Source organism: Lactuca serriola, chromosome 6 (assembly GCF_051521515.1).
Source record: "Lactuca serriola cultivar US96UC23 chromosome 6, Lser_US96UC23_V15, whole genome shotgun sequence".
Classification (NCBI taxonomy): Eukaryota; Viridiplantae; Streptophyta; class Magnoliopsida; order Asterales; family Asteraceae; genus Lactuca; species Lactuca serriola.
In genome coordinates, this window is record NC_136413.1 from 157,161,077 (window position 1) to 157,305,255 (window position 144,179).

Consider the following 144,179-nt stretch of genomic DNA (forward strand, 5'->3'; position numbering starts at 1 on the left):
AGGAATCTTTTCCAAATTTGAACGTCGGGTGGCAAATTATTTGGACAAGATTAAGTATTGGGCGCGGAGGAACATCCCAAGGATTCCATTGAATATGCAATTCATTTATGAAGAAAACGTTCCCCAACAAAGTAGTCATTTGGGAGATTGCGGTGTTTTTCTTTGTATGTTTATGGAGCAATTGGTTTCAGGTCAACCAATACGTGTTCTTATTGACCCAAAGAACGCAGCTTTAGAGTTCCGTCTCCGGATGGCAAAAATTATTTGGGGGTCTAGTCTTGCTCCTCTGTAGTTGGATTATATAAATGTATATACAAATTAATGTTGGATTTCATTATTAGTTTATCTTTAGAGTTTACTCAACGGATGACAAAAAATATAACGTTACGACAATTACAACAATTTAATGACCTACTAATTACTTATCAATAAATTCAACATAAGAACGACCACAACATTTGTTTTAACGTTACAAATACAACAATTTATTGACCAAACAACTTCAAAACCATAAAAACAATATTGAAAAACTTACAACTTGTAAACAAGAACTGCCAAGAACAACACCCAACTACAAACCAACGCTATCTTTAACTTCTTATTTTCTGATTGAAAGAGCTTATTAGAGTTAGCTACTTTAGCTATTACCATAGAAGATTGGTCCTTCTCTTCATCAACCCAACTGATAAACCCGCATTTTGGTCCCTGTTAAATTTAATATCCACAGTAAGAAAATAAATTTGTGTCATGTAAACACGAGGGTTTAAATTTGAATGACGGTAAGAACATGATACCAAATACGGGCAAGCGTAGAACAATCTTCCTGGGTTTTTAGCTGTACCCGAAATCCTAACGATACGTTCTCCTCCACAATTGCAGTATGCCATTAGCCTTCTTATTCTTTTAAATCGGAGGTAGTTTCTCAGTTAAATTTTTTCATAATGAGTGACACCCATTTATAGAATAAATCATATTACGGATAATTCTTTTTGACTATGAAATAAACTGGTTTGACTATGAATTCAAAAAGTTCAACTATGGAATGCAGACAAGTACATTCTGTAGTATTGTCGTGTCGGTCAGTGAAATTTGACTATGAAATGAACTGGTTTGACTATGAATTCAAAATGTTCAACTATGAAATGCAGACAAGTACATTCTGTAGTATTGTCATGTCGGTCAGTGAAATTTGACTATGAAATGAACTGGTTTGACTATGAAATCAAAAAGGTCAACTATGAAATGCAGACAAGTACATTCTGTAGTATTGTCATGTCGGTCAGTGAAATTTGACTATGAAATGAACTGGTTTGACTATGAATTCAAAATGTTCAACTATGAATTTAAAGGGTTAAACTATGAATTTTGATCAGTAGAGATACAATATCTTCTATTTATAATTCCATTTATGTGATCATTGTAGAGCACAATTATCGATATTGAAAATGAGTAGTCACAGCCAAAGAACCTTTTCTCAACTACCAATTTTCTTGCATAACCTTCAAAGAACAAATCCTAATACCTTCACAGCCATTAAGAAAACCGATAACAACCGCTTTCAATTCTGTTTTGTGGCTTTAGGTTGCGTGGTATAACATACTTTTTTTATTGAGTTATACAATATTTCATGGTAATGTATGTCGATTAATTCTTACATAACACTAATATGTGTTCGTTTTTATGTAGATTCGTACCTTCCTTAGGTGCATGATACCGCTAATATATATGGGTTATTTACCCCTTCTTGGGAGCTTTCTGACAACAATGTACTTCGCAGTGGCTTTAGATGGAAATCATGAGCCACTACTCTTAGCACTTGGTTTGGGAACCTCACAGTGTGAAGAATCATGGAGATGGTTCATGATGAGGTTAAGAGATTGTTTAGGTGAGGACACAGAGGTTGGTTTCATAAGCAACATGTGTGATAACATAGACTTTGGTGTTGACAGTGCCTACCCGGATTCCTATCATGGATATTGTCCTAAAGATATAGCTCGAAAGATACGTGAGTCTATCGGACATAACAATACGGAAGTCGAATCGTTGTTTTGGAAGTCATGCAATGTATATAGCGTTGATGATTTTTACTTGTGTTTCGAAAGGTTGCAAAGTACATGTAGGCAACCACCTTTCTGCACCTTGCTTATGAGTCCAATTTACTGGCTTGACGATATACCGATTTCAAAATGGACAAGAGCATTTTTCCCAAAAATACGTTACAATGTTAAATCGATTGACGTCCCTGAAATTTTGCAAATTATATCCTCACGTGAGTTTCCTATAACAACGATAATTGAGTTAACCACCACGTCGATAAAATCAAAGTATGCTGAACGGGCCGAACTGGCTGGTAAGGGAGATTGTTATATTTTGTTTTTTTTATTGTCATGCTATTTTTATTAAAATATCAAATTTTACAGGGAGGTTGTCTGGTGGGTTGACCCCTTACGTTGAGAGTAAGGTTCAAAAAAGTCTCAGCAAGTCTTACAATTGTAATGCAAAACGTTTGTATGGGGATACATTTGAAGTCCATGACACTTTTGCCACCAGCAACGTACAACTTGAACGAAGGGTATGTAGTTGTGGTAAATGGCAAAAAAGTGGTATACCATGTGGCCACGCTATAGCATGTCTAAGAACCCGTACATCTGAGTCCATTCAGAGAATGGTTGAATACAAGTTCACTAATTATGTGTATCGAGTTGCATATGGATCTGAGTTGGTGAATGGTATACCATCATATGAGCATTGGGAAATACCAAATGAAACGGTGGTCCTGTTACCTCCCTCAATGCAGTAGTTATTCATGTAGCACATTTATGTTTTATGTAGTATTATGTATTAGTTTTTTATGTACTCCGTTTTTATTTTACTGCTGTGTTACGTATTAGTTATCCATGTACCCAGTTTATTTTTTATGTCGTATTATGTGTTAGTTATTTATGTACCCCGGTTTTATTTTATTGCTTTCTAAATATTGGCTATTGAGGGAACAACATACATTAAAAGAAATGGACGTTTATTAAATAGTAACGACTAGACACATACAACAACAAGCAACTTAAATAACGAAAAACAATTAACTTAACCAACATGCATATTAAAAATAAGGGACATTCTTTAAAACATTCCATGCATCTAAGTGGGTAAACTCGCTACCATCGTATTGAAAGCGGTATAGTTCCAAAGCCACCTGTCATAGAATGTCTTCATCCGTATTTGCATGTTCGTTATCCAACTCGTTATAAATACGTTGAAATTGTTTCACCTTCATTTTCATATCCAGAAACTTCGCTTTGACATCTCTTCTTCTTCGATATTGAGTGCGGTTCATTAAATGGTGAAACAAATGACAGACACGAGACCAAAATGATCCGGCACGAACTTGTGGGGGACCCGGTGGAAAATCCACCTCTACAGTTGTAATCCAAGCTTGAACCAAAGCGACCTCCTCTGCGTTCCTCCATATACGTGGTGAGTCCATAATTGCAAGGAGGGAAGTAATAGAATACAATTACAACGGATATTGAAATCTATTTATAACGACTCCTTACTTTCCTGGTGCAATGAGTTGTCAACTCAAACAACAATGTATTGTGTTGTCATTCAACCGGGGATGAATTGTCAACTCGAATAGTGATCTGTTGTGTTATAAGTATAGTACACTGCATTCGTCAGTTAATTTTGACTATGAATTGCAGACATATTAGAAGTTTGGACTGCGATTTTGTGTAGAAACTACTATAAATTGACCCTAAGTTACATGCAAAACGTTATTAAATTAACCAATATAGTTGTTCAAATATTGTTTTTTAGATTCTACCCTCTTTGTTTCAATCCAAATGACTTCTATATCATGGAGCAATGAAGAGTTCTTGGTTCTTACACATGCTTATATTCATGTGTACGAGACAAGCAAGTTGAATGATCCAATGTTTTGGAGCCGTCTAACTAATATTTTCAATGCTGAAAACCGAATGGCTACAAGAAATGATCGTGACGAACTAGACATCTTAGCAAGATGGTATGAAATGAAAACCGAAGTTCTATTATTCAACGATCTTTATACCAAAATTGACGACACCCGTTTAAATGCTACTGAGGATGTCATCTTGGAAGCTGCTAAGGAGGAATACAAGTCATCAAGTAACGGGTTGGAATTCCAGTTTCAAGCCCCTTGGAATATTTTGAAATATATCCCGTTTGTTTAAAATCTATTTTAGTTTATTATTTGAGTACTAGGTTATTTTCATGTATTTCTTATGTATTTCGTTTGTTTAAAATCTATTTTAGTTTATTATGTGAGTACTAGGTTATTTTCATGTATTTCGTATGTAATTCGTATGTATTTCATATGTTTAAAATATATTTTACTTTAGTATGTGAGAAACTCGTATGATTAAGTTGAGTTAATATATTTTAGTTTATTATGTGAGAAACTCGTATGATTAACTTGGGTTAATAAATGGCCATTGCATTAGTTATCAAAATATATTAGAATACATTAGTAACAAGATTCCATGAACCATTAAAACATCACAACAATTACATGAAAAAAACGACATAATACGATCAAAGCATTAACGTAAAACACAAGTCCATGGCTTATTCTTAACACAAATTAGAGCGGTCTACTTGAAATACTGTTTATCTCTAACAACCTTCCAAACTTCCTCATATTCGAAGTCTCTGCCTTCATGCTCAAAGATGTAAAACTCTGTAACAACTTCCAAGAACTCTTCTTCGTCACGACAACGAACATTGTTACGTTTCGCATAACTACATGCTCGATTGAACCATGTCACTTCCTCCTTTACATCCGTCCACTTAGTAACAACATCTGATTTTTCTCTTTTTTGCCCTTCTCCCATCTCATGGTTAAACAAAGATGTGATGCGACTCCATTCATCACCAATTAGGCAATGCGGGGGAGCAAGTAACGGTTCACCATCCTTAACACTTAGCCAGCACCGTGTTAGAACTAACACCTCGTTTGTCGTCCATGGCCTTTCAGAATTGGAACCAGGTACTTCATTCGAAGAACTTGCTGCATTCGACGACATTTCTAATAATGGGAATTCGTTTCGTTTAGGTGATTTGGGTGTTTGGTTTATAGATCTTAAACATCTATTTATATAAATAAATAGACTATGAAATAATACTTTGACTACGAAATGGTTATATTTGGACTACGAATTTCAGCTTTATGCAGTGTTTTGTCATGTCAAACTGTCATTTATCTCTTGTCACTAAAGGGACCCACTGGGATGTGCAGGTTACTACAGTGACTTGTCATTACTGTCTAGTCATTTCAAAGTTGGACTTCTCATTACTGTCTAGTATGTATAAATACCACTTATTGCTCCAGTTTAATACAACATCGATTTTATTATGAATTCCTCACACAAATTCGAAATTTGCTCATGCAACGAAGTAGATTGTTACTACTGTGATTCGGTAGACCCTTTTTTTACACCCTCTTCAGCCGGGTCATATATGTCACATGAAAATTTTGAAGAATTAAAGAAGGCTGAAGCACAACAAGAAGAGGACAAAGAGTCATCCCGACTTCTCACTCAACTTGCTAATGATATAGGTTCGGAATGCAAACAAGCTGAAGAATGGATTGACCTCAATAAAAACAAAATCAAAGAGCATAAAGATTGGATAAAAAAGAGTAAGAAGGCAATCAAAACGACTGAAAAACGGCTTGCTGAGAAGGATGAGCAGTTGATACACATTATGGTAAAAAAGGATCGTTTCGAAGACAAAATGAGAATTAGGGATGACTATATAACAATGGAGAAAGAGAAGTACCCGTTGCAGTTCCCTGAGTTTAAAAATTAGTTATAAAGTTGTTGTAATATTATCATGAAACAGATTAGGTTGCCAAATGATCGTTTGTTGTTTTTTTTTAAATAACATGTTGTAACTGTTAAAATAAATCTGCAAACTATATTTTATAATATAAAGGCTTCATTCATTATTATAATCAACAAACTTAACTGAAATATGAAAGCATAGCAATGTCTTGTAAGAGTTAATAAAAATATTACAATACATAATAAGCTAACAACTCGTCATTACTCTTAATTTCAAGGTTGTTTTATATCAAAATCAGCGTTATGGGTTTGTGAGCAACCCGCTGAACCACCAATATTATATGCCATTTCTGCAGTAGAAATTATGTGACCTGCTCTGCTACCAGACGCCCTTCCAGTACAATTATTTCTCGTGTGTCCTAGGTGACCACATGTAGAACACTCTTTTATAATTGGACCCTCGCCTTGGGATGGAATGCGGTCTGTGTTTCTTGGCCTGCCTGGCTGACGTTTATCCATTATAGGTGGCTTAACAATCATCAAATCATCGGGGATCTCCCATTCGGATGGCTTCGGCAGAGGGTTTATTGATTCCTCATATGTTTTCCTCAGTGTTTCGGTAAAGTAAGCATTTAATGCAAACCTCGAGCAGTCTTGGTAATTGTTCACTGTTAAACATCTTATGACATGACCACAAGGTATCCCATCAAGTTGCCAATGCCTACATGTACATGTCATATGTTGAAAATCAACAATCACATTTTGTGCCCCCTTTTTGACCTCGCATTTCGTATTTGAGATCATGCGAACATCCCATTTGGTAAAATTTTTCTTGTTTTCTTTTACAACTTCATCCGCCCAAGGGGTAAGTGTTGTTGTTGCTTCCGCTAAAAAAACAGCCAAAATGAAGAAGTTAAAATCAATAACATCGAAACTAATAAAACATTAATATTACAAATTTACGTAATACCTGCAAAGTTACGTCTTTGAAACCACCATTGTTGCATTGTAGCACGAAAAAAATCAATCAACATAAGTATTGGCACCTTACGTGCGTGTCTAGATAATGCATTTATAGACTCCGCACTGTTGGACGACATAAGATTGTATCGGTTCCCTTTAAAATGTGCCCTTGACCAGGTTTCTGGATTTATACTTTTTAAGTACTCCCATACTGGTTCTTTTGTCTTTTTCATAACATCCATGGCAGCATCAAAAGCATCAACTGTGTACGCCCTACACGCCTCCCAAAAAATTCCTTTAACCGTTTTACTCTTGCCGAATCTAGATACTATGTTGAAATACAAATGGACACCACATATTCCATGATGAGCGTGAGGAAAAATGTTGGCAACGGATGTTGCTATAGATGGAGACCTATCAGATATAATTGTAAGCTCCTGCATATTTCCTATGCAATCACGTAGTTTTTGAAAAAACCATGTCCAAGAATCAGTACACTCATTTTTGCATATACCATATGCAACCGGTAATATTTGATTTTGTCCGTCCTTAGTAACTGCAAGTAGCATGGTACCTTTGAACTCGCCCTTTAGGTGAGCTCCATCTACTACTAGGGTCGGCTTACAAAAATTGACAAAAGCTCGTACCTACAATACATTGTATATCTATTCAAATACACCAAAATAAATATTAAAAAAAAATTAGAACATGATAATACTAACCGAGCAACCGAGTGCGACGTACAAAAACTCAAACCGATCATCAGCATCTGTTTTAATATGTGTGACAGTACCCGGATTATGTTTGGCCAAGTTGTGACAATACGCCAGAAGTTTGGTAAAAGAATCCTCTTTCGTACCCCTTAACGACAACAATGCATATTGCTTCGCACGCCATGCCTGATGGTATGAGATATTGATATTCAATTGAGCATTCATATCATTAACAATTTCTTTTCCCCGATAAACTCTACTATAGTCTTCAGCCAAAACATCAGCAACATATTCACCCAAAACATATTTGTTTGCTTGTCGATGATTAGGTTGCAACAATGTTGAAGAACATGTGTGTACATCAACAAATTTATTCACTTGGAAAAGTCCATCAGTATTTTTAATTGCTTTTGCTCTTAGTAACCAAGAACAATTTTTCGAAACACACACAGCTTCATACCTTGATTTGGTGGATCTACTTGTCCTCGTCTGGAAACCTTCTCGAAGACATTTTTTACCAATACACCGCTTTAAAAGTTCTTTGTTTTTAAATATACTCTCACATTGAATCTTTTGAAGATTAATGTCTACCATCTGTGTTGGGATATCTTCATTATTATCAACTGGCCATGCTGGTACAGGGGGCATACCGTAAAAAAGGTTATCGGGATACTTAGCTTTAACTTCATCACCCATTTCATCTCTATCGGAATTACTTTGTAGCTCGGTTATATCTAAACATACATCACCAACATCAACATAATGCCCGTAAACATGATTTTTTTCATTTTTTTGAGTTGAATTTTTTTTCTTTTTAGTTTTATTTACCACACGCCTATTCATAAGTTTAACTTCTTGTTCGGCAACATCATCACAACGACCACCAACATGATTAAGATATGTACCAACATCATCATCACCAACATACTTGTAATTCTCGGGATCCACATATTGAATAGGTGAATAACTAACATTAACATTTTCAGCAACACTGTGAAACTGAGGTACACTAGGAGTATTGAAAGTACCTATCGGATCGTTGCTCCCTTTAAAACTGCATAAATTACCAACAACTTCGTTTCCAATTTCACCGCCCCCATTAACCTCCTCAACTTCATCAACCACCACAAACACTTTCACAGCCCTTCCTCCACTACATTTGATTACGTTTATCAACATTCTAACATCCACGTCTTCAACTATAGCTATATAATAATTTAATTCAGGATGGTGGAAACGAAGACTAATTCTATATTTGTCTAACAAACCAATTTTGCTTCTTACCATAGATACAAAATCACTATAACTAATATACTCAGAAAATATCAAAGCAAATTCAGAAATACCTCCCTGTGGACATATGTATTCCAGATTAGTTCCATTAACTTGCCATCTCCCACCGGTTACAAGACAAACCAAATATTCAATCATTTTTTGAGCAAATTGTAGAGATAGAGAGTATTCCACAAACCAAATAACAACCAAAATGATATTTTTTCTACAAAAATTTTTATATAGCAAAGCCCATTTCGTAGTCAAACCAATTCATTTCGTAGTCAACCTTAAAAAAAAAAAATCATCATTTCGCAGATAGGATCAGAGGATTTCGCAGATGGGACCTATTCCATCTGCGAAATTACCCCTATTTATACCGAAAAATATTAAAAAAAAAAAAATTCTCATCTGCGAATGTACAAGTGCCTGAAGCACAACATTCGCAGATGAGATGCCCATTTCGCAGATGGGGCCTTCTCATCTGCGAAATGGGTGGCTAAATATGTAATCCCCATTTTTTTTGGCTATTTTTGTAATGCAATTAGTATAATTGGCTATTTTTGTCATTTTCTCAATAATTATTATCTATTTATTTACCCAAATCGCATAAAAGAAAATTCAATAGTCATTTACCATTTACCAACTATAAAATCATGTTTTAATGTTTTTACCATATACTATGAAATGTTAGCCGATTGTTTAGAAGGTCACACTGCCACAAGCAGCATCGATAGAGAGCTCACCCAGTGCCCCGCAACAAATGGCTACGGCGGCGTTGTCGCCGGCGACGGTTTCTCTCCGCCTTAAACCTCTCTCCTCCACCGTTCGCTTCTTGTCCTTGTACCAACACCACCAACCAAAACCTACAAAACTGAAATACCAAATTATCCTCGCTCCCCTTCATCACCCGCCACTACCCCAAGCCCACTTCAACTACTTAAACAACTCCACAGCTCACCGTCGATGCTTTTCAACCGTCGTATCCGCCACTGTGTCACCCGGAGAGGTCGTAGAGAAGTCCAAAACCGAATCTATCGAGGAACGAGTTGGGGAGTTTCGTAAACGGCTGAGAATTGTTGATATAAAAGGAGGGGAAAGCGAGGGTGTTGATAGATTAGGTCAAACGCTAACAGTTAGGGGCTGGGTTAGAACCCTTCGTATTCAGAGCAGTGTTACATTCATTGAGGTAATTGATATCATATATCCGTTCATAATGGCTTATGAATTGATGATTTATTCGTCTATTTTGAGTAAACACTCTGTGTCTCCCATCTCAATATCTTTTTTACTGAATTTGTTTAATTGTAAGCAATAAGTGATATTAGAAGAGTTCATTCCAGCATTTTACTACCTCTATATGTTATGAATTCAAACCTATTACTTTTACAATGCAAATTTGATGTGTTTTTTTGTTGCAAATTCTAACACTTATATTGTCCTGTTTGTACTACATGTTATAAAGATGATATCCATAATGAGGTTTTACATTCATCTCAGGTGAATGATGGTTCATGTCTATCAAACATGCAGTGTGTGATTGACTCAGATGCTGAAGGTTATGATCAGGTAACCCTAATTACACTTCGTTTCTTTTGAAATCCATATACACATACATATCAAGTTTATTTCAAAGGGTATTCCAATGTTAAAATGACCTTTTGTTATCAAACCCTGTTTCTTTCTAAAACTATATTTGAGATAATATTACTTTTGTTTTGCTGATGTGATAAAAAAGAATAAATATTTTATTGTTCTTAATAGGTGGAGAGTGGTTTCATAGCAACTGGTGCAGCAGTTTGTGTACAAGGAGTTGTAGTACCTAGCCAAGGAAAGAAGCAAAAAATAGAGTTGAAGATTCACAAACTTGTTACAGTATAATTTTCACCTTTCAATTCATTTAAATTAAAACTTATTTGATGACATATTGGTACAACTTATATTCTTATTGTTTTACAAAATTGGGCATTTGGATGTATGAAAAAACCTTAGTATTGTCATTCTTTATGATTAACATTTGGAAGCCAACATTGAGGAACATATCAATAAAATGTTTATCATCTAATTTATTTGTATACATTTGTAGGTTGGAAAGAGTGATCCATCATTTCCTATTCAAAAGAAAAAAGTCACAAGAGAATTTTTAAGAAGCAAGGCGCATCTTCGCCCTAGGACAAATACTTTTGGTGCAGTATGTTTTTATATATATACACACACACACACACACACCCCCACACACTTACATATAGACAAATACATGTATTTACATTTTGCTAATTTGATATTCCTTTTGAATTTAGGTATCTAGGGTTAGGAATGCTTTGGCTTATGCTACACATAAATTCTTTCAAGAAAATGGATTTGTTTGGATTGCAAGTCCTATTATTACAGCTGCAGATTGTGAAGGTGCTGGTGAACAATTTTGTGTAACCACATTGGTATGTAGGCTTCTTTTAATTTCTTATAAAATTCAATCATACTTCCATTTTGTTTTTTTTTTTACAATTTTGTCCTTGATCTTTTATGTTGTGTTACCAGATACCAAGCTCGAAAGAAGCCATTGATTCTCCAGCCAGTTCCATCCCCAAAACAGAAAATGGCTTAATCGATTGGTCACAAGTGAGCAAATGACCATTTTGCCCTCATGCGCCATTGCTCTCTATGGGCTTTATATAAATTACATTATATTATTTTTGGATTTTAAATTTTATATGTTTCAATAATTGCATTTTGATTTCACAGGATTTTTTTGGAAAGCCTGCATTCTTGACAGTTTCTGGTCAACTCAATGCTGAAACATATGCAACTGCTCTTTCTGATGTATACTTTTTTCCTTCATTTGTTATTTAAACTTAAAAGAATCATTCAAAACATGACATATTATTTTATTACTTTTTAATAATATTTATACCATATTTCAGGTGTATACATTCGGTCCTACTTTTCGGGCAGAAAATTCCAACACTTCTAGACACTTGGCAGAATTTTGGGTCTTCTCTCATTATAGAACTAAATAACTAAACAACAAGCTTTTGTGATTTTTTTTTTAAAATTTTAAATTTTTAGTTTTTATTTCTATGAAGATGATTGAGCCTGAGCTTGCATTTGCGGACCTGAATGATGACATGGCATGTGCCACTGCCTATCTCCAGTATGTCGTATGTTACTTTATCCACCCTTTATAGATACTAAATTACCTTGTTACCCCTCCTGAAAAAAATGTTCCACTTTATACTTTTATAGTTCATGTCTTAAAAATTGGTATGAACTTTTTGACAATTTAGGTGAAACATGTTCTTGAAAATTGCAAAGAAGATATGGATTTCTTCAACAATTGGATTGATAAAGGAATCATCGATCGTCTAAGTGTATGATTTTTTTTGTTTGTTTAGTTCATTATCATCATTCATCCCTCTACAAAATTACTGTATTGCCCCTGTGTGATTCTTGATTTTGTTCCACTAGGATGTGGTTGAGAAGAGCTTTGTGAGATTGACTTACACAGATGCAGTTGAATTGCTTCTAAAATCAAAGAAGAAATTTGAGTTTCAGGTATTTTTATTTTCTTATTAAGGATGCATAAATATTAATAAACAAATGAATGAAAGTAGGTTGCTATTTTGTATAATAGGTGAAATGGGGATGTGATTTGCAAAGCGAGCATGAACGTTACATAACCGAAGAGGCTTTCAATGGATGCCCTGTTATTATCACTGATTACCCAAAGGCATCATCTTTTTTCCTTTATTACCCTTTTGCAAATATGAAAATAATAATAATAATATTTTTTTTTAATTAACAGGATATTAAGGCATTCTACATGCGCCAAAATGATGATGGCAAGACTGTTGCAGCTATGGATTTACTTGTCCCACGGGTAATAATTATTTATTATTCTTTCTTTAGAGAAGTTTATAATTACTAATATTTAAAATACAAATGTTATTGTTTGATATGATAATAATAATAATAATATTTGTTGTTTGTTGGTAGGTTGGTGAGCTTATTGGTGGAAGTCAAAGGGAAGAACGCCTTGATTATTTGGAAAATCGTTTGGATGAAATGAATCTGAATAAGGAGAGTTTTTGGTGGTATCTTGATCTTCGGCGTTATGGTACAGGTTAGTTGCATAAATTACTAAAAATAATTTTTTCTATTTTTTGTTTATTATTATTTAGTGGGTTTGTTGTATTTCAGTTCCACATGCGGGTTTTGGTTTGGGTTTCGAGAGGCTTGTGCAATTTGCAACTGGAATCGATAACATTCGAGATACAATACCTTTCCCTCGAGCTCCTGGCTCAGCTGAATTTTAATATTTAATTTAATTTTTATTTTTTTTTACAATCAATACTTGTACCTTATGCTTTATCATATGTACATGCATGATTACATAATCATGTTCTTACGATTGATTTTATTTTGATTAATAAGATGATGAGAAAACTAATTACTATAAAATATGCTTCTAGTGTTTAAATTCTATCACATTATTTGAACATTCAATACAAAATCTTTGGACCCACCCGTAAACTATACATTTATAATAAAGCATTAAGCAACAAGAATCTATCTCTATACAATTGGTTATCAAAAAAGAATGAATTCAATTTTGTTCTAAAGTTGAACCTCATGAAGATCCTCACTCATAAACCCATCACCATTATTCCCCCGATTCCTCTGATTACAAAACCGTTGATCCATACTTCCTCCCCATGAAACCGTTCTTCGTGAACACGTGTTACTAGGAAACACAGGCATCCCCATTCCCCCTTTTCCCAAATCATCCATGCTTCCAAATCTTTGCATTGATTGATAAGTTGGTGTTTGGAATGGAGGCGAATCGTTAATTTCATCAACACTTGTGGTTTTTTGTTGCGTGTTATTACCATGAAATGAGTTGGATTGTTGGGATGAAGGTACTGGAACGAAGAATTTAGGGTTTGATTTCGTGACGGGTTTTAAAGAAGTAGTGGGTGGTGATTGGAACGACTTTGTTGGGTTTCCACCACCTTGGTTGAATGTGTCCACGTATCTACATAAACAAAATCAAAAATTCAAATATTACTTTTTAACTGAAATGATGACGTGGCAGTGTTGAGTGTCGACTCACCTTGCACGTACACCCATTCTTCCACGTGCAGAAAATTGACCTGAGGAGGCGGGGATCGGCGGGATGCCGGAGCTGTGTCCCACGGTGGTGGTTCCGGTGGAAAATTCCAAGCCGCCATTGCTGAGAGACCCTTCATTCTTGGCGGTGGTTTTGGGTGTTCCGTTTTGGAATGCCGCCGTGGTTGGTGGTGGTGCAAGTGCCGCTTCTTCTGCTGGCGGATCAACACCTTCCTCCACCCATCTTTTTAGTTTGTCATCGTAATAAAACTTGTTTGTCTCGCCTAATTTCGCCTGAAATATATAAAAAAAATTTAATGCAGAATCATAAATAAAAAAAAAAAATTAATAATATATAAATATAATAATAATAATAATAATAATAATAATACCTGTTTGTCTTGACGAGGTTTTAGAACTAAACTGAAAGTCTTTTGGAAAAGTTGTGACCCAAATCCAAATCGACCAAATCTTGAAGTAAATGATGAATTAGTTTGTGAATCCGTAGGGTTTTCTTTTGATGAATCAACCTGATCCTACATAAATTAATTAATTTGTTTATTATAAATATTTGTAAAATTAATTTGAATAAATAAATAATTAATAATGACAACCTGGCGGGGAGAGCGACCAAAGTCAGGCTCAGAAACACTTCTATTATGCATGATTCTTCTGTTGTTTCCTTCTTCAGATTCCATGCATGCAGATGGAACTAATGATGACATGGCCATGGTGGACTGACTGGCAGATACCCGAGGTTGATGATTATGATTATGATGATGTGGATGAGTATGGTGCTCATTTTGTGCAGTGGGGCCCGATGTTGATGGGACAGGTGGCGGGAGTCCTCCCACTACACGGTGTGCTGTGCTGTCAAAAAGGTTGAGCAGTTTTCCAACTAATTTACCCGGAGCCAAGTTTGTAGAGAACCCACCCTGGTAAAAACAAAAATAATTAACCATGAAGTTACGTGACAAGGGTAAAATAGTCATTTTACCTGTTGGTGGGTTTTTATGCGATCTTCTAAGGATGAAACCATATGTCTCCATGTTTCTGCTTCTGGGGCTCGCCCAGTTTTTAAAGATTTTGATATCACTTGACAATACCTGAAAAAAAAAATCTTTTAAGGAAAATGAATAAGGAAACAATATTGTATTTTTTTTTTGTATGCGTACTTTAATGAGTCAGATACTCTTCCTACTTCAGCCAACATATTGGCATATATAAGCTTATATGGTTGAAATGGTATCAAGGTAAACTGAGAGTTCCCCAAAAGCTTTGAATATTCATACACCTCTGTCCTCTGTCCACATTCACAATATTTGTTATTGCTCTAATAAAAAAAGTAAATATAATAATAATGACAAGTGGGGCCCACCTGAATGGCTTCTGGACAGGCATATGTTCTTGGATGCTTCCAGTGATCCGCACCAATGAGACACAGTCTAGCACTGTCTGAATACGCCTCAAAGTTTGCTTCAGCAACTAAGTAGCAAATGTGTGCAGCAATAATCTGAATCATTTGTTATATTACATATAATCACAACCTCATAACCAAACACAAATATTGTTTTTTTTTTTTTTAATTACTTAAAATGGAACTTACATTACTTGTTTCCTTCCATAAACAATCTCCAAGATGAATAAGCACCAATTCATCATCTTTGGTCCTGTTAGCAGTAATCATAGCCAAATTTTCTTCCCAATCATCAATCATAGCATTAGCACCAAGTTGAGACTACACAAAACAACAAACTCAGCAGCTTGGATACTTTTTGTCTTTTTGTCTTTTTGAATTTCAAATATAATGATATTATTATTATTGTTATTACCTGTGACATATTTACAGCAGCAACAGTGGCACTATCTGTTGTAGAGTCAGTTGAAAATACATCTGCAGGTTGACCAGCAATAAGTAGACATAATGTCCTTAAAGGTGACCCTGCTACTAGCTGATGAACACCCATCTTCCTTACACAATCCACATAGAACTGCAATACACAAAATTTTAAAACATCTTTTTGCTTCCCTTCAGTGTGTGTGTGTGTGAGAGAGAGAGAGAAAGACCTGATCACCAAGTTGTGCTGCAAGAACTAAGGCAATCCCCCATAATTGACCCTCTTGTGCACGTTGAAGAGCCTCTATCTTTCTACCATAAACTAGAAGAGTTTGGACTTCAGCAGCAGTTGCCTAAGAAAATAAAGACAAATCAATAAAAAAAAAATGTTTTTTTTTTAAAAAATAATATGTGAAGAAATGAAATAAGGTGAATACCCGAATTTGTCCTTCTGGTGGCAACTGTTGCAAGCAGTTAGCGAAAGCACCATAATCGCCATATTGAGAAGTGTCTTTCTTTGCAGATGCAAATAGTCTAGCAACCGCTACATCTGGAGCGTCGTTTTCCTGTTAAATTACGAAAATACCCTTGTTTGTTATTTGGATTTGGACTTTGGGCAAACTGAAATTAATAAAAAGATGAAAGTTTTACCTTCGGTGTAGTATCGGTGCCAAAAGGAGAACGTAATTTCCCGTAATGTTGTGAAGCTATTTTGAGTAAAGAAAGTAGAAGCTTTAAAACTTGATCTTTTTTATAATCCATGTCAGCAGTAGGAGGGTGTGACTGTGTGATTCTCTCATCAATCCATCTATTCAGCTCTTTACCACCAACATTTCCACCAGCAAGTGGGCCAGGAAATGATTGGCGGCAAAGAGTGTGAAAGTAACCACATATGCGGGTCCCACCGGTTGCCATGTCACCACCTCCGGTCACAATTTCAGCCATGTTAAGAACAGAAATTGGCCCACCACTTGTATCCTTCATCACAATCAACTTCCCACCAAAACCAAAAGTAACCAAGGCATGAGGAGGTTGACCTGCAGATGACCTATTAGAGCCATAAGATCCATGATGTGAGTAGGTCAATTGGTTTTGACTTCCATACCCCTTGCCAGCATTCATCATCTCACTTTGCTCCATTGTTGTTGATTGATTGAAGTTCCCATAATCATAACACTGTTGTTGTTGTTGTTGTTGTTGTTGTTGTTGTTGATGATTGACATTGTTATTATCTACAGGAAAATTAGAGCTATACTGATTTTGTACATGTTGGTATCCAGTTGAACCTTGTTGTTCATTTCCATAATAACTATTACTTGATGAAAATTGATCACCTTGGTTTCCAGTGTTGGTGGTTGCTTGAGAATTATATGAATCCAAACAACGCCATTCTTGAAGATTCATGTCATAATACCAACCTGGATATTGAGGATCAAAATACATATGTGAAGGGTACCCGTTGTTTCCTTGTGATTGACTCTCATTAGTTTGACTAGTTTGTGAAACTGGACTCCAACTTGTTACACTTTCATTCATCCCTTTATCTGCTACCAAAGATTGGGAAGCTTGGTAATCAGAAGCAGAACTCAAAGTATCAACCGCTTGTGTGTTTGTTGTTGGATCATAGCTTTGATCAACTTGATACCATTGTCCAGAATTGGTGTCATACTTCCATCCTGGATAAAGATTCTCCCAATATTCACTCGTGTTAAGATCTTGATTATCTGTAGTTTGTCCCCTGGATGTTGTATACAACTGCCCTTCTTGATATTGATGTGAATAATCATTACTTGAATTCACTTCATTGTGAATCAAGTTGCCTCCTTTTGACTGGTGAACGGAATTATCTCCAAATTCTGTGAAGAAGTCAGAGTATGATCCAAATGAATTACTAGTGTTGTGTAGAGGATCAGTAGTGAAAGCACTCCACTGCACCTCTGTTGAATCAAATCGTTCCTCCATTCGAATTGCATTATTTGGTTCTTCATTTACAGAATTAAATGCAAAGGAAGAAGATGACACTAATGACTGACCAGGATCCACTCGATTGCTGGCTAATTCATCTATGAGACCTGAACTAATCGTGGAAGAAGCTTTATCATCTTCTATAACTACTTTCTCTGATTCTTTGAGTGCATTTCTGCCATTATTGATGCTTGAATTAGCTTTAGCCTTATTAGAATCATTCACGGTTGAAGATGATGAAGTGGCCTTAAAATGATCATCAACATCATCGACCAATTTATCAAAGAAATCTTCATCAGTGTCCTCCATCTGTAATGGAGGATTAGAAACAAGCCCTAGATAGCTTCTCGCGATCTCAAGATCAAATCATCCATTGCAGCAAAATCCGAGCTGATAACATTATATATACACATAAACGCCTCTAATCAATCTACGAAATTCCTGAATTATTATACATCAGATAGAGAAATGCGAGAGATAGGTCTAGGGTTTTACGGATCCCTAACCAATGGATCACACAAACACATATTGGCAGCAAAAAATTACCTTTGAACACTCTTAATCCATCAATATGAAGCGCATCGAATTTCAAAAATGATCATGAAGCAATTAATCTAGGGATCAAGACGCTAATCCGAAGGAAATCACAATACATTGAGAAATCTACATGTATAGAGAAGAAACAAGAGACATACCCAGAATTTCGCACCAGAGAACTAACAACCGATTAATTGCTTATTTATGTAGCGAAGTTTAGTCATTTTCCCGGTTTACACAATTATTATTTTTCTTTTTTGAAAATAGAAAAAACTTCGTAAATTGTTCTTATGCTATTTTGAAATTAGTACTAAATTCAAAAAATCTTATAGATAATTGGTCAAAACATTTAACAAATGATCATTATTTTAGCTGAGGCCGTCATTTTTTTGATTGTTAATAGAAGGGTATTTTTGTCACTTCACAAAACATGAACAAGTTTTTTGTTATTTAAAAAAAAAAATTAAATAATGTAATTATTTAATGTATAAATGGTCTCACCTTTGACCTCTCTTTCTCTCTCATACACATACCTATAATTCTTTATTTTATTCCAATTCGATCTCTTTTTCTCTCTCATACACACACCTGCAATTTTTTATTTTATCCCAATCACCCGTTAACAAAATTGTATCTTCCTTTGGATTTCACAAGAAGACAATTCTTTATTTCAACTTTCCAGATAATTGATTTACTATGAATAAGAACAAAAATGAAACCCATATATACACAGTAAGGGATGCATACACACATGAGTTTAACTGATGAACAATGGTCAGACCAACAGTTCCATTTCAACTGATGAACGATGGTGGCGGTGATATAACTTGTTTTCAAGGTCCGATTTCAAGATTTCAAGTTCTGATTTCAGAGAAACTTGTAAACCAAGATGATAAATATACAGATGATGAACACTCATACCTTTTGAACATGGATTTCCTTGGTTTTCAAGGTCCAATTTCAAGGTTTTCATGTCCGATTTTTTTGAGGAAGAAGATGGTTCTTAATTGTTGGAGGTTTGTGTTTTCTATTTTCATGTGTTCCCCACATTTGTTGTGTGCTACAATTGACCAATAAGAATTTAGTAAAAATTTAATTATTATTTAATCAAATATAGATAAATATTAAATGATATCCATAATTGTATGTATATTAAATGATATCTATAATTATAATTCTTTTTTTATGGAAACTAATTAAATTCAGTATTAATGTCAGCAATAATATTCTTTCAGAATAAATTCACATTTAGGTTTTTATGTATGAGTTATTGTTTTGTTTCATGACTCACTCACTCAAAATACAACAAAGTTTCCTGAAACATGAAGAACGATAGTGTATTTGTAACACCTATAAAAATCATGCCAAAATTAATTTTTTTTAAACATTCAAAACCAATAATTATTACAAAACTTGTTTTCAAAATAGTTTAGTGTCAGAGTATCCCAGAATCAAATCATGAAAACATAAAGAGGTGTACGATCACGTCTTCACCTTCCTGTGATCATCAGAAGTACATGAAACAAAATCAACAACTGTAAGCCCGAAGCGTAGTAAGTTTCCCCAAAATACCAATGTCATACAATCATAATCATATAATATAAACAAACAACATGCATAATGAGCCATCAGCCTGACTGGACCGCCTCGTAGGGCATCAATCTATCTGGACAACTCTTCGAGCCTTTGGCACGTCTGGACCGCCTCTCAGGGCCTTCAGCCTATTCGGACCGCTCGTTGGGCCTTCAACCTGACTAGTTTTCCCTCCCAGGTCTGCAGTTTATCTGGTCTGCCTAGGGTTGTTGGATTAGTGTCTAAGTCCATAACTATTTTGGTATGTACTTGACCCGATTATGAGCATGGTCCTTTTGGGTTGCCTTCACCATAGCAATATGTAGGATGATTTAAGGAGAGAAAGGTTTAAATATGATTTATTAATATATTATGAGAATAATATATTAAAGGAGAAATCATATTGTTTAATTAATATTAGTCAAGAATTAATTGTTAATTAATTTTGTGGCTAAAAGAGATTAATTAAACTTAGGGGACTGAAGTTGTAATTATAAGATAATTATAATTGGGCTATGGATCACCTAATAATATATAGGTTGGACGAATTCTATGGGAAGCCCATTAGAAATCGTCCAAGGGATATGTTTAAGGAGTCCATGGACTGCTTAGGGCCTAAGCAGTCAAATTAGGGTTTCCTAGTTGTAAACCCTAATAGCCTACATGTATATAAAGGGCCCCTATGCCCCAAAAACGTGGACAACTCATTCTCTAGGGTTTCCAGCCGTTTTTGGGCAGCCTCTCTCCTTCTCCTCTTCATCCAAGTTGTATATGGTGTTTGTGACTCCATTAGAGGTGCAGCACTTGAGGCACTAAGCTTTCTAAGGCCAATTCAAGCAAGGAATTGATTGTTATTGCTATATAACAATCAAAGGTAATTCTATAAACCCTAATTCAGTTTGTAATTTGTTAGATCTAAGTTTGTTAGTCTTGGATTCAAAGCATGTGCAATAGAGAAACCTAGATCCAAGCATTAGGGTTTGTATGAGCACATAGGATTGTTCTTATGCCTATAACCCATCAGTGGTATCAGAGACTTGATTGGTTTCAGTTGTATTTGATGCTTATATGTTTTATGAACTTGACATATTAGGGTTTATGGCTAATAAACCCTAAAGGCTAGGTAATTTTCGCAATTAGGGTTGCAAAACCCTAGATGGCGATTTTTGCTAGGGTTTCCCAAATCCTTTCCTTAGCCTCCAAGATTTTGAAATCTAGGGTTATCCAACCCTTGGATTTCGAAATTACCTCCTTCCCCAAGGTTAGATCCTAAATTTTAGGGATTTGGATAATCCCATATCTTGTAATTATCTTTTAATTGTTAAATATGGTAATTAAAGATCTTGAATTATCCCATCCCTTATTTTCGAGATTTAGAGAGGGATTCAAGGGATTAGGATATCTTAGATGTATAATTGGTAATTATCCTCATAATCTAGATAATCCCTTGTGATTTAATAATTTAAATTAATTGTTTAATTTATGGTAATTATTAAATCAAGAGTTTTAGTATTTAAAATTTTTAATTTAAATGTCTTAAATTCGAAAATTTTAAGTGAGATTAAAACCTAATTGTTTTGAAGAGTTTCAAAACTTGTCCTCAAGTTTTGGAATTTAAATTGTTGATTAAAAGTTAATTTTGAAAGTCTAAATTCCAAAACCCTGATTTTGAAAAGTTCAAATTAAACCCTTATGGTATTATTAAATTAATTAAGTGTATAATTAAAAGAGATTTAATAAATCCATAATGATTTTGGTTAATTAAAAGTATAATTAAACCACCTAGTATTTTAAAAGTGTAAAATACACCCTTATACTATATATAACATTAAAAGTTTAATATTATATATGTATAACTAAAAAGTCAGTCTTACCGTTAGTAGGCCTCATTCACGAAGCTTGTCTATAAGGGGTGTTTAAGGAAATTGCCTATAAAATGGCAATTGAATGGGTATCCACTCTTACCCACCGCACTCTTGACTAGTGGAGGGTCGTTAGCCGAACGGGTAGGATAGGACAGAAACCTTCCATTATAAGTATAATGAAGTACAAAGTAACTAAATGCTTTCCAAATCATAGTTACTTTAGGCAAAATGTGAAATTGTATGCTAACCCATGAAATTACACTTCGTACCTTTGTCAAACGTTAGTGGAGCGTGTGTGGTTAACCGGCACACTAATTTGGGGATGACATTGGTGGCGAAGGGTGGCTCGATGCTTATCATAGATCAATGGAGCGTGTGTGGCTAACCGGCACATTGATTAGGTGATTGTAGCATTGGGTGCACCACGTGATTTGTATGGTTATTCACACCTTGTTTGTGATCCTCGGCATCCCAGTCACAAATAGTAGGGCATAATCGAGATTAAACATGCCATTGAAAAGTTCAATGAATCTCAAAGGATCTAGGAGTTTCAATTCATTTAAAACTTAAACTTCTTTTTTCGTTTTACATGGTGGAAATTGGTAAATCGTCATTTACCTACCTTCAAATATTCTGCAACTAGATTACGGCATCCCTTTTCTAGGTTGTAGAGTATTGTGTTGGATCCTAGCTTGATGTTTCATTTGGGTGTTACATCAAGAATTCTAATCAACATAACTTGAATTTTCTCCCGTTTTGTAGATGTCTGAATCTTAAAATGGTCTTCCCAAATCCCATGGAACAAGTTTTCCGAATGAAGATGACGTTCCGAGATACGATCAAGGAAATGAGAGTCATGCTTCACTTCCTCCACCTCCTCTAATTGTTCTCCCTGACCCACAAGTTCAAAGGCTTGAAAAGTTCAAGCTCACTCAAGCCCTTTTGGCAAGTAAACACGAAGATGGGAAACCTGTGTGTGCGCACGTCTTAGAGATGAAAACACACATTGATAGGTTAAACATGTTGGGTGTCGAGATTTCAAGTGAGTTGGTTGTTGACTGGGTTCTTCAGTCACTTCCTGAATCATATAGTGAGTTCGTTAGAGAGTACTATATGATGGATCACGACGTAACCCTCATTGATCTCACCTATTTGCTTATAGCTGCTGAATCAGCAATGATTTGGCGTGCTGGTCAAGCAAACTTGTCTGGTGAATCAAACTCCCAAACTTCAATGGACACTGGCAACATTGGAAGTGCAGAAAGAACTAAGTCTGTGATTGTCCGATGTGTTGTGCCAAAGGAGTCCATTTACTTTTATTGCCACGAGAAGGGGCATTGGAGACGAAGCTGCCCTAACTACCTGGGAGATCTAAGAGATGGGAGAGTCAAGACGTATGGCTCTGCTTCAGGTAAAATCCATTATCTAACTCTTTTGAGTTCCTATTCTAGATTCTTAATACATGATGTGATAAGATTACATTTTGATGTTTTGTAGGATCGAAGAAAAGAGAGGAATCTTGAGGGAAGAAGTGAGCTGAATCTAGTCATGAAGAAATGGATTTCGATCGCATTACTTGAAGAATGGATTCTTGAGCTACTACTTGGAGTTAGAATAGATTGTTAAGAAATATGTAATAACATAGTTTTTCAATTGAATTGCATTGTAAGGACAATTTTTCCGCAATAAAATGAATTTTGATTTTATCTTATTTATTTATCCTTGCAATGGCATGTATGAAAAATTGATGTTTGAATGTTTCTATTATTAGCAATAATGGATTTGATTCTTAATTATGTTATTTGTGGAAATGTCAAAAGTTTACCAAATAGGGAGAGTTTCTCATCGCCCAAGTTTCAATTGGACAGAAACTTGGAATCATGCAATGTGTATTGTATGATGAATGAAAAACTTTCACATTTGGGAAACTTAGACTAACTCTTTGACAAAGTGTCAATTGAAGGACTAGGAGATCAAGTACACTAGGTTGTGCGTTGATCAAGTCTACCACAAGAGTGACAAAAATATTCGTCATGATTTACTAAAGTTTAGTAAATATGGTCATACTTATAAGATTGAGTATAACTCTGAGTTGACTGAAATAGTTTCAATCAATAGCAGAACGAATAAGAAGAATCAAGAAGGCAGAAAGATAAAAGTTTCTCCATTCTAAGAAGAAGGGAGAGTACCTTTTATTGTGTTTTATGATGAAATCTTAATGATTAAGAACCATATCTCAATTGATCCTCTAAGTGAGTCTTAGTACATTTGCATGTCTAAGAAGAGGAATCGAGAATTGTAGAAATGGTTGAATCAAAGAGTCAATCATACTTCGTTCCAATATCAAGTCTTAGAGTCATACTCCAAGATTGTGACATTGAGTGACAAGTCTTAAGTAGGTTTATAACACTAATCAAATGCGGAATTTGGAAAAGTTTTCTTATTCTTGCACATTAGAAATTGGTAAGTTGTGATGTCTTGGATAAGACAAAGAACAACTAGGACCAATTTGTGAAATGTTTTATCCTGATAAGAACTACACTAACTCTTGAATATTTGCTTTGTCAAGAAATGTTTCTTGACAAGAGAATCTTATATATCAAGGAGTCAGTGGGAGTCTTAATGGTTTTGAAAGGTTTCAAGAACAAATCAAGAATAAACCTTATAGATCATCACTAGCACACGACTTGAGGTTTACAACCTGTCGTACTGACATTATCTTGTTTCTGTGCCATTCCAATTGAGTTAGTTGCATATGTGAGTTCTATGAATTCTCATTTGAATGTATACTAGAGCCTTAGTCGATGTAAAGTACATTGATATGTAAGGACAAGTTACTAAACTACTTGGAAGACATGGTGGGCACTCGTGATACCATAGGGCAAGAAATTAAGATTAAGAAAGTTCAGTCTATATGAGTTTGGATTTGTCGCAAACCTTGGTTTTGGCAAATTCACATGGATAGGAACCCATACACCATAAAATCTAAGTGTCATAAGATTCCCTCCTTCATGAAAATGACTGTGAGGAAATACTTTCACTAAGAGAGGTTTTAAGAAGATAGCAATTGTGAAAATTGTATTCTCACATTCGATTATGGTTACGACATCCCTTTCCATAGTTCGAATTGTGAGATTTGGCAATTGGTTTGAACATTTGGAACTTAGTAACATAAATTCTAAATTGCTTAAACACACATATGAGCTATCTAAGGTGAAGGTGTATAAGTTTAAGAAGCTTAGATAAAGACTTATCGAAGCATCTGGTATTAGAAATATGAATTTCAGAAATTCAATAGGCATTGTTTTCTGGAAGTTCATTTGTTTTCTGAATACATGTCAAAGCTAGTGGGAGCATAAGTGTTATGCTTATATGATAATAATCATCATGATAGTGGGAGCATAAGTGTTATGCTTGTATGATTATTATGGCGAGTATTGCAAGTTAGCAATATTAATTATAGAAAAACAAAGATTCAATTTGCAAAGTTGCATGGGTTGAAAAGTTGTTTTAATATAATCAAGGGAGAGAATATTATACTTCATTTCAAAATCTAAATCTTAGATTGAGAAATTTTAACATTTTCAGTCAAAGGATACATTGTGTGTTCTTAAAATTCGATTATGATTACGGCATCCCTCTTCATAGTTCGAATTGTGAGAACATGACACATAAAATATTATGGCAAAAGATTGGTAAAGTATCATATCTTTATGTAAGACATTATGCATCGTGTCCCATACGCTTCGGGTGTAGGATCGATTGCAAATGCTATAATATTTACCATTCTAAAATTTTTCAAATGTCTAGCACATTAAGAGGGAAAAAGGACTAGAATGGGTTTTGACTAAAATTATTAAACAACTATCAAAGGACGATCCAAAGGTCGCTGAGGATTGGTCGCTTGTGAGTAGTTGGAAGTGTGATATTGGATGGACCATATCGACATTATTATGAATAGATAAGATTCTATTAAGAATGAGTTGTCATATGGCAAATGTGGAAATGTTTCCATATTGGGAGTTGGATATTGAGATTCTGTGTCTAGATTAGAAAACTTTATGCAAGAAGGATGTTCAAAGGAATGTACTTTGAATGTGAGACTTCACGTCTATGGCATTGTCTTGTAACAATTTCTAAGAAAGTACTTTGTAATTTCATTAGCCAAGTCTTGGTGACTTTTTGTGCTATGACTTTACAAAAGGATCGTTGCGTAAAATGTTAGAATCTAGCATATTCTAGTAGCGGAAGCACCTTGTGTTCTTACACTAATAATGGGGATTGAGGAATTGTGAAATGAGAATCATTGGAAAAGTTTTCAATTGTTCTATTTCACAAAGCATGGACCATAGGAAACAAAGTGTGCATGCTTAGAGCATGGGACAATTGTTGTTGTAATTCAAGTAATGAGTTGATTATTCGAAACATTAAATGATAAATAATGAGTGATCAATATGGTGGATAAATAGAAGTGTTTTATTTACTCTCACAAGTTTGGGGCCATATAGGATTAAGTATTATTGTCATGTTTCAGTTTGCATGTTTTGACTTCCAGAATAACTAGGTTATTCAAACATCCACAGTCGGTCATACGTTGGGAGTAGGTATGAATAAAGACTGTCATGAATCTGTCTGTAGATTGTCTGAAGCGTTGAGACATGGCACAAGTTTGCTGCAGAATTCATGAGTGCTTTGATAAGATTAGAGTATTGGATTAAACCCACGCTCACTTGGATCACTTCATGGATTTATCACGAGTGATTAGTGAGACGATAATATTGTATATTCTTGAAACCGAGACGTGTGAGTTGTTATTTGTTGGTCGGTTACACATTGATAATAAGTAAACGCACCAGTAACTTGGTGTTATAAAACTTATTGTTGTGTGTGACTCGATCAATAAATGCAAGCGAGCATTTGAGTCGAAGTTTATCCATTCCTTTTACCCAAAGTGGGATAAAAGCGATATCTGTGGGCCTCTCGATGATTTAATGATGACACCTAAGCGCTTGGCCAAGCCGGGACTAAGTTGATGTGTTCAATTGTAGTCTGTTGTCAGTCATCATAAATCGGAAGTCGGGAAACAATATAGAGAGAATGATTAAAATTCATGTCTTATGTCTATATGATATCTTGAGAATGGAGGAATATATAATCCCTTATCTAGAGGACACGCTATCTGATAAGATCAGAGTTGACAGCGGCTTTTGAAAGCTACGATTGCTGATCAGGTTCTGAAGTCATATGGGAAATAGTTATTAGACTTATCCAAGTGGGAGACTGTTGGATTAGTGTCTAAGTCCATAACTATTTTGGTATGTACTTGACCCGATTATGAGCATGGTCCTTTTGGGTTGCCTTCACCATAGCAATATGTAGGATGATTTAAGGAGAGAAAGGTTTAAATATGATTTATTAATATATTATGAGAATAATATATTAAAGGAGAAATCATATTGTTTAATTAATATTAGTCAAGAATTAATTGTTAATTAATTTTGTGGCTAAAAGAGATTAATTAAACTTAGGGGACTGAAGTTGTAATTATAAGATAATTATAATTGGGCTATGGATCACCTAATAATATATAGGTTGGACGAATTCTATGGGAAGCCCATTAGAAATCGTCCAAGGGATATGTTTAAGGAGTCCATGGACTGCTTAGGGCCTAAGCAGTCAAATTAGGGTTTCCTAGTTGTAAACCCTAATAGCCTACATGTATATAAAGGGCCCCTATGCCCCAAAAACGTGGACAACTCATTCTCTAGGGTTTCCAGCCGTTTTTGGGCAGCCTCTCTCCTTCTCCTCTTCATCCAAGTTGTATATGGTGTTTGTGACTCCATTAGAGGTGCAGCACTTGAGGCACTAAGCTTTCTAAGGCCAATTCAAGCAAGGAATTGATTGTTATTGCTATATAACAATCAAAGGTAATTCTATAAACCCTAATTCAGTTTGTAATTTGTTAGATCTAAGTTTGTTAGTCTTGGATTCAAAGCATGTGCAATAGAGAAACCTAGATCCAAGCATTAGGGTTTGTATGAGCACATAGGATTGTTCTTATGCCTATAACCCATCAAGGGTATGTTGGCCTTCAGCACAAAGAAGGTCCGCCTCAACCCAACCCCCAAATCAAATAATCATGTGCACATAAATATCAAACACTAGCATATATAACATTCAAACCGATCTAACAGATTACTAATCATAACAACATCTTATAACCAGGATACATACTGTGACATCCCCAATTTCACGGCCAGAAAAGACCGATTTGTTTATGCTTTGTTTTATAAATCAGAGTAATCTTTCAAAGAAAACGGTAGTTGAATTTGTTCCCAAAACAAGATATGATAATAACTTATCAAAACATTTCTCAAAGAGAATGGATTTTCATTTAATAATAAAACCTCGGGATGTCATGTTCCGATACAGACATATAAGCATAAACAAAACTTACATTTAATTATACTAATGATTTATATCTCCTTTAAATCTCTCTGTGAAATATGTCTTCGTATCGATACCTGTGATACAAAGAAAACTGAGTGGGTCAGGCTTGGGAGCCTGGTGAGCATATAGGGTTTTCATCCCACAATGTTATATCATATATTTATATAAATAAAACATTCAAACTTGTACAATTTCACCATATAAAGGCGATTCTTATCCCACCCCATCGATCCTCATAACGACACGATCTAAACTCTAGTATCTAAAATTTTCCTCTTTACCTGATCCCTACTCACGAATCTAGAACTATCCTCTTCACCCGATCCATACTCACGGATCTAAAACTAACATTTTCACCTGATCCATACTCACGGATCTAAAACTAACATTTTCCCCTGATCCATACTCACGGATCTAAAACTACCTTTTCCCCTGATCCATACTCACGGATCTAAAACTACCTGATCCATACTCACGGATCTAAAACTAACCTCCTGATCTGATCCATACTCCCAGATCAATAATTTTACCCAATCCATACTCCTGGAATAGGGACAATTAACTATACCTTAATCCTGATCTGATCTATACTCTCGGATTAATAATTATGCCCAGTCCATACTCCCGGACTTGGGACTAATAACAAGTTTTATCTCTGTACCTGATCCATAATCCCGAATCTAAAACTAGCCTCTTGGTCTAATCCAACTCATCCTTTTATCACACACCAACTATCTCATCTACCCATGTTCTACCCAATATATTTGTAGATATAAAATACATATACAGATTAACTCATTTAAAAACTATATAAAACATCCATTCCGCACTCATCTCAAATAAACAATAATATATAAACACATAACACGTATTTCATAACAAATACTTCATATTTATGTGTTAGAAGAAAGCAACCACACACTTACTTGATCAGAAGATGATCGGACAACATTACGGCTCTTGAAATAAACTTTTGCGATGAAACCGGGATGTTTCCTTCAAACCCGAGCTTCACGCGGGCAGAGCTTCGGCTCGAAAACTATTTTTCTCGGGATCTTCGGGCTTCGGGACTTGCTTCGGGTCTCGGGAATGATACCGGGGATCCGGGATATTTCTTGCACGAAAAACGAGGTAAAACGGGAGAGAGAGGAGAGAAAATGAGCAAAGGAATAAGGAAGCCTCGCACCCTTTATATAGGGGCTGGATTCACGATTTACGCTGGGCGTAACTTGGATAAGGCCGCTGACTCCCCCTCTTTGGATAATATCTGAATTTATATTTAAATTAAATACTTTAATTATTTAATAAACTTCAAAAATTCATATCTTCCTCATACGACCTTCGTTTTCGACGTTCTTTATATCTCCGCGTAGGTGAGACTACGATCTACAACTTTCGTTTAGACTCCGTCGGCTAAATTTGACTTTACTTTTATTATATTATTTTAGTAGGTCGGGACAGGAAAACTCCGTTATAAATTCATAACTTCTTCATCCGACGTCTGTTTTTGTTTGTCTTTTCACTGTTGCACTACTATCAACAAGATATTCGATTCTCATTTAGGTTGTTTCGGCTAAAAACCGCTCGATCTCAAATTGAGTATTCGGGTTGCATACCGCTAAGTCGAAACTTAGAAAAATCATAACTTCCTCATACGAAGTCAGATTCGGACGTTATTTTTATGCACGCTCATGGTTTAACGAACTCTACGAATTTTGTTTAGATCGCTAAGGCTAAATATCACTCTAACGTAAATTCACATTTTACGTCATTCAGCATCGTGCCGGTTCTGTCGCGAAACTTCGACATGTCATAACTTCTTCGTTATAACTCGGATTTTGGCATTCTTTATATGTACGAAATCCTTGTAACATATAATAAAACTTAGTTAAGATCATTCTTTCAAAATGATCTTTCATCAAAAAGTCATTTTTTACGCTTAACGTCTCTAAATTGACTAGCCCTGATCTACGGGCGTTACACATACCTAATCGGTCACTAACATAGTATTATCATATATACCTAGATACCGTCCTACCATATCACTAAGCATATCACCATCCTAACTACCAGGATGCAAATCAATAAGCATATCATGCAATAAACCTGGATACAAATCCGAAAAGGGCCGACATTGGTGCCTTCGACCCTGTTAGTATAGTGTGGACAACTCACCTCACAAGTAGCTCAAGATGATAATATCAACTTCTCCAAATACAACTCCAACTCAAATACCTCCATCCACCAATGATCCACTTCCATAAATTCCCAAATTACTAAAATACCCCCAGAAGTCAAACTGGTCAACCCTTAGTTAAAGTCAAAGTCAACATTCAAGGTCAACAGTCCATGTTGACCTAACTCGTCGAGTGTAACCCATTGACTCATCGAGTTCTTCCAGAACTCGAGAAATCATGAAAACCCTAGTTGACTCGTGGAGTCCATGCAATGTCCAAATATCGGGAAAAACCCTAACTAACTCGTCAAGTCTTCTTAGTGACTCGCCGAGTCCATGCAAAATGAATACATGAAATCTTCATCCGACTCGTCGAGTTTTCCTTGCAACTCATCGAGTCCCTTCAATCCATTTCTCATCTAGACGTTTTTAAGCTACCCCACAACTCCATATTGCAAATCTAACCTCTTAAGGCATGGTTTCCACGTAAAGTTGCAAACTTTACGTACATGCAAGGTCCTACTGATGGGTTTTGAGCATTATAACACTTCCTAAGTGTACATGCAACCCTAATAAACCTTGGATCTATGTTTGTCTAAGATACATGCAAATAATTATTTTTCCAAGGTTCATATCCTAACTAGCATGGCATGGGGAACATGAATCAAATAAAGCTAGTAGAAATACTTACCTTGTAGTAGTAGTTGATTGTTTGGAGTTTTATAGCCTAGCACCAATAGTGTGGATGCCTCAAATGGAAATCACAAATCACCACAAACTTGGAACTTTGAGAGAATAGTCACTACTATCTTGAAATCGGCCCTCTTGCTTTACTCACCTCAACTAGTGTGATTTCATGAACCAAAGGCTCCTTTATATAGTGTGGTGGATTAGGGTTACATCCATGTAAACCCTAAGACCCATGTCTCTTCATTTCCATGAGATCCATGGGTTAAAGCTCCATGGAGTATCCATGGACTTTCCATGCAAACCTAGCCCATTCCAAATAAGCATTAGCCCACACTATATAAATATAGAAGTCCATATTTAATTAGTAATATCTTTGATCTCAAAATTAATCCTAGATTAATTATAAATCAATACTAATTAAATAATATGATCTTATATTAATATATTAGAACTTATAATATATTAATAAATCATAACTTGTACTATTCTCAAAAGATTATCCATAAATTGTTCGGGTGAAGTGCAACCCAAATGGACCATGCCGGGTCGGGTCAAGTACATACCAAATATAGTTATGGACTTAGACACTATATCCAACAGTCTCCCACTTGGATAAGTCTAATAACTATAGTTGCAAGTATGACTTCAGGAACCGATCAGCAATCGTAGCTCTTTAAACTCTGTTGAACTAGAACGCGCCATTTTAGATAAGTGATCATATAATCCTCTGTTCAAGATATCATCCGGACAAATACATGGAACATGGTCTTACTTATTGTCCAACATTTGTTTCCCAATTTCCGATTTGTTTGGCATAGAACTTAACTGAACACATCAATTTAGTTCTGACCGGGCCCGGTACATAGGTCAAAACAAAATCATCGAGGGGCCCAGATATCAGCTTCTAATCCAAGAAGGAACAGATAAACTTCGACTCATATGCTTGTTCTACCACTCATTGAATTACACACAAAAGCACGTTTTATAACATCGAGTTACCAATGCGTTTTTCGTACAATCAATGCATAACCAACTTGTAAGTAACAAATCATATCTCTAGGTTTGAAGACTTATATGATATTACCGTCTCACGATCACTCGAGATAAAATTCCATGAAGTGATTCCAGTGAGCGTGGGTTGATTCCAATACTCAGACCTTATGAGCACTCATGATTGTTGTAGCCATGTCCAACACCTTAGACCTCTGCAACAAATCATGACAGTCTTGATTTATACCTACTTCCGATATATGACTGACTGTGGAGGTTCGAATAATATGATATACCAAACATAATTATTCTGGAAGTCAAAACATGCAAAAGAAATATAGTAAACGATTGACAAAAGATAGTAACACTTTACTCATAAATAAACACAACTTTTATTCATCATCAAATGTCAATTACACTTTACAAATTTCATAATTTATCTAACTACTAAAACTTATATCATCCTTCAGCCCTATGCTCCGAGCATGCTGGAGATGCTTAACCCTACTCAGTCCCTTCGTGAGGGGATCTGCTGGGTTCTCATCCGATGATACCCTCTTTGCCACGAAGATTCGTTCATCTATGCAATGTCTGACAAAATGATATTTTCTGTCGATGTATCTGGATCTTCCGTGATCCCTTGGTTCCTTGGCTAAGGCAACAACACTTTCACTATCACAGAAAATTTCCATGGGCTTCTTTATAGCTGGTATAACTCCAAGGTCTCTAATGAAGTTCTTTAGCCATATTGCCTCCTTTGCTGCCTCGCTTGCTGCTATATACTCTGATTCACAAGTGGAATCAGCCACTGTCTCCTGCTTGGAACTCTTCCAAGTGATTGCTCCTCCGTTTAAGGTAAAGACCAAGCCCGACTGAGAGCGGAAATTATCCCTGTCAGTCTGAAAGCTAGCATCACTATACCCTACAACTCTCAAGCTATCACTCCCACCAAGGGTAAGGACCCAGTCCTTAGTCCTTCGCAGGTACTTGAGGATATTCTTTACCGCAATCCAGTGTGCCTTGCCAGGGTTCCCCTGATACCTGCTCACCATGCTCAAAGCAAAAGCTACATCAGGTTGAGTACACGTCATAGCATACATGATCGATCCTACAGCTGAAGCATAAGGTAGTCGACTCATTTCTGCTATCTCAGCCTCAGTACTAGGGCTTTGTGTCTTACTCAATCTGGCGTTACTCTGAATGGGCAACTCACCTTTCTTGGAGTTATGCATGTTGAATATTTTCAACACTTTGTCCACATAGGTTCTTTGACTAAGTCCAATTAGTCTTTTACTCCTGTTTCTCAAAATCCTTATCCCTAGGATATAGGCAGCTTCACCAAGGTCCTTCATAGCGAAACACTTCCCAAGCCAGGACTTTACTTCCTGCAGGGTTAGGATGTCATTTCCTATGAGTAGTATGTCATCCACATACAGTACCGAAAAAACTGACTATGCTCCCACTAGCCTTGATATAGACACAAGATTCATCTTCACTCCTTGAAAAGCCAAATTCCTTGACTTTCTCATCAAAGCAAAAAAACCATCTGCGAGGTGCCTGTTTCAATCCATAAATGGATTTCTCGAGTTTACACACTCTATTGGGGTACTTTGTACTGACAAAACCCTTTGGCTGAACCATGTAAACATCTTCAGCCAACTTTCCATTAAGGAAAGCGGTTTTGACATCCATTTTCCATATTTCATAGTCATGAAATGCAGAAATGGCTAACAGAACCCTAATAGACTTTATCTTGGCCACTGGTGAAAAGGTTTCATCATAATAAACTCCCGGAGTTTGAGAATAACCCTTTGCAACCAGTCGTGCCTTATAAGTGTGTACATTACCATCCATGTCGGTCTTCTTCTTGAAGATCCATTTGCACCCAACTACCTTACGATCAGGTACATGGTCAACCAAGTTCCAAACTTGATTGTCATACATGGACTGTATCTCGCTATCCATAGCCTCTTTCCATTTAGCAGCCTCAGGGCCTGCCATGGCTTCCGTGTAGCTGTTAGGCTCATCCAGACCTACTAGTGTCTCATCACTAATAAGTGTCTCACCTTCTGCAGTAATATGGAAACCATAGTAATGCTCAGGTGCGTTCCTAACTCTCATGGAACGCCTCAGAGGTACAGATTCGTCAATTGGCTCAACAGGAGTTCCTCCTCAAGTTGAGGGCTAGCGTTTGAAGTTCCTTCACCACTTGACTCTTGAATTTCTTCAAGATCAATTTGCCTCCCACTGTCTCCTTGGCTTATAAACTCTCTCTCTCGAAAGACTCCTCTTCTTGCTACAAAAACCACATTATCACTAGGTCTGTAGAAGAGGTAACCAAAGGATCTTTGTGGGTAGCCGATGAAAATACACCTCTCGCTTCGAGGTTGGAGCTTATCATGAGTCTCGCATCTCACGAAAGCCTCGCAACCCCAAATCTTGATGTGGTATAGTTTGGGTACTTTACCAGTCCACATCTCATGAGGAGTTTTGGCAACTTTCTTTGTAGGGACCAGATTAAGGATATGGGCGACATTCTCTAAGGCATACCCCCAAAATGAGATTGGTAGCAAAGCTCGACTCATAATTGAATGAACCATGTCCAAAAAGGTTCGATTACGCCTCTCAGCCATACCATTCAACTAAGGTGTCCTGGGAGGTGTCAATTGTGAGACAATCCCACATTCCCTAAGATAGTCGAGGAACTCTGAACTAAGATACTCACCACCTCGATCGGATCGAAGCATCTTAATGTTCTTGCCCAATTGTTTCTCGACTTCTTTTTTAAACTCTTTAAACCTTTCAAAATTCTCTGACTTATGCTTGATTAAGTCGACATATCCATATCTACTGTAATCATCAGTAAAAGTCAAATAATAACGATTAGCATCCCTTGTGGTATGTTTGAAGGGTCCACACACATCCGTGTGTACAAGGTCCAACAAACCTTCACCCCTCTCACAAGAGCCTGTGAAGGGTGACTTTGTCATTTTTCCAAGTAAGCATGATTCACAACTATCATCTGACTTTAGGTCAAACGACTCCAAGACTCCATCCTTTTGGAGTTGGCCTATGCATTTCTTGCTTATATGTCCAAGATGACAATGCCATAATGATGCTTTATCCAAGTTATTATTATTAATAGAATCAATACACATCACATTATTTCCTAAGTTATCTACAACAGACACAACTTCATACACACCATCACAAGGTAATGCTTTAAAATAAAGAACATTATTAAAGAAAGCATCAATAGAACCAACTTCATTATTAAATGAAAAGGTAAACCCTTGTTTATACAATGCATGAAAGGAAATAATATTTCTTGCCGTTTCTGGCGAATAACAACATGTATTCAAATCTAAATTAAACCCACTACTTAGTGATAAAGTATAAACTCCAATCTTGGTGACATGTAAAGCTTTCCTATTCCCCATGATTAAGTTTATTCTTCCATGCTCCACATTCTCACTTCTTCTTAGTCCCTGCAAATCAGAACAGATATGAATACCACAACCGGTATCAAGGACCCAAGAGTTAGAATGGGGTGAGTTATTAGATAAGATAGTGTAAATACTTGCATGGTTGGGTTTAACGTTCTCATCCTTCATATCTTGCTGGTACTTTGGGCAGTTCCACTTCCAATGAGACTTTTCATGACAATAGAAGCATTCAGCCTCTTTTGGGTCAGAAGAAGGAGTGATGAAACCTTTCTTGGTTCCACTTGAAGAATAGCCATCAAGGGTCCTAGCCTTGGTACCCTTCGAAGATCTCTTTCTCTTCTTCCCTCTACCTTTCCTGATTGCCAAGATAGGGGTAGAGTTTGGAGTAGGAGTGTTAACAACCGACTTACCTTTAAGACCTATTTTTGCGGTCTTGAGGAGTCCCTGAAGTTTTCTGATTGTGACCTCTTCCTTATTTATGTGATATGTCATGCGGAATTGATCACAACACGATGGTAAGGAGTACAAAATTATATCTATTGCAAGCTCCTCAGGGAAGTTCACATTAAGCTTCATCAACTGATCCACATACCTTTGCATTTTCCGCATGTAGCTCGTGACGGATTCCCCGTCCTTCATCATGGTTGTTATGATGGAGTAGGTGATTTCATATGTCACACCCCCAAACCAGAACGGAGGAAACGTTCGGGGGTATGACAGATTGGTATCAGAGCATTGTTTATAGTGAACTAAGTATATCGAACCATATAATATATACAAACTACAAATACATTGGGACTGAAAGTCTCTGATTTAACGTTTTCCAAATAATTATACTTTTAGAAACAAATAGTTTCTCGTTAAAGAGTATGAGCACCTGCATACACACTAGGGTCAGTATCATTGTGGGATGGGACAAAAGTGGTGATTGTTGAACGGTACGAGTAGGCTTGGGGATGTATAGTCAGGTCTGGGAATGACATAGCCTGATCAACTATGTCTCACCCAGAAGTGATTAGTATATGCCCAGGAATGGTCGTAGGTGTTGCAACAAGTCTAAAAACTTACCAACTCTATCTACAAAGAAACATTGAGAACATAAGACAAATATTAAAGTACTATAGGAGTACTTTGAGGTACTATAACTAACTTATGTGAAAACTAAAGACCCCTATTAGTAGGTCTAAAATGACAAAGTGCATACGCTAAGGTTATACATAATCAAAGATATTATAGACTCAGAATCTATGACTATTGCTCTATTTCTTGTTCCTCGTTTGGTTGTGGATTTAGAGTAGAGTCATTTATTCGAAGGTCTATTTTATCTCAAATTATGTATAACTGGTATGCACTATGTGATTATAGAAGTGACTAATAAGGATCACCCCAATAAGTAATTATAGGAGTAGACGTCTATTAACTATCACTATCTCTTCTACCCCTGTTCTCGCGCGAACAACATGGAGGGAACCCAACTACCGAGAGACCTCTATTCTCCTAACTGGGACGATGGTGGCTAGAACAAAGAGAATCTTGAAGAGGATCCTAAAGGAGTAATAGGCGAAGAGCCCGAAGAGGATCCGGCGGAGAATCCGGAAAGACCGAAACCGAATGAAGACGAAGACAAAGGGAAATAGGAGAAGACTCTGACGAAGAGCTCGAAGTCTGCAACACACCCTTCAGTGTCCCCCACCCCGACGAAACTTCCCTGGTCAAACACCTCAATGAACTGTAGATTTAAAGAGATAGAACTTGGAACATGATCAAACACCCCCTCTGGAGTATAGAAAGAGGCTTCTGCAACCTCAATAGGGAAGGATCAGTAGACAGGGCCCTCTTTCCATAGTATACCGCATCACTCACTAGAGGATACCAACACGAGCACCGGTTAACCGAATCAGGAAGGTTAGCACTATCACCAAGATCACCGCAATGCGCCTTTGTTACTTGGATAGAGAACATGATAGGCCAGGGACCGCATCAAGGGCTTCAGATAGAAGTGACCACAACTTAAGCCACAAATCGCAGAATAATGGGAACGTCAAACAAGCATTAGAGAAAATGCGGGATGAAAGCAGACCATCGGAGAACAAAAGTTAGAGTGGAGGCTAGGGCAATGCAGACTTTCATGTCTTTACTCTATGACCCACAGAGCATCACCCGCCACAAGTAGGGTGTACACCATTGGCATATCAGTATAGACTGGGTCTACTAGCATGCATCTAACGACTACCCCCCATATATGTATGGCGACATTCGAATCCTTCAGAATCCGGAGACTACATTATTCAAGGGAACCGTAGCATTGTCAAAAATTTTCCTTACATTAATGAGATGTAGACCTATTTTCCTCGAACCCTATACACTAAATTATATTAAAGAAATTGGCTTGTATTAAAATTCATTGGGAACTTTCCACGTATTTCATAACTCAGTATTACAAACAATTTACTTATGGTAACTCCAAGATTTCTTAATGTATACCTCCAGGTCGGGTGTAATTAAGGGATAATCGAATTAGAAATGGTGAGTCCGCCTTGGGTCCTGTTCCTCGTTTGGTTGTGGGCCTAGGGCAGACTCATTAAGTTCGACGGCATATTGTACCTTAATCATACACGAATGGTATATATACCAAGTGATCTTAGGAGGGGATCAGGCACGAAACAAATCACAAGTTACATTTGAGTCACTACCACTAAATTCATTCATAGGGGCTTTGTTATGAATTATATACAAAATACTTTTAAGTCGAAACATAATACAGAAAAGTCTGGCTTGATAACATCCGACTTGTCACTACTATTAGAAACTTACCGTATGTTCGTCTCTACAAACTTATGACAGGACTATGCCGCCAAAAAAAAAGTCCAGACCTTCTAGCAGCACAGCACCAACACCACCTCCACCACTACCTCCTCAGTTTGATCCCATAATGTTTCAAGCTGCCGTAACCGTAGTCGTGGCTGCCGCAATGTCGCAAATTGGTACGAATGGTACCGGTGGTGCTGGATCTGGTGCCACAAACTCTAACCATGGGGATAGTACGGGGCGTATGAGGGAATGTTCCTATAAGGACTTCATCAATAGCAAACCGGATTCTTTCAATGGAAGCAGGGGCGTTATCACCCTGATGCAATGGTTTGAGAAGACAGAATCAGTCTTCGAGGTCTGTGCATGCCCCGAAGCAAGCAAGGTCAAATTTGCAGCTTGCACTTTCTCTGGCCGAGCCCTTACCTGGTGGAAAAGCCACGTCAAGACACTGACGCTTGCAGTGGCTAACTCTTTAAGCTGGGAAGACTTGAAGACACTGATGCTGAAAAAGTACTGCCCAAGAGGTGAAGTACAAAAACTAGAGCAAGAACTGTGGAATCTCAAGATGACAGGCTCTGACCTTGCAACCTACACTGACCGATTATGTGATCCAGCACTCCTTTGCCCCGCGATGGTCACTCCTGAGGAAAAGAAGGTGGAACGATACCTCTGGGGATTGTCTCCCCAAATTCAAGATAGCATGATTGCTTCAAGACCAACTACCTTTGATAGTGCCAAGGAGTTGGCACAACAACTCATCGAACATAGGGCCACTCATGGCACTATGACAGCCACCCCTGAGCTAGATGGCCAAGGAAACAATAAAAGGAAATCTTGGGACAACGAGAGGAATTGATCAGCCCAAGACCCCACCAATAAGCAAAAAATCGTCGCTGTTCATGCTGCCACCACCCATGCCACTCCCACACCCATAAATCAATACGCGGGAACCCTTCTGAAATGTAACGAGTGTAGCTTCCATGACACTGGGGCTTGCAGAGAATTGCATTGCATGAATTGCAACAGGAAGGGATACACTACCCGTTTCTGTAGGGTACCAGTACGACCCATCAACCAGTTCCCCGACGTTGGAGCAAGCCCAACTTGTTACGAGTGCGGTGAAACTGGACACTTTAAGAGAGACTGTCCAAGGATAAGGAATGCTGGTAACGGTGGAAGGGTACTTATGATCACGCAGGAGAAACTTCCCCAGAACCACCCGTGAATAGTGGTACGCATTCCTAACCACCTCATGTAGGATTTAAATCTTACTAAAACTAGGGTCAATTTAGGGTTTATCAACCATAAATCTCACAAATGCGATGAACCCAAGCAAGTCTTATCACATATATAAAACACAGGGTTTTTACTAGTGAGTCTATGATGACTAGTGTAAACATTAAGAAATTCCAAGGTCGTCATTTAACATCAGACGGATTGCTCCCCGCCATATCAATTTCTTGTACTACAAAAAGTTTCTCCCATCTTTCCTCCAAATTCTTGAATCCCCAATCAAAATGCAAATTTCGGGACGAAATTCCCTCTAACGGGGGGATGATGTGACAACCGTCAAATTTTGGTCAAGTCAAAGTCAACCAAAGTCAACAAGTCAAACCGATCGACTCAATTAACCTTTGTGTACTAGGGCTTACGTTAGGTAATTGCTATAAAACTCGCTATGCTAATGAGAAATCATCAATTGGAAAGTCCGTACATCTAGATTCCCTTAACCTAAAACTGCGTTAAGTAACGAACCAAACCGATAAAACAATGTTGCATACTCATTGGGAGTGTGTAAGATCCTTAAACATGGCTTAATGGGGCTTACGGACCTTGCGTTGCGAAGCCAAACACTCACAAATGCCACATACAAAACCTCTCTCAATCGTTTTCACTCTATCTCTCGTTATCTAGAATCTCCCCCAAATCTCTCCAAGAATGAGGAATCTCTCCTAAATCTCTCTTTGTATGAGAAATATCTCCAAGAATGTGAAATCTCTCCCAAATCTCTCTCCATATGAGAAATATCTCCAAGATTGAAAAATCTCTCCCAAAATCTCTCTCAAAACCCCTTTCGATTTTTTCGATCATTTGAGGGCAACCCGGTACTTGATTTGATGAGAAACCACTCAAAGAGGGGAGATAGTTTAGAAAATAGCCCCTTAGGGTCGAAGCCTCTCTATAGGGGACAAGTCCTCTTGGATCTGAGGCCACTTGAACTGAGTCCAAGGCCCCTTGAGTAGCTGCAGCCATCCAGCCGCAGCCACCGAGCTGAAGCCCAGAGCCGCAGCCGTCAAGACCGCAGCCACGAAGCCGGAGCCACCGAACCCGGAACCAAGCCCCCGCAGCGAGCTTGACTTCGGACCGCAGCGACTTCCTTCAGCATCCGTGACTGAGATCACTTCGGATCCTCCTCAGCAGCCGAACCACTCCGGTTCCAAGGCTGCTGATGACCGAGCCTTAGCATCTCCGGCCCAGAACTTCGGATTTCAGCATTTCCTACCCGGTTTTCAATATTTTTAACATTTTAAGCCCGTTTTTCATCCTTTTAACGTGGGATTTTCACCAAAAATCATATTTTAACATATAAGACCCTAAATATTCATAATTTATCATATTTTTATGGAAATATTTGTTTAAGAATAAAATCTAGTGGGTGAATAATTGAGGTGGAGTTTTGACTTTAGCTTAGTGTTAGACAGAAGCAACCACCCCCATACCCACTCCATGACTAACCCACACCTCTCCCCACCATACCTGGTTATTCAAGGGTACTTTCCCCACAATTTGACCAGCCATACTCTTAGTCAAAGGCTGAAAACCCACCCTCTCTCCTCACTCTCACTCATTTCTTTCATTTCCACCAAAGATCAAACACATCTTTTCTCTCAAATTCTCTCATTCAATTTCGAGATTTCCAAGTCATTGTTCAAGCTTTCCATCTTCATTTAGTAAGTATCATCACTCTCCTTATGGTTATTACATTCATTTTATTCAAATCATTGATTCCTTACACAAACTCCATCATTATTGTGTTAGATTCTTGAATCTTCAAAGCAATTCTTCAAGTGTTCTTGAGTTGAACACTTCTCTTATTCAACATTCAACCACTGAAATCACTCAAGGTGAGTTCATACCCCTACATTTTCATGTTTTCTCAAGTTTTTAGGGGGGGGGGGGGGGAATACAAGTTAAAACACCAAGAACATAACTAAACTTTTCTAACAGCTTTCATCAGAAAAGTTGGACTCCATTCACGGATTGTTTTGGACAACTTAAACATTTTAGTTTTCAAAACTGTTTTAGGTGAAAGTATTTCCAGTTCTTAGCTTTAAAATGAATACTTGCACATCTCCATACGATTTTTCTACAATTTATGGTGATTTTTACAAAACTTCCTATCATTTCAAACATCAATCCGGACCAGTCTGTCATTATTGACTTTTTCACACAAGTTGGAGGTCATTAAAATTCATAATAAAAATTATGAACAAACTAAACTCATTTTCCAAACTCTCAGAATTTACGGATTCTGATTTGCACCTTTAATTATTTTTCTATGAATTTTCTAAAAACAGAATAGAAATGGCAATACTAGAAAAATGTTTTCAATTTCATTTACACCTTGTAACTTGTTGAGCATGGTGTGTACCTTCATGTGATGATATGTTATTACCATATATGTCATTTTGTCTTGTTATATAGACATACATCAGAAAACAAATGGATTCTTACCTTAGTAAGTATGGTAAATATATAAATGGTATTACAAGACTATATCCATTGAAATACAAACATTGGTAAACTATGACAAGTATAGTTTATGCTCACTACCCCAACAAATATTTAATAAACTATAATAGGTATAGTTTAGGATTCATTTACATAACAAACACATTACTAAAGGTTTACACATACAAAAGGGTTACTACCACTATGAATAATTATGATAAACTATAATAAGTATAGTTAAGTCCATTATACCCCCACAAACGAATACGCTAGTTATAATCGGTATAGTTATGGCGTATATACATTACAAACAAAGTGATAAACTATAATAGGTATAGTTTATGTTTCATCTACACTACGAACTTAATTACAAGAAGGGATTCACCACCACTTTTGATAAGCTATAATATGCATAGTTCATGTTTACTACCACTATCGCTATTTGATGAACTATGATATGTATAGTTTATATTCACCATCACCACCACTTTTGGTAAACTATAATATGCATAGCTCATGTTCACTAGTCTCTATCACTATCCGATGAACTATGATATGTATAGTTTATGTTCACAGTCACTATTACTATTTCATACACTACACTAGGGTTTGGTTTCGGTTTTTGGTTTTAAGACTACATTCAACCTAGCATTGTTAGTTTTCAGCTATAATTTCTAAGTGTATATGCTAGAGTTATATAGAACTTAGTCGTGATTGGCTTAGAATTGGTGGGTCCGTCTTATTTCCTATTCCTCGTTTGGTTGTGGGCCTAGGGCAGACCCATTACATTCGACGTTTTATCTAACTTTAATTTTATATAACTTATATACACAAGGAAATTATAGAAGGAAACTATATGGAATTCCAGGATGCACTATTTCATAACATAGAAACTTACATTTCACATTTTGAGGAAAATATCGGATTTTCTGGAACAACTTAATTGCTTTTACAAGGAAAAACAGTTTATTTCTCAATTAAAACTCTTATGAACTCACCAAACTTTGTGTTGACACTTTTTCAAACAACTTGTATTCTCAGGAAATTACTAAACAGGCAAATCAACTACTTTCGAGGACGGGACGCTAAAGTGATAAATTCAAAACTTATTTTGTCATCATGATGTAATTGATTTTGAAACATGTAAACTTACTCTATGATGTAACTCTTTCAATTATATTGATGATGGTTGTGTTTGCTTTCTTCACTATTACATTCGTTGTTATGATACTATACATGAAGTCATCCACCCCCGAACGTTTCCGCCGTTCTGGTTTGGGGGTGTGACATCATACCTCTCTTGTCGTGCACTTTGATGGCATCTTTCCATCAGATCCTGGTGCATTTCAAAAGGGTAGAAGTCCTCATAGGATTTTTGGAGTTCGGCTGTCATGGTGGCCAGCATGATGCATGCTACTTTGGTAGCATCCCTTTCATGTGCCCGGAAGTCAGCGATCTCCTGGGGAGTTGCAGTAGTCTCACCAATTACCTTAAGATCCTTGTCAATGACATATTCTTTGTCCTCGTAGCAGGTAATCATCCTGATGTTTCTGATCCATTTATTGAAGTTGGATCCATCAAAAGTGACTTTCCCACACAAGTTCATAAGGGTAAAGGAGCCATTAGGATTAGAGCTAGAAGCAGCATTGTTTGAAGACATCTGAAAGAAGAGAACAAGATTAGTTTAGATATTAAGAGAGTCCTTAATAAAACACCCAAATGTAATATTAAGGCTAGGATCCAATCATAATATATTATAACTTAGAAGAGGTATGTCGTAATCCAAGCTATAACATATTTGAAAAGTAGGTGAATGACGATTCACCAATTTCCACCATGAAAACGAAATATAAATATTAGGTTTTTAATTGGTTCTTAGAAATTTCTAGATTCTTTAGAGATTCAGTGAACTTTTCAAAGGCATGTTTCAATCTCGAGTGTGCCCTCCAAGTTTTGTGACTGGGATACCGAGGATCACAAAACGAGGTGTGAAGTAACCATGCAAATCACTTGGTACCCTTAAAGTTTATCACTCAATCGATGTGCCGGTAAACCACACACGCTCCACCGATAATATGATAAACCTTAAGTCACCCTTTAACTACCTTGTTAAGTCCAAGTTAGTGTGCCGGTTAATCACACACGCTCCACCAACGACTTAAACAAAGTGTAAAGTGTAATTTCATGGATTAGCACCTTATTCACATTTTTCCTAAAGTAACTAAGATTGGGAATTTAATAAAAGCATTTAGTTACTTTATAATATTCATCATACTTTTAATGGGAATTTATAAGTCCTTGTCCTACCCGTTCGGCTAACGACCCTCCACTGATCAAGGAAGCGGTGGGTGAGAGTGGACACCCATTAAGTTGCCATTTTATAGGCAACAACCTTATACCCTCCTTATAGACCGGCTTCGTGAATGAGGCGTACTAGCGGTAAGACGACTTGATCTTATACATATATATATATATATATATATATATATATATATATATTATTATTATTAACTTATAATATTATGAAATATAAGGGTTGATTTTTAACTTTTAAAAATCTAAGGGTTGGAACTAAAGTTTATTAAGTGAATTTACTTGTTCCAAAACTTGAGGGCAAGTTTTGTAACTTTACAAAATTTTTCACATTCATAACTTATGAGTCATTAAAATGAAGACTCTTCATTTTATAACTTATGTGGTCTTTTAATGGTTTTTAACACAAATAGACTTTTGGTTATCCATAACTTGAGGACAAGTTATGGACTCCATTAAAACACATAAAGATCATGAATTAATCATATAAACAAGTAACTCCTATGATCTATCAAGAACTCATAAGAACATGAACATTCATATGAAAATTTCAAGAACACATCAACACATAATCATGAAAAATTGATATTAGCCATTGTAAATGGATTAGAACAACCATTACACCATCTAAAACTATTTTTATAACACTAAAACAGTTTAGGGTAATGTTTCTAGTCCATTTCCAGCAGCACAAATCGAATTTCTGCATTCTACATGGCTAACTCGTTGAGTACACGAACTGACTCGCCGAGTTGGTTGCATTTTCACTTGGACTCGTCGAGTCCTCCCCGTGGACTCATCGAGTCCCCTGTGTAGACAGCAAAAAAAAATCGATTTTTCAACACTATTTTGCATCAAGTATTCACAAACAAGTCTACGCTCTGATACCATTGATGGGTTTTGAGCATTCTAACACTTCCTAAGTGTACATGCAACCCTAATAACCTTGGATCTATGTTTGTCTAAATACATGCAAAATTTGGTTTCCAAGGTTATCCTATCTAGCATACATGGGGAACTTTAATCCTAAAAGGATAGCTACAAATACATACCTTGTAGTTGATTTTGATTCCTTGAAACCTTGAGAGCCTAGCACCCCAAGTGTGATGCCTCAAATGCTTCACACAACACCAAATTCTTTTGGAATGACTTTTGAGAGAATACAAATACTCTAAAAATCGGCCTAGCCCTCACTTCTCTTTGTGTAGCCGATTTTGGTGGAGAAAGTGTTACTTATATAGTGTTGACACATCTAGGGTTACGCCATGTAAACCCTAATGTGTCATGACTCTTCATTTCCATGACCCATGGGTTTGTAACTCCCATGGAGCATCCAATGGGTTTAACCCAACTTGATAATCCATGGAGCCTTTTAGCTCACTATATAAGTTATGGATGATTTACATAATCAACCCATATATTTAATTAGTTATCTTTTGATCACTTAATTAATTCCAAATTAATTCTTGATCAATACTAATTAAATAATAATATTAATATATTAGAACTTATAATATATTAATAAACCACAAGTGTTATTTCTCTCATTTAGTCTATCCAAAGCATGGTGCCATGCAACCCAAATGGACCATGCCGAGTCGGGTCAAGTACATACTAGAAATAGTTATGGACTTAAACACCTTATCCAACATTTACAAGATCCACCTTCCAAGCTTCTTGGCACACAAAAATGGAGAGTCGGCAAGATTAGGGTTTTCTGAGCTCAAGGGGGACGGTAAAGGAGGCTGAGGGAGGCTAATGACCTATTAAATAGAGTGCAAAACCTTGGGAATTAGCGTTTCATTTTCCAGCTCCTACTCGTCGAGTTGGGGTCCTCCAACTCGTCGAGTAGACCTCATAAATCACGCGGCCTGATCCGCTTCTACACGACGAGTTGGGGGCATCCAACTCGTCGAGTAGGTCTAAGAATATGACTTTAAGATTTAAATTTTTATATCTGGGAGTCGGGGTGTTATAGTTCTCCCCTACTTGAACTAGACTTCATCCTCGAAGTCTACTGCGGTAAACAACTCGGGGCAATGCTCCCGCATCTCTGCCTCCGACTCTCACGTCCACTCGGATCCTCTCCGGTGCTGCCACCGTACCTTCACCAAAGGTACTTCCTTGTTCCGTAGAACCTTTACCTTCCTCTCAAGAACGGCCACTGGCCTCTCCACATAATTCAGGCACTCATCGACCTGAATATCATCTAATGACACTACCGCCTCCTCATCCGGTATGCACTTTCGCAACTGCAAAATGTGAAAAGTGATGTGAATCTGACTGAGCTCCTCTGGGAGGTCCAGTCTATACGCCACCTTGCCAACCCTGGAAATGATCCTGAATGGCCCAATATATCGGGGACCCAATTTACCCTCTTCCTGAAGCGAATCACACCCTTACAGGGTGAGACCTTTAGGAGTACCATGTCACCCACCGAGAACTCCAACTCAGACTGGCGCCTGTCAACGTAACTCTTCTGCCGACTCTGAGCAATTTGCAGCCGTTGTCTGATCTGTTGAATCCTCTCGGTAGTCTGCAGAACTACCTCTGTCCGTCCTATCACCCTGTGACCGATCTCACCCCAACAGACTAGGGTGCGACATCTCCGTCCATACAACAGCTCATATAGGGGAGCACCATTACTGGAATGAAAGTTGTTGTTGTAGGAGAACTCTGCAAGGGGTAGGTAGGGGTCCCAACTCCCACCGAAGTTAATAACACAAGCTCTAAGCATATCCTTGAGAGTCTGTATGGTCCGCTCATTGTGGTCGTCTATTTGCGGATGATAGACTGTACCGAAGTGCATCTGCGTGCCCAGTTCCTCGTGGAACTTTTGCTAGAAATGGGAGGTGAACCGAACCTCACGGTCTGAGACAATAAAGACCGGCACCCCATAGCGAACAATGATCTTGCGGATATACAAGTAGGCCAACTTCTCGATTGATGAATCTCCCGTATCGCTATGAAGTGGGCGCTTGGTCAATCGGTCCACAATGACCCATATAGCATCATATCCCTTCTCCGTCCTTGGCAGCTTGGTGATAAAGTCCATCGTGATCCGCACCCATTTCCACATGGGAATCTCCAGAGGCTGGAGCTAACCGTGCGGTCTCTGATGCTCGGCCTTGACCATCCGACAGGTCAATCACCTCTCCACATACCATGCAGTCTCCCTCTTCATGCATGGTCACTAGTAACTCAATCGTAAATCCCGATACATCTTGGTGGCCCCCGGGTGAATAGAGAAACAAGACTTATGAGCCTCCTCTAGAACAATCAGTCTGACCCCACCAGACATCGGAACCCAGACCCGACCGCAACGGGTCAATAATCCCCGACTATCGTGCACGAACTGGTCACCCCTAATCCTCTCAAGCTTCCAATTCTCCCATCGCATACCCTCAGCCTGAGCTTCGGTAATCAAGCTCACAAGTGGAGAATCCACTGATATCTTCATACATGTCGCTGGAGTAAAAAATCTAGCTAACTTAAGGCTCAGAGCGTCCACAACCATGTTTGCTTTACCAGGATGATAAAGGATCTCGTAGTCATAATCCTTGACCACGTCAAGCCACCTGCGTTACCTCATGTTCAGGTTCGACTGATCCATGATGTGCCTCAGACTGTTGTGGTCCATGTATATGGTATAGCGGACCCTATAGAGGTAATGTCTCCAAATCTTGAGAGCGAATACCACCATTCCCAACTCCAGATCATGAGTAGGGTATCTCGTCTTGTGCAACTTCAATTGCTGCGACGCGTAGGCTATCACCCGTCCTCTCTACACGAGGACCGCTCCCAGTCCTGTGATGAATGCATCACATAATACTACAAAATACTCAACTCCCTCTGCGAGAGTCAATACTGGAGCCTCGCAATGTCGTTGTCTGAGGGTCTCAAACGTCCTCTACTGCTGGGGCCCTACCGGAAATCCACCCCCTTCCTCATCAGACGAGTGAGTGGTACTGCAATCTTGGAGAAATCTTGTATAAATTTGTGGTAGTACCCAACTAATCCCAAGAAGCTCCTGATATCCGAGGGAGATTTCGGAACCTCCCACTGCATAACTGCCTCGATTTTGGCCGGATCGACCAAAATCCCCTCCTGGTTAACGAGATGTCTAAGGAACTGAACCTCTCGTAACCAAAATTCACACTTCAAGAACTTGGCATACAGTCGTTCTCGCCTCAAGACTCCAAATAGCTCCCGAAGATGCTCCTCATGCTGCTCTCGGGTCTTGGAGTACACCAAGATATCCTCTATGAATACGATAACTGAGCGATCGAGCATCGGTTTGCATACACGATTCATCAGGTCCAAAAACACAGTCGGCCCATTGGTGAGCCGAAACGGCATCACCATGAACTCATAACATCCATAACGAGTTTGGAACGTAGTCTTCTCCATGTCTTCCTCCCTAACCCTGACCTGATGGTACCCGGACCTCAGGTCTATCTTGGAGATCCAAGATGCTCCCTGCAACTGATCGCAAATATCATCTATCCTCGGGAGTGGATAACGGTTCTTCACCGTCAACTTGTTCAACTCCCGATAGTCAATGTACATCTAATGTGAACCATTCTTCTTCCTGATGAAGAGGATTGGCGCTCCCCACAGAGAATTGATCGGACGAATGAACTGCTTTCCCAGCAGTTCCTACAGCTGTGATGATAGCTCCTGCATCTCTGGTGGTGCCAACTGGTATAACACCTTTGTGATAAGGGCCGCACCTGGCACTAGGTCGATCCTAAACTCGACCGCTTCTTCGGAGGTACTCCCGATAATTCCTCCGGGAACACGTTAGCAAACTCTCTGACAACTGGAACCCCTGAAACTGAAGTCTGATCCCTGAACCACGTATCCACCACATACGTTAAATAACCTGCACACCCATGCTAAATGTACCGTCGCTCCCTAGCAGCTGAACAAAACCTTGATCCCAATCTGGTGCCCTCGCCGAATATAATGAGCTCTCCCTGACATGGGGTTCGAACTACCACCTGCTGAACCTCATAGTCGATCATGGCACCAAAGCGACTAAGCCAGTCCATACCCACAATCACACACACACATCTACTTTGGGAATTAGAATTAAGTCTATCAGCAAAGATACCCCGAAGATCTCCAACACACAACCCTGATAGATGAAAGAAGCAGAAATCCCGTGTTCGTTGATGATAAAGACTTGCAATAGACACTCTGGCTTCCCTACTGGCAAACGGAACTCCCTAATGAATGACTGAGAGACAAACAATCGACTTGCCCTCGATTCAAATAATACCAAAGCAGGTAAGGAGTTCACTAAAAACGTACCTAATCACAGGTACAATCATATAAGCATAAAAAGATATAATAAGTAAAATAAGGTATAGAAACATACCAGCAACCACTTCAGGTGCTGCCGCGGCCTCCTCTGTTGTAAGCTGGAAGGCACGTCCCTGAGCCCTCGGGGGCGCTGCTCTACCCTGACTCCCTTTAGTGATCCTCAGTGTAGCCGGAGCTGGAGCCTGCGTCGGCCTGGCAGCGAGCTGTATACAGTTGGTCTTCATGTGACCAACCTGATGGCAATTATAGCAGATCCTCATATCCTGAACCAGGGCTGTGAAGCGACACTCCCTCGCAAAATGCCCCTCCTTTCCGTAGTTGCGGCACGCACTGCTCAATCAACAAACCTCCGAGTGACCCTTCCCGTACTTGCCACAAATGCGGCCCTACTGTCCTCTTGTCCTGGAATCAGCGGTCTTAGACCACTTTGGCGCTGGCTGTGACTACGTCGGGGCCTGCCTCTGCTCTCTCAAATGTAACTTAATCTCAATCTCCCGCTGCCTAACGACTTCCTGTAACCCCAACAAAGTATCACATCGTTGGGTAGAAACAAACTGACGGATGTCAGTCTTGAGCATGTTCAGATAACGTGTCATTTGATCCTGCTCAGAAGCAAACTCCGGGTAGAACATCGCCCTCTCCGTAAACATACGGGTGATCTCTGTCACCGTCTCCATACCCTATCTCAAAACCAGAAACTCCTGAGCTAACCGCTCCCGCTCGACTTGCGGAATGTAGCGAGCGTGGAACATATCCTTGAATTGCTACCAAGTAACTGCAACTCTCTGATCATCAGTATAAGACCCAATCATCAACTTGAACCAGTCCTTTGCTCCTAATCTCAGCAGGTTCAGGGCACATCTGAACTTCTGGTCAGCAGGACATAAGCACGTGAAGAAACATCCCTCCACGTCGGGCTGTATCCCACAAAAGTCGGGGGATTTGTGTTATCAAAGTCCCGATACTAAAAAGTCCGACTAGCTCCTCCCCCTTGTCGCCGTTACAGCTATTGTAGCTGTTGCGGCAACCGTCTCAGCAATGGCTGCATAGCGCTCGTCAAAATACTCAACCATGGCGGTTTTAATAGACCTGAACTTCTCTAACAACTGTGTCCAGAACAGAGTAGCAACCTCATCATGTAGGATCTCTCGAATCCTGGCGTCCAGCTCATTCGAACTCATCTAACCAACAACCTCGGGCCTGCCGGTCCCTCCTGACCGCTATCTCCTAATCCTGATCTGGATCTAGTCACAAAGCGTCTCGTAACCACCATACCAAAAATATATCAGATAATCCGCATAAATAACAGGGAACCAACTCCCAACTAAACCCTAGGGGTTGTGTAACACCCCGACTCCCAGGTATGAATTTTACAATCTTATATTTCCATTTTGAAAGGTCGACTCGACGATTTGGATGCCCTGACTCGTCGAGTAGGAACAGATTTGGCCGTGTGTTTTAAGTGACCAACTCGACGACTCAGAGGACACGACTCAAGGAGTTACAGCTAGAGGATGAAACCCTAATTTCCGAGGGTTTTTCACCCTATTTAAAGGATCATTTGCCCCCTTAGCCTCCCTAACAGCCCCCTTTTTGAGTCCAGAAACCCTAAATCGTTATTTACTCCTCATTTTGTGTGATATTAAGCCTTAAAGGTGGATTGTGGTGAGAAAAGCTTAAAGTACTAGAGCTTGGAACAAGAAGAGACTGTGGATCCGAGTCCTACTCCATCTTAGCAGCGTTTTGGAGGTAACATGTTGTTACCATGACCTTCTTCTAACTAGATCTATTCATGTTTGAGATTAGGGGCATTTTAGCAATATTGATGATTCATTTTGGGTATTCGGTATGATATGAAGTTCCAACTTCAGATCTAGGCTCATCTTGGCTCTTATGGTCATAAAGCCTCAACCTTTAGCAAGATAATTCCTTTCTCCATACCTTAAACCCCTTATCTACCTTGGTTTTGATGAATGGAACCTTTAGCAAGATAATGAAAATTTACGTGACAAACGTGCCCTAGGAGGCTAGATCTATTGTTTGGAGCATTAGAGTAGCTTAGAATCAACTAGACATGGGATGGATTGCATGAACTCGACGAGTCGGATAATCCAACTCGGCGAGTTAGGGAGGGTTTTTCCCGTTATTGGTTCTGCATGAACTCGGCGTGTCAGCATGTCGACTCGACGAGTCAGTTAGGGTTTCCCGACAACTGGACACGCATGGACTCGACGAGTAAACTGGGAGTTTCATGAATTCTCGAGTTCTGGAAGGACTCGACGAGTCAGTGATTTGCACTCGACGGGTTGGGTCAACATGGACTGTTAACCTTGACCGTTGACCTTGACTTTGACCAAGGGTTGACTAGCTTGACTTCTAAGGGTATTTTGGTAAATTGAAATTTTATGGAAATTGTCTTATGGTAAATATAGGTGGTGTAGTTTGTAGCTGTGATTCGAGAGTTTGAGCTTATCATTTCAGTTCGACAGTTGTGAGGTGAGTTCTCCTCACTATATCGATAGGGTCTAAGGCACCAAGGCCGCCCTTTGGATTGTTATCCTGGTTATAGTATGTTGTTATGATATGTGCTTGTTTGTTGATTGATTATGTGTAATGAGTATGTCAGCATATGTATGTGTATGTTTGGGTTGAGGCAGTTCTGCTTTGTGCTGAAGACCAACATACCCAGGGCGGTCTGGATAAACTGAAGGCCCTGCAAAGGGGTTCAGTCAGGCCGAAGGCCTGCCGAGCGGTCCGGATAGGCTGTAGGCCCTACAAGGCGGTCCAGACATGCCTAAGGCTCGAAGAGTAGTCCAGATAAGCTGAAGGCCTACGAGGCGGTCCAGTCAGGCTGAAGGCTCATTATGCATACTATTTGATAGGATTAGTGATATGTTAGTTCTGCATTCTAGTAGATAGAGTGGTACTATGCTTATTGATCTGTTAGGTATGCATCCTGGTAGTTAGGATGGTGTTATGATTAGTGATCCATTAGATCGGTTTGGCTGTTATATATGCTAGCGTATGATATTTATGTGCACATGTTTTGTTTGATTGGGGATTAGGTTGAGGCGGTCCTGCTTTGTGCTGAAGGACAGCACACTCAGGGCGGTCCGGATAAATTGAAGGCCCTACAAGGGGGTTCAGTCAGGATGAAGGCCCGATGATCGGTCCAGATAGGCTATAGGCCATGCGAGGCAGTCCAGGTGTGCTGAAGGCGCGGAGAGCGGTCCAGATAGGCTGAAGGCCTGCAAGGCGGTCCAGTCAGGCTGAAGGCTCATTATGCATGTTGTTTGATTATATGTTATTGATATGTTTTATGACGTTGGTATTTTGGGGGTAACTCACCAAGCCTTCGAGCTTACATTTATCGATTATTGTTTCAGGTACCTCTGATGATCGCGGGAAGGAGAAGGCATGATCGTACAGCTCCTCACATTTAGTGACTATGTTTCTTGGATACTCTGATATAGAACTTTTTTGAAAACAAATTTGTAAAAACTATTGGTTTCTAAATGTTTTTAAAAGTTTAAATTTGGCATCATTTTTATGGATGTTACAGGTTGTGACTTCCTTGCTATGCGTATGGGTCCTGTGCTCAGTAGTACGGGCCCATACTACTTTCCACACCTACCCATATTTGTCTCAAGTAACATCAGAACGCCCTAACAATATACATAAATATGACGGGCGCTCAATCCTCACTCATAGAGGAATGCTAAATATCTCATACTGGCCTACCGACCTCGCACAACCCACCCATGAAACTTTCACCAACCCCGCAACACTCGTGTATGCTAGTCATACATAACGCTGGACCCTATAGAATTTCGAATACCTGATCCTACCCTAATCCCTTCATCAAACAAGAACAGGAAATAATACCAAACCAAACATTCTCAGGCTATAAGATCTTAATTATGTACTGCATGATGCATAAACTAAGCAACTACAGTAAGGATGTCAATTCATATAAGGATAGACCCTAGACTATCCGACATTATATAATCATGCAATTCTATCATGCAATTCCTGAAGATCCCTAGCCTAGTACTAGCATGTTGTTATGATATATCACAAAATCAAATAATCCGTAAGGTATTTTGGGGTCTATTTACTGGCTCCGACTAATCATACACTTGCATCCTCCTTTAGTATTTTGAAAACCATTTGAAAAATCATTTTAAATTCTTGTCCTTAGTTTGACATTGGAGACACACGGGTGTTTCCTCCAATTCACTCCAACCAAGGCTTTGATACCAACTTGTAACACCCATAAAAATCATGCCATATTTAAACTTTTTAAAAAACATTCAAAACCAATAATTATTACAAAACTTGTTTTCAAAATAGTTTAGTTTCAGAGTATCCCATAATCAAATCATGAAAACATAAACATGTGTATGATCATGTTGGATTTGGTGTCTAAGCCCATAACTATAAATGGTATGTACTTGACCCAATAGTATCATGGTCCATTTCGGGTTGCCTTCACCATAACAATTTGATAGATGAATATTTGAGTAAGAGATTATTTATGATTTATTAATATATTATAAGTATAATATATTAATTGAGAAATCATATTATTTAATTAGTATTTATCAAGAATTAATTAAGAATTAATTTAGTGATCAAAAGAGACTAATTAAATTGATACATATGAGTTGGGGTAATGATCCATGGTTTAGTTTGTGATTGGGCTTATGGGTCAATCCATGAAGTGTTTATCCAAATCAAATGGATGGATCATGGGCAAATGTGTATAGATTAGGGTTACACATAACCCTTGATATTCTACACACACATACACACACACACACACACACACACATATATATATATATATATATATATATATATATATATATGTTGTGCTAAGCCCTAAAATTGACCACTACTTACATTCCAAGAGAGAAATCGGTTTTAGAGTCTCGTTAGCCTCTCTCATATCCATCTAATTGTTACTTGGTGTTTGTGATATGTTTGAGGCACAACACTTGGGGTGCTAAGTTCTCACAAGGCTAAAGTCTTACTAGCAACATCAACAACATCAAGAAGTAACTTTACAACTTGTTTTATGATTCATATGCTAAATTTTTGTATGCAGTTTAGGGTTGCATGTGCACCATAGGAATGGTAGAGTACATAAAACCCAACAATGGTATCAGAGACTTTGATGTTTTCTATTGTATTGATGCAACTGTGTAATTTGCAAAGCTGAAAAAACTGCAAAACTGGATTCTGCCAGGCCTACTCGACGAGTCCATACATAAACTTGACAAGTAGGTGCCTTATGATGATGAACTCGTTGAGTTCATAAGTACACTCGACGAGTTGATCTGTCTGTGAGCAGAATTTTCGAATTTTTAGCCTGTTTTGGATTAGGAACATTACCACAAACAATTTTGGTTCATAAAATTCGATTTTAATGATATGGTAGTGTTACTCCCCATCCAATAACATGATGTTTATCAAATTCTAAGATAACTACTTGTTTTTGTGTAATACTAGTTATTTGTATGATTTTAAGTTATCATGTAATATGAATCAAATTAGGTCAAATTGGTAAATAATCATCATATGATAATTGGATTAGTTAATTTTATCTAGAAGTGTTTTTTGAAGAGTTCCATAACTTGTCCTCAAGTTATTATTGGATTAGTGTTTAAGTCCATAGTTAATTATATCTAGAAGTGTTTTTTGGCTAGACCGAAGGATGAAGAAGAACGAAGCAACAAGCTGTTGTCGAATCTCGGTGGCTGAAGTCATAAGGAGGTGAGCACCTCCGGTGTTCGAATGGTCTGGAGAACATGGAAGAGGCAACGAGAGCTGCTGTCAACCTCAGTAGGTGCAGAGAGGGTGTGGCTGCAGCTTCGATCGTTAGCAGGTAAATGGATGGGGACTGCTCCGACAGCCTCCCTTATTATTCTTCTTCTTTTAAAAAAAATTATTGTTCTTGACAAAAAAATGATGAATGGAATGCATGTTTGGGGTTATTTTGACAGGAATCGATAGGGGAAATGGGTGTTTTAGTTCATTGTTTGACAAGGGAAGAGGCGACATTGAATGAGTGGTTCTTGGCAGGAAGCGATATAAAGAAGGAAGAAGGGAGCAGTAAATCATCAAACAGGTAAAGAGGTTTTTTTTTTCTTCTTTTGTTTGTTTTGATAGAAATCAAAGAACTTAGGTGGGTATTTTTGGGTTGCTTAATCGACTGCAGGGAAGGAAGAGAGCTCGTCTCTTGATTTCTTGGTAAAGAGAAAATGGAGAAGGAAAGGAAGAAAGCAGAGATGATTGAGTGTTGTTTTTCATTTGCTTGAACAATCAATAGATAGAATGGCATCAACAAACAAGTCCATGATGTTGGTACTATGCATTAGAATGCCTTGCTTGTTGTTTAGTGAAACTTGCAGCTATTCTGTTTTTTTTTTAAATGAATGCTTTTATTTTTACTTTTCGCAATTGCCCTCAACCCTATACTCACTGATATAAAGGGGTTTTAAACTTGGTAAGAATAATTTTAGGGGTTTTAAACTTGGTTTGAATCCGAATTGGATTGAAAGATTTGTTTAGTGGGCAGTAGGCAAGTTGGCTTTCTATTGGAATGGAATTACGAGTTCTAATTCTGTTGGAATGGAATCATGAATTCTAATTATGCTGGAATGGAGTATGGATACTTTTCTCATTGATTTATGCATGTTCTACAATTCTTGTTTATTGGTTTTGGTGCCATTCACAAGTCTACATATTTTTCCAAAGAAATTTAGTTTTTTATTTTTCATTTGCTAATGCATTATTGGAATCTAAACTACAATTTTGTTTTGTTTTCACAGAAGTTGATGCTTGAAGAACGGACCACAAAATTGAAAGTGATTATAAGCAACATTATTCTTTTAGAATGTATTAGTCTCGTTGTTAGATTTTGATATTTTCTTTCCTATTTTGAAAGTTTTTTTAGTTTTATTCTTTAACAATAAATATAATTCTTAACAATTGTTACCCGTATTCTATAAGAAATAATATATTTTTTGTTTTTATTCGTCAATTGATTGTTCAAGAATTTGTTATTCTATAAGAAGTTTTTAAAGTCATGATCAAGAAATAGGTTCAAGACTATTTTTATTATTTATGGTTCAAGAATATTTTTATTTTAGAATATACTCATAAACATATTCTGTCAGAATGTCCAAATTAAAAGAATTATAATTCGAAAAATCGGATTTTTAAAATTAATAGAATCTAGGATCCCTAAAGAAATGCAATTTCCCTTTATTAAATCTATATTAAATGACTAAATTACCCTTGTAGTTAATTAAGATGATATTTTTCAATTATATTTAATTCAATAATATATATTAATCACTTTCTTAAAATAAGTAAATTTGATTGGCCCATATTTATGCATACAATAACACAATAATTACTTTGAATAGAACAAATATATATATATATATATATATATATATACATATATATATATATATACTAGTTGTGAGACCCGTATGTTATACGGGTTGGATAAAACAAAAAAAATTAAATATAAAAGTTTAAACAAAAATTTATTTAAATTTGAAATTTAAAATTTAAAATTTGAATTTAAAAAGAAACATATTCAATAGTATATGAGTTGTAATATTGTAATTTAATGGTTGTTTTCAATTAAAGTAATTATTAATTGAGGTGTAAATATGATGTGTTAATTAAGAAAAGATAAACAATGAGAAAATGACAAATGGAAAAAACATTTATTCAAAAATACAAAAAAATGAGGTGTCCAAGTTAATGAGAAAGTGACATATGTCAAAATTCTTTTCATTTATTAGGGAAGATATATATATATATATATATATATATATATATATATATATATATATATATATATATATATATATATATATATATAGAGAGAGAGAGAGAGAGAGAGAGCTAGGTTCAAATGTTTTTAGCAACTATTGTGTGCATAAATGCACCAATAGGAAATTAGGAAAAAATAAATCATTAAATAAATAAATTAAGGGTATTATAATAATCTTTGCATAGTTAATTATGGTAGATCAACAACAATTCCTTATATCACGCAACAAACAAAGATAAATATAGAACATTAGCCCTAAATGGATTTCACCGCTTCCCATCATCCCTGTAGATCGATTAAAAACAAAATTGAAGAGGACACCTTCAAAGGACGGTAATACCATTTTTCTTCTTCTTCTCTCTTCCACAACTGCCTCTTCCAGATCGAATCACCCCCTGCAATCTAGGGTTCCGCAAATCGCCTTAAGATCTTCCGATTACATTTGCTGAACCTCTCTTCACAATTTGCCCACGTCTGACACATTATTTACATTTCAAAGTACATAAACCCTTTTCCCCTTTTCAATATTTGCAAAGATTTGATTCAATCTTACCCCTGTTTTAGCAATAGTTGGTGTCCGATTTGATTTTTTCTTCTATCGTTTTTAGGTTTTGTACCGATCATGACGATTGCTGATTCGGGTGCCCTAATGGAAGAGCGAAGGATTGTTAAGGAGTTAACAGATAAGGCCGAGTTATGTTTGAAAGAGGAAAACTTATATTATGTCGTCTCCAACAGGTAATCTATTGTATATCTATGTTAATTTATATTATGTCGTCACCATTTCTCTCTGTCTTCTCTAAGTTAACTTATCTAATGAATTCGATTAGTATGTTAGTGTGTTTGGCTGTACTTTATCTTATTGCATGTAAGGTGTTTGTGAAAATGTCTAAAAAAGAACTTGATATAATATATACAATTTGTTTGATCGGTGGGTTTGGATGTACATTATCTCATGATTGATTTTGTATATGATTGATTTTAGGTGAATTTGATTAGTGTGTTAGTGTGTTTAGGGTGTTAGTGTGTTTGGTTGTACTTTATCTTATTACATGCTAGGTTTATTCTAGCAGAATGTATTCTGCTACTTGTATTTCACTTGTGAGAAATACTCGATTTGCTCCTGGACCTTCACATACAAATATACTCATCTAAGTACTTTTATTTATTTTATTGATTATAGATGATAAGTTTTCATGGTTTCATTACATATACTAATGAAAAGAAACTATTATACAATGTATTCTAACAGAATACTAATTTTTTTAGGAAAATCAAATACACAATATAGTAGATTCTGTAAGAATACATTATGCTATGTATAGTGTATTATGTTAGAGTAAACTTAGTTAGAATTTAAAATGATAATTACACTTTAGGTTTAATGATTCTTTAAGAATTTTTGTTAAAAATTTTATAATATATTTTGGTTACACAATAGTAATGGGTAATTGTATGATGCTATAAATGGTAATTGCATATATATATATATATATATATATATATATATATATATATATATATATTCTATCAGAATTAAATGGTAACTACAAATTATATTTAATGATTCTTTTAGAATCTTTGTTTACCTTTTAATCTTTCTTTCTTTTTTTTTTCTTTTTTTGTAATAGATTTTTCTCTTGGATTGCCTATTATTCTGCCAGAATAAAATCTATGTTTTTTGCCAGAATGTATTCTATGTATCCTATCATATTATATGTATTCTACCAAAATATATAAAGTGATAGTTAATTGCAAGTAACATGTTTTTAACCATTATTAGTTTTTGTTTTATTTGTGATAGGAATGGCTGGAAGAATACGTTGAAAACCTAATAGGAATAACTTGAAGAATGAATAAAGTTTGATCACACTCATAATTTTAGAATGTTGTTAATTTTTTAAGAATATGTATAATTATATTAAAATGTATAAGGCTTTTAATCTGTAAGAATATGTATGAATTTTGTATTTAAGTTCGGATGTATAAGAATATATTAGAATGTTGTAATTTTTCAACATTGGATTCAATAATACTGTTATTCTTAAATAATATTCTAATAGAATAAAATTGTGAAAGAATATCATTCTAACAAAAAAATATTCTGACAGAATAAAATCGGTTATGTATACAAATTACGTTAGAATTAAAATTGAATTAATTAACAAAATTCAAATTTCTAAAATTAAGAGAATTAATTATCCCTAAAAATCCGAAATTTTTCTATTTTAAATGTAGTTAATTGTCCAAAATACCATTTTGCTAGAATTTGTGTGATTATATAGTACATGTTATCCCATTGTAATATTATACACCCTCAAATCATGTCCATTGATTAATTTCATCCGTTGGTCCGGATCTGTGCATTCTGGCACACAATAGTTAGTAAAAACAAAATAACCTAACCCTATATATATATATATATATATATATATATATATATATATATATATATATATATATATATATATGCGCTTAGGTTATTTTGTTTTCACTATTATGTGCCAGAATGCATAGATCTGGATCACCGGATGAATAGAATCAACAATCATGATCTGAGGGTCTATGATATTACAATAGGGTAGCATGTATCATATAATCACACAAATTTCAGCAGAAGGGTATTTTGGTCAATTAACCTATTTTAAAAAATGAAAATTTCAGATTTTAGGGGATCATTAATTCCCTTATTTTTGAAAAATCTGAACTTTTAAATTAATTCTAATTAAATTTTAATATTAATTTTAATAATAACCGATATTATTATGTCTGAATGACAAAAAGTCAACAATAAACTAGTAAATATATTCGTGGTTTTATTCTTGCAGAATATTGTTTCATTCAATATGCTTTTTATATTAAACATGCTTAAAGAATTATACAACATATTATATCAAGAATAACGTTTTCTAAAGAATATAAATTACATTTATTCTTATAGATTAAAACTAAAAATGGGTAAAAAAGAAAAAAAAAACATCAAAATCTAACAAAAACACTAATCCATTCCAAAAGAATATTATTGTTAAGAAACACTTTATACATTTTAGCATAATTCATTTTGCAATAATACACTCTAGTTCTCCATGTTTTTTCTCCTTTTCCATATCAACGACATTCTCTTCAAAAAAAAAAAAAAACATAATCAACTTTCAAATATTAATAAAAGAATAATAACTATAAATTCTAATAGAATGTAGTAGACATTAAACAATTGTAATTTATTCTAACAACATACATTACTAGTTATTCTGTTAGAATATACTATTGCTATTCTAATAACATGCATTAGTCGTAATTCTGCTAGAATGGATTACCAGTTAAACAAATATATTTGTTGTTAATAAAACATTCTTAAAGACTTTTTGACAGAATGCATTTATATAAATAAATTCTGACAGAATACACACAAGTTTTAACTTATATTCTAATAGAATTTACAACATCTTTTTTTATAGAATAAAAACACCAAAATAACATAACTACACATATTAACATCAATTCTAAAAAAATATTTCATTTATATTTGTTGCTTAAACTTCAATTCCTTAAGAAGTCTAACAAAATATTATCTATTTTACTTCTAACGGAATATTTCAACACAAGTATAAACATGTTACCTTAACATATTCTGACAAAATCTTACCAATAAGTCCAACATATCAAACTTGCCTCTTTTACACATAAACTTTCTCTTCTTGACATTATATCAAACACTTTGAAGACATGTTTTATCACTGTTTTGAAAACCGGACCGGACCGGCCGGTTCAACCGGAAACCGGTCAGGTTACCAGTTTTATAAAGCCCAAAAACCGCTTGTAAATAAACCGGTTAAGAACCGGCGGTTCAACCATAAACCGGTAAAAACCGGACTGGTCAAACCGGAAAAAAACCGAACAATAATTTTCATTAATAAAATTTACACTAAAATGATTCAGGAGACCCACACCTTATTGAAGTAAATCCGCTGTTTGCTTTTAAAAAAAGCCTATAACTACATTTGTTTTATAATGCTCTCTAAGCCTCCCCTTTTGTTTTTTTGTCGATGTGGGATAAGCCTAATAATCAATTTGAGGACTCTTCTACATTAAACAAAAGCTTTTTTTTTTTCTTTACTTTTTTTCATTACGTTAGTAACAAAATTTTGGTATGACATAAATTATTAGAATTAGTATTTTGGAAGGTTTCAATTTATAAGTTCAAAAATAAGGTTGTTATTATTATTATTATCATTATATATATATATATATATATATATATATATATATATATATATATATATATATATATATATATATATGACGTCGTACGGTTCATCCGGTTTTTAGGACCGGTCCGACCTTTCGAACCAATCGAACCATCAACCCGGTAAGACGACCGGTTCGATGTCCGGTCCGGTTTTCAAAACATTGTGTTTCATTATCAAACTATATCATACTATTAATTTAATTTGGCAACTATAGCTTGGTCTTTAGGTGCTAGAGAGGGAATGTCTTCAAGAAGTAGTGGCTTTCTATAACCTAAGGAAATTAAAGGGTTAACCTAAGAAAATACCAATTTGCTTAAAAAAACTAGGCTCTTTTAGTTGAGTGACAAGTTCTTTGCCATTTCTCAGAGCACAAAAGAAAAGAGAGAAGCTTGCTATCCATTCTATAACCTCCAACACTAAGATGTTGTGTTTCTCTACTAAATTCTCAATTTTTGTGGTGGATATAAACACAAATAGTAACATCAACCAAACAAAGACTAAAGTTTTAATGAATTTTGATCTTTCTACAAGCAATGAAACTGTCAAACTTAACCATATAAGTACCCTATCAATGTTCATCATCTAATCTGAACAATTGAAGCTCCTAGTTTTAGCAATCACTTCTAATAAACAATGGCCAAGATACGCATCGCCGGTTAGAAAACAACAGATAGCGACTGATACAAAAATCTTGTCGCTTCTCCTGTATCGATTCTCTCATACTCCATATTTCTTAAGATAAACAACTAAAAAATCGAACAGAATAGTATGACAAACAACAAGTTCAACAAATCTAATATGATTCGTTGACTTCCTGGTGATTCCAAACCCAACGAGTTCATATAACTTCAAAACTAATCAAAAATTATTTTTTGGAGGAAAATTTGATTTAGGGTTTCTTGTGAATAACAAAAATAGGAATGGAGTAACAAGAAGATGAAAAACACAAAATCGGATATGAAAATATCACAGACGGGGTGTGTTGGCGGATGACATCGCATGAGGTGGGTGTCACTGGCGAAAAGGGGAGGGAAGCACCGACCATATGACGATTGTGCTGATTTTCTGGGTGCTCAGACAATGGTGAGAACAATTGGTCGATCGATGATAGGTTTATGGAGAGGATTCCCGATGAATTTTGGTGGATGTTGCAATGAATTTTGGTGGAGGCTAAGATGGGAATGAATTGAGGAATGAAATAAATTAAGGTATCAATTAATGAGTTGAAAACGAGATCGACGATGAGCGGAAGTGGGCAGCAGTGGTGGTGATGGTGTTGATGCCGACGATGAACGTGTTTTACCACTTACGACTATGTCAAATATATTTACTTTATTTCCTTAATTGCAAGATTTCAATTAAATGATTTCCTTAATTAAAAGTACAAAAGGTCCAAAACACTCTTAAATGATTTATTTAATTATTTATTACTTCTTGAATTCTCATTGATGCATTTAAGCACATAATAGTTGCTAGAAACATTTGAACCACCTATTGAATATATATATATATATATATATATATATATATATATATATATATATATATATATATATATATATATATATTCAATAGGTGACACAAATGATTAAATAACCTACAAATCACATTGAAACACCTTTGAAAATGGCGATCAACAACATAAAAACCAAGACAAATTCTAGCTTCAGAAACCTTATAAAGCTCATGCCAACGTATCTTCACATTCTAATTCCTCAAACTTGTCCCAACGACGGCCACTGCATCACCGTCAGCAAGTACGTCTCCTTATCCTCATCACCCCTTATGAACGGCTTTTGTCGGACTCCGCCGTCATTCTCATCCTTCAAATAAAAAAATACTATTGTTAGAACCAAAGAACTATTTTTAAACAAAATGGAAAAAGAAAATCTAAAAAACTTAAAGGAAAATTTTCCGCATTTACAATTTTTTGTAGTGCAGATAAAATTTTCTAACTAAAAAATAAGTTTAACAGAAAAAAAGAAAAAAATGTTTTCGTGATTAAATTAAAAGATACTTTTAAAATTGGATGGTTTTAATGAAAAAAGGCGCATCATCATCGTTGTAACATACTAAACTAGTTTAATAAAATTAAATAACTTTAATAGAGAAGGAAAAAATATTACATTTATTTAAAGGTAGTCACTCCATATACGTTAAACTGAAACCGTTACAAGTGTTTTTTCAAAATAATATGAAACAATCTATATATATTACTATTATTTTTCTAAAAATTAACATTCTATTATTTTTAGCAACAAAATATCTATTAAACTTTCATAATCAATATTTGCAATTGATATCTATAGACAAAACATTTAATCTCTCTTGAGGCATGAAAGATTTCAAACAAGATTTTAAAGGTTTTAGTTTCGTAAAGTTTCATTCTACTAATATAGATTGTAACGGGAACAATCAATAATATTATGAATATTAGATAAAAAACTAAATAAGTGTTTGTCATTTATAAGAAATTTAGTATTATGTTAGTTCTATTACGTTTAATTGACATCTTCTTAATAATTCTTGTTGAAGATTAAATCATCACCATCAATGTAGATATGACCAATTTGTAGTATTTTAAAGATTTTTGCAACTTGTCTTTAATTTGTTATGATTCAACGACTTCAACTTTTATGGTTATAACTTTTATGGTTATATATTGTAGTTGTATGCTCATGTTATTTAATTTAACCTATATAAATTGTATAACCATATTAATGATAAATTCAAATATGCCAAATTGTGGTTATGGTTTCTTAGGTTTTGAAACTTTTGATTTTTTGATTTGTTTTCTTTATTTTTTGGTGGATTTTATAAAAAAACTAAAACTTTGTTAGATATAATTACTATTAACAGAAATTATATTTTTCTTGGATGTAAAGACTTTAAAACTCCTTAAACATTTGATAACCCCCAAACAGATTTAAAATTTGTAATAAGATTTTGATTTTTTGTTAGTTTTTTAGTATTTAAGATAATTTTAAAGGTTACATTGTGTATTATCACTTGTCAAGGCTATTTTTTTAAATAATAATCCATACAATTTCTTTTTTTATGAAAAAAAAAAAAAAAAAAAAAAAAAAAAACTATACCATAACTGTGGATTTGGCCATGAAATCGGAGTCCCTTACAAATGAAGTGCCCATACGCCTTCACCACCCACACACCTCCAAAACCGCCACTAGGTCGGTAAAGCATCACTAACACTAATTCGTTTATGTTTCCTTTTAAAATTAAGATGAATAATGGTTGTCGTTTCAAAAGGTCAAACATGTGATTTCACATTGAAAAATTTAAAATTTTAGGATAAGTACACAAATTCACGTCTCTTAAAATCTTAGACGTAAAAACTTACTTTCATTTGAAAACCTAGACATTGTTTCCAAATGTTGGTGTATGTAATCATTTATAGTAGTTTTAATATGATAAGAAAAAGATGTTCATTCAAAAATACACATTTCCTTAAACGATATGATCAAATTTCTTACCATATAGAATCCAAATATATGTCATCATAATATTATCGGGTTGTAAAACTACAAAATAATTGTCATAAAATATACTTGTTTACTCAATAGAGGACCATGTCACTTCTAGATGCTCTTGAAAAGATGTAAAATTCAAAAAATAGCCTGTTACCTTTTGTTTTTAAGTTTTTATTTATCTTCCTTATATAAATACACATGTCAAGATCAAGAGAAGATAATAAAAAGGAAAATTAATAGATTCCAACCTATAACTAAAAATATGAATATAAACAAAAGATAGAAATAAATTTAATTTTGATAATATAAATCATCCGTTATTCTTGTTGTTTATGAAAATAAATGAGGGAAAAAAACATGCAACTCTATGATATATATATATATATATATATATATATATATATATATATATATATATATATATATATATATATATATATATATATATATATATATCAAAATAGTTTTATTAAAGAGAAATTAATACGGCAAACAAAACATTTTATTTTATGGCTGAAAATAAAAGTTTCCATTTGGAAAAACTTATGGAATACTTAGAAGGCTTTCCATATTGAAGAGTAGAAGCCATCACTCTTCTTACTTCTAATCAAAGCTCTCTCTCTCTCTCTCTCTCTCTCTCTCTCTCTCTCTCTCTCTCTCTCTCTCTCTCTCTCTCTCTCTCTCTCTCTCTCTCTCTCTCTCTCTCTCTCTCTCTCTCTCTCTCTCTCTCTCTCTCTACCTCTATATATATATTAACTCCGTAGTCGATACACATAAAATCAAATAATTAACCCATAAATTAATCACAGTCAAAAACCTTGAGAAATGGCCACCAACACCATAAAAACTAAGACACTTTCCGGCGTCGGAAACCTCATAAAGCTCCTACCAACCGGCACCGTTTTCACCTTCCAATTCCTCAACCCTGTCTTAACCAACGGTGGCCACTGCACCACCGTCAACAAGTACCTCTCCTCCACCCTCATCGCCCTCTGCGGTCTCTCCTGCATATTCTCTTCCTTCACCGACAGCTACGAAGATGATGACGGAACCATCCACTACGGAGTCGCTACCGCTAAGGGCTTCTGGCCGACTCCGTCCTCATCCTCAGGCGTTGATGTTTCGAAGTACAAGCTTCGAATCGGAGACTTTGTGCATGCACTTTTCACGGTGGTTGTTTTTGCGGTGGTGGCGTTGTTGGATGACAACACGGTGGAGTGTTTGTACCCTGCGTTTGAGACGAACGAGAGAATGTTGATGATGGTGGTGCCGCCGGTAATCGGAGCTGTTTCAGGGACGTTGTTCATGGTGTTTCCTAATACACGTCATGGGATAGGGTACCCATCTGCAAGACAATCGAACAAGTGACAAATGCAAACTACGTGTAACAAATTAAGAAATTAAAACTGAAGGAAAAAAAGGTGATGACGTAAGCTCTAGTTTTCTTCTTGAAATTCATGCTCAAAGAAATATGCATGTTGTTGTTTTATAATATGTTTATCCTGTTTTGATTTTAAGCTTAATATTAATCATTTTTAATTGCAAAGATTGATTTAATATTAAAAAAAAAAAAAATCATTGCACTTACTAACCTATGCACACACGTGCACGTGCACGATAACACGATTTCACCCCATTTTTTTCATGACGAGTAGTTATAACTTCTACAAGCTAGATACAAACCGGCTGTTTGTTTTTTTATTTATTTATTTTTAAATGGCAAATATATTAAAGTACAACTAAATTGTTTTATCTATGTTGAAGATTTGAACATCCAATCTCTAGAAAGAAGGACAACATCGTCAATAGACTTTGGTGACTGATCTTTATTGATATTATATTATCATATATATTAAATTTAATGGGTAGTTGTTATTTTCATATAAATACTACTTGTTAGTGTTGTCTTGAAATAAAATCAGCCGCAATAAGTCAAATGTTAATATAGTTGTACCACTGCTAAAAATACAGCGATTGATGTCAGTCAGAAATCTGTAGTCGGATATATCTCCCTAATTATCTTTAAATGAACATTTTTTCTATATATTTAATCATAGGAACTAATGTAATTAGCAACTGTCTATTAGTTAATGGTCTACTTGGTGTGAAATCTATCATTATTCCATGCCTAAATGTACAAATGAAATTAAGATTTACAAATAAATAATAATTAATAACTATGTTTACATCAAATTAAACACCAAGCCATAATTCTATTAATAATGTGAGTGTATCACACATCGGTATAACATTATTTTATAAGTGATTATATATGTTAGAGTTTCTCTCCATAATGACTCTTTTAGAGAGAAAATTTTGGACTCTACATATATTTACATGGTATCATAGTCGGCATCTCGCACTCCTGTGGTTCAGCACATCCTTATTTATCACCATCGAGACTCCAACTCTGAGGTCTTATAAGTGACTATATATATATTGGAGTTTTCCTTCTCTCCACCACTACAAGAAAAATGTTTAATAGCTACGGAAAGTTGCTACAGAATCAAAATCTATAGCTATTATACTACGAAATATGCTACGGAATGTCTTGTCGTAGCTATATTGCTACGGAAATGGTTATGGAATTGTATTCCATAGCTAAATTCTAAATAGCTACGGAAAGTTGCTACGGAATCAAAATTGTAGTTATTTAACTACGAAATATGCTACAGAATGGCTGGTCGTAGCTATTTTGCTACGAAAAGGGCTATGGAAATGCATTTCGTAGGTAAATCCTAAATAGTTGTTACGAAATCAAAATTCCGTAGCTATTTTACTACAAAATATGCGACCGAATTGTTGGTTATAGCTAGTTCGCTATGAAACTTGTTATAGAATTCATATATGTAGCTAGTTAGCTACATAACTAGCTACCAAATTAAAATTCGTAGGTAGTTGGCTACGAAATTGAAATTCGTAGCTACTTTTGCTACAAAAATTTGCTACACAATAAAATTTTATAGCTAATCTACTATAGAACTTTTTACGAAAATCTTAACCATAGTTACTTGTGTATACAACTTGTTTTTTGATTTGTAAAATAGCAACGGAAACATATTCTGTACCTATTTGGCTACGAAATATTTCGTAGTCAAGTAGCTACGGAATATGTTTCGATAGCAAAAAATAGAAAATTGTTTTTAATGGTAGTTAAAAAAAAGAAAAAGTAATCATGATAGATTAAAGAGGATGGTCTCCACTAGCAAACTAGTAATATCACTTAAGAATATTGGGTATTTTAGTTGATAAATGTTTTATAAATCGTACCACTTCCATTTAGGAACTGTGAGTTAGTAAAAATATAAAAACATTTGAAGGGTAATTTAGTAAATTAAGTATTAAGGGGCTTAGAGTAAATATGAGAATATAAAGGGCTTAAATTAAATAAATGGAATCAAGTTTGGTAATGCTCAGACTACTTTATCGTGTTCATAAAATTTATTCTTGAAGAGAGATTCTAGATCTAGGGCAGACAGAAGCAATGCCATTTCAGACCAAACACGATGAAGAGCTAACTATTTCCGGTCCCTAGCATGGATTGACTCTATGAGGTTTTTCCAGCAATAACACTCCGGTGTGGCTGAAGTAGCTTCAATAGAGAGAGAGAGAGAGAGAGAGAGAGAGAGATTACGAGAGCGTGATGAAGAGGAAGAGAATTAGACATTCACTACTCAGATTTCTGGCGAAGGTTTGGTGATTGAATGAAGTGCTCCGGTGAAGTGGTTACAAAGGATTTCAGCTATTTGATTACAGAGGTCGGAAGTTGAGTCGATGGTAGGGACGAGTCTAATCTCCAATGTATCTAATAACCGGAAAGCAGTAACTTCGACGAAGAAACTAGGTGGATCAAGTTTAATCTAGAGTCGGATCAGTACATATGTGTAATTGTCATGTATACGAATTGATTAGTTGCGGTATTAGCTAAGTTAGTGTACATAGATCAAAGGTGAGGTTGGATCTGTGCTTAAAAACATTTTTCTGACAGAGCATCTACTTTTCGGAGAAGATCAGGTAACTCCGACGAGAGCATTATGCTCGGTCCAGTCGCGTGAGAGATACGATGTGATCTATATGATTTTTCTGCAACATTAACCCTGTGTGCTTCTTTGGAGAGGCGTCCATGGTGTTGGACGACAGTGAGATCTGTGGTGGAGTCTGGCGTGACCTATAGACTGTCTCTCATACAGGGAAAGTTCCATTCAATTTCCAAATTGACTTCCATTGATGAGATTTCAGGAATAAATTAGAGGCCGCTAATAAATATTCCAGTATGAACTACAAACATCCTCTGCTGCGCTTCGCCCCCAAATCCTGTAAATCCTCTTGTCTGCTCCGCCTATAGCCCCCTGCTCCCTCAATCGCTAGGTACGTTCCATCCATTTTTCTCTATTCTGGTATTGAAAAATCTAAAACATTTTCAGCAAGAATGTTGAGTTCTAGAAGATTTTCTAATTACTTATTAAATTAAATGTTTGTGATGTCTAATTTCAGTAAGTACTATTGTTACAAAGTAGTTTGGTCCATTTTAGCAATTTCCAGTAATTGGTTTTGTAAATTAGATCCTCTTGAACAATGTTTAGCTTTTGAGAACTATGAACACCATAGTAGCTTCTCTAAATGTTGTGGTAGAGTTAATGAGTTTAAGGGAGAAAAAGTTCACGACACATTTCGTTTGATTATTGTAGTGTTAATTGGCTTAGTGCTCAGTATTAAAAGAACCATCGACATTACAAATCATACCAAAAAGATAAAACATAACTCAGAGAAAATATATAAGGTTCACATAAGTCCATATGCATTCATTGAATAGTTCAATTATCATATTTTTAACTAGCAACATGTTATTTGACTGAGATTATTGATTGCTTTCTTGGAGTTAAGAACTAAACATACCCTGATAAAAAACCACATGATGCAATCATAATCAAGAAACCAAATGATATCCATCTAATGATCTAAATCATAAGTCCAAAAAAATTTATTTTTTTGTGTAATATACATTAAATCACAATTGGCAGAAATTAAAGAAATTCCTCCATTTCTTTATGGCACATGTTGTTATCTAATAATAGCTCTAGCATTATCATAAAAATTATGTCGTTTGGGCTGCAACTCCTGGATAGATAATCCACTACACCACCATTGTAATTGTTACTATATTCCACAAGATTTTGAGTTCCTGATATGCCATCTCCTAAATTGCCTCATCCAAGATTCTTCTTGGCTGCACGTAGACTCACTTGTAAAGGCTAAAAGCACATAAAGGAACATCTAATCATTGACAAATGGACTGACTGTAAGATTTATTTAAAAAAAAATACTTTATTTAAGAAAATAATATGATTTTAATTTCTTTATGAATGATGCAAGTGGATTGCAGGAGTAATGATGGTGATGATGGGGCATTGAGAGCTATTGATCTTTAATATGATATTGCGTTGATTTCTAGTGGTTTCACTGTGAGTAATTACTGTGATTTACATTTTTGGTTGCTTTGTTAAAAAGGTTGAGTATAATTACAAAAATGGAAATATTTAAGTACTTTTTGTTTTGGTCATTATTAACATACAACGGATTGATTTTTAATTAAGTTTATTTAAAATTTGATTTTGCAGGTTCTGGGATTTTGGTTAAGATTATCAATTTCTGGATTGGAGCTAGTTACGTGTTGACTTTAACTCATTTTCTAATAATTCGTTTGATATTGTCGAAGTGTCTAGCATAATTCTAACCACTCTCATAAGAATCCAGAAGCTCTAATTATGGTTCAGCTTCAATGGTTCAAATTTGTGTAATAACATTTTAATTCTATTTATCTACTCTGTATGCAGGTTGTGGCATTTAAGGCCAACTTTACTTCCATCTCACTCTCGAACCAGCCGTAAGGTTATATATTTCATCTTCTGTCAAATTTTTGTTGTTGGGTTTTTTTAACAACAGACTTTGGCCCCTCTCTAATTTCTATTTGCTTAAAAAATCAATATAATAGAAAATTCTTAACTTATATACTTCTCAACTTCAGTTTTACCTTTAGCAAACACCTCTAATACTTTGTAGATCTTTATGCTAACAAAAAATGTTGTCCACAACTTTGGATGAGATATACTTCAACTTCAGCACCATTAGTTTAGATATTTAACTGGTCACTATCAACTTCCCGGATTCATAATCCACCACCATCACCTACCCCAAAACCAGTCAAATGTAATTTGTATTTTGTAACTTCAAACCTATAAAATGATGATGTGGCACCGCCACACTGGTTGCTGCCATGTCATCGTCAATGTGAAAATAGTTGCCTATATCAGTAAGAAATGATAGCTTATTGCTATTATGGGTAAAAATATTAGTACATTGTCTTGATTGGTATAAATACATAAGTACATTGGTATTTCTTGTAATTTGACATCCATTTATTTCAGGAAAGATGTCACAATTCATATTAAGAGGAGCATATGGTGATAATCAAAGGAAAAGAAAGGTGCTCAAACATTGCAATGAAAGCAAAATACAAATATGGTGATAGAATATTATGTATCGAATAATGTTTTTCATTAAATTTGTAGTGACTTTTGATTTTGAAATATGTATCTTTTGATGTGTTGGATATGTCTTTTAGTTTCTATAGAAATACTTTGTTATTTTTGGTTTTATATTAATTGTATTTTTGTAAATTGACATAATAAGTCAAATTAAATAACCGAATTTTATAGAAAAAATGGTATGGAACGATTGCTATGAAATTGACTACAAAAAGTTGTTACGAAATTTGCTACGGAACGAACGGCTATGGAATTTGTTACGGAACGAATGACTACAGAATTTGCTACAGAACAATTAGCTACGGAATTTGTTATGGACCAAATGGCTACAGAATTTGCTACAAAACAATTAGCTACGTAATTTGCTATGGACCAAATGGCTACGAAATTTGCTACGGAACAATTAGCTATGGAATTTGCTATGGACCAAATGACTACGAAATTAGCTACGGAACAATTAGCTACGAAATTTGTTATGGACCAAATGGCTACGGAATTTGCTACAGAGCAAAATAGATACGGAATTTGCTACATAATTCATTGTTACGGAATTGTGATGAAAGTGTGTTGTAGTTGAAATGCTACGGATAGACGTCGTAGCAACGACCATAGCAAAATTGATACGGAACTATAATTTCGTAGTTAAACATTTTGCTACAAGAAATCTTACTATGAAATCTCATTGGAAAATTTCGTAGCAACTTCCGTAGTTATTTAGGTTTAGCTACGGAATTACATCATTTTGCTACGGAATTTTTCCGTAGTTAAATTGAAATTTTCTTGTAGTGCACAAGGGCTTTTTTAAAGAGACAATCTTCGGCTCCACATATATTTATAAATAGCGACATAGTTTCAATTCAAATAGGATTCAAAAAACTAGCAACAATTAATATAGCAAACTAGCAACAATTTTGAAGACCTCGTAAATCTTTAGAAAGCAATGAACATCATAAAGAGGTTATACTTAAGGCTAATTTCTGTTTTTTCCACATTAAGTGCTTTAAAGATACAGTGTTTAATGATAATTGATGTTTAAAAATACTTAAAGATGGAAGAGGAAAAGGGCTAAATACAGCAATATATACTTTCATTTTTTTTATTTATTATAGCATAATACGTGCATTTTTTTTCTTTCACAAATTTGTCCTTTTAACTTTTCCATCATGAAGATATTGTACTCTGAAACTCTACCCAACTAAACCATTGCATTCTAAAATAATTTCTTATTACAAAATTGTACTTTGATACGTATTCACAATTTTAGACCATTATAATCTAGAAATTAACTTCGTGCTTACTATACCATGGACCAGAAGAAGAGAAAACTCTCTATAATTAAGTTGAAAATGGAAGACCTTTGTGAAGACGCATTTGTATAACCAACCACTTCCATTTCAAAGGGAACAAAGCTAGGACCTCTTACACTTTTATGTTATAAGGTCTTCCTAATATGCAAAAAATGTACAATTTAAAATCGTAGTCTTAATTGCAATCTAGCGGTCATCTAGATGCTATTCGGCATAACTCAATTTTAGACCATTCACAAAACGTTTTCAAGTACCTTCTTTTTGTGGGTTGAAATGTAACCACCAATACGTTCATGTTAACTTAAACCTATTATTCAGGAAAAAAAAAGCATGCACTACAAAGAGAGAAACACACATTATTACATATGAAATCAAACTAACTAAACTTTGGAAGTAACTATGATACAAAGTAGATTATAGCTTCTTTGCTTAATCTGTTTCCCTTCTTCAACATTCGTATGCTAAAGGTCCATAATAAAAGGTAGATTATAGCTTCTTCACTTGAGCTCGTTCGTATAACAACCCAAAAAATACTGATAAAATTTTCATTTTTAAACCATCAAATCCATACAACCATTTGTTCCAAAACCAGTGTGAGTAAAATGTATCTTTTAAACATCAGAGTAAAATAATAACAATCAATGCGGAAATGCCATCAGGGATGTTGTTTAGTTAAATCGAACCCTTTCCTTTGGAACTGGAAGTACTTGAAAACGTTTAAACTACAAACCGTAAGCACAAAGCTTAGTGGGTTTTCCAAAATACCACATACCATACAACGGACTCAACCCATCATATAATAGGCCCAACCCAACATACCAACAGGCCCAACCCAATATATCAATGGGCTCAACCCAACTTATCAACAGGCCCAACCAAACATAAAAATGGGCCCATCCCAACATACAAACGGACCCAAACCAGCATACCAATACAAGAGTCACAAAGACAACTAGCATCCTACACAGTATAGTGAGAAAACTCACCTCAATCCACAGATAGACAAACCACACACTCGAGCTACTGATACTAGAACTCCTCCTATTAATCATCTACATAATATTCATGGGTCTTGGTTCATAGCTAACTCTTATTGGGGTAAAAATGTCATTTTGCCCTTCCAAGACAAGGACCCACTCCAATTGACCAATAGTCTAATTTGTCAAAAAGTCAATCTTCTGGTGTTACGCTTAGTGTAACACCATGCTCTACGATCATCATAGAGCTTCAGATGGAAAAGGGGGAAATTCAAGCTACGCTAAGCGTAGAGAAGATTACGCTCATCGTAACCTTGCTGATTTACTAACTTTCTATTAAGCTCTGAATACACAAAAACAACCATTTAATCCTCAGATTTGAATCAAATAAACGTCCTAAGGGGTAAAGTCTCTGAATTTACTCATTTGCATGTCTAAAAAGAGTACAAAGCCAAACCCTAAGTATACAAAACACTCTAATGCTTAAGACCTCATGCATGAATGGATGAGGGTAACCAAGCTCTCATTTTTATGACTCTACAAGCTCAAAAACATCTGAAAATGATACCCAAAAGGTCTAGAGTAGCTTATAAACATTAAGACCAAGGTTATGGGACAAAAAAACATATAAACTCATGAGCTAACTAGATTTAGCATAAAGGAAAATCAAGATGGAAACTTTATACCTCTTGGAGATGGATTATAAGGTGCAAAATCTGGATCTACAAATCTTGGAGCTCCTAAATGCTTCTCCAATGGACTCTTCCTTCAAAGATGCACACAAAAACACTCTAAGGCTTTAAAATTATCACATGGTGGATAGGGTTTCGAGATGAATGGATATAAGGTTGGAGGCTGAGCATGAGCCCTCAAGGAGTTAGAGCCTTTAAATAGGGTTCACAACCCTACAATTAGGGCTTTGGTGTTGCACACCTACAGTCAGCATAGGGCATTAAACTCCTACATGCGGTCAATCACCTACGCCCAACATAGGGGTCTATCTTACGCTTATATGACACTAAAATGCAAAAACGATAAATTTGGATCTTAAAGATTTATACATGAGAAAATCAACGTTACAACTCTCCCCCACTTAAATTAGATTTCGTACTCAAAATCATTCCTTACAACTTACTCCACTACACCAGCCGGTCCCGTTTAAACCCTTGAATCTAGGATAGAATTGAGAGATCATCTCACACAGACGACCACCTTTTGATGTTGTTACCGAACCCAATCTTAGCATAAATCATGCGTTCTGATGAAGGGACGAACAATATCACTCCTCAATAACCCTCAAAGAGAAGGTCTAACCCTTCTGTCTGAAATCTAAAACCTTATACAATTCTTGATTTTCAGACATCCACAACCATTCAAACCACATCCATAATGACTCTAATCCTTAACCCGGACCGACCCAAACCTCTCTGACCCTCCATTATCTCACTTTTAACTAAAAAGCAGAATCCTTGACTATTCACCAATGCCAATAACATTGCCCTTGGATACGAACGCGACTCCCAACCATTGGTGTTAGTCCCATCACATGTATTACAAACTGCCAACCAAATTCTGCATTTTCGATCAATGTCCATGCTTTTGCATTTTCCTATTAATAAACTGGAATATGAAATTCCCTACTGATTGCTAAAATTGATAATCTGACACCCGGTCGCACCCCGAGATTCCATCCAAGAGTCCAGTTGCCAAGGGTTATCCCAGCCTAACCATTAACACAGTTTCAATAATACTCTTCCCAAATTGGACACTCATCAGTCTAACTATAGAAGCCATACTCTAAGACAGAGGATCATACTCTTGTCATAAATATCTCTAGTCCCCGACTAGGATCACCATCATAACTTGCATCATGAACTTCTCAGAACATCCTGATAGTGGATTTTAGCCAATGTAAATACATATCCCTGCCCAAAAGATGTCGAATCCACACTTGAATCCCTTCAAAGTCATCACTAATCCACCGCTCTTACTATCGCAATAATGGTCAATCCAAGAATACCGTGTTGTGTTCAAAATCCAACGCCAACCTAGGTGTATAGCCACCGAACAAATCCTTTAATACATTTACAGTGAACCCCCATATTCAGGTTTCAATATCATTACCCAACATTGGTAATCAAACTTCTACTAAACAACACACAAGCGAACATGGGTCCACTAATGCAAACATTCCACAAATGACCTCCAATATACAACTAAGACTTCCATCCAAAATAAAATTTTACTATTCACATAATCTAAACCAACTGGTCACTGAGCCTCCCGACCTCCAAAATTTTCTAATGCCCAGCCATGCCAAATACTTATGATCCGAGATTAAGGAGTCGCAAACATATGTGTAACGCCTATAGATTTGGGCTAGTCAATTTAGAGATGATAAGCATCAAAAATGAATTTTTGATGGAAGATTATTTAGAAGGAGTAATCTTAACTAAGTTTTAGTATATGTTACAAGGATTCCGTACATATAAAGAACATCGCAATCCGAGTTATAACGAAGAAGTTATGACTTGTCAAAGTTTTGCGACAGAACTGGCACGACACATCGTGACGTAAATACTGAATTTATGTTAGAGAGATATTTGACCTTAGCGATCTAAATGAAAGTCGTAGAATACATTAAACCGAGAGCGTGCATAAAAAGAAAGTCCAAATCTAACTTCGTATGAGGAAGTTATGATTTTTCTAATTTTCAGCTTAACAGTATGCAGTCCGAAGTTCGAATATGAGATCGAGTGATTTCTAGCCGAAACGATCTAAACGAGTATCAAAGATCTCGTCGATAGTAGTCCAACGGTAACAATACAGACGAAAACAGAATTCAGATGAAGGAGTTGTGAATTCCTAACGGAGTTTTCCTGTCCCGGCCTACTAAAATAATATAATAAAATTTAACTTCAAAATTAGCCGACGAAGTCTAAATGAGAGTTGTAGAGCATAATCTCACCAACGCGTGCATATAAAGAACGTAAAAAACGGAGCTTGTATGTGAAAGATATGAATTTATGAAGTTCGGGGAACGAATTTCCACATGTGCTAGAGCTCACGACGTGAGCACAGTGTTCACGATGTGAGCAGGTGATGGGTGCCTTCCAGAGCAAGTGGCCGAATGACGAACGCAGTTATATACTGAGCTCATGACGTGAGCACATATATTCAGCCCTATAAATAGAAGTTGAAGGGCAGCCGACCATGGTTGTTAATTCCTCACTCTCTCACTCCTGATACTCTCTCTAGCCGTCTTGAAGTACCCCCAAAGCCCCGGTATCATCCCGAAGCCCGAAGCGAGTCCTGAAGCCCCGAAGATCCCAAGGAGAAAAGAGTTTCAAGCCGAAGCTCTGCCCACGAGAAGCCCGGTGTGTGAAGATATCCCGGTTTCATAAAAGAACTTCTACTTGAAGAGCCGTAGTGCTGTCCAACAATCATCCTAACATGTGAGTGTGTAGTTAATTTCTTCTAGCACATAGATATGAAGCACTTGTTATGAAATATGTGTTATGTGTTTATATAATGTTTGTTTACTTGAGATGGATGTTGAATGAATGTTTTATACAAGTTTTTAAATGATTTAAACTATATATGTAATTTATATCTACAAATATGTTGGGTAGAACATGGGTAGATGAAATAGTTGGTGTGTGAGGAAAGATTAGTTTGAGGATGAGACAAAAGATGATATAGATCATGAGATGAGGGTGACAGGTGAAAAATGAGTGAAACCTTTACCCAAAAGATGGCCCCCGTCATTCATCAGAATAGGGATGACAATCACGGACTATTCTAGACAGTCCTGTGGAACAATAGCAAGCTCGCAACTTGTAGGTGTTGTGGACTTGATGTTCACCGGTGTACTCTAAAAACCCTGACAGCTATAGATTTAGTGCCTTATAATAATACAATGGTAGCTATGGATTTAGTACAGTGTAGACGAACCTTGGCAGCTATGGATTTAGTGTTGGTTATAGGAACCTCGGACAGCAATGGACTTTGTGCTAATTCCTTAGGTCAATCCTTAGGAACGAATGAAGGAAGGATAGTCAATTCTTCGGGTAAAACCTTAAGAAATAAAGAAGATAATGGGGATGGGTAATTGAGTTGATTGTTTGATGATTGAATATAATAATTATATTATTGTGGGTTGAAAACCCTATATGCTCATCAGACTCCCAAGCCTGACCCATTCAGTTTTCTTTGCATTATAGGTAATGTCACAAGAGTATAAGTTGGTGGAATTGACGAGAGATTTTGGATTATAGATCAGTAGTTATAAATAACTGTTGTAAGGTCTATTTTATACTGTTTATGCTTTTGGTCTGTATCGGAACATGACATCCCAAGATTTTGTTATTTAATGAAAATACATTTCTTTAAAGAAATGCTTTGATAAATTCTCATCACATTTTGTTTTGGGAACAAATTCCGCAACAGTTTTCTTTAAATGATTACTCTGATTTTAAAACAAAGCATAAACAAATCAGTATTTTCTAGCAGTGAAAATGGGGATGTCACAGTTGGTATCAGAGCATTAGTTTAAGCAAACTAGGAATTTGTAGGATTTCTAGACTTAAACTTATAATGTTAAGCGATGATTGTGAGATGAGTGTCTACCATATTTTAGACACGAGCACTAGTATATTTTTGGAAAGATGCCTAAAATGCTTTTATGTGCTAAATGTTATATGTTTGCCATATATGAAATTGTTTGTTCGGATCTATGGTCTGTTGCCGACCAGATCTGGAAACCTTATGTGTTTAGGATTCTAAGCGTACGACTACGATATTAGAACTAGCATGTAAACGTTTCGGAGTGATAAGAATGATTTGAATATCTACCGTGAATGAGGATCTAAAATTACCTTATTCGGTGTATAGATCAAAAATGGCGAGAATCAGGACTAGAACTGGAAACGTGAACGGAAACAGGAATCAACCACCTTTGATTGAGCAAGTAGTTGTTGCAGCATCACCACCTGAGCCGATGACAATGGCTGGAGTACAATTGATGATTCAAACGATGTTGGATCATCAGATGGAAAAAGCTAGACGTCTGCTTCGGCAGAATCATGAAGAACTCTCAATACAAGTTGAAGAGCCCAAAGTAAATGGAGGGCAGATAGAAGGAAGAAACTTAGTTTTCTAGTTAATTTTTGAAGTTATACTTGCAACTATAGTTATTAGACTTATCCAAGTGGGAAACTATTGGATTAGGTGTCTAAACTCATAACTATAATTGGTATGTACTTGAATTGATAGTAGCATCCTTTTGGGTTGCATTCATACTAGCAACTAAACATGATAATTAATTAAGAAAGAGGAAGAATTTATTATTTGGAATAATAAATTAATACATAAAATGATTTAGTAATGTATTATGAAAATAATATATTAATTAGAAATCATGTTATTTTAATATCTAATTAGAAATTAATTTTGGGATTAAATAAATTAATTAAAGTGCATGGGCTATTTATCAATTTATTGATAGTTGTGAAATTGGGTTCTTGGACCTCCTTAATGAGGGTTGGATGAAAACTTCTAGGGAGGCCCTAGAACTTTCGTCCAAGGCGTATTGGATGAGGGTTCATGGGTTGCTTAGGCCTTAAGCTAAGGAATTAGGATTTCCTCCTTGAAACCCTAGATTTGGCCATTACTAGAAAACAGCCCTTTAATGACGCGCAAACAATGACACTCACTGATAGAGGACGCGCATTTGTGCGTGTCCTAAAAAATAATGTCAGTTTTGCAAAATTTGAAGGATATAGGACACGCATTTGTTCGGGCCCTAAAAATAGTGTCCAACAAAAAAAATTAAAAACACAGAGGGCACCTATCTAAAAAAAGTGTGTCGTCTAAAACTGTCGCTTTATATTTTTCTTTATGAACGTGCATTCTCCAATTTTTTAATTGCCAAGGGGGAATGAAATCCAAAAAATAAAAAACTCCGCCTTGATACTCTCGTCCTTCTTCTTCTTCGTATGCAAAATTATCTTCAATCAAAAGAAACCCTAAAAGCATTGTGTGTAAAAGATCGATAATTTCATACTTGAAGTTCCTAAAATCTTCATCGATCAAAAGACACCCTAAAACCCCGCATGATACCCACCTCAACTACCTCCAACCCACACCGACTCTTCACGCCTCGCATGACGACGATGTACTAGCCTTATCGACCAACACTTCATCCACCATCACCACACTATAAGTGCTTTTGTTATCTTGTTATGTTCTGCAATAATTTAATTCCTCAACGACGTTGAGGAGGGGTTATTTTCGTCGATCGATACTCTATCGCATCGTATCCATAATCTGCCAAACATTGGACTAAGTCCAATGCATTATTCAACTCAAGATCCATCTTTGAGTGCGGAAAATGGTGAAGAGCTTCACTCTCATCCAGACAGTTGCAACCGCCGGACTCTTCTCTGTCATCTCCTTCTGGTAATTTTCAAATCCTTTTTTCATCTCATTTCCATCTTTCCCAATGTTTTTCTTCATAATCATCCCCTTCTTAGGTATGGCTTCATGTTCGGCAGAGAAATAGGCCTCTAGAACTATCCGAACCAATCTCATCAAACCCAGATGTTGGTTTTCAAGGTCCAAGTAGGTTACTAGTTCTGAATCACAGTACTTGACCACCTATGCTTCCTGGATCCGGTCCCGGTCCCGCTCCTTCAGCTCTTGGTTCTTCCAATTCCGTTCATGGAACTAATCTTCCCTCTGTTTCTTCCCTTGTTAATCCAGCTGTGATGTAATTCTGTAAATAACTTTCTTTCAATGACTAGTTTTTTGTTTCAGATTCAGATTTATTTATTTTAATGTATGTGAAGGGAGGGAAGATATGAGATACCTAGAGCAAGGTCGTTATCAGTACAATCAAATGTTGTATGCAAGAAACGCAAATCAGTCGAGTTTGCCTCCAAACCCCTCTATCTTTGACCTTTTGGATTCATCATCTACTCTATTTCTGGATTCTTTCTTCCCTACTTCATTCCCACACCTTCTGGTATGTTACGTCCTTCTTCCACCTGTTCTGATTCTTCATTCCCACACCTTCTGGTATGTTACGTCCTTCTTCCCTACTTCATTCCCACACCTTCTGGTATGTTACTCCTCTATGGTTTCTGTTGGATTATTTGATAACTGGATTTGATGTATCAACGCTTAAGAAAGTTTATTTTGATTCAAAAGTTGTTACAAAAAAGCCTCATGATTTATGTGCACATTTAGGATATTAATTCGGAATCAAAGCAGTTTTCTGCATCCTCACCTTTAGTAATCCAACTAATTACATTCTTCTATTCGGAGGTGAATGGTTTAGGGAATCAACACAATTTCTTATTTCCTTTTATGCGATAATTGATGTGTCTTCTTCAAAAATGTGGATTTGATTTCGTAAATTACTAATAGTTTAAAACCTGAGTTTACATCTTTATGAAATATGCATGCATATAAAGTTTTCACACGATTATGTATCTGATTTCCCTGCATTTCATTTGTTAAGTTAGAGTACAAAATTTGCATAAATTTGATCTGGTGGAAAGAAGGTTTGGATCCAAGAGTAATGAGTGGTTTGCATGGTGTGTTTGTGATATAAAATTGATTTGTTTTCATGTTAGCATACAAATAAACTTGTAAAAAAATGCATAACGATAAGCACATTGCATTTATGGAGAACTAATGATAGACAATATGCTTTTGGTTTCATCAAAGAAATTTGAAAATCTGAAGCTATTACAAATAGCATCTATTGGTGATATAATTTTTAAAACTGATCCTCAATTAGGTTGTTTGCCTATTTTCTAAGCAATGGAGTTCTTGCAAGCGCCTGAGATCCAAATTGGCATTGGTTTTGTTGTTGTCATTGTTACCCTTGTTGCTTTCATCCTTTTCTCCTCCAAGAAAACTAAAGGTTCATCATACTCCATAAACTCACTTTATTTTATTATTTTTATTCCAAGTTCCATTTTGGCTCATGGGTTCCATCTGGTTTATCTGAAAGACTAAATCATAAGTTTATGTGTTGTTGTGAACAAACAAGGTCCATAGATCCTGAAAATTTTAAGCAATTCAAGCTTGTTAAGCACACACAACTTAGCCATAATGTGGCCAGGTTCAGATTTGCTCTTCCTACACCTACTTCAGTCTTGGGACTTCCTATTAGACAACATATTAGTTGTAGGTATTGATAGCAAACTGGTTTATCCATTTCAAATTTTCACCAAAATTAACATGAAATTCTACAACTCTCGAGAAATTAATTGTGGTACATGGGAAAATTCTTGGTTTTAATTGATAACAAATGCATATACATTAAGGTTGAATGCAAGAAACACAATGTACTTTTGTTTATTTATGTTTTATAACTTTTATTTCTTTCTATTACAGAAGTGTGCTTTCAGTTTTTTTTTCTTATCAAGGCATTTTGCTTTCAAAATCTACCCAAATCTATTAGTGAAATTTGGCATTCTTATAATTGGGTAGAGTTTTCATAGTACAATGTTGAAATAGGAAAGAACGAAAGTATGATGCTATAACAAACAAATCAATGATAGTACATTGATCTTTATTGCATATAAACATATAAATTTTGATCTCAAAATGCATATACATAAAGGAATGTTTTTTTACTAATCAATTTGCTTGTTTTGTATTTGATCCTTTAGGGTACAGATCGACAAGGTGAAGAGGTTATTAAACCATACACCCCAACCACTTTGGATTCTGATGTTGGATATTTTGATCTTGTTCTTAAGGTACATAATATATTATACAAATTTGTTTACACTTATCATTTATGTTATATATGGATTTTGTGATTTTATATAAATCATCATATTGTGATGTGTAAATGTAGATGTATCCATAAGGTAGGATGTCCCACCACTTCAGAGAGATGTGTGAAGGTGACTAATCTTATTTGTGCTATGTGTTTCTATTGTTTTCTTTTCTATAAATTTATGTTTAATGATGAATCATCTAGTGTGATGTTAGTTATGTGATGAATTGAAACTAATCTTATTTATAAGTGAGTTTATTTATTTGTTTTGGACTTGAGCTTAAAATATTGTAAATTACATTTTACAGGTGTACACATGTTGCCAGCTGGAAGCGGTATGGGTGTTATGTGTGGGATGACTAGAGGCATCAAGATGGCAAGACCCCCCTCTTCCTCCATCATGAATTCCACCACTGGTTTGTTGACTTCCAGTACACCAACATCTGCTCAAGGAAACTCCATGTTGAGATCACGTGAGGTTATGCATATGATTCGGGTGAGTTCCAACGGAAGTGGAATTTGAGATTCCATTCCATTGCAGGTTTGGTTGGCCAAACTGAGGGAACGAATTTCATTCCTTATATATATATATATATATATATATATATATATATATATATATATATATATATATATATATATATATATATATATATATATTTGACAAAAGACTAAAATACCCTTTTATCAATGTTTTGATTTCTTTATACAGCCCAACTAGAACACGGTGGTGGCGGAACAAGCATCACAAAGTCAACTCTAAATTCCTATTGTATTTCAGTATGGATTAATTGAAAAGTCAACTCTGCAGACCCCTGTTGGGCAGCCAGGGTCAGGAAGTCCATGGTCGTTATTTGAAGACCAGGTCAAACTTTTTTTTCACTAAATTTTTATGTATTATATTTGTTGAGAAATAAGTGTTGTTTATAAAATGTGTGTTGTCTCCTCAGGCACTTTTGTGTTGGTTCATGATATGGGTCCAAACTGGGAGCTTATAAGTGATGCCATTAACAGCACTTTACAATTCAATGTAACTATCATATATGTTGTGTTGTGTTGGTTCATGATGTACATCATTCAACCCCAGGCCGTATTTCAAGTTATTCATTGATTGGTTGGTTGACCTTAGTACCCTTGATCCGGTTTTTGAAGGTGCAAACTTTCAGGTGGCTACTCACTTTTCTCTTTTCTCTATCCTATCATCTTGTATTGTATTGCATGTTAAGTTACCGATTTGCCCTGTGCAGGTTCTAATAGCTCTAGCAACCTCCTTCCATGCCCTATAGCCCTCAAAGTTCCTGCATTCAGGTTGTTTTCTTAGAAAGGAAATTGTCAAAGGAGAGTTTAGTCATGGGTTTCTTTTAATGTTGTACATGTTTTGTTTTCTATAATAAATATTATGCAATATTAGCAATGTGTTACATTTACTTACTATTAGAATGATTATTGGTATTTGACATATTAGTGCAATGAATTATCTTTATTGTTTATGGTATTTTATTTTGTATTATGAGACTTTTAATGTGTTATTTAATTTGAAAATTAGTAAATCTATCAAAAATATATAATTTTACAAAATATTTAAAATTATGACACGCAAAAATTTGTGTCGTCTTCCTTTATGACATGGGCTTCCTTGATATGAACTGCGTGTCATAAACACGCGCGTCGTAAGGTTACGACACGCAAATGCGTGTCGTCTTCTTTTATGACAGGGCCTTCCTTGATACGCATTGCGTGTCATAACTGTGTGTCATAAATGTGCGTCGTAAATAGACGATGCGCAAAAGTGTGTCATCTCTTGTTATAACAAGGCCTTCCTTGACACGCATTTGCACGTTGTCTGAGCGTTTTACGACACGCATTGCGCGTCATAAAATGTTGTTTTTCTAGTAGTGTGCCCTAAGCTACCAACAACTATATAAAGGGCCATAACCCCTCTTGATTTTGTCCATGCCATTCAAACCCTAAGGATAGCCAAAATTTTGAAGTATCTTCCTCTTCTCTCCTCTCATCCTCTTGCTAAGTGTGTTTGTGGCTATTAGAGGCGTTACACTTGTGACACTTGCTCTCAAGTCCAAGGTCTTCAAGGATTTCATTGTTATTATAATATAACAATCAAGGTATGTATCCTAAACCTAGTTTATTGTTAATTTCGAAAATCATAGATGCCTTCTAGGGTTTCTTGTTTTGTGTTCAATACTTGAATGTCCAATACTAAAAACATAGATCCTACAAATTAGGGTTGCATGCACACATATGGATTGTTTGTTATGATTAAAACTCATCATATATATATATATATATATATATATATATATATATATATATATATATATATATATATATATATATATAACCATTATGACCAGATGTAACCTGCTACAGCCGATCATAATGGTCATATGTGAACATTTCCAACAAATTTGTTACCTAAATTTGTATAAAAAAAACAGTTACCCAAATATAAACAAACCGAAAAGTTAATTACCTTAATAAGTCATATTCTCAAGATCAATTTATAAAATCCTGATATGTTGGAGATAATAAAGTACATGGAATGTGTGAATAATATGTTGCATTAGATGGCTAAAAAACAACCTACTTTTCTAAATCCGATTTTAACACAGTCAAGCATCAATTTTAAATATTTTTAGTTGTTAAGATACATTTTAAAGTTAATTACTCATGATTTAATACTCTATCATCACTAAGCTAATTTAATTATGAGTTAAATTGATCAATTCGGAAACTATAATTTTAGGCTTTAAAACTTGGAAATGCTTACTAGTTTGAGTTTTCATCCATGACTTGCATTGATAATGTTACCAAAAAAAAAACTCATAAACATATTAAATTTTAACAAAATGATTAATTACTAAAATCAATGGATCCATGGTATTTTGCAAATTTTAAAGTTACAAATCCATTAAAACAGCAAAAACTATCATCTAAACAATAAACTAGTTCACCGTCTTGAATTGAATTTAGAACCACTGGAACTATATTTAAAACACATTTACAAACTTAATATAAACCTAAAAATCAAATTACAAAGGACCCCTAAATAAAATCATTGGGGTTTAAAATCCACCATTAAAATTTCATAACCCTATTAATGGCAAATGAACATTCCTCGTTAGATTGATATTAGAGAATTATAATCCAACACAAAATTCATCAAATCATGAATTCCATCATCAAAATCAGATTTGAGAGGGGATTCTAACATCTAGATTTATCGTTAATTAATTTATATAATGACTTTGAAACTAAAAATTTCACTAATATGGACTTATAAAATAGTCCAAAGACTATATCAACCTGCAATGTTAGTCCCTTAACAAGTTTTGTTACCCTATCAGCATAATTCTAACTAATAAGTTATTATAACAATCAAGTTTCCCTACACTAATCTGTGTCAACTTAGCAATAGTATATTTTTATCTTTCAGAAAATGAACATCTTTTTTCCAAAACAAATAGTACAACAAAAATACTGGTGTCATTGAAGTAGAGGCGTCTCCACATCACAATACTCCCTTCGAATTTCGTTTTCTTCTTTTTGTAAAAATCCCTCTTTTCCTTTAGCCCATAGAACAAAGTACAACCCAGTAAACATCACAAACATACCTGTAAGGCTGTGTAAACAAGATAAAAACTTGATGAACAATCAAAACAAACGATCAATTATGTCTAGTGTTATAGTTATATCACTAAAGCACATGGTACAACTGTTTAATGCATGAGTATAGTATGAATGTATGATACCTTCCAATGGCAATGGAGTGACCTAAGAAACGAGAAATGACAACAGTGATTACAGTGCCAATTGGATTGAACATGGAAACCAAAACAGGACCTCTCTTCCTCATTGCGTATCCATTGAAGCTTACACAAAATCCAGATACTGTTCCAACCTGCTTGTTTCCAATATAATCGACAATGATTATATATATATATATATATATATATATATATATATATATATATATATATATATATATATACTCGTTTATTTTTTTAATTAAAAAAGTACAAGTCATAGATATTTCAATATTCGTATTTCATACCAATAAAGCATACCACATAAGTTGTTTTAAACACCACACTTGCCATTCTTTTCCAATTTCCTGATCTTGAATAAACTCAACTATCACAGTTAGCATCACACCGATTAAAGATGTTATTGCACACAACGATATAGGCGTTGGCATATCCCTTAAAGTTATAGCCTACCAAAAAAAAACATTTTTAGTGACACAATTTCTGTCGCGACCCATTTATCAGTTTTTATTACACCTGCAAGATGACATTGCTTGATAGAACTATAACAGCAGCAATGAGATATAAGCAACCGATAATATGGTCCCTATCGAAAATATAGAAGTGGTCGGTTGGTGGAGACAAGGCGTCGTTTGGGAAGATATCTTTCGCGACGGTTTTCCTTTTAGTACTTTGCATAATAGTCATTGTAATGGCCCCCACCACACATAGGAAAGTACCCACAATTTTGACCCTACTGTACGTGCATGTGAGGTTGACTTTTTCTAACCTGCATGCGTGTAATATTAAATAAAAAATTAAATTTGTAAAAAGATAAATTGCACCATTCATTAAATAAAAAGTAAAACGTGGAGTTGGATATGTTATTCGAAGTTAGGGTTAAATGTAAGAGATCACAACGTATTTTTATTTAATTTCTGTTAAAATATTGCATTTTTTTTTTCTTATTAGAATATTGTGTTTTTAAAAAATATATTCAAAGATAATACTACCAAAATGAAATATACATTTTTATTTCTTGCATTGAACGGTTTTGGCTATGATACATGTAAAACATCGCATCTCCAAATAACAAAAATAACAATTTTGTTGTTTCTTGCAATGGGTAACCAACAGCAGACACTAAATAGATGTTTTTGCACGTCTTGTGTTTATTTTTCAAGTTTAATTACAACAAAAGAATTTTGAGATAACTTCTACAAATGCAACGAAACTCACCCATTCAAATTTATTACAAACTCATGAATATTTTTAAATATAAAAACTATGCATTACCTCAATCATTTCTTTTCAATACTATTAAATTTGCTTTTTAGGTATTCTTGTACATTAATTTGTACTCGATGGACCTAGTAAACAAATTTTAGATTCTCATTACATGATGAGGTGGGTGTTCTCTGTAGCTTCCATGACAAAATTATTCAATTTTAACGTTGTTTATACTCTTGATATCTAATATGACAGAATGAATTAACTGTATGAAATCAAATCGAACAATTGAATATGAAACGTAAAATGTATGATTAAAAAAAACAATCGACTTAAAGTGCATAACATTGTTGTTTTATAATTTTACTGATCATTAACCATTTCATTTATAGTAAATGTTTTTCAGATCCACCATAAATTCAAAGTAAGACAATACCTAAATGCCCAAGCAATGAGAAAAACGAGACCTGGTGCAAGATTTGGCATTGCTGTAGCCATGGATGCTGAAGTCAAGTTTATCCCCTTCAACATTAACGACTGAAACAACGTCACCCTAATAAGAACAACGAAAATACAATCAAAAGAATAAATAATTAGGAGAATATAATTAAACCCAGAAATCCAACGTTCTCTCACCCTGAAAACGATATCAAAACCAACTGAACAGATAATTTGGCGCTCAATCTCTTCGGCCATGCTTTCCTGCAACATAGATATTAGAAAAATCTTACACCTTTTGATATAAACTCAATCGAAAATCTTGAAGGGCATGTAAATGGGTGGTTTCTAAAAGCTTTGGGTACCTTTCGAAGAAAAATGCAAGAGGGGAGAGGATAAGAAAGGTGATGAAATTGAGGGAGATGATATAAGGAGACTGAGGAAGGCCTTCAGACATGAGATATTTCTGCAAAATTGAGTTTCCGGCGTATATAAACTGGACTCCGATCAATCCACCGATTATTGTTGCGTCTTCGATGAATTCTGGTCTGCTCATTGTAAATGGTTCAGGTTTTAGAATGTCGGTGTGGATGTTTTTAGGCGATGAGATTGAAAAGGATTCACGGATTCTTCTGGTTTGATTAAGAGGCGAAACCCCTAATTTCTATCTTCTTGAATTCTTGTTGATCGATGAGATTGAAGTTATCGCGGGAAAAATTCGATAATGAATGAAATCAAAGAGACCTTTTTTATGTATTGATTTCGAATAAACATAAGAAACCTTTCAAAAACAGGATTTGTAATGGAATTTGAAGCCCTTGTCTTGAATTCTTCTTTTGCAATGAATGATGTAGGCATATGTGTTGCAGGGAGGGGGGTGTGGGACCCAAACCATAGGCCGATCCATTAGAGAGACGATATGGTCAACGCAATAAGGGTGTTATCTGAGGTGGCAGCCTAAACACTGCCTTCCTAGCCATTATTAGATGTTATGTAACAATACGTGATTGTGAACACGGGAGGCAACGCTAGTTATCTCATATCTTTTTGCTTCAAACGGTCACAATTTCGACCGTTTTTAAACGGGTCACTTACTAGAAAAAAAACATATTTTATTTACACTATAAATACATACAATTTAGGGTTAATTTCGTTCGATTTATATTAATTTTAACTACAAAAAACATAAATTTCTCTCAGCTACATACTTCTTTCAATAATTCAAAACCAAAATATGGATCGTTTTGATCCGGCTCATCCGTACAACGATGATAATGACGAAGACGATATGTTCATGAGTATGATGTACCGGTATTATACAAACAGACTACTACCTGCAGATTCAGCTCTACTACTCATGCGTGACGTGCAACATTAAATAGAGATCGTGAGAAAGAGCACAGACGGCTAGTTAACGATTATTTTGCGAAAAATTGTGTCTACCAACCAAGCGATTTCAAAAGAATGTTTCGTTTGCGAAAAAATGTGTTTGAAAGGATAGTCAATGTCATGAAGCAAGGTATTGTTTGTTTCAACTTTTATGATTTATAAAATGTCACTTTTAGATAAAAATAAATACAAATTTTACATGTTTAATATATATTTAGTTAACGTTTGTTTCAACTTTTCTAATTTATAAATGTCATACAATAAATACAACTTTTACATGTTAAATATATATTAGGTATGAATTTTTCCAATTGAGATATGATGTCAGAGGTAAACGATGCTTCACACGGTTGCAGAAATGTGTTGCTGCAATTAAACTTATGGCAATGGGGGAGTCGTCCGATTCTGTTAACGATTATATGAGAATGTCTGAGAGAACCGCACGAGAAAGTTTGTATTTATTGGCAAGAGGTGTTGTCAAAAAAAAATTAGTAATATTAATTTTTTCGGAAAATTTCGTTTTATGTTGCGGTTTTATATCGGAAAAAAAAAATTGGGCTACCGTAAAAAATTCAGGTTATTTCTAAATTAACCAAAATACAAACTAGCCCAAATAGTCCAAAATTTTTAAGCACACACCAATTAATTTATTGATACAAAGAGATATTAAGCCCAATAGTCTAATGAAAAAAATTGGAAGTAATCACGTAATTGGTATTCTGAATTGGATTGTCGCTTCGTGTCTTCGTCAGTCGGCTTCTCAATTGTTGACTTCGAAATCGTCTTCTGCCCTTGCTGCGATCGTCGACATCGGACATCAAACATTCTCAATTGCAAAATTTCGGCCACCTCCTCGGCTCTTCCATCACCAATGAAACAAGTTAGTATAACCAAAATACTCATCCCTATTATGTATTTAGGTTAATTCAAATTCTAATTTTTTTTTCATTATGTTTGAAAAATTAGAAATTAACAATTAACTTTGTTAAATTAGGGACTTAGGATTAATACTTAATGATTATTTGTTGTTGAAACTTGAAAACAAGTTATAGTTGATATATTTTTATTATGGATTGCTATTTGTTCATTTGTTGTTGAAACTTGGAATCAAGATTATAGTTGATATACCTTGATAATTGATAATTTGACTGTAGGTTGTTATTTGTTCAATGTTGTTGAAACTTGAAATCAAGTTTATATTTCATATATTTTGATTGTAGGTTGGTATTAAAAGTTTTTTCAAAAGACATTTAGATGTTGGAGACAACAATGGTGAAAGAACTTTCAAAAAAACAGGGTTAATGAAAATAATCAAGATCCACAAACTAACCAACAAATGTCAAAACCACAAAAAACACAATCTAATGAACCTACTCAAGTTCCACAAACTAATCAACTAATGTCAAAACCAAAAGTGATACAAATCTTCGGTAAAAAAAAAAAAAAAAAAAAAAAAACCTCCTACCTGCTATAAAACATTTACTACATTGCCCTGAACAAAATTAATCTTGCACTAATAGCTCTTATATAAATGTCATTTTATGTAATTATATACATTTGTAAAGCTTCTAACTATATTTTGATGAATACATATATATAAATAAAAATTACAGCTTTCATCCACCAACTAATACTTACAGTTTTCAGCTATCAGTTAACAACTACCCATAAGTTTTGACAAACACGTCCGTAGACCAAAATCATTCTTAATCAACAAAATAAGGAAAAAATCGCAAAAGAATCATTTAGTAGCCGAAAACTGAAATAAGTACTAAAATGGAGGACCAAAGATGTAATTTAAATTTTAAAAAAATGCTACTATTCTGATGAAATTAAATAATATAAGTTGTTATTTTATGAAGTACTAGTATATCGTTGTTCACTTGTTCAATATAGGCAATGATACAACACAATCCGTGAAGGTGCCTTTGTTCAGATACTTATGAAGGTTTTTGCTAATATTACAAAAACTAATATACCAAATTATAAACATACACATACCCAACACCAGTTTCTACAAAATCATTTTATCACAAGCAACCAAGTCTCCCAAAGAGACGCCTTCAAATCTTGCTTTAAAGACACTTCTGACCTCCATGAAAATGACATCAACAATAAGATGCCTAACAATGGCGACAAACCAAATGGGTACGATTTGGTGTACAAGATTCGAGAATGTACGAATATGGGTCTCTACAACAGTGGCCAACAGCTTCACTCCCACGTTTTGAGATACGGGTTCAACTCCGATGTATTCGTTTCATCAGCCCTCATCAATTTCTACGTTAAACTGGATCTAGTGGAAGATGCACATAAACTGTTTGATGAAATTCCTGAACCAGGTTTAGTTGCTTGGAACTCGTTGATCACTGGATATGTTCGTTCTGGGAAGTCCCGTATTGGTTTACATCTGTTTCTTCAGCTACAAAAGTCGACAATTTCTTCAGATTCATACTCGTTTACTGCTATTTTACCCGCTTGTGGACAGCTACATTTAGTACAATTAGGCAAATCGATTCACTCTAAAGTTATCAAATTTGGCATCCAACAAAACACTTTCATAGCAAATTGTTTGATCGATATGTATGGAAAATGCAATCATGTAGAAGATGCAATCAATATTTTCGATGAAACATGTTTCAAAGATACATTTTCTTGGAACTCGGTAATCGCTTCGTGTGCTAGAAACCAAAGAATTGAGCAAGCATTTCACTTTTTGCATCAAATGCCAAACCCTGACACAATATCATACAACGAAATCATCAATGGAATCGCACAATTCGGAAACATAGAACATGCGATCGAGATTCTATCAACGATTCCAAACCCTAATTCCTCTTCATGGAATTCAATTCTAACAAGTTATGTAAACCGAAATCGTCCAAGAAACGCGATTGAATTCTTCTCCAACATGCATTCGAACAACATAAAAATGGATGAATTCACATTTTCAAGCATTTTAAGTGGTGTAGCTCGTCTTGGTGCTTTCACATGGGGGATTTTGATCCATTGTTGTGTGGTGAAACACGGTTTAGATGAATCGGTAGTTATCGGGAGCAGTTTGATCGATATGTACGCGAAATGTGGGTTTGTAAACACCGCGGAGTTTTTGTTTGAACTGTTACCCGATAAAAACTTGGTGACATGGAACGCGATGATATCAGGATACGCACATAACGAGAAATCAACCAAAGTGTTTGAATTTTTTGAGATACTGAAAGATGTGAAAGATTTAAAACCAGACGGGATCACGTTTTTGAATGTGTTATCGGCTTGTTGGCATGCTAAGGCATCGTTGAAAGTTGCAAATCGATACTTTGAATCGATGATTTATGATTATAAGATTGATCCAACGGTTGAGCATTGTAGTTGTTTGATTAAGGTTATGGGTTGTGAAGGGGAGATTTGGAGAGCTGAGGGGGTGATAAAGCGGTTAGGGTTTGAGTCGAGTGGGGAGGTGTGGAGGGCGGTGTTGGCGGCATGTGGTGGTTGTGGGGATTTGGAAGTGGCAGAGATGGCGGCTAGGAAGGTGATTGATCTTGGAGGTGATATGGAGTTTGTTTATGTTATGATGTCGAATATTTATGCACAATTTGGGAAGTGGGAAGATGCGAGAGTAGTGAGGAAGGTGATGAGAGACAATAATGTGATAAAAGAGGCTGGTTTTAGTTGGATTGACATTTAAGTTTTGATTTAAATAATGTATTTCCATTGATTTGTTTATTAATTCATTTTATACTACCAAATCATAACATATACAAGTAGCTACTATTGGTAAAAAAATAAAGTAGAGAAATAAAGTCAAAACACATGCAACATAATTGAAAGTAGCGAATAACTTTTCTCAAAATCATAACTCAAATTGAATTTGTTTGTGCTATTTTGTAAAGTTTGAAGCATCTTTTTATGAATTACAGAACAATGAGGATGAATTACAGAACCTGTCTTCTTGTTTTCTCAGTCCAAATGTCTGCTAACATGTCACCTTGGAACAGATAAACCCAGCTCTAATCCAAACAAATAAAACCCATATCAGATAATATTCTTTCTTCTACTTGAATTCAGTAAAAAAACATCATGCAAAAAAAACTTTCTATCTAAATGGTTTTTTTTTTACTTCCTAATAAAAAGTTTATATATATATATATGATCCAAGTAGTAAAGTTGCATCTTATTATCATCATGAAGCAAAGCCCACCTCTAGAAACAGCATAATCTATCACGTTCCATCAAATTCATCTGAGGAAAACGAGAATAATCTCATGTTACTTAAATTGTTTGTAGATTTAATTTAAATTAGTTCCAGAATTGGAAATCAGTCACACTCTGTATAGTGTATAGTTTACAAACCAAATAAAACAAGCAATGAAGAATAGAGTAATGGTTTTGGGAATCATTAAATGCATCATATATTAAAGAATCCGAGTAAAATTCCTTGGTATTATCATCATGATGCGGGCCCACCTCTACACACAGCAAATTCAATCACGATCCATCAAATGCATCTGGGAAAACGAGAATTCTTGTTACTTTTATACTCTAGTTTCAGCTATATGCAACAAGTTAGACTCACAACTTTCACTAATCATTGACAAATCTTCATATTTCAGCAATTTTCTATATTGTTATATTTGATAAAATTAGGTCTATGACAGAGGACTCATACTTGATATGATGACAGATCTTGTATATCTTTATGCAATGAGAAACTCATGTGCCTGCATTAACCAAACTTCCAGTCAGATCTAAGCTAGGTGTGGTCTTTGAAGATTTTAATTACTTGTTTTTACTTTTTATATGATATGCAAGTGTTTATGTTCCTAATTGAATATCTAAACCAGATCCTTATTTACAATAACAAAACAGTTTAAAGACATGTTGGCATGAAAGCATTCACTCTACAAGAATTAAACAAGATATGAATGAACGCATAAGGCTTGAAGTTGTATATCACATGGGAGAAGTTGTGACTCACAGTCAAATAACAAAAAACATATTAGAGGCCAGGAGAGGTACGGCAGAGTGTACCCTGTGAAAGAGATCTGCAACTCCTTGAAGTTGTGCTCAGGCAGGATGTCAATCTTGCTGCAGCGACTGCATTATGTAGAGGTAACAGAGACTGAACACCTCCGAGTTCTGATGGACACCTATCAGATACAGTATTGCAAATTCTTTAATATGTTATGAAACTTCTCAAGGTTTCTTAGCTATATACAGTAAATTCAACAATAAAATGGTGCGATTCCAGATTAAAAGACAAAAGGAACACATACTACCGAAAATTCAACTTCCTGTTTTTGAATCGTACTCGTATCAGTTGTAAATCGTAAATTGACATCAAATGGATCTTCGTTTTAGAAAGGAAACACGTACCTTGACGCTGAGAAGCGAGGAACCGGTGAGGTGGTAGACCTGGTTGGAAGAGGAAATTTTGGAGAGGAAGGGGCAGATTTGGGCATGGAAGCCGTCTTGAAAGCGGATTTGAGATTTGCAATTGAAGCTTTGTTCATGAATCTGCTGCATCTTGAAGCCATTGGCAATATCGCGGGATCGGGGATCTGATGGAAAATGTAAAAAATATCCAATCTAAATCAATCCAATTTTGATGGTCTGATAGGGTTTAGGGTTTTAGGGCAAGCGACAATTAAACTATCGGGTCGTGTCCCTTGTGGTTGAGTTACATGTTACCCGGATAAAATTTCACCCGGGCTGCTACCCGATTCTTTCACCTAAAAGAAAATGAACATATTTTTTCTTGTTTATAAAGGGTATTTAAAAAAGAGTCTTTCAACATATTCCTTTTATCAATTTGACTATTGAAATTTATTAATCTTGATTAAATCATTTTATTACTTTTAGCTACTTACATTCACATATTTGTTGGGTTCTAAGACCACCTATTATCGACATATCAAAGTGTCTTCCAAACCCTTGATTTTTAGGGGTTTCTCCGTGTTTAAAGATTTTAACTCATGGATTACGGCATACTTGTCATCCTCCAATCCTTAGACACGAAACTGTAGCCTCCATGCATGATTGAGAGCTTGTTTGTTTGATTATTGGCTTGTTCTTTAGACTTTGGTGAAGCTTGAGGAATGACGGAATCCATTTCGATGCAAGGAAGTAAGGAGCAAATTTGGATCAAATATCTTCTTCATATTTCTTAACTATTTTAGGCATAAAGTTCATACCTTGACACTTCTTCTTTTAGTTTCAAGTTTGAGATCATTTTTGAATGGTTTTGGTCCCTTCTATGGATTTTACTGGAGTTTGAGAATGTTCAGAGCTTATTATGGCCCTCTAATGGTCTATAAGCTTCTATGATTGAGAAACAACTCATGCTTGGAGTCACCTTGTGTCTATGCACAACTTTTGGTCCCATTAAGGACTTAGTGGACTTAGGGTTATAGATCTTTGTAACATCCATAAAATTCATGGAAAAATTAAACTTTTAAAACCATCCCACAAATCATCATTGCTTACAATTTAGTTTTCAAAAAATGTTTAATATCAAAGTTTTCCCAAAATCATAAATCAAAACACGAGGAGGTGCATGAGCACGCCTTCGTCTTCTCACAATCATCTGAGTTACCTAAAACATAACCCAAAATTGTAAACCCAGACCTTAGTGAGTTCCCCCAAAATGCCAACACAACACATAATCTTAACAATAACATCAAACAACATGCATATAGAGCCTTCAGTCTAATTGGGATGCCCACCGGCCTACAGCCTACCTGGTACGCTCACATAACCTACAACATGACTAGTACGCCACATCGGGCCTTCAGCCTATCTGGAACGTTCTATGAGCCTTCTTCCTGACCGGTATGCCCCACTGACCTTCAGTCTATCCGGGACGCCCTGGGTCTATTGGCCTTCAACACACAGGAAGACCACCTCAACCCAACCATACATACACCATGTCGACACACATATACAACAGACATGCATACAAATAACCAACCAATAAACAAACAGACAAATCTTGCATATCACTAAGCATAACATCATCCTATCTACCATGATACAGATCTATCATACCATTATAGTACACAACCATACGATAAACCAGGATAACAATCTAAAGGGTTGACCTTGGTGCCTTCGACCCATAAGTACAGTGAGGAAAACCTACCTCGTAAACCGAACCGAACTTGTAAGGTCTGACTCTAAATCTTAGCTCTCAAACCGATACCTATTTCCACCTAATGACTAATTCCATCAAAATACCTAAAATACCCCCAAGGTCCAACTTGGTCAAAGTCAATTGGTCAAACCCACTAAGTCAACTCAGTCAACCCAACCGACTCAACCCACTAAGCTGACCCAGTGCGAGTACGCGGGGCGTACTCCCGAGGTACGCTTAGCGTACTCCAAGCCTCACATTGACCACCATCGGGGTGGTTGATCGAGTACGCGGGGCGTACTTCCTTGTACGCAGGGCATACTTTCTTGTACGCGGGGCGTACCCTCGTACCTCCCAAAATCCCCATTAAATGCTTAATCCAACAAGTCCAAACGTCAAATTTCAGATCAAGCCTAAAAAGGTGTTCCAAACCATAAAGTTTCCAACTTTATGGTTATGCATGTCTTATTAAGTCCCAAACCCAAGATCCTAGTTTGTCTTAACCACTTAAGACCTCTACAACTTGCATGCATGCGCCAAATGAGCCAAGATAGCATTTTTATGACTTAATGCACCTCAATTCTTAAGAAAGGACAAATCATTTGGTCTTAGAGTAGCTCATACTCGTTAAGTCCAAGAAAGGGACTAAAAACACATAAATTTCTCATCGCAAGATCTTAAAGAAATACAAGTCAAGATCAAAGCTTTATACATTCTAGATCTTCTCAAGATGGTAAGAATCTCATATCTACAAGTTGCTCCCACACCAAGGCTTCTCCAAGAATCTTCTTCTTCCTTCAATACACCAAGAACACACACTTGAGCTCCAAAACACACACTTACGGGTTAGGGTTTGCAAAAACGTCTCAAAGGATATGGAGGATGAAAATGTGGGGTGAAATGAGCCATAATGTTGCTTAAATACCCCTCAAACCCTAAAGATTAAGGTTTCCTCCTGACAATAGTACACCCTGCGTACATAATTGTACGCCCAGCATACTAGGGCGCGCCCTAGTACGCTCAACGTACACATATGTACGCTTGGCGCACTCCTCCTGCCCAAATTAAAAAATTGCCACTAGGGCTTCAAAGCATAATTTTGGACTTAGGGACCAACTTGTCATGAAATAGAATTATAGGGATGAATTTAGAAGTACCTGAACATCAGGATGTTACAATCTTGCCTTGTGGTGAAGTCTTAATGGATAAAGTTGGAAACTTTATCCATTAAGTCATTGAAAAGGACTAGATCTGAAGTCATGGATTTAGATCTATAAGCATTAAGCACTTAATGAAGAATATGACATTTTTCAAGGAACCATGACGTGGCCAAGAGCTTGCCATGACGTGGTGGTCTCCTGCACGGCTGCACATCAATTTTTTTTTCATGACATGCCCACGACGTGGTCAATAGGTCTCCACGTCGTCGTGAGGGTTGACTTGAATGACAATTGATCGTTGAATTTTGACCGGTTTAGCTTTGGGTTAAACTTGAAGGACTTGGGTTATTTATTAAGTCGATTTTGTTTGGTGCTAGTCGGTTCACAAGAGTGATCGGTGCAAGGAATGAGGGCATTGTTGTGCTTCCTTGTGTCTTCGATTCATGTGAGTTTCCTCACTATACTATGTGTTACAGTGTATATACTTGTATGATAGGATATAAGAGTAGTGGTATGTTGGTTAGAGTACCAGGAGGTCGGTGATCATCTAGTTGAGTGCCCTAGGGGTTGTATGTAGTCATGTAGGATAACGTGAGAACTCTTGATCTAGACTTTCTTTCATGTTCCTTGTTTAGTTGTGGCTCTGGAGTGGGATCACCTGTTCGACTGTCTATCTCACCCCTTATTACATATAGTTATGAAATTTTTGGTGATCTTCTAGTTGTGGCGTAGTGTACCATATGAGACCATGTATGCGGTAGTGGGCTAATAGACAGGTATACTAGTGTAGATAGTTGATTGTGCTGATGTTCTTGTTTGATTGGTTGTTTACTATATATATGTCGACATATCTGGTGGTGGGTTGAGGCGGTCATGTTGTGTGCGGTAGGCCAAGATACCATGGCGGGCCAACAATGTGCTATACGGCAGGTGCAGACCAGATGTATGTTGTAGGCGTGGGGAGTGGGCCAATCATGGACTAACGTTCGGTACTGTAGTCTCAAAATAGCGGTTCATGTGTGTTGAATTAGTGTCTAAGTCCATAAATAATTGGTATGTACTTGACCCGACTAGGCATGGTCCATTTGGGTTGCATGGCATCGGAACATTTGGATAGATCATTTGTGAGGAGAGGACATTTGTGACATATTAATATATTATAAGTTCTAATATATTAATATGAAATCATGTTATTTAATTAGTATTGATCAAGAATTAATTTGGACTTAATTTAGCGATCAAAAAGAGACTAATTAAATATATAGGGATTGATTGTGTAAATCATTCATTCTTATATATGTGGGCTTATGATCCATGATTCCTTATGTTGGGTTTAACCCATGTGGTGATCCATGGATACTCCATGGAGGTTAAAACCCACGGAGAATAAGGAATGGGTAAAGCCATGGGTTACAAGGTGTAACCCTAATGTGCACACTATATAAGGACCCCTTTAGCTCAAGAAATTGGCACTAGTGATACACATATATGAGGGCTAGCCTGTTTGAGCATGAGTGTCTTCTTCTCATGGTTATTCCGTGTGTTGGTGATGTTGCGTGAACCATTTGAGGTGTCACACTTGGGGCACTAGGCTCTCGAGCTTCATGGAGTCAAGCTACATCAAGATGTATGTATTCTAACTTGTTATATTACCCAAGTATCAAAAGATTGTATGCTAGATAGGGTAATACCTTGGAATATTCATATTTGCATGTATAATAGAGAAAACATAGATCCAAGGTATTTAGGGTTGCATGTACACTTAGGAGTGTTAGAATGCTCAAAACCCAACAGTTGTATCAGAGCCTAGGCTTGTTTTCTTGTTATACTTGCAAAATTGGCTGAAAAATCAAAGTTTGTTGTCGTCTGCTCGGCAGACTCGCCGAGTCCATGAAGGGACTCGACGAGTCCAAGGCTAAATTCATCCAACTCGCCGAGTTGGTTCATACACTCAATGAGTTGGACCCCCAGACAACATATCTTCGACTGTTTTGGCTGGAATTGGACTAGGAACATTACCTTAAGCTGTTTTTCAACTTATAAACTTGTTTTTGGTGTGGTAATGTTCATGCTAATCCAATTTAAAAGATAATTGTCAATAGATTCATGTTTTGTATTAGTTTAATGACTAGGCTAATTACATGAAAAAGTTTGATTGAATTATCTTGTTCTTATGAGTTGCTTAGATTAATAGAAAAGTTATGTGAAATTGTTGTTTTCTATCCAAATTAATCTAAGAGTTGGTTCTAAAATGTGTTTTTGTAACTTGTCCTCAAGTTATATGAAAAGTTGCATTTAAGATTCATAAAACTCATAAATATTTCCATAGGTTATGAACAAAGAAAAGTCATATTCTTTTTAATAGTTTAAAGTCTACCATAACTTGTCCTCGAGTTATGGAACTTGAAGAGTTTTTGGATTAAAACTACTTTAAACACATATGTTATGGAATTGAATAGTTTTGAATAGTTTCAAAACTTTCCCTCAAGTTTTGGAATTTGAAAAGTTTTCCCTTATGCATACTTTAATTCCAAGTTAAGCCCTTAGAATTTTAAAAGTTAAAATTCAACCCTTATACTTTATAGTATTATAAGTTAATAATATATATATATATATATATATATATATATATATATATATATATATATATATATATATATATAAGAGCAAGTCAGTCTTACCGTTAGTAGGCCTCAATCACGGAGCCGGTCTATAAGGGGGTATAAGGTTACTGCCTATAAAATGGCAGTTTAATGGGTGTCCACTCTCACCCACCGGTTGTTTGACTGGTGGAGGGTCGTTAGTCGAACGGGTAGGACAAGGACTAGAATTCTCCCTTCATTAAAAGTATTAATGATAAATATAAAGTAACTAAACCTTTTATAAATTCTCAATCTTGGTTACTTTAGGAAAATATGAATTTGGTGCTAACCCATGAAATTACACTTTGTACTTTGCTTAAGTTGGTTAGTGGAGCGCGTGTGGTTAACCGACACACTAGCTGGATTTAACAAGGTAGGAAAAGGGTAACTTAATATTTATCATAGTATCGGTGGAGCGCGTGTGGTTAACCGGCACATCAGTTAAGGGGTAAATTATTAAGAGTACCAAGTATATTTGCATGGTTATTCACACCTTGTTTTGTGATCCTCAGCATCCCAGTCACAAAATTTGAGAGGGCACAATCGAGATTGAAACATGCCATTGAACAGTTCATTGAATCTCAAAAGATCTAGGAGTTTCAAATCCAAGTAAAACCTAATTAAATTATTTCATTTTCATGGTGGAAATTGGTGAATCGCATTCTCCTACCTTCAAATATGTTTTAGCTTGGATTACGGCATCCCTCTTCCAAGTTATAAAAGTATTGTGTTGGGTCCTAGCCTTAATATTTTATATTGGGTGTTATATTAAGGACTTTAAATCAACTATCTTGAATATCTCCCAAAATATGTTTGGTTCAGACATGTATGATCTTCCCAAAACTCTTGGAACAAGCTTTCCTAATGAAGATGATGTCCCGTAAATCATTCTTCACTCCCTCCACCTCCTCCAATTATTCTCCCTAACCCACAAGTTCAAGGTTACTTTATCCCTATTCGCAAGCAAGGTCTATGTGTGCTCACATCTTGGAGATGAAATCACATATTGACAAGCCGGGAGAGTTGGGTGTCAAAGTCTTAAGAAAGTTGGTTGTTCAATCACTTTCTAAGTCATATAATGAGTTACCTCTGGGACTACTATGAAATAGACTATGACATGACCCTTAATGATCTTATCTATTTGCTTGGTGTTGCTGAATCAGCAATGATTTGGAGCTTTGGTAAAGCAATTTTGATTAAGAAGATCAACTTCCCAAACTACCATGGACATTGACAATGGAAACATTGGATATCTAGAAAAGCCTTCTCTTCCCAAGGAAAGGGATTGACCATAGTCAACTCGGTTGACCAAATGGTAAAGAAAAAGGCAAGACTGTGATAGTCCCATGTACCATTCCCAAAGAGTCCATATGTTTCTCTTGCCAAATGAAGGGGCATTGATTGTGAAGCTGCCTATTTACCTGAAAGATCATAAGGTTGATCAAGTCAAGAATTTTGACTTTACTTTAGGTAAAGTCCACTATCTAACTCTGTTAAGTTTCTATTCTGAGATTCTTATATCATGATGTGACTGGGCCACATGTTGAAGGTTTAAGAATCAAAGAAAAGTGAAGAAACTTAAAGGAAGTATATGTTGATTTTGATTGCGAAGATGGATTTCGATTGCATGGTTCGGTGATCAGAATTTTGAGTTGTTGCTTAGGAGTAATGATATATTGCTTAGAAATAGATAATAATAAGTTTTCATATGCTTTTGCATTGTAAGGATAAGTTTTTCCGCAAAGTTTAAAATAAAAGGAAATTTTTTGATTTTCCTAAGTATCCTTACAATGACATTTGTGAAAAAATTGTTACTTATATGATTCCATTGATAGCAATATTAGAAATATGAATTTGATTCTTTCAGTTGTGGTAGTGTCTAAATTTACCAAATAAGGAAAGATTCTCATCACCCAAGTTTTTAGTTGGATAGAAACTTGGAATCATACAAGTTGTATAGTATGATGAATGAGAATTTTCATCTTTGGAAAACTAAGACTAATTTTTTGTTCACATGTATATGTGAGTCAAGTGAAGGACTAAGGGATTGAGTACACCTTCTTGTGCACTGGTCAAGTCCACCACAAAATATTGATAAGACTATTCGTCATGATTTAAGTTTAGTAAATATGGTTATACTTACAAGTTTAAGTATAATTCTGAAACATTAGAAAAGTTTTGATGTATGGCAGAACGAATAACAAGAATCAAATTAGGCAGAAGGATAAAAGTTTATCAAATCTGAAAAGATGGGAGAGTACTTTAGTATCATGTTTTGTGATCATCTTAATGATTAAAGAACCATATCACAATTGGTCTTCTAAGGACATCTTAGTGCATTCTTATGGCTAAGAAGAGGAATCAAGAATTGCTGAAATGGTTAAATCAAGAAGATGAGTCATACTTCGTTCCAAAACAAGTCTTAGAGTTATACTACAAGATTGTAACTTGAGTGACACATCTTAAAGAAGGTTTATAACACTTGTCAAATGTAAGAGTAAAATGTTTTCTAGTCTTGTACATTTGAAGTTGGTAAGTTGTGATGTTTTGGATAAAACAAAGACCAACTAAGGCCAATTATGTGAAGTGTTTATCTTAATAAAGAATCCGCACTATCTCTTGAATATTTGGCAAGATAGTCTTATATGTCCGGAGGACAGTAGGAGTCTTAAAGATTCCGAAAGAATTTCAAGATCTAATCAAGAATAAAAACCTGTAGTTTGACACTAGCACACGACGTGAGGTTTATAACCTATCGTGTTGACATATTTCTATTTCTATGCCCATTCCAATTAAAGTTGGCTTTGCATATGAGTTCTTAGAGTTCTCAATTGGTTGCACAACAACTTGGAAGCAATGGCAGGCCCTTCAGCTGCCAGGTGGCAAGAAGTTAAGAATGCACAAGTTCAATCCATAAGAGTTTGGATTTGTCACTAACCTTGTCTTGTGATTATGGTTTTGACAAATTCACATGTATAGGAACACATACACCATAAAATCTAAGTGTCATAAGGTTTCACTCTGATTCATGAAAATGATGGTGAGGAAACACTTTCACTAAGTATATTTTAAGTAGATAACAGTTGTGATATTTGCATTCTCAAAGTCATTAGTGGAGTGTGTGTGGTTAACCGGTACACTAACATGGACTTGTGAAAAATGGTAAAAGGTCTAAACAATTGAGACTATGATTATGACATCCCTTTTCATAGTTCTGAAATTGTTTAGACACACATGTGTGCTATCTAAGGAAAGGTGTATGATTTTGATTAAGTTTTTATCAAAGCATCTCGTATCAGAAGTCTGAACTTTGGTAAGAAAGTCAATAAAGTATTGATTTCTAGAAGTCCAACTGATTTCTGAGTACATGTCAAAGCTAGTGGGATCATAAGTGTTATGCTAATAATCATCATGTTAGTGGGAGCATGATAATTATGACAATGGTTGCAATTTAGCAATGTTAATTATATAAAACAAAAGGTTTCAATTGGGAACAAGTTGTTTTGCTATAATTAAGGGAGAGGAAATTATACTTCATCTCAAATTCTAAAAGCTTAGATTGAGGTTTTAATCATCTTTAATCAAGGATATATATATATATATATATATATATATATATATATATATATATATATATATATATATATGAATTTTATGTTGGAATGGCTCAACATAAAGAAATTCTATATATGGGTCCATTATTTGCGTTCTAAAATTTGATCACTACAAGAAAAACAGCCTTCTACGACGCACAATTAATGATAGACACTGATAGAGGACGCGCATTTGTGCGTGCCCTAAAAATTAATGTCAGTTTTCCAAAATTTGAAGGATAGAAGACACGCATCTTGGGTGCGCCCTAAAATTAGTGTCCAACAAAAAAAGCACGGAGGGAACCTATCATAAAAGGCGTGTCGTGTAAAGGTGTCACTTTATATTTTTTTTAGGAAGGCGCGTTCTCTGTTTTTTTGGAGGGAAGTGAAATCCCAAAAAATTAAACACCCCCGCCTGATGCGTCTTCTTCCGAGACTTCCTACTACACCTTTGTTTCTTGGCGCTTTAGGGTTCATTCATCTCCTTCTCACCCCCTTTGTTTATCCTAAAATTATCCAGTCTCGTTTGACGGGCAATTGGCGATATTCATCCTAAACTTCAATGTTACAAGATGAGTGATCCTGGAGTCTTCAGCAACCTTGATTCAAATTCAGGAATGGATGTGTGATCTCTTGTCTGTTGTCGTTGGTGTTTATTTTCCACCATGTCCCTGTCTTAATTAAGAAGAAGGTGATTATTTTCCAACGCGCATTCTTATAACATGAACCAGACTAGGGCTTTTTTCAAGAACCCTGTTCAAATACAAGGCGATTGATCTACTATGCGACCGCCGATATTAACTCACCTCACCATGTCTAAGTTAGTTTTCTCCCTCATTATCACAACATAGTTTGATTTCTGCCACATCCTCATGCTGAGTCGATCGACGATTGCGACATCTCTCAATTGTTGAATCGATCGATGACTGCGAATCCTCCACTGCGACTCCTCTTGATTGTAGACCTAATTGATTCGTTCATGTTCTCGTCTCTCCTCCTCCACCAAGGTTTCTCTCGTCCCTCTCCTCCACCAGATGTAGATGTCGAAGAGGTGAAGAGGAAACCAATTTCTATAAAGCTAGCAATTCTCTAATTTGTTCCTTTTTCTAGTAATTCTACAATCTCATTACAATTTATTTGATTTTTGTTTTTTATTTTATAAATGTACCTATTAATTTTTAGACATGAATCACTTCACCATCCCATCGTTTTTAAGACACTATTGTTGAGATATGTGTATGACTGGATCAAAAAAATTGGTTTGATGTTTTTTTTCTCTCTTATTTAGTTTATTGGTGAATAAAACTAACATGGCTCCATATTTCTTACTTGATTAAAGTATCCTCTTGGACGAGTCATTGGTGGAACAATTTACCTAGCTGGATTGACTCTAACAGCTGGAACCATATTAAAGTTACAGGTTGTTGGACCTAGGGAAAGAAGAGCTTGCAATGCTTTTGCTTCATTACAAGGTCAAGTTGGAGCCTACCTGATGAGGTGATGACAACCATATTAAACGGCGCCACCTGGTTCAACCCCACCCTTAAAGAATGTTGTAAATTACCATAAGTTTGTTATTTAGATATTGATTTAGTGGATTTTATATTTATACGTTGTGAGTTTTATAAAAAAAAAAATTATCATTCTTTTCTTTTGGGTTCTCAAAAGTGGAGATTGCTTATATTCTTATAGGTACCTGTTCCTGCACTAAAGGAACAGATTGCTTCTGTTACTGTTACTGGTGTATTATCTGAACAGCAACATTTAATCTGTCGTGGCAAATTTTTGAAAGATGATCAACTCCTTTTCGGCTTATCGTATCCTTTTCTATATCTTACATTTTTTTGTTTGCTTGAAAGGGTATTCTTTTAGTTTCATTATTGAATATTGATGGATGCTGAAGTTCCTTAATGAGTATGAATCATAGATGTGGAAGATGGTGAATGTTTTGTTTTAGATATTTAGGGGGCTTGCGTACATGCATACAGTTGCAGGAGTATGTCATCGAGACTTGAAGCCTCAAAATGTTCTGTTGTGTGAGCTTGTCTTGTGATAGTTCTCTTTTTGGTTTTTATTTGATTTGATGTTTTAGGGTTAATTTTGTTATGTTTTTTCAGGTTGACTAATATAGTATGTTCTAAATCCCCTTCAATTCACTTTTGAAATGTTAAAATTACCATTATGCCCTTTAGTTCACTTCTATTATTTTGAAAGCCACCTACATGCTACAATAGGGGTAAGGTTTCTAAAAAATAGCATCTTCACATATGATTTGTTTTAATACATTTTACTATTTGAATTTAATTTAATTATTTTTTTAAAAAATAATTTGTATTATTTGTTTAACTAGAAAGACGAAAGACCGAAGCTAGCTCAATGTAACAGAACAACCTTTAACAATAAAATAAACATTATAAATCTCACTATATAGAGTTTTGTTCATTATTTACAAAAAAATATATCTTTTACTGTTCCTTCACCTTGGACACCTGGAGCTTCTCCTCTACCAGGGGAGTTAATGAGTGGTGTTGGTGTGTCATATTTGACCAATGGTGGAAACATTGGACATGGACATGGGCAGTTAAGTGGGGCAGTGTTGACTAGTCAAAATATTTCTATTGGGACACCTGTCATATCGGCTTCCCCTTTGCTTGCTGAGTTTACTAGTACAGATGGAAACGGTGTTGTGGCTTCGATTGGGTCCGAGAAGTCTAGTGCTGCAGAATAGCCTCTTGAGAGATTACTCAAAGTGGTAAGTTTGTAAATTGGAAAAAGTTGTTTCACCATTTAAGTAGTAAAAGTTTTATTGGAGTTTTGGTTGACAGGTGAAATCAATTTCAGCAAATGCATTGAGTTCCTCTACTAATGACATTGGTTCAGTGGTGAGTATGATTGATAGGATTGCAGGATCAACACCAAGTAATGGATCAAGAGCTACAGTTGGTGAGGATTTGGTTGCCATGATTTCGGCTTCAAGCAAGAACTCTTGTCACTTAAGAGGGAACAAATCCCAATGCCATTAGAAAGATGAAAAGGTTCACAAGTGCAATGCCTTTAAATGTTGTTTCATCTACTGGAAGTGTGAATGATAGCTTCAAAATGTTATCAGCATATTATTAATATTATTTGTTTAGTAATTAGATAATTAGAGTTGATTAATGAAGTTATATATATATATATATATATATATATATATATATATATATATATATATATATATATATATATATTGCATGTGAATCGATACCAATCAGGTTGTTTTTGAGCCCATATGAACTGACACCAACGCATAAGAATATTAAGATGAAATATTGTATATTATATGAAGATGAAATTTTTATGCATGAACATCTGGTTTGTGCAGGCAGCAACAAAGATTTTGGCACGCCAATTGGTGAGGATTAGACAACAAATAGCCAACCTACAAAGTAGTCGGGCTCAAATGAGGGGCATAGCAACACATACACAGGTAAATTTTCAAATGGCAACATGTTTTTTTTGTCATAAATAAATTATACTATATGATTGACTTTCTATGGTTTTAACTTCTCTCAGGCATTAGCTGCACACTCTTCTGTGGCTGTTGGGATGAAAGGTGCTACCAAGGCAATGGCAGCAATGAATAAGGTTGGTTATACAGCAACATATATATATATATATATATATATATATATATATATATATATATATATATATATATATAATGTCTTTCTGTTTTCCTCAACATCTTTCTGAAATTTTGATAGAATAAATAAATACTCTGTATATTGATAAATAATTTATGATGTGAATGTGTTGTTTGTAGGAAATGGCTCCTGCAAAGCAAATGAAAGTGATGCAAGAGTTACAGAATCAATATGCACAAATGGATATGATTGTAAGATAGTGCATGCCCTTACAATATAAAATATAAAATTAAAAAAAAAAACATTATTTTTCATGTAGACTGAAATGATGTCAGATGCGATAGATGATGAAGCACTTGGGATTCATTTATTTAGTCCAATTCTTGCTTCCATGGTGTGAGGGAAAATGGAACATAATATTCTGATTATTTTTTTGTGCAGACTGAAATGATGTCAGATGCAATAGATGATGTTCTTGATGATGATGAAGCTGAGGATGAAACTGATGATCTCACCAACCAGGTAAACTCTATGTTGCATAGTTTTGTGTTGTTTGGATAAATGATGTATGAAATATATTAAAGAAAAAAATTGGATGAGGGCAGATTTATAAAAAGTTAAGGCTTAATGGGAAGGCCTCTTGTGATTTTTTTATTGTTTTTCTGCATCTGGTTAAAAAGAAACACTCATATATAGCTCTTATGGAATCAAGTCCATTAAGTAAAAAAAACACATGTTTCACCCAACATTATTTTTTACCTTTTCATATATAAATGGTTGAAATTGCGTGTAACAACAGCTGGGGAGATAAAGGGCTGATTGAGCCATCGCTTCAACACCTGAAACTGCCACATCATCAAATGCTCATGAAAATTCTTCTGCTACTTTTTCTATCATTACTTAATCAGGCTTGTTTCTTCCTGATAAAGAGCGGATATATAATGTTGGTGCTTTAAAGGTCCTCATTCGTTCATTGTTGCTCTTTACTCCAAAATTACAGTTGGAGTTGCTGAAACTTATCGAAGAGCTTGCTTCAGCTAGACCTTTTAATCAAGAAAACCTAACATCTGATGGTAATTAACTCTGTTTGTATATTTTAAAAGTTGTTAGAAGCAATCTGTATCTTATCTTTGCTATTTGTTTTTCTCAGGTTGTGTGGAGCTTCTTTTGGAGAAAAGTACCGTATTTTCCAAAAGATGTTGAATCTTCCAATACCGTATTTTCCAAAAGGAATACAAGTACCACGGGCCCACAAGTTCTATGGTTGTTCTCAGTTGGTGCAACAGATGGTGGTGACACATTTTATGCAGAGATATGTCTTCAAGAAGATGGAATATTAACCCTTGCAACCAGCAATTCATCTTCATTGTCTTTTTCAGGGTTAGATGTTAATGAAGACCAATGACATCACCTTGCAGTGGTACACATCAAACCAAATACTTAGGTTGGACTATTTCAAGCCAATTTTGCTTATGTGTATCTTAATGGGAAGCTTAGACACATGGGGAGGCTAGGGTATTCCTTCTCTCCTGCTGGAAAGTCTCTACAGGTAATAATTGGAACACCAAAATCGTTATCCTTCTGATTCAAAAGACACTGACATGGATCTTCCAAGTCTAGCTGTTGTTCTACAAACAAAACTTAGTCCCAATCCTGCTGAAAGAAAAGCCGCTGAAGAGAGCCTCAATAAGGTATTTACTTCTCATTTGGATCGAAGTTACATTGGAAATCGTATTCAATCATGGATCTTCCAAGTCTAGCTGTAGGTATATGTTTTTCTTAATGAATAATGTAATCATATGTATGAATATGAAATAAAGTTTGTTATTTAGTATGTAATAATCATGTATAGGGAGAAAACAACTTCTATTGATTTGTTTTATCTTTCCATGGATCGATTATTTGTATGATATTAAATTTTATGCAATGGATAGTATTTTTTGTATATAGTATTTTATTTTTTGTTATGAGACATTATATGCAAATTTAATTTGAAAACTAGTAAATCTATAAATAATGTTTTTTTTAACATTTAAAATTACAATACGCAAAAATGTGTGTCATCTTCATTTATGACATGGCCTTTCTTGACAGGGGCTTCCTTGATACGCATTGCGTGTCATTAACACGCGCGTCGTAAGGTTACGACACGCGAATATGTGTCGTCTTCCTTTATGACAGGGACTTCCTTGATACGCATTGCGGGTCGTAAACGTGTGTCGTAATTGCGCGTCGTAAATGCGCGGTGTGTATAGACGACGCACAAGAGCGCGTCATTTCCCTTTATGACAAGGCCTTCCTTGACGCGCATTTGCGCGTCGTCTGAGCCTTTTACGACGCGCAATGAGCGTCGTAAAAGGCTGTTTTTCTAGTAGTGGATTATGATTACGGCATCCCTTTTTATAATCTGAATTATGAGAACTTGGCAAATAGAAATAGAAATATTATAGCAAAAGACTGGTCTATTATCATGTCTTTATGAATCGTGTCTCATATGCTTCGGATATAGGATCGATTGCATGTGCTATAGTATTCATCTGTTCTAAATTTTTTTTCCGAATGCCCAGAGCATTAAGAGGAAAAAAGTACTCGAAGTAGATATGACTAATTTGATTAAGCAATTGTCGAGGACAATCTAAGGTTTACCAAAGATTGGTTGCTCAGGGACAGTTGAAAGTATAGTGTTAATTTGGAAGGACCATATTGACATATTCTGAAAAGAGGCAACTCTTGTTCATGAGTAATAGTCAAAAGGGGAATATGGAAATGTTCCCATAGGTGGAAGTTATTCATTAAATCTGTGTAAGATTAGGAAACTTAATGCAAGAAGAATGTTTAAAGGCAATGAACTTTGAATATGAGACTTCGTTTCCGTGGAGTTTATCTCCATTGGAATATTCTGTAATGTATGTTGACAAGTCTTTGTGACTTTGTACATAATCATTACAAGAGGACCAATGCATATAAGTTTATAATCTAACAGATTTAGGTAAATGGTAGGAATTTGGAATTCTTGCATTTGCGGTAAGGATTTGGGATTGTGAAATGAGTATCATTGGAATTATGTTCAATCGATCTATTTCACAAAGTAAATATCATAGAAAAACATAGTGTGCATACTTGGTGTATGGCATGACTAGTGTTTAGAAAAACATAGTGTGCATACTTGGTGTATGGCATGACTAGTGTTTAGAAATCATAGTGTACATGCTCGGAGCATGGGACAACAATTGTTTCAATTCAAGTATGAAGTTGATAGTTTGAAACAGTATGCAATGAATGATGGGTAATCAGTATGGTGATAAATAAAAGGTGTTTTATTTATATTCATAAGTTCTGAGACCATATTGGATTCGATTATTCTTGTGTTTCACTTTGCATGTTTTGACTTCCAGAATAACTAGGTCGTTCTTCCTGAATGACTAAGTTATTCAAACCATCCACAGTCGGTCATATGTTGGAAGTAGATATGAATCAAGACTGTCATGGGTTGGCTCGTAGAGGTCTAAGATGTTGGACAAAGTGGTGCTACAACACTCATGAGTGCTCATAAGTTCTGAGTATTGGATTCAACCCACGGTCATTGGAATCACTTCATGGATTTTATCACGAGTGATCATGAGACAATAATATCTTATATTCTTCAAACCTAGAGATATGAGTTGTTACTATGAGTTGGTTATACATTGATTGCACGAAAAGGCATTGGTAACTCGATGTTATAAAACGCTCCTTTGTGTATGATTCAACAAGTAGTAGAACAAGCCACATGAGTCGAAGTTTATCCATTCCTTTACCATCGGGATAAAAGCGATATCTGTGGGCCCCTCGATGATTTAGTGATGACACCCTGAAGTGCTTGGCCAAGCCAGGACTGATTTGATTTGTTCAATTAGTCGGTCGTCATAAATCGAAAATCGGGAAACAACAAATGGACAGAGGGAATGATTTATAATCCATGTATCAGTCCATATGATATATAGAATGGGGGAATATATGATCCCTTATCTAATAGACAAGCCATTGACAAAGGTCAGAGTTCATCGACAAGGTCAGAGTTCGACAGCGGCTTTTGAGAGCTACGATTGCCAGTTGGTTTTTGAAGTCATACGCAATAATAGTTTTAGACTTATCCAAGTGGGAGACTGTTGGATTAGTGTCTAAGTCCATAACTTTAATTGGTATGTACTTGACCCGACTCGACATGGTCCATTTGGGTTGCATGGCATCGGAACATTTGGATAGACCGTTTGTGAGGAGAGGACATTTGTGACATATTAATATATTATAAGTTCTAATATATTAATATGAAATCATGTTATTTAATTAGTATTGATCAAGGATTAATTTGGACTTAATTTAGTGATCAAAAAGAGACTAATTAAATATATGGGGATTGATTGTGTAAATCATTCATTCTTATATATGTGGGCTTATGATCCATGATTCCTTATGTTGGGTTTAACCCATGTGGTGATCCATGGATACTCCATGGAGGTTAAAGCCCATGGAGCATAAGGAATGGGTAAAGTCATGGGTTACAAGGTGTAACCCTAATGTGCACACTATATAAGGACCCCTTTAGCTCAAGAAATTGGCACTAGTGATACACATATATGAGGGCTAGCCTATTTGAGCATGAGTGTCTTCTTCTCATGGTTATTCCATGTGTTGGTGATGTTGTATGAACCATATGAGGTGTCATACTTGGGGCACTAGGCTCTCGAGCTTCATGGAGTCAAGTTACATCAAGCGGTATGTATTCTAACTTGTTATATTACCCAAGTATCAAAAGATTGTATGCTAGATAGGGTAATACCTTGGAATATTCATATTTGCATGTATAATAGAGAAAACATAGATCCAAGGTATTTAGGGTTGCATGTACACTTAGGAGTGTTAGAATGCTCAAAACCCAACAATGTGTACTATAGTCCTTGTAAGGTGGTCCAGTTAAACTGAAGGCTCATGTGTGCATGTATTGTATGTATATTGTGGTGTGTAGTATATATTTTGGGGGAACTCACTCAGCTTTGGCTTACAGTTGTGTAACTAATGCTCTTTTGGTGCTTCCAATGATCGTTGGAAGGCAAGTATGTGACTGTACACATTTATCAGCAACATTGGAGTTCCGCATTTAACTTATATTATTTCGGTTTTCATACAATTGTATTTCGAATAAATAAGTTTTCTTAAGTTGGGTTTTATGAAAATGGTGTTTTACTTTAACTAAAATTAAAAAATTTATTTGTGGAAAATGGGAATGTAAAATCACAAAAAAAATACTAGATAATTTTTTTTTTAAAATCAACCAAAACATTCATTCATTCTTATAAAATAGAAATAGTATCAAAAGCATTTCCAATAACATCAGAATGGTAACAAAATCATAAGTATGAAATCTCATGTGGTTGCGATATAATCATACCAGAATCTTCCCCTTAGAACCAGAAGTACTTGAAACATTTAAACCACAAAACCGTAAATAAAAAGCTTAGTGAGATCCCTAAAATACCACATACCATACATAACATAATAGGTCAATTTCAACCCCAAGAAGATGTTATCGGCCAAATCATAGTCTTACTCTTTGCCATGGGCCAGATCATAGTCTTTACTTGTACAAGTGCCAGGGGCCAGGTCTTGGTTTTTCCATACAATTTCCACGGGCCAAACCCTAGTCTTACACGCAAATGCTAGGGGCCAAACCCTGGTCTTACATGCAAATGTGAGGGGCCAAACCCTGGTGTTTCATACAAATGCCAGGGGCCAAACCCTGGTCTCCCATTTAAGTATCACAAAGACAAATTAGCATCATATATAGTATAGTGAGAAAACTCTCATCGCAACGAAGTCGTTATCTAAAAGGCTCACACAACTGAAAAGCGGGTGCTACAAGCCTCCAATGGAATCTTACAAGGTAAACCCTTAGTCTACCTTCTAAAACTATCAATTTGACTAAATGTCTAAGTCTGTCAAAAGTTAACGGTCAAAGTAAATGGTAAAAGTCAACGTTAGTTGACTTTCACGTCGTGGTCATCCCTTGGTCACGTCATTGGAACTTCTCTACAAAACAGTCGTGATTTCAATTTTCTCCACGTCGTGGCACCCGATTTGTCACGTCATGGCAACAAGCTGAAAACAATGTATTTGCTCAAGCTCTTAATCTGTTAAGTCCTTAGCTCATACTTTCTAAAAGGCTTCTATGGGATCAAAGGGGTAACAAATATATAAACTTTATGTGCATGTCCTTCTCCAATCTAGGTCAAAAATTATGAGAAAATAGACCTAAAGCTCATCCATGGTTACGAAAATCATATCAAACCCTAGATCTAGAAGATATAAGAACCAAAGGACTAAGGTAAGCCATAAAGTTGCAAACTTTATCAATTTCATCCATCCACAACTCAAATATGGACCAAAATATACCAAATGACCTAGATCTAAGAAGAAGACATAACCAAGAAAGGAACTTGAGAACTCATAAATGGTCCAAAAGATGCATACAAAGAGTAAGGTTGAGTAGTTTGCTTGATATATGCACAATAGTTCCTTCGTCTTCCTTCCAAGACCATAAAAACACCAAAATGAGTTCCAAAACTTGCAAAGAGGCTATAGTTTCCCAAGAACACTTTAGGAGGTGATGGAGGCTGAGGTTGGAGGAAACCTTAGTCATCACATCCTTTAAATAGGGCCTTGAGCTCGAAAAATTAGGGTTTAACCTCCAGCCATCATTACATTTGTGACCACTAAGTGCTCACGACATGAAGAGAAAAATGAGATACGTGTTACATGTAATGAATGTCACGTCATGGTGATTCCATCACCACCTTGTGATCAATCAAAATGTAACATCCCAAAAAATCATAAAAATTTAAAACTTTTCAAAAGCAACCATCAACCATCATTGTTTACAAAAGAACCATTGTTTCAAAAGTAAAATCATTTCAGAGTGTCCCAAAAGTCAATATCATGAAAATAAGAAGATGCGCATGATCCGGCCTTCGCTTTCCTACGATCCTCTGAAGTACCTGAAACAATAAACTAAAACTATAAGCCAAAGCTTAGTGAGTTTCTCAAAAGTACCAATACACAACATAACAAACAAAGCATGCAGATATGAGCCTGACTGGACCGGCTCGCATTGCCTACAACCTATTTGGACCACCCTACGGGCCTTCGGCCTTATTGGACCACCTCTAAGGGCCAACATCCTCTCCGGACCCCCCCCCCCCTGCGGGGTGTCTTGGCCTTCAGCACAAAGCAAGACCACCTCAACCGCACCATAATATGTCAACATATGTAACAGATAAACATAAACACAGAACCAACAGATACAAATCTACTAATCAGTCATATACTAACGTAGTATTATCTTATAATCAGGATACATAATCTAGTGGGTCGGCATTGGTGCCTTTGACCCACAGGTACAGTGAGGAAAACTCACATCTCATTCCGAACAAAATCTGAATAAATCTCTGCTCCAAAAATCGGCTCTACCCGACACCTATTATTCAAATTATTGCCCAACTTAAAATTAATATCAAATTACCCAAAATACCCTTTAACCAAAGAGATCCTACAAACTACTTTGATTTTTAAACAACTTTATTTGGCACTCAGGGCCCAGGGCGAGATTAATAACAACGCCCATTTTTAACCCTCATATACACAAATAACAAAACACACATAAGGATCTTAGAATCCTATTTTCTAACATTAAAAAAAATCCGGGCCTTTTCTGTGCAAATAACCAAATCATAAAATGTTTAAAATATTTAATACAAATATCAAGCTAATTCCTAAGATCATATAATATTTAAAAGATTTGATTATTTTACAAGTATGAAGCCTGAAACCTAAGCAAGCTAATATGTATTTAAAAAACTACAGCCTCTTTACTATCATTTTATAATACTTTTTCATTGTAATTTTTGAATTTAACCTAAACAAAGAAATCAATCTAGTTATTTTCTAAACAAATTCGTGAATATAATCGTCTATCAACACTTACACGCATATACATGAGTGAGAGAGAGAGGCCTTGTAGTAGTTCGTGTGATTCCACACTTCAGAAGATGGAAGTGGTGGACCTAAAAGTCAATGAGTTGCAATAAAAATTTCACAAATATGTTAGTATGCTCTAAGATCAAGATCCCAACAAAATTACAATAAGTAAATATAATTCATTATTTTCAAATTTCAGCAAAACCTATTCTAACAAAATACCCTAAAACTAATACATGAATAGAATAGATCCGACATAAGCAAGGGGTAAGGATTTCTATATGTCAAGAGACAGATAAAAGTAAAAAAGCATTTTGATCAAAAATAGATTAAGAAAATCTCAAATTTTAATAACACAGATACAATCTTTGCTACCCATCAGATCATCCAGATTAAAAACTACAGCAGCTCAAGATGAACTTTACCACCAAACCCACCTAAGGGCAAAACCGTCCAGATCACTCTCTATTACCTAAAACTCAAAAATTTAAGAAGAATAACTTTTTGGGGCACTTTATATTCAACATCTAGTAAGTTTTATGTGTTGTTTAGTATCCTAATACTCGTCACCTTCGTATTCTTCGAGTAGGTGTACGATTTAATTTGTTGAGCGGCTTGGCAGCTTCCCGCTTTCAAATTTAGGTCGACGCCTACCTTTTCAATGGAATGGACTTTGCTATCAGACTTATGGATCATTTCGTTGACCCAAATTGAAGATACCCATAACAACTTCCATAAAACTGATGCCCCCATAATTGTTGCTGCCATGGGTTGTAGCCCAGCTCGCCCTGGGCTTAGGCCGACCCTGTTGGCACCATGACGATAATGTCACTAAATTTTCAATGTGAATACCACATTGCCAATTCCAAATAACTCAATTTGTGAATCTTCAGTTTTCGTGATATGTATAATATAACATTATTTTGTTGAGTGAGGACTCAACCAAATCCAAATCCAAATAAAAATTATAAAGTCATATTTCCCCCAAGTGAGAAGTGACTCTTCATAGAATCGTTTATTTAACTCCTCAAAAGATGTGGGTTGCTTATCAATAGTGCATTTAATAACAACATGATTTGAGAACCATATGACTTTTTAGTGTTTCCCACTTAATAAAACACATTAACTTTCATTAGGTTAGCCTTAGTATCACTTTGAATAACAAAGAGAACTGTACTTATTAGATAAATAAATCATATTTAAAGAACTTTGCATAGAATTCTACTTTTTTAGCACATGTATTTGTTATGGACTATATCCTTGTATTTTTCGGGGGTGACATAGTTCGTATGTGTTAATTTGAACTAGGAGGAAAGCCAGGACTTCACATCGGGACGTTTTTTGTGCTTTTTATGCAAAAATGTAAAAGTTTTGGCTGCAATGACCAAAAGTGTCAAAGTGGCCAAAGAATTATGGCAAAAACCTAAACGTTTTTTTGTGTTTTTTATGCCAAAATGTAAAAGTTTTGACAGTAAGGACCAAAAGTGTTAAAATTGCTAAAGAATTATGGTAAAAACCTACAGGTTTTTTTCTTTATTTATACCAACATATAAAAGTTTTGACTGTAAGGCCAAAAGTGCCAAATTGACTAAAGAATTGTGGCTAAAACCTAAAGACACTAAAGGTTACTATTGTTAACTTCAATATGCTTATATATATATATATATATATATATATATATATATATATATATATATATATATATATATATATATATATATATATATCAAGGTTGCAGAAAACGCTTGACGTAGGCTTGGCGGTGGACCGGAGTCAATGGATTAATCATCTAGGCAGGGATTAAACGGAGACCATTAATGTGACAACCTGAAATTTCTATCTTGTACAATCATTCAATTCAATCAAAGTCAGACTCGTTTCTGCTATTTTTTAGCATTGTTTAGGGTCTGTTTGAGTCTTCTAAGCCTAGTGCCTTCAAGGAAGGAGTGTTAAGAAGTATCTTGTAGAGTTCATTGTGTATTATACAAGCCGGAAAACTCCATCATAAGGAGTTTACGGCCGTAAACTAGAGTTTATGGCCATAAACACCTCCTTGGTCATGAACTCACCCCCTTAAATATGATATTCCTTCATTCTTCACCACTTTTTCCAACTATCAACTCAAGAACTCGGATTTGCTCTCAAATATCATCAAGTTGTCACCATGATCTTCCAAAATGTAAGCAATCCTTCCGTTTTATTAGTTGTTATCCTTCTTGATCTTGTATCACCCTTTGATTTCATCCATGAAAAATCATCTTTTGGGTAGATCTTCAAGTATTCAACATTCTCACCAAGAACACCAAGAACACCTACTTGTTCTTGGACCATGAAACCCCCTTCAAGCCTCCAAAGTGTAAGTATCTCTTCCATCTTCTAGTTGGGCTCGATAAACACTTGATTCCTTGCCTTAAAACATCATTTAGAGCATGTACACCAAGAGTTTACGGCCGTAAACCCTTGCATGGTCGTAAACCCTTGTGTTGATGCATGTTTTGGCCTCAACTCACTTCAAGTCCAAGCCTAGGACCATGAACTCATAATTAATGCTTGTAAGGGCCTTAAAACACCTCGTTTGCAAGTTCTCCCATGAGTGTACGACCGTGAACTCCTTGGCAATACACTCCATGGCCGTATACACAAAGTGTGTATACCCCTTTGGCCGTATACACCTGGACCGTACACATGTTGGCCATACACTCCATAGTGTGGCCGTAAACCTCCCTTATACAATCACTTGTGATTTTGACACTAAGTTTCAAGTGTTTCCTAGTCCCTAAGGTGATTCTATATCATGATTAGTTGCCTAAACACTAATTATATACATATATGTTCCATTATGTGATTAATAGGATCTGTTTGTGTTCGAGACTTCACTTGACACTTAACATCCTACAATCGATCTTACATTCGCATCACTCACAGAAGGTGAGTTCATACCCCTTAATCTACCTTTTAAATGATTTTAAATGCTTTTATAGGGGGGGATACAAGTTGATAACATTATAATTGTTATATCAATCACATGTGATTAATAACTATCAAACAAGTGGATTTTCTTATACTTCAACTGTTTTATCAAACAAACTCTTCAAAACATTTTATAAACTGACATCAAGTCATCTGGTACCATTCAAATGGTTAAAACTCTTTTATATGTTAAACTCTTTATTAAACTCTTTTAACCTTATATGTATTTCTCAAAATCATGTCTATATAGATATAGTTATATAAGTAACGTTGAAAGGACTTAGGACTAATAACTCACTTTATTTCATGTTCCTTGTTTGGTTATGGACTTAGGGTATCCGGTTGTTTGTCCGAATGTCATTTGAATCTTAGTTATATATTATGTATATATGTATAGATATAAAAGTTCTTACATAAGCTCAGTACCTTTGGGTAGCAAAGGTGTACAAACATACTCGGTCATACACACAATATTACTAGTAAACTATAATAGGTATAGTTTAAAGTTTCACTACTCACTACTTCTAGTACAATGAAACATACAAGAGTCAGTTCATTCATAAGTCAATACAAACTTACTATTATGAGAAACAGAAAGAACATACTATGATGAAAAGCTAAGAGAACATACACTACACTATACAAGTATGACTATACTGTCTGTATGTTGTTTGTTTGTAAAAATGTGTATCTTTCCCAAGTATGACTATACTGTACTTGGGAAAGATACACACTTTTACAAACAAACAACATACAGAACATCCGGGCCTTGGTAGAAGGCCACACTTAGTAGAAAATATAGGATTTTCTAGGAGATACAAACATTTACTACAAACTCTCTTAAACATTTACATCAAACATCTACAAACACTTTCACACAAACAATGAGACTAAAATACTTATGAACTTACCACCTTAATGCTGATCTACTCTTTCAAAATAACTTGTATTCTCAGGTCACCAGTAGACAGGTACCGATGACCAGGTTTTGAGACGACAGAGCTTTCAAGACTCGTATCTATTTTGATTATTCATTTTTTTTGGTGTCTTATAAACTATTCATAGAGCACACTTGTATTAAATTATATTATTTATGCAATGGATGATGTTGTTGCTTGTTTATTATTATGCATTGTTGTGATACTGTACATGACGTCCTCCGCCCCAGAATGTTTCCGTCGTTCCGGTTTTTGGGGTGTGACAATTAAATATTAAAAAATTATTAAATATAACATTAATCCTAAGAATATAACATTAAATATAACATTAGTAAATATGGCCATATCAATAAAAAAATATTAAAAATGTATTAAATATTATGATTACAAAAAAAATCCTTTGATCCTTAATACATCACATCTAAATAACCAACTACTGTATTGTGAATGTTGAGGGAACAAAAACAGTTTCATAAGCTTTGTTTCTTGGTCTCCCTCGAAGCTTTACTGATCTTCAAACCAACTTCAAGATAGGAAAAGTTGCAATTCGAATTCTGTTCTTGCTCCTGAAGTTGATCAAGCATATCTTCAAAGAAAGAAGCATAACATTGTAAACACCTTGGTATGGTTTAAAATGTAGATTAAATATATATAAGTATAAAGTAATTGTCATATACCTTCAAGACCTATTGCAGTATCAATATTGCATTTGAAAAGTCGATCAATAATCCTTGAAAAGAATTGTATGGATTACAACCATTCTTGGGTTTGTATGAAACACCTAAACAGAATAACATATGAAACAACTAAACATCTAGAAAGCAAAGGAACCAAGACTGTGAACCACAACCTATAAACAATAGTCAACGTGACCTTTTGATTCTTGATGCAAGTTATTTAGTTGGAGATGAATAGTGAATAGAACGAGCAACCTTGAATCACAGTGGAAAATGCAATCTTTAGTCACAATGGATAATAGAAATTGGTTTGGAATTTCACCTGAGACGCACATTCCATAAAATGTGGTGATTGCGTTTGAGGGAGAGGATACCCGAGTTGACCGCATCTTGCATACATGGACAGGAGATGATTGCTATGGATGACGGGTAACCAGAGGAGATGAAAAATATCGAAGCAATTGATACATGGAAACACATAATGTTTGTAAATTAAAATCAAAATAAGTTTCAGTTGTGTAAAATTAACCAAAATTCGTAATTGGAGACAACAACCATACCTAATTAAGAAGCTGCTGAGGAGGAAGCAGAGGATCGGCAACTGATCAAGGCCTGGTACTAGAACTCTAAGGGAGAAGATTGTGAGGTTTGGAGTTCGCAAAGACAATAATTTGTCAGGGAGAATTTGATCAATCAAAACGCAAAACACCGCTATTTTATTGGAAAAGAAGAGTGAGACCATCGATTGCTTGAATTGCTATTTACTGGTGTAGTTGATTGATTTGTGATGTGTTTCGGTTTGACCTAATCTCCTCCCTACTAATCCTTTCCAGATGTCGTTCCTTTTATGTCGTGGCAGAAGACGATGGCAGAAGACTAACAATAATATATGAGGAGTCGGAGTCAAGCAGGGTAGAGAGTCAGACCATCAAGAAATTTGGGGAAGAAACGAGACGCAAAGAACATAAATGAGTAAAAGTTTAAGCATCCCACATCGAAGCTGGGAACATTCTATCAAGGAAAAATACTCTATCAAAAGGAATCATCCATACAAAAACAAATGCAGTCAATGTTTTAAGCAAGCCAACTCCTTTGAGTTGGTGGGTCCTTTAAGTCAATTGGACCGATTAGGTATGATTTGAACTGATTTGGTTCAACTTGGTTCGATTTGGGCTGGCTTTGACTGATATTGACGAAGGCCGCCTAGCATAACCCTTTAACCCCTATTCGTAGGCAGTTGGAGTCCGTCAAGCGTCTAGGCGCCGATTAATCGGCTGCCTAGACTGATTTTTACAACCATGATATATATATATATATATATATATATATATATATATATATATATATATATATGTAGAGAGAGAGAGAGAAAGAGGGATAGGTTCAAATGTTTCTAACAAGTATTGTGTGCATGTAGGAGCCAATAGGAATTTAGGAATAATTAAATAATTAAAAATTGTTTTAAGGGTAATTATGTAACTTTAACATGATAATTAAAATAAAACCCCTTAATTAATGGAAATTACCATAAAAATCTCTTTAACCAACTATTTAACCCTAGCCTCTGTCATAGGATGACTCAATCACCGTGCGCCACTTAGTATTTTCTTGACTAAGTAAGGCTAACTTTGATACTTCTAGATGTACTAACGACTCAAGGAAGCAAGACAACAATAGAGAACACTTTAAAGTACGAAAGAAAGCTTCTTTTTATACAACTCAACTTCTTACAAGTAAACTTCTCGATGGTTTGGACAAATGAGTCCTCCCCCTATTTATAGGATTCTTACACCTCCTTAAAGGGAAGTTTCTAGGTTTTTCAGGATTGTGATTACTAGTTCCATCATCTTCTGGATCGTCTGGAAAATTCTGGAACACCGTCTTGTGACACCGTCCCCCACTGAAATCGTTAACGTCTTCGTCAAGCCTTGGACTTGTATGCTTCGATCTTGTCTCTGAACTACCATAAGTCTTGTTCTCGTTCCCAACTAGATTCTGTATCGGGTTGTCCCTTCCATCGAACATAGTACTCAGTCCAGTTGGGGGATCCTCTTTTGCGAATTACTCTGTCGGCTACAATTTCGTCTACTTCCTAATCAAAGGAGATCACATTCGCAACTGGAGCTCGTTGTGATTCACTCCTAGACGGGTCTTCTTCATATCGATTATAAGGTTTAAGGAGACTTACATGGAATATCGGGTGGACCTTTAAGTGGGTTGGTAAGTTGAGCTTGTATGATCTGGTCCCGACCTTTTGGATCACCTGATACGGCCCTTCATATCTTCTTGTTAATCCCTTGTGCACTTGTCGAGCGGACTTGAACATTCTCTAGGGAAATTTCACCATCACCTCGTCACTAACCATAAATTCACGCGGTTGTATGTTTCTGTCCGCCCACTTCTGCATGCGTTTGGCTACTTTGGTCAAGTAAGACCTCGCTATGTCAAGTTCCTCATTCCACCCTTTATCGAAATTGTATGCAGGTGAACTAGTGCCTTTATACCCCCTAGTTAGTTCTTGTGGTGTCAAAGGTTGTTGACCCGTGATAATTTCAAAAGGGCTTCTTCCAGTAGCCTCGATCCGTTGTAGATTATAAGAAAATTAGGCTACATCAATTAACTTATCCCAATCCCGTTGATTGGCACTAACAAAGTGCCTTAGATAAATCTCTAGCAAATGATTCACCCTTTCGGTTTGTCCATTAGTTTGCGGATGAAAACTGGTCGAAAATTGGAGGTCGGAACCCATGAGCTTGAATAATTCCCTCCAAAATTTCCCAGTAAACCGAGGGTCTCTATCACTTATGATGCTCCGAGGGAGTCCCCAATACTTTGCCACATGTTTGAAGAATAACTGACCAGCTTCCTCGGCTGTGCAGTCTCTGGGAACGGCGATGAATGTCCCGTATTTGGAGAAATGGTCTACGACCACCATGATGCAACCACAACCTTCAGATGTAGGTAAGGCCGAGATGAAATCCAAAGTTCATGGCCGGTCCATTGATTTTTGATACCCGGGGGGAAATATGATTTTTATGCCCTTATGTATGTATTGTAAGATGGACAAAAACATATATATATATATATATATATATATATATATATATATATATATATATATATATATATATATATATATATATATATATATATATATAAACAAAAATGCAGTAAATTTTATAATCAAACATATTATACAAAAATAACCTACAAAAACCATCTAAAAAGATGTTTTCATGTATATTTTAAGCAAAAACATCTTTTATTTTACAAACTCAAAAATTATATTTAATTTTTTGTTACTATTATTAACCAAATAGTATTCTTCAATCACTTAACAACATAGTCTATAAAATTGATATCAATATCAAACTTGATACAAAGAGGACGAGATTTATACAAAAACTCAAATGAGTTAGTGTTCTAAAAAACAAAAAGAAAATTCATTTTGCAACTTTTTTTGGGATTATATTATAACAACTTATGTCTTATTTTATACACAATTAATCAATCAACCAAAATCAAACAAAGTTGTTTTTAAAACAAAACAATCTTGTATAGAATTCAAACCACACCAAAAGAACACTGACAACAAATATAAGCCACTAGAATCCCAAACACTGCCCTGCAACCACATGTGACAACCCGATATTTCAACTCTATGTAATGACCTAAAAAGTCAAGTATTGTAACCACTTTTGATATAGTGAAATTAACTTCGAAAATGAAAATGTTCAAAAGTCTCTTTTTGGTTACCTACTATGTTACATATCATTAAACCGTGATCGTACATAAAAAGAACGTCCAAACCTGACTTCGTATAAGGAAGTTATGAGTTTCCAAGTTCGGCATAGCAACAGACAGCTAAAAACTCGAGACAGAGATCGAGCGACTTTTGGTCGGAATGACCAAAATGAGAATCGAAGGTCTCGACAATGGTTTTTCAACAGTAAAAAGTCTTGCAAAAACAGACGTCGGATAGTGAAGTTATGAATTTCTAACGAAATTTTCTTACCGCGACCTTTTAAAAATAAATAATAAAAATAATTTCAAAATTTGCCGACGAAGTCTAAACGAAAGTTGTAGGGCGTAGTCTCACCTACGCGTGGATATAAAGAACGTCGAAAATGGAGTTTGTATGAAGAAGATATGAATTTTTGAAGTTTATTAAATAATAAAAATATAAATTTTAATCAAAATTCGGTATTATCCGAAGGAGGAGTCACCAGGCCAATCCGAGTTACGCCCAGCGTACTCGAGGACTAGGCCTCGTATCGTCCACGTCGCCCCTATGCGAGACTATGCCCCGTCCCATCCGAAGTTCTGAAGCAGTCGAGGATGTGGTCACGCATGACGCACGCGTATGCCCAACATACCGAGGCGGTTCCCAGCCCCTATAAAAGGGATGCGAGGGTTCCGAAGAAATGGCTCAATTCCTCTCATCTTTCTTGTGTTTTTGCCTCGTTTTCCGTGCACGTAATATCCCGAAGCCCCGGTCTCCTTGCTCAAGTCCCGAAGGTCGTTTGTTCTCCCGAGATTCCCGAGAAAATCCGCTTTCTCGAGTCGAAGTTCTGCTTGGTTTTCATCTCGCCTTCTTCGATCTTTCAAGTGAGTTCATACCCCCATAATCCACACTTTTAAATGTTTTATAAATGCTTTTATATGCTTTTCAGGGGGGGGGGGGGGAATACAAGTAAAACACACGATTATTATCGTGTGTTATATAAAGTTTCATTGTACACTTTTTATCAATGGAATCATATGTGATTTATAACTATTATAAGGAAATTTTCGTATGCAAAATATATCACGATAACATCTTATCTTTTGAAATGAAAAATGTTATTGTGTGTATATATATATATATATATATATATATATATATATATATATATATATATATATATATATATATATAATCAAACACTCTGCTTATAATGTATGTATATGTGTCCATCTTTGACACTACAAAAAATATACTTTTCATAATATGTGAGCATTTCACTAGAGTTTACTATACAAACGAAACACACTTTTAGAAAACTATAAGAGGTATAGTTTTACGAGAACATCACGAACTTTTACATACTAGAAACACTATTTCAAAGAGATATATTCATATACAAGAACAAACGAACATTTTCATATGTAAATCTATTTTATACTAAGTTTTGTGAGACATTAAACTTCACGTACGTTCGAGTACACATTTCAAGTCCTGTATTATATACCAGAATCCCTTGGAGGGGGAGCATAGTGTTTGTGTATAGATCTATACGGGATTGACAACCCCGCGCCCTGACTGTTAGCTAGAGTACACCATTTGGGGTGACAAACGTCAGAACATTCCTACGCCTGAAGAACGTGGTGTATAGGCAAATCCAGTCGATAACATGGTTATAAAACTCACATGGAGTATTAAAACACATTGATTTACGGGGTTTTTCAGACGTCTTGACGACTTTACATGTACTGAAATTAACTACTTTAGGCATAAAAAACATTATTGTGTTGCAGTTTTGGAACTTTTAAACTGCCACCCACATACGAAAAAACGTAAATTTTCTAGAAACAAACATTGGTCTTGATAGAAGGCTACATTTATATTAGTAGAAAATATGGGATTTTCTAGGAAGAAACAAACAAAAACAAACCATTTCATTTTAGTTCATACAAATATTGTCATTTAATGCTTATGAAACTCACCAGCTTAAATACTGATCTACTCTTTCAAAACTACTTGTATGTCCCAGGGATTCAGTAATTACATGTAATAAACAGCTTTTGAAGAAGGGACGTTACGGCGCCAGTTTAAATTCATATTTTGGCATCATATTGTAATTGGTTTCGAACATGTACCTTTTAACAATGTAAACTTTCAATTATATATATATATATATATATATATATATATATATATATATATATATATGATGGTTATATTGCTTTCTTTACTATGTATTCATTCGTTACGGTACTACATGAAGTCATCCACCCCTGAACGTTTCCGCCGTTCCAGTTTGGGGGTGTGACACCACAATACCACATATGTTGGGGTGTGCCCAAACAGCTCCTTTAACTTTCTTTTACTCATGGGATGGTCTTGAAACAAGTCCTCTAAAAATGTTTATCGAGCACAAACACAAAAATTTAGAAAGAATATTTAGAAAGTAAATATTGAACAATGAAAACAAACAGACTTCAAAATTAAACTAACCAAAATCTTAAAATCTGATTTCTAAAACAGTATAAACAAATCTGATTGCTGAAAGAAATCAGATTTCTGAAACAAACCTAAGTAAACACAAATTTTGAGTTTAAACTTACCCACATATGATTTGATGATTTTTGAAACAGCAATATCGAGCACAAACACAAACAAGGGAAAAATCTTATTTGATTTATGTAAGGCTGTAACAAAAATATGATTTATGAAATAGCAAACTTTGAATGAACTCTTTGGAACTTTGACTATTTTTCCCTGTAATGAAATAGAGAAGAAATCAGATCATCAATGAATAAGAAATCAAGCAGATTTCTGAAATAAACCTAAATAAACACAAACTTCGAATGAAATCACCTAAATCAAAGTCCGAAACAATCAACAAGAAATGAATAACACCCAAATCAGTGAATCACTAAATCAAAAATTCAAAATCGCTATTTTCTGTATCAAATTAGAGAAAACCAGACCAAATTAGAGAAATCGCTTCTATATCAGACTAAGTTTCGACTGATAATGATCAAATTGAGATTTGAGAGCTATGTAATATCGATTATCGAATTGGAAGGAAACAAAAGAGAAATTCGTTCTTACTTTTTCTTTATAGGAGACGTATTCTATGTAGGCATTGATTTCTCCCATCGACAACAACACGAATAGGATTCTAGGCACAAGTGACGTTTGGTTTCTCTATGAGTAGATCGATGATTGTTTGGAATTAGCGCGTCTCCCCCACCTTTCTTTCTCATGATAACAGATCAACAATATAGGCCAAGATTTTGGGCCATCATTATATATACTATACATATACATGGATTATTTTGATGCCCTCGATGGTTTTCAGCCCTCGGCATGAGCCCAAGTCACCCATGTATTGGGCCGGGCCTGCCAAAGTTATACTTTCCCAAGGGTGCTCCTCAATCGGCAACGGTTGTAACAACCCTGCTGACTTGGACTGTTCCACCTTGTCTCGTTGGCATACGAGATATGTCCGAACATAGGCGTCTACATCGTCCCTCATCCTTGGCCAGTAGTAAGTCTTTTCTACAATTGACATGGTTCGGTGTGTTTCAGGATGCCCTGCCCATTTTGAATCCTGGCATTCTTTTTGGACTTCTCTCCTTAAGTTATCCCATTTTGGAACATACATTCTATTACCGACAGTGAGCAATAGTCCATCGTAGACCCAAAATTTCCAGGTCTTCCCTTCTTTAGCCATCTCCATTAAGCTTTTTGTTAACATATCATGACTTATTCCTTCTTTGATGTGATTAGTAAAGGAGCAGGTTACCCGAGAGATGGTTGCCAATTCCGCTTTCTGACTTAGAGCAGCGGCGATGACATTTGCCTTCCCTGGCTTATACTCCATGACATAATCAAACTCAGCCAAGAAATCTTGCCAACGGGCTTGCTTGGGACTTAGCTTTTTCTGATTTTGAAAGTAGCTTGTAGCGACATTATCAGTTATTCAGTTTGAATCAGAAACCGATTCCCGAGTAAATAATGTCTCCATACTCGAAGGCAATGTATAATCGCTGTCATCTCCTTATCATGTATCGGATACCTTCGCTCGGTCTCATTAAGTTTCTGACTTTCATAGGACACCGAGTGATCTTCTTGTAACAAAACACTGCCTATAGCAAAGTTTGAGGCATCAGTTTGTACCAGAAATGAATTCGAGTAATCGGGTAATGCTAGAATTGGTTCTTTCGTGACGTCCTTCTTTAGCTTATCAAACGTTTCTTGAAACTTGTCCGTTCATTCCCATGTGACCTTCTTTTTAAGTAGATCAGTTAGTGGAGCTGACCTTGCCGAGTATTCTGATATGAATCTTCGATAATAATTAACTAGACCTAGGAACAATCGTAGTTTGGACACATTCTTAGGTGGTTCCCACTCTGAAATTGCTTTTATTTTGCTTTCATCCATGTAGATCTTCCCGTCCTTAATCTTGTGCCCAAGGAATGTTACCTCGGGTTGGGAAAAAGAGCATTTCTCCATCTTCACATATAATTGGTTTCCTTTAACGACTGAAAAACCAATCTTAGATATTCCATGTGTTCCTCCAACGTTTCTGAGTAGACAACGATGTCGTCCAGATACACTACTACGAACTTATCCAAGAACGGGTGGAAGATTTTGTTCATGAGGATGCAAAATGTGGTCGGTGCATTTGTGAGTCCAAAGTGCATGACCAAGAACTCGAATGATCCATACCTAGTCACACATGTTGTCTTTGGCTCGTCTCCTGCTGCTATGCGAACTTGCTAATACCCCAACCGTAGATCTAACTTTGTGAACCAGCGAGCATTTGTGAGTCGATAGAAGAGACCGGATACTAAGGGGACAGGGTACTTGTTCTTCACGGTTACCTTATTCAAGGCTCGATAGTTGATACACATTCTTAGACTACCGTCATGTTTCCTTTGGAACAATACTGGGGCGCCAAACAGAGCTTTGGAAGGTCTGATGAAGCCAACGTCTAGTAACTCCTTCAATTGTTTTCTTAGCTCTTTTAATTCTGGTGGTGCCATTCGGTAAGGCCCCAACGCTGGTGGCCTTGCTCCTGGTTCTAATTCTATCTCATGATCTACCTCTCTTCGTGGTGGTAATTTCTTGGGTAGTTCTGGTGGCATTACCTCTTTAAATTCCTCAAGTACCATCTTGATTTCGTTCGGTACTTCCATCTCCGGCAAATCGACTTCTTCTTTTAATTTGGCTAGGAATGTCACCTCGCCCCTCCGAAGGCCTTTGCTAAGCTGCATGGCTGATATGATACAGGAATTCGTCTTGCTTCTTTCTAAGGGAACGATGTGAATCGAGGATCCCTTGGTGAGGCGCATGGTGTGATCCTCATATGAAAAAGGGCGAGCTTCGTCTAGGAATTCCATCCCAAGCACCATGCGATAATAATCCATAGGGACTACTGTTAAGTCTATGATTCCTGTCCATCCTCGTATCTTGATGGGCACATTGTGGGCGACACCAAGGATGGGTTCAGATGGGGAATTTACTGCTTTCAACCAGCCTATCTCCTTGGTGTATTGAATATTCATTTTCTTGGCTTCATTTTCAGCAAGAAAGTTATGAGACGCACCTGTATCGACTAGGGATTTAGTTGTCTCTCCATTTATTTTAGCCTTCACGAACATGAGACCTCCTCCCTTTTTCGTCTTGGTCTCTTCTTTAGCCACTGAGTTGAGAAGACGCATCGAGCTTAGTTGTGTTTCGTCCCTTTCTTCATTTTCCTCTTCAAATACCATGGCGTTGAAGCTTTTCTTTTTTAGGAAAATCTCTTATTATATGGGGACCGTCACATAAATAACACTTCACCTCCTTACGAGTCCCTCCTTCGATCGCCATTCCTTTGAAAGTTAAGGGTTTGACAGTGGGTCTATCCTCCCTTGGTGACAGCCTTTGTGCGACTTTATCTCCCCCACCAGTCCTCCTAGCCGGAGCATCTCTTCGGAAGTCCATAAGGTCTTCTGCTACAATGATTGCTTCATCAACATCCTGGACATTCTTTCGCTTGAGCTCGTTATAAGCCCAAAATTGTAGTCCATCTTGGAAATAAAATAACTTATCTTTTTCTTGTAAATCAGGCAACTCGAGCATTAAAGTAGTAAATTTGGCGATATAATCCTTAATCGACCCAACGTGTTTCAGTCCCCAAAGTTTCTTCATTGCTACATCTTCGGCGTTATAGGGACAAAACTGCTTCTTGAGTTGCCTTTTGAGCTCATCCCAAGTCTCTATGGTGCATAGCTCTTTTTATATGTCGCTATGCTTCCACCTCCACCATTGGGCGGCGTTCTCACATAGGTATAGGACGGCTGTGTCTATCTTAAGCTTATCGTCCTTTACCCCGATTGCATTGAAATAACATTCTACTGACCAGAAAAATTCTTCAAGAAGTTTAGGGTCACGCTTACCTCCGTACTTCAAGGGTTTAGGTGCATCGGCGTGTGGCGTCATCTTTGTACCAACTCCTCCAGCAATTGCGGCTTTGCATAGGTTTACTTCGACTTCTAGAGTAGCTACCTTCTCACGGAACTCACTCCACAGGGTGTTGATAAGTCCAAGGACTTCTTCCTTCATGAAAACGATGGTCTCCTTCAATCCATCGCTCATGTCACTTATCTCTGCAACGAATTGATCGATAGTATCCTTCCATTCAAGGATCTTACCGACGTTAATCTCCGTCCTTGTAAGCTTGTTATCTAAGCTTGCCAAGGCATCTATCGATTGGTCCCTCTTCTTGGAATTTCTTCCTTTCTCCTCGATGACAGGGGCACGTTTTCTACTTCATTACTTCCTCCTTCCATAGCCATGATCTCTTGCTTGTACGAACTCTGGCTCTGATACCATATGTCACGGGATGACTCAATCACTGTGCACCACTTAGTATTTTCTTGACTAAGTCAGGCTAACTTTGATACTTCTAGATGTACTAATGACTCAAGGAAGCAAGAGAACAATAAAGAACACTTTAAAGTACGAAAGAAAGCTTCTTTGTATACAACTCAATTTCTTACAAGTGAACTTCTCGATGGTTTGGAAAAATGAGTCCTCCCTTATTTATAGGATACTTACACCTCCTCAAAGGGAAGTTTCTAGGTTCCGTACAATCTCGAGTATTCTAGATCGTTCTTACAATATCTTAATTTGTATACAAGGTTCCATGATATTCCTTAGTGTCCTAAAGAATTCTAGGACGTTCTAGGTTTTTCAGGATTGTGATTACTAGTTCCATCATCTTCTGGATTGGTCCGGAAAATTCTGGAACACCGTCTTGTGACACTAGCCTCTCATATCATACATATTCTATTTCTGCCTCCTCCCATTATCTTATTGAAGAATGAACATCGTCTGATCAAAAGAGGTGGTACAATGATGTGAATTGGAATCAAGGAGACCTTTTGCTGGCCTATCTGATTTACATGAATCCCATCGTTCAGCTCGCATGCACAACTCTCTTGTCCACCTATAATCGTTTTTTTGGTGGGTGCTTCTCCAACGTGTTTTTCTCCATCTCTGTATCGATTTCATGCGGTCTTCGTTTTTGGTTAGGTGTGATTGTTTTTTCCATTTACCCCGTTTGATTTTAAATTGGTTTCCGATTTTGCATCTGGAATATGATGTTAATTAGTTTCTAATTTTGCACCTTGAGTCGATTGATTGGTTTTGAATTTAATTTCTGATTTTGCACCTTGAATCTAATTGCTTTATGAAATTGCACATGATGTTTACCTTGTTGCTGAATCTGATGTCAATCTTGACATGTTAATCTGCTATGTATAATGTGAAAGTTTAACTTCCACCCACCAGGTGTTCAACATAATGCCAACATTGCATATGATGTTTACCTTTTCTATAGTTCTATACAACATATGTGGTAATGTTTTAAGATATTGTTTTTTGGTTTAGTTTCATAACAACTCTTTCTACAACTTGCTAACAGACTAGGCATCTGATGTTTACCTTTTCTATAGTTATATACAACCTTTTCTATAGCTCTGTTAGTGTTGCTGCTATTTTTATGAAGATGATTTCAAATATGCTAGGAAAGAATGTGGTTCTTTTATTTTTTTTGATCTTATGAAAGCTTATTTGGGTACTATAGGAAAGAATTCCTCTCATTTTCTTTCAATATTGAAAGAGAGGAAATCATTTTTCGATTACGAAATATATCAGGTGCTGGTTGGACGATTATTACTAGGGTTTGTCTTTTAAAAAGGGTTTACTTTTGTGAAATTTGAATGCATTCTATAGTGTATTCCCTTTAAGCTAATTAAGCTAATTCTGTGAGAATGACTTTCTTTCCTCATCATTGGATGTTTATTATTATCTTCAATTGTTTCATTCTTTAAGAATAGTTATTTCATTCTTTAAGAATATTATGTATCTAATGTATTTTTCTATTTGAATAATGTGTAGAGAGTATTATAATCTGGGAGAATCACATAAGAATGATTATGCTAGAATTGTATTTCCGGTAATATGTATTCACTAAAAATTATTGGTCTTGATAATATGTGTTTATAATATTATGTTCATAGTTGTATACCATTCTGACAGAATTATAGAATATCATTCTAACAAAATGACATTCTGATAGAATAAAATCGATTTATGCTTACAAATTACGTTTGAAATTGAATTAATTTGAAAAAAAAAACATTAGATTTTTTAAATCAAAATCATTAATTATCCCATAAATCTCGATTTTTCCTTTTTTAAATTTGTTTCAATTGACTAAAATGCCCTTATGCTGAAATTTGTGTGATTATATGGTACATGTTATCCTATTATAATATAGTAGACCCTCAGATCATGACATTTGATTATATTCTATCCGGTGGTCCAGATTTGTGCATTATGGCACACAATAGTTAGTAAAAACAAAATAACCTAAGCTTATATATATATATATATATATATATATATATATATATATATATATATATATATATATATATATGGTGCAAGATTATCTATTGTTTAGTTGTATGCATTACATTTTGTGATCGATTGAGGAGAATGTTTTCTAATATGCATTATGTGATGTATTGGAGGAATTAGGGTTTATGTTGGAGATCTGGATACCCTTGGATCGTGTGAACACTTTTCGAACTAATATTTATATCTTATGACTGAGTTGCAAGAAATTCAACCTAGGATAATCAAGAGGACACTTACGAATCTAGGCACATAAATCGTAAGACAAATTGTTAGAAGGATTCTATGTTCGTCTGAAGAAAAGAGAACTAATAGTTGTGTATCTCTTCTCAAAGAGAAGAGCTGTTTTATATTAAACGAGATTTAGGGTTTGTCTCTTAGGGTTGACCGTCATGGGTTGTTTTAGAAACAAGTCAGGGAAATCCGGAATTTAATGAGGAAATCAATGGTTTCCAAAACTGACAGATTTTGTCAGTTTTACCATAATCACCCTCAAAAATTCAATTTTCCCACTATGTTCCCATATGTAAGCAAGCGGGACCCCAGGGGCTCTGCCCCTTGGACCTCTCTAGGGGCGCAAAGCCTAGACCCCACCAAACGCCTCTTTGGAAACCCCAGACCGAGGGGGCTGCCCCCGGACCCCCGACTTGTTGTCGAACCGGCTTCTAATTCGATCTTATACATGTGTGCACTCCGCACATACTCGTACATATATTAGAGTATAAATTATGAAGTCTCTTAGCTCACATGTTAGTTCCAATTACATAAAATGACATGATGACATTAAAATCATCAACATGATGAATGCATAACGAGTAGTGGTGGTCGGAATGAGGATGCCCGTGTAGTTTTGATATTTTGAGTAAACTTTTGTATGGTTAACAACAAAAGATGCGCTATATATGATGTTAAGAATCAGTGTTACTTATATATGTTGCATACGTGCATGTAGTTTAGGACAACCTTAATATGATGATTGCTTGATTGGGCAACTAAGTTACACATGTGATGTCGAGGGTCCTTATGTTATACAAAATGACATAAATGGGTGGGAGGGCATGTTGAATTGTTGATTTAGGCAAACGAAAATGTTGAGAGTCGTGTCTATGTTGTTAGTTATCAGTGGGATGATAAAGTGTCCTTCACCTTATGAGAGTTGGTTCTTGCGATATCTAACGAACCTTGATGGATAATGATGATAGATAGTTATTATGCAACTATAATTATTTTCAATCATTCATTACAAATTTCCAGCCTATGATGGTTTTGGTTCATTTCATCTTCGTTATTTGTTGTTATTTTACATGTTTTTTTAGATTATGTCGTGAAAACATATATAACATGTTTTATTTATATAACGAACTGAAAATTTAGAATGAAAAGTAATAGTAATAAAGTTCTAAACCGCCATCAATTTGAAAACAAAAAAGTTTATTTACAAATAAAAAGTTGTTTTTCACTTTTCAATCGCCAAGCAGACATTTTTGACAAATTAAAATCTTTACATATCTACACTTTATTGAAAAATTAAAATCTTTATATTGCTATATATTTATTTGATGCACACTAGTTCTATGGTAAGGCGATAAGGTGACAAAAAAACATACATCCTTTCCATAAATCTATTTTATAAATTTATCTTGTCCAAAAATAATAAAATATCTAAATATGTTTTATAAATTCATCTATTATATAAAAGAAAAATATTATACGAGAATAATAGATTTTTTATTGGTATCTAAAATTGGGTTAGATTATACAAAATGTGTATAGGACAACATAAAATATAAAGTTGGGGTAATTCTAAGTTGTGATGCCAAATGAAGACGAGGTTTGGACAGAATCAATGCAACAAGAAAATGGGAGGAGAAAGTTAGGAAGATTCTTTGGTTCAAAACCTTGTTAGTTATTTCCAAGATTCTGAATATGTTTTATAAAATTAGGAAAAGAAGAAAAGAATAAATTAAATTTGTCACCAAAGTAAAAAACTCACAAATAACACCAATGAAATCACCCACTTGATCCAATTTCCTATCCGGGTTCGGGTAACATATGAAATATCCGATTCCATGGATGGAGTATACCTAAAATCCGGGTTTGACCCGTATAGCTCCTGGATCCCCTTTACATCATCAATTTTAAGATCAACTTTTTTAGTTCTCGGACCCAAACTCGGATACATAATCGCCTCCTGAACCGACGAATGGGCCAACCCGAGTATGTGCCCGATTTCATGGGTCGCAACCGACTCCAAATCAACGGCCACATTTGATTTACTCGATTTGAAATCAACGGCCCATGTTTCAGCTTTGTCTAAATGGAGCCTACCGTTTTCCGGCGAGAAAGCGTGCGCCAACACCCCTAAAACGCCGTCAAACGACACTCCGTCGCCGTGATCCCCTTGATAAAAAGCTATTTTTATGTCTGCTTTTCGGTAATCGTCTACCTCATTGAAGCTCACAGGGATCGTAGACGCCCACCTCGAAAAAGAACGCTGGAAAACATCTTGTATGTCGGAGTAACTAATGTAATCAATCATATGGGTGTCGGAAAAAGCGTACGTTAACGTCATTGTCTCCGACTTCGCCGGTTTCCTCCACCTCGGTTCACCGGCAAAGAACGCGTAATGTTTAGTCACGTGGAATTTATGTTTCCGGTTTGGAATGTCTCTGTCGGAGACGCCACACCGCGGCGACATGATCTGAGTGACAGTGTCGGAGTCCAATTTCCCAGTGATCGGCAACCCCAGTTTTTTCTGGTAGTTTAAGACGGCGGCTTCAAGGGTTTCGTCGAAGGTGTCGGTAAAGTTGTCGATGACGTCGATGTAGCCAAATCGGTGGAAGTATTTCTTGAGCTCAGACATGCCGGAGAAGTTAGCACCCTTGCCGGCGTTCATGAACTTGGAGAAGCTCTTCCACGTGTCGTTACCTGAGAGGCCTTTGACTGTTAATTCTGGTGGTGATGTCGGAGGAACGGTTCTGGCGGGAAATACACCTTGGAAGAGAGAGAGGAACAAAAACATGCTATAACCGAAAAACCTGTACATGACTGTTATTTTAGTTTGTCTACAAAGTTGGCGTATTTATAAAAGCAAGAACAAATTAGTAAAATAGCCCCTGTGGTTTGTCAAAATTTTATATTTGGTCCCTTACATTCTTTTAACATGTTTTATTGCACTGTTTGTCTCTGTTATATATATAAAAAAAAAAGATTATTTTGCCCTTATAAATATTTTTTAATAAAACCAGTATCAAAATCAAACGTAGAATTGAAGTTGAACAAAAAATATTAAAACCAAAATCAAATACTTAAATCAAAAACATATCTGGAACATGCTTTAATTTGATGGATCTTGAAGTTTTTGTAAGTTTCATCACCAACCTTCCTAAAACTACCATCAAAGTAAAGAGGATCAAACAAAACACAAAGTGATGCACCACCATTAACACAGATCTCTGATTAATCAGAGCTAAGCTCAATTTTTTTGTAACTTGCATTACCAAACTTCCTCCACCAAAAGGCTAAAACCAACGTGGGAGATGGAAGGGATTAGGTTTAGGAATTTTATTTTTTATTTTTTGATACTTAGTTTATTTAGCAATAATAAATAAATAAATGGATAAAGAAAAAAAATAAGGATAATAAAGTCTTTTTTTTTTATATATGTCAGGACAAATTTCACAAGAAAAAACATTACAGGATCGTCTGAGTGTAAAAAAAAAAAAGAAATTAAGGACCAAACATATAATTATGATAAACCATAGGGACTATTTCTATAATTTGTTCTAAAAGCAATTATAGTATGTATTGAGGAACGTACAACTTTAAATTGATGTTATTCGAGGATTTTACTTTTTAATTTTTAATATCTTCTCTAAATAATTTATGTATAAGTTATAAAAAAATAATAGTGAATCGTGTATTATTTGAATAAATTCACATGATGTTAATTGTAATATTTTATATGTATCATAATTTGAATCTTGAACATTATACGTGAAATTTCATTCATCAACCAGTAAATTAAAACCTCATGGTTATGTAAGTTATTATATGGTTGTTTTGTAAATACGTGATGTCAAATATGCTAAATCATTTTTTTAGTTCACATTTAAATCAATTCATTATTATATAAAAGAAAAATATTATACGATAATAATAGATTTTTTATGGGTATCTAAAATTGGATTAGATTATACAAAATGTGTATAGGACAACATAATATAATAAAGTTAGGGTAATTTCTATGTTGTGATGTGACGTGAAGGCGAGCTTTGGACACAATGAATGCAACAAGAAAATGGGAGGAGAAAGTTAGGAAGATTCTTTGGTTTTCAAAACATTGTTAGTTATTTTCAAGATTCTAACTAGCTTCCATCGGTCATGTTGGGTCAACCACTTAGGCAGGGTTCCCGTTTTTATTTACTTTTTTATTTTCTAAAATATTTATAAAGTTAAATTGGTTAAGAGTAAATTCAACTTAGGAAAAATGAAATTTCTTCTTATTTTATTCTTCTATAGTTTTATTTCATCATTCAACCTATTTAGGCTAAAGTATATCTGTGTCTCTTATTTCATCCGTTTATAGATTAAGGTGTATATTTTCAATATCTTGCGTTTATTTTTTCATCATGTTATTTTTCTCGCCCATCATATTATAGAAAATAGTCACATCTCACTCCATCTCACTTATTTTTCCGCTTTCACTTAATTAAATTATTTAAATATATTAAAATATAACTTAATAATTATACAAAATTAATAAAAAGAAAACTATCTCATTAATTAAAAAACATAATCGAAAATTTAACTACGTAAATAAAATTTATACAAAACCAAAACATATTAAAATAGTACGTCACGTCTAGCATCATCTAAATTCATCTTCAAACATATTTGAATTCTCATTTGTATCCTCAAACAAATTGTTGTATGAATTATCAACGACATGATTTAAATAAGTATTAAAGATATGTTCTACTAAATCAACGCGTAGATTGTGGTTATCAGTGTGATCATATATTTCCCCTCTACTCGTCATGTATTTCGCCAGTACCTACTACTTCGATTATTGATGACTTTTAATTTTCATTATAATGACAAATCATTTTTCCTTCATCTTCTAAAATTATATTATGCAATATAATTGATAACTTGATTTTCTTATTAATTTTTGCATGCATTTGATCTTGGTTTTAGTATCTTTAATAGTTTTTTTGTATTAAATCATTAGATTTATTGTTTTTGATATTTTTTACTCGTTTAAACGAATATTATGTAGATCTATACAAACAAGATGGTATTTTAACGCACTGATAGAAGTCACATCGAAGGCTTTACAACCATGATTGAACTCTTGTAGCAAAACGGTGAACGACAAAAAGAACAAAACGATATAAATGAATTTTCAGATATATGACATTATTAAGCAATTTTATTCAAATAAGCAATCAGAGAGGCAAACGTTGTCAAATTGACACAAACGTCTTCCTAACTTGCTGATATTGGATCTCACCAAAAATAAATGGATTTAGATGACGTTTGATTCTGTTTTTAGCGTTGATAACAGCTGGACAGAAGGCTGTCCAACATGGAATAAGCAGCCCATTTAAGCCCAAAAAGTGTAAAATGGCAGACCAATTTAAGAAGCATGATGAAGCTAGGAGTCTTTGGGCCTGGGAGGTTAACGCACTAAAAGAAAAGAACTAAGCGGCAGCTCATATGTATCAACTAGAGCCTAACTGGATGAAGCATCAGCCCATGTCTTATGAAGGTGCTTCAAGGAAGCGTGGCTGCTTTTAAATTGTATGTTGTGTTTTTTTAAGATATAGTCCTAAGTTAAAAAAGACAAAATTGCAAAAATGGTCCCTGTGGTATGTATATTTTTAGGGTTTTAGTCCAAACCACGATTTTTTTGGATTGATGGTCATTTTGAGCTAGTTTCATTTAACTAATTAAAAAATAAATCTCTCTCTCTCTCTCTCTCTCTCTCTCTCTCATGTTATCCATACTAGACCCATCTTCTTACCCTTCTTCTTCTTCCTTTAGAACACTGAAGAACATCTTCGCCGCCACCACCGTTCGATCACCGTCTGCCACAACTACAGCCCACCACCACTACAATCCATCACCTCCATATCCACCTAAATCATATCAGATGAACACACATACATACACAATATCAAATGAACAGACACATGAGATCGATTTTTCCTCCTGGTGAACTTAAACCAAACTTTCCAGATCTGATTAACTCAAACAAAATTTCCAAAATTTCTAGATTTCATGAACTTGAACCAAAATTTTCAAAGCTACAATTCAAACTTTAGATCTATCAGATTGGTAAACCCCTACCATCTGTCTCTCTTACTGATTCATACACATACATACAAAGATGAACAAAATGAATATCTAGAAACCATATGAAGATTAGAAAATTCAACACAAACATAGATATAAATCCCAAATTTAACTGGTAATTTCTCACCCACTCTTCCACCGATGAAGAAAGGAGGCTACTGACCACCACCTTCGCAGCCCCTCCCTTCTACGCCTCCCTCTGATTGTGTAGAACCACCAAATACTCATCATTTCACCCACTACTCTGCTGACCCCCTTAATCGATGGTAACAACCTCGTCAAATGCTTAACGGAAGAGAAGAAACTCACATCCTAACCCTCGGAAAAGAAAAAGAGATGGGGTGAGGCTAGAATGGTTCTATGGTGGGCGGAGATGTAGCGGTTCACGGTGGAGTTTGGTGGTCGAATGGAGGCTAGCAGGTGGTGCGGTGGCTATCTCCATATTGTCGGAGGTAGCACAGCCCCTTCTTGTTCGTTGAAATTGAGAACGAAAGAAAGAAATGGGTATATGACCCAGAGAGAGAGAGAGAGAGAGAGAGAGAGAGATTTTTATTTTTTTTATTTAGTTAAATAAATAAATAAGTATTTAGATTTAAAAAAATGAAAGAAATAAAAAAATAAATAACATAAAGGTATTACAGTCATTCCACTATCCAGGGGGACCAAAAACACAATGAAACTAGCTCAAAAGGACCATCAATCCAAAAAAAGTCGTGGTTTGGACTAAAACCCCAAAAATATGCATACCATAGGGACCATTTTTGCAATTTTATCGTTAAAAAAAATCTTATGGAGGTCTCTAGGGACTATTTATGAAGTTCTTTTGTTATTTAATATATATATATATATATATATATATATATATATATATATATATATATATATATATATATATATATAGAGAGAGAGAGAGAGAGAGAGAAAGAGGTTCAAATGAGAACAAAAAAAGATTAAGAACCTAAGAAGTAAGAACCATTTTTTAAATGTTTTCATCAATGACATTTTGGACAAATCCATCATTTATATTGTATTAACTATTAAGCAATCTTTACATTCCTTATTTTAGAAACTACTTGGTACTTGTTGTCAGATCGTCATCGGACCATTATGGGACCGTTGTCGGACCGCCGTCAGTCTGATCATATTCACAACTTAATAGAAAAAATATTATAGTTCATATTTATTTGGTAATACTTTTTATTTTTTCAGCCAAAATATACAAAATTTTAGTAAAAAATAGAATTATGCTTGAAAAAAATCATTTTTTTTAATTTTAGATTTTTTTTAAAAATATATGTATCATGTCTAAGAAATGTTCACAGTCTAAAATACAATATTCACGGTCCATTTTAAGTTTGATACATAAAATTCACAATATAACATAATACAATACATTGTATATTAATTCACACATTTAAAAAAAGTCAAACTAAAACTCTCCCACCACCATTATGACCGACTACCACACGTCACCACCAACCATTTGTATCATCGTCGCAATCATTAATCTTTCCAAATTAAATATGTACATAAAAACATTGATTGATAGCTTAAACATTATATTCACAATTTAATAAACTAATTAATTAACTTATTCAGAGTTTAATATGAAACAATTATAAAAACTTATACTTTTGTTACATATTTATACAACAAAAAAATAAATATATTGATAGTAAATCAATACAAACATTCATATATAAATCATTCATAATTTAACATAATTTTTCAAAAACTTCACTGTTAATTCACTATATAAATAGAGAATTCATAGCTTAATGTAATCAATTAACATTTTATAACATAAAAATCACAATTTAATATACAAAACCCACAGCTTAATAAAGTCAATTCAGAGTTTAAATAGGAAAAATCACAGTTTAATGCAGTAAATTCACAGTTTAAAACCCAAAAGTCACAACTTCATACACAAAATTCATAGCTTAATATAATAAATCCAAAGTTTAATACATAAAAATTATGTATTTACAGCCACATTATCAACTTAAAATTCTTAATACAGTCAATTCATAATTTAAAACATAAAATTCATAGCTTAATATAGTCAATTCACAGTTAAAACGTACAATTCACAGCTTAATGCAGTCAACACACAACTTAAAACACAAAAATCCAAATTCAATACACAAAACTCAGAACATACTACAATAATGTGACATCGTCAATTTCTGGTCAAGTCAAAGTCAATAAAAGTCAACAAGTCAAATCGGTCAACTTAATTAACCCTGTATATTAGGGTTTACACTATGTTTACCATTGTACAACACACTATCTTAATGCAACGTATCACTTTGAGTCTGCACGTGTTCAGAAAATCTAAACCCTAATCAGGGTAAGTGATGGAACAACTCGATAAAACATTATTACATACCCTCCGGGGACGTATAACACTCATAACGAGGCTTAATGGGGTTTACGAACCTTGCATTTCGAAGCTAAACACTCGCAAAGGTCACAAACAAAGTCTCTCTCAATCTCTCTCGCTCTATCTCTCTCTCTACCAAATCTCTCCCAATTCTCTCTCAAATCTCTCCCAAATATCTCTCATAACCCCTCTCAACTTTTCATAATCATTCGGGATATCCCGACCCTTAACTTAGTCAAAAACCGCGCAAAACGGAAAGATTTATGGAAAAACAACCTTAAAGGACCAAAGCCTCTTAGGAGCCGAACCCCTCTTAGGGACCGAACCTGCCAATAACCGAAACAACACTTGAGGACCGAACTACTGAGGAGCAAGCCGAGGCTGAACTCCAGTACACCGAGAGCACCCGAGACCAAAAGGACCAAACTTCAGTTCCCGCTCAAGAAATTTCGCATTTTGGCCCATTTCGCCTGCAGCCTCGCCCTCGCTTCCCTTCCCTTCTCGCCTGAGATTCTACTCGGACCGAACCCTCCCTCTCGGTCCTTAGGGATCAAACTTCACAAATTCACTTCTAAGACCCGGTTTTCGACCACTTCGCGTTTTAAGCTCGTTTTTCATGATTTTAATGTGGGATTTTCCCCCCAAACTCATATTTTGACATATAAGACCCTATATATTCATAATTTAAACACATTTGAGGGCAATCTTTGTCTAAGAATAATATCTATTGGGTAAGATATTGAGGTGGAGTGTTGACATTTCCATAAAGATAAGACACACGCTACCTCCCATACCCACTCTATGAGCACCCTCAGTCACTATTCATCCCTACCTAGTCAACTATTTTTCCTCTCACCCTCTTTCTCCAGCAAATGTTCTTGATCAAAGGCTGAAAATCCTTATCTCTCCTCCCACTTTATTCAACCTTTCCCAAAAAGAATAAACACATCTCTCTCATTTTCTCTCTCTAAAACTCGAGACTCCAAGGCTGATATTGAGCTTTTCACTCACTTTTGGTAAGTATTTCCTTCCTACATTTGAACACCCTTCACATCTTCACTCAAATTATGGATATCTCTTAACAAATATCATCATATTTGTTCATAGAATCTTCAAATCTTTAAGCATCTCCCAAGTGTTCTTGACTTGGAAACGTCTTCTCTTCAACATCCGTCCTAAGAAATCACTCAAGTTGAGTTCATACCCCATTATTTCCACGTTTTTAACTAGTTTTTGGGGGAGAATACAAGTTAAAACACCAAAAACTTAACTAAACTCAAACATCAGCTTTCAACAGAAAAGTTAAGGTTCATTCACAAACTGTTTTGACCAACTTAAACTTAAAATCTTTCAAAAATGTTTAACATGCAAATAGTTCAGGTTTATACCTTTAAAATGAATACTTGCACAAGTTCATACGATTTTTCTATAATTTATGGTGATTTTTACAAAACTGTCTATCACTATAGCTACGAATTCGGATCAGTCTGTGAATATGGACATTTTCACACCAGTTAGAGACTTCTAAAAATCATAATAAAATTTATGAGCAAACTAGACACATTTTCCAAACTCTCAGAGTTTACGGATTTTGTTTTCGACTTCATATGAATTTTCTGTGATTTTTCTAAAACAGTGTAGATAAGTTGAAACTAGTTAACAGATTACATCTCCTATAACACTTTGTAACATGTTGAGCAAAGTGTTTATCTTTGATAACTTCATATTTTACATGTGCTTTTCTGTTGAGTTATGTTTAGATCACATAAAATTTATAATGTAATGTAAAGGTTCTTTGTCATTACTAACAATACAAGATGAAACATAATAAGAATAGTTATGTTTTTGCTAAACTACTACGTACACAAAAGGGGTTTTCCTCTCGATACAAACGAGTTTTTAATACTACATGATAAACTATATTAGGTATAGTTTATGGATTTCACATTTCAAACATACTACACAAAAAGGGGATTTAATTCCACCACCGAAAAGGTTTTTACACTCACACTACACGTAAACTCGTTATCGTAAATTATGAGACATGTCTTCATTGTACTCTTAGAGTACGGGTTAAAATTTCCTGAAATAGTTATAACAAGAGTCTCTTGTAGGGAGAGCATGATAATTGTGTATAAATATATATTGGGATTGACAACCCACACCCATGTTGCTTGCAACAGCCCGATCGGCCGATCGAGGGTGACAAATGTCATTTCATTTTCGATGTCTGAAGAGCGTCACAACAGGCTTCTCTGTTATAGTATGGTTATAGCGACTCACATAGGGAGATAACGACACATATAGTTTACAGGGATTACTACGTTAAAGGGATTTATTTGTTTAAATCTACATACATTTTTACAAGTACAATA

The 144,179-nt window shown here is 35.6% G+C and overlaps 9 protein-coding genes, 2 long non-coding RNA genes and 1 pseudogene across 32 annotated transcripts in view; 5 read left to right on the plus strand and 7 right to left on the minus strand.

Annotated features, from left to right (window-relative positions):
* LOC145058855 (uncharacterized) overlaps window positions 1-402 on the plus strand; it is a 695-nt gene extending 293 nt beyond the window's left edge. The window contains exon 2 of the long non-coding RNA XR_013686544.1: window positions 1-402. This exon is cut by the window's left edge and continues 122 nt beyond it. This is a non-coding gene — a long non-coding RNA (uncharacterized LOC145058855).
* Window positions 403-6,052: 5,650 nt separating this feature from the next.
* Window positions 6,053-7,034, minus strand: LOC145058856 (uncharacterized). The gene is made up of 2 exons (XM_079006732.1): window positions 6,793-7,034; window positions 6,053-6,709 (listed from the first exon to the last, which is right to left on the minus strand). Exons 1-2 carry the CDS (start codon window positions 7,025-7,027, stop codon window positions 6,096-6,098), a joined length of 849 nt encoding a protein of 282 aa, XP_078862858.1. The 5' UTR covers window positions 7,028-7,034; the 3' UTR covers window positions 6,053-6,095.
* Window positions 7,035-7,091: 57 nt separating this feature from the next.
* LOC145060302 (uncharacterized) lies at window positions 7,092-8,194 on the minus strand. The gene is made up of 3 exons (XM_079007993.1): window positions 7,508-8,194; window positions 7,138-7,432; window positions 7,092-7,096 (listed from the first exon to the last, which is right to left on the minus strand). Exons 1-3 carry the CDS (start codon window positions 8,192-8,194, stop codon window positions 7,092-7,094), a joined length of 987 nt encoding a protein of 328 aa, XP_078864119.1.
* Window positions 8,195-9,454: 1,260 nt separating this feature from the next.
* Window positions 9,455-13,228, plus strand: NS1 (Class II aminoacyl-tRNA and biotin synthetases superfamily protein). Its single transcript, XM_079004927.1, has 15 exons — window positions 9,455-9,959; window positions 10,271-10,339; window positions 10,535-10,645; window positions 10,857-10,961; window positions 11,071-11,208; window positions 11,309-11,389; window positions 11,513-11,590; window positions 11,692-11,760; window positions 11,854-11,928; window positions 12,055-12,138; window positions 12,236-12,322; window positions 12,402-12,497; window positions 12,573-12,647; window positions 12,764-12,890; window positions 12,968-13,228. The coding sequence occupies exons 1-15, from the start codon at window positions 9,534-9,536 to the stop codon at window positions 13,081-13,083; spliced, it is 1,737 nt and encodes a 578-aa protein (XP_078861053.1). The 5' UTR covers window positions 9,455-9,533; the 3' UTR covers window positions 13,084-13,228.
* Window positions 13,203-18,409, minus strand: LOC145057147 (protein transport protein SEC16B homolog). Of its 2 annotated transcripts, none has more exons than XM_079004926.1 (12): window positions 16,365-18,409; window positions 16,151-16,279; window positions 15,944-16,066; window positions 15,709-15,867; window positions 15,483-15,614; window positions 15,255-15,389; window positions 15,052-15,179; window positions 14,874-14,982; window positions 14,491-14,811; window positions 14,269-14,406; window positions 13,881-14,170; window positions 13,203-13,802 (listed from the first exon to the last, which is right to left on the minus strand). In XM_079004926.1, the coding sequence occupies exons 1-12, from the start codon at window positions 17,985-17,987 to the stop codon at window positions 13,385-13,387; spliced, it is 3,705 nt and encodes a 1,234-aa protein (XP_078861052.1). In that variant the 5' UTR covers window positions 17,988-18,409; the 3' UTR covers window positions 13,203-13,384. The 2 variants fall into 2 exon arrangements, with proteins under 2 accessions (XP_078861052.1, XP_078861051.1); XM_079004925.1 differs by having other exon boundaries at window positions 14,269-14,412; window positions 16,365-18,408.
* A 47,562-nt stretch (window positions 18,410-65,971) lies between these two features.
* DMP2 (transmembrane protein, putative (DUF679 domain membrane protein 2)) lies at window positions 65,972-66,730 on the plus strand. The gene has a single exon (XM_079006734.1). The coding sequence runs from the start codon at window positions 66,010-66,012 to the stop codon at window positions 66,550-66,552; it is 543 nt and encodes a 180-aa protein (XP_078862860.1). The 5' UTR covers window positions 65,972-66,009; the 3' UTR covers window positions 66,553-66,730.
* A 1,913-nt stretch (window positions 66,731-68,643) lies between these two features.
* LOC145057149 (uncharacterized) lies at window positions 68,644-71,817 on the plus strand. Of its 2 annotated transcripts, XR_013685972.1 has the most exons (5): window positions 68,644-69,552; window positions 70,568-70,646; window positions 70,803-70,847; window positions 71,019-71,073; window positions 71,610-71,817. It is a non-coding gene; the product is annotated as an uncharacterized LOC145057149 (long non-coding RNA). The 2 variants fall into 2 exon arrangements; XR_013685971.1 differs by having other exon boundaries at window positions 68,644-70,646.
* Window positions 71,818-86,058: 14,241 nt separating this feature from the next.
* On the minus strand, window positions 86,059-89,209 carry UMAMIT7 (Nodulin MtN21 /EamA-like transporter family protein). The gene is made up of 7 exons (XM_079006737.1): window positions 88,608-89,209; window positions 88,441-88,506; window positions 88,241-88,357; window positions 87,112-87,364; window positions 86,883-87,044; window positions 86,581-86,729; window positions 86,059-86,450 (listed from the first exon to the last, which is right to left on the minus strand). The coding sequence occupies exons 1-7, from the start codon at window positions 88,796-88,798 to the stop codon at window positions 86,315-86,317; spliced, it is 1,074 nt and encodes a 357-aa protein (XP_078862863.1). The 5' UTR covers window positions 88,799-89,209; the 3' UTR covers window positions 86,059-86,314.
* A 2,310-nt stretch (window positions 89,210-91,519) lies between these two features.
* LOC145057151 (Pentatricopeptide repeat (PPR) superfamily protein) lies at window positions 91,520-93,389 on the plus strand. The gene has a single exon (XM_079004928.1). It carries the CDS (start codon window positions 91,574-91,576, stop codon window positions 93,314-93,316), a length of 1,743 nt encoding a protein of 580 aa, XP_078861054.1. The 5' UTR covers window positions 91,520-91,573; the 3' UTR covers window positions 93,317-93,389.
* Window positions 93,390-93,449: 60 nt separating this feature from the next.
* Window positions 93,450-95,281, minus strand: LOC145057152 (protein NONRESPONDING TO OXYLIPINS 2, mitochondrial-like). Of its 20 annotated transcripts, none has more exons than XR_013685975.1 (6): window positions 95,005-95,281; window positions 94,607-94,778; window positions 94,298-94,349; window positions 94,096-94,136; window positions 93,830-93,870; window positions 93,450-93,638 (listed from the first exon to the last, which is right to left on the minus strand). XR_013685975.1 is itself a non-coding variant. In XM_079004933.1 (4 exons), exons 1-3 carry the CDS (start codon window positions 95,163-95,165, stop codon window positions 93,851-93,853), a joined length of 300 nt encoding a protein of 99 aa, XP_078861059.1. In that variant the 5' UTR covers window positions 95,166-95,281; the 3' UTR covers window positions 93,450-93,638; window positions 93,830-93,850. The 20 variants fall into 20 exon arrangements, 8 of the variants coding, with proteins under 8 accessions (XP_078861059.1, XP_078861061.1, XP_078861063.1 ...); XR_013685982.1 differs by having other exon boundaries at window positions 94,660-94,778; window positions 95,005-95,280; XR_013685981.1 differs by lacking the exon at window positions 94,298-94,349 and having other exon boundaries at window positions 94,660-94,778.
* Window positions 95,282-126,600: 31,319 nt separating this feature from the next.
* Window positions 126,601-130,283, minus strand: LOC145060303 (uncharacterized). The gene is made up of 5 exons (XM_079007994.1): window positions 129,933-130,283; window positions 128,972-129,877; window positions 127,500-128,028; window positions 126,704-126,787; window positions 126,601-126,614 (listed from the first exon to the last, which is right to left on the minus strand). The coding sequence occupies exons 1-5, from the start codon at window positions 130,281-130,283 to the stop codon at window positions 126,601-126,603; spliced, it is 1,884 nt and encodes a 627-aa protein (XP_078864120.1).
* Window positions 130,284-134,894: 4,611 nt separating this feature from the next.
* On the minus strand, window positions 134,895-136,104 carry LOC145058865 (metalloendoproteinase 1-MMP pseudogene; annotated as a pseudogene).
* Between the last annotated feature and the right edge of the window lie 8,075 nt (window positions 136,105-144,179).

Excerpts from the sequence above, each read along its gene's own strand:
- LOC145057152 (XM_079004929.1), bottom strand. The coding sequence starts at position 95,165 with ATGGCTTCAAGATGCAGCAGATTCATGAACAAAGCTTCAATTGCAAAT. Across the intron at positions 94,779-95,004 it reads CCTCGCTTCTCAGCGTCAAG|GTGTCCATCAGAACTCGGAG; the intron begins GTACGTGTTTCC and ends TGTATCTGATAG.
- DMP2 (XM_079006734.1), top strand. The coding sequence starts at position 66,010 with ATGGCCACCAACACCATAAAAACTAAGACACTTTCCGGCGTCGGAAAC.
- LOC145058856 (XM_079006732.1), bottom strand. The coding sequence starts at position 7,027 with ATGGATGTTATGAAAAAGACAAAAGAACCAGTATGGGAGTACTTAAAA. Across the intron at positions 6,710-6,792 it reads TCAAAGACGTAACTTTGCAG|CGGAAGCAACAACAACACTT; the intron begins GTATTACGTAAA and ends CTGTTTTTTTAG.
- LOC145057151 (XM_079004928.1), top strand. The coding sequence starts at position 91,574 with ATGAAGGTTTTTGCTAATATTACAAAAACTAATATACCAAATTATAAA.
- LOC145060302 (XM_079007993.1), bottom strand. The coding sequence starts at position 8,194 with ATGGGTGATGAAGTTAAAGCTAAGTATCCCGATAACCTTTTTTACGGT. Across the intron at positions 7,433-7,507 it reads ACGTCGCACTCGGTTGCTCG|GTACGAGCTTTTGTCAATTT; the intron begins GTTAGTATTATC and ends AATGTATTGTAG.
- LOC145057147 (XM_079004925.1), bottom strand. The coding sequence starts at position 17,987 with ATGGAGGACACTGATGAAGATTTCTTTGATAAATTGGTCGATGATGTT. Across the intron at positions 15,868-15,943 it reads CAGCACAACTTGGTGATCAG|TTCTATGTGGATTGTGTAAG; the intron begins GTCTTTCTCTCT and ends TGTGTATTGCAG. Across the intron at positions 15,180-15,254 it reads CCTGTCCAGAAGCCATTCAG|AGGACAGAGGTGTATGAATA; the intron begins GTGGGCCCCACT and ends GAATGTGGACAG.
- NS1 (XM_079004927.1), top strand. The coding sequence starts at position 9,534 with ATGGCTACGGCGGCGTTGTCGCCGGCGACGGTTTCTCTCCGCCTTAAA. Across the intron at positions 11,929-12,054 it reads CTGCCTATCTCCAGTATGTC|GTGAAACATGTTCTTGAAAA; the intron begins GTATGTTACTTT and ends TTGACAATTTAG. Across the intron at positions 12,323-12,401 it reads AGAAGAAATTTGAGTTTCAG|GTGAAATGGGGATGTGATTT; the intron begins GTATTTTTATTT and ends TTTGTATAATAG.
- UMAMIT7 (XM_079006737.1), bottom strand. The coding sequence starts at position 88,798 with ATGAGCAGACCAGAATTCATCGAAGACGCAACAATAATCGGTGGATTG. Across the intron at positions 88,507-88,607 it reads CTTGCATTTTTCTTCGAAAG|GAAAGCATGGCCGAAGAGAT; the intron begins GTACCCAAAGCT and ends TCTATGTTGCAG. Across the intron at positions 86,730-86,882 it reads TTATGTGGTATGCTTTATTG|GTTGGAACAGTATCTGGATT; the intron begins GTATGAAATACG and ends GGAAACAAGCAG.
- LOC145060303 (XM_079007994.1), bottom strand. The coding sequence starts at position 130,283 with ATGAAGAAACTTTGGGGACTGAAACACGTTGGGTCGATTAAGGATTAT. Across the intron at positions 129,878-129,932 it reads AAGGAGGGACTCGTAAGGAG|AAAAGCTTCAACGCCATGGT; the intron begins GTGAAGTGTTAT and ends TTCCTAAAAAAG. Across the intron at positions 128,029-128,971 it reads ACTATCGAGCCTTGAATAAG|AAAAAGCTAAGTCCCAAGCA; the intron begins GTAACCGTGAAG and ends TTTCAAAATCAG.